Source organism: Juglans regia, chromosome 7 (genome assembly GCF_001411555.2).
Source record: "Juglans regia cultivar Chandler chromosome 7, Walnut 2.0, whole genome shotgun sequence".
Lineage (NCBI taxonomy): Eukaryota > Viridiplantae > Streptophyta > Magnoliopsida > Fagales > Juglandaceae > Juglans > Juglans regia.
In genome coordinates, this window is record NC_049907.1 from 38,034,516 (window position 1) to 38,149,092 (window position 114,577).

The following is a 114,577-nucleotide window of genomic DNA, read 5'->3' on the forward strand; positions in this document are numbered from 1 at the left end:
AGTATATGCATGATTACTTGAGAATTTCTATGGTTGGATAAATAAGGAAATCTTATCCCAAGTAATAAACCTAAAATTAATACAAGACCCAACAACACATATGTCTCTACAACGTTGGGGGTATCTTATTAACGTAGTTAGCTATATATATATATATATATATATATATATATATAGCTATCACTTTCATTGCAACAGATTTCTAAGGAGTACTGAACTATGAAAAAAGCACAAATTATAATATATTAACAACTATCATAAACAAAAACTGAATATTTTCTCCGATTTCATATTTATGAACAAGCATAAGCCATGACCATCGACTTAGGACTTCTCTATATGGATAAAATGCACGAGCTAGGTCTTAATTAGATAGCTTCATATGTTCTTCTTTAATACCCTCCTTCTCTATGGTTAATTTCTATGGACTTCAATATTTTTCTTATTCTTATCTCATTTTCGCTTTCTATAAATATATATATATATATATATATATATATATATATATATATACACACACTAGTAAGGGTGCAATGCACAAGGCACGTATGTGTTAGGGACCCCGGTCTTGTCCCTAAACATTAAGGACCACGAGCTCGCCTTGGTAATGATGGTGATCAAGTAGAACTTGCCAACTTGCTTGGTACTCAACTTCCGTGGCAATGGAGGGACAAAGTGTATGGAGGTTGCAATGCAATGGGCACGGCTAGGGCTTTTTCTTGGGCGTGGCGCCAAAGTGATAGGGCTAGGGTTGGATGAGTGAGGTGAGGTTAGGGTTTGGAAGATAGGCAACTAGGGTTGCCGTGGACTAGGATGGGAAATTAGGGTTTTGGGTGCAAGGCAACTAGGGTTGCCGAGATTGAGTGTTTGAATAGGGTTGGATGGTTTGGAAAGAATTAAGGAAATATTCCTAAGTGGTAGGAATCTATTTAGGAAAGTGGAGGATTCGGTTTTGGCTCAGGTGGACGAATTGGGGTTGACTTGAGGTATTTTAGGAGTGGAGAGATTTAAGGAAATTGAAGATGATTTTCAATTCCTTAAATCTAGGGATCTGATTTGGAGGGAAACAAGAAATCCTAAATGATAGGAATTTCCTTATAGAGCTTGAGGAATTCGGCTAGGGTTTTATGGAGGATGGAGGCAAGGCTAATTATGGAAAGTGGACTAGAGTAAACACAATAGTGGCCGGATTGTGTATGTGAGAAAGATCAAATGAATGAATGAGAATGAATGGTGTTTGATGGGCGAGAACACTCAAGAATATTATTAGAACACTGTAAAAACAATGCATATAAAATAATAAGATCAATGGAGAAATAATGGAAGACAAGAAATGGAATGAATAATACTCATAAGATTGATAACTCAAACCACACTTATTCACAAATTGAAAAGTGTGATTCTCTCCTTAGAGATTCACGAATTGGCCCATGGATGGGCTTGGCTGGTTCATGGCCCATGGTTGGGCTAGTCTAGTCCAAGGTTGGGTAGGGTGCACGGCATGGTCTTCTGGTGGGCATGGCATGGTGCCATGCATGGGCCTGCTAGTGGGCATGGCGTGGTGCCATGTCAGGCCTGCTATTGGTCTGGGCAGGAAGCCATGCGTGCGTGCTGCATGGCCCAGGCAGGTGGCCTGGGCGTTGGTGCTGCAAGGCATGGGCTAGAGCCATGCGCTGGATGGCATGCCACTGGCCTTGGCCTGTAGGGTACGGGTTGGCGCCGTGCGCTGGATGACATGCCTGTGAGGGCATGCCACTAACCTCGCTAGCTGCTGCTGCAGGGGCGGGCACGTGCCTGCATGGGCTTACGTGTGGGCGTTCGCATGGGCGTGCGCCTACTAGGCCGAGTGCTGGGCTGCGTGCGGTCACTAGCCTCGCCAGGCATGTGCATGCTGGGTAGTGTGCAGCTAGTAGCCTCACGAGGCCCCTCATGCGTGTCAAGGCATGGGCCATGGCATGCATGCAGGTTGGCTGTGGGGCTACCTTGGCATGTCAAGGGCAGTGACATGGCTTGGCCCGTGGCCACTTTCCTAGGGGTCCTAACAGTATATCCCAGCTTGCACGTAGCGCCCGGTTGGAGGAATAAAGAAACCCTACTAGAAAATAAAATCTCTTCACAGAAATAGTCAATAGTAGCAGTTCATCCAAAAAAGGGTCAAAATTAAGTAAAATTTTCGAAATAGAAGAATACATTATCATCCCCTAACAACATTTATGAAAACTTGGAGAAGATTCATGAAAATTAAGTTGGAAATGTTGAATTAATGACAAAAACCAAGATGCTATTCAAGGATAGATTTTGAACAACACCTAATTAAAAACATCATTCTTTACATAAATAACATACAAAATCACTATTCAATTAGCAGACTCTTAATGGTGAGAGTTACACATCCAAAATCACAGTTTATAAACACCAATATTCTTGACATAAATATTATCAGATCTAACATCTGGGTGAGCAATTCTCTTTCATGTATAAACTACAATGCCTTAGCAACTTGTGTAAATCAATACTTTATGAGTACGGAGATCTTAAATATGAAAACTGTACGGAGCACCAAGTTTAAAAAAATTAAAATAAAAAATTGTGCATTTCATCTTTGCCTTTGGTATTGTATAATGTATTTATATGAAGAACAAATCTAACACCAAATTACAAACATGATAACCCTCAAAATCTAGGATTCTTCATATAAGTTCAATGATAAAGCTTATTTCCATGCTAACTACCATGGGTGCCTCCCAATATTTTACTTAACATTAGAATATTAAAATCTGTCTATCATTGATTGAAATGCACTACACACAAGAAATAAGTAGCTTATAGGTAACATTAGCATCCAAATCAGATGGATATTTTAAAGAAAAGTATAAAAAGAGTTGACTTAGGAGCATTCAATCATTTCCACTGCTATATCTTGGGGGAAAAAGAGTTCCTAATTTAAGTTAGCCCACTATATTTTCAAAACACATTGATGAGAGGAGATAAGTCAATAATGATATTCTTTTTATGTAAGCTTCAGTGCACCTGATAATTCTTTCCCAACTGCAACTTCATGTATTGTTTCATCTGGCACTGTCTCCTTCTTGTCCTCATCAGCAGGGTCCTCATCTTTACTGACATCTTTAACTTCAGTCCATCCACCAGCTCATCTTTTATTTCTTCATCAGAAACTCTTGGCTCTTCATCCTCTTGCATAAGAACATCTTCATTTTTAGGCTAATAAAAACTAAATCTAAAAGTATGACCAGGTAATAAAAATGGCTCCAAGTTGACCACATGATATTGAAAGACGAGAATCGTATAGCAGTCAATTTATCCAGGGCAACAGTAAGGCAAGTCAAATCTCAATCTATCCAATACATAAACTAACCTAAGAGAGAAAAATACCTTGATCAAGCTGAGACCCCAGACAAACTCCTCCATCTCTGTAAAGACAACCTTGTTTTCTTGTGACTCTCCAGTAGTAGGGTTTTAATCTTTAGCAGTTTCACTGCTGGTGTTAGTGGTGGCAAGAAATCCAATTGCTTGAGGACCAGAAGCCACCTCCTCCTTGATACGGGTGCCAATTAAGGAAATGCATAGTAGGCTGTTACGGGTGTTGCGTATGGCAAGTGAATAAAGGGAGCGGCAGCGTGAAACGTGATCGTCTAGCTCGCCCATTAGGAAACTTTCCTTTTATGTTTTTATATGACTTTTGCTCTGTTTTTTGGAATAGTACGTTTAGCTATAATTACGTATGATATTTTGGGAAAGTTGAATAATGTAAGGAGTATATCTTTGTACGTGGAAAGAATGGAAGGTATGCAGAAAATTATTATTCAAACATTGTTTGAAGAGACGGCTCCGTTTCTTGTTCTTATTTTCATCATAGGTAAGGCACGTCGTTTGAATCCGTCGTCCTTCCCAGTCGAACCTCGTATAACCCGTTCCGTCGCCAAGGCTCGTAACATTTTGGCATCAGAGCAGGTCATGGCAGATCCCCGAATCGAACGCCTCGAGCAACAAATGACGAATTTCGGCAGTATCATGGAGAGGCTCATGAAGAGGTTCGAAGAAACCAGCGCGAAGGTGGACTCTATCGCTAACAGAGGCAATGGCGAGGGAGAAGACTCTGGATCGCGTAACAGGAATGGAAGGAATAATGGTGGTCGGCAGAATGCAGCAGCACCAAAATTTGCAAAATTAGACTTTCCGAGATATAATGGTTTGGAGGATCCAACGAGTTGGATTTACAGGGTGGAGCAATTCTTCGATTATCAACAAACTGAAGAGGTGGAAAAATTACATTTGGCCGCGTATCATTTAGAAGGGGAGGTACAAATGTGGTATCAACTGTTTAAAGACAGCGAAGGGATTGTATCATGGGAAGCATTAAAAAGGGGACTAAGGATTCGCTATGGTCCAACTATGTTCGAGGACCATTTCGGGACACTCAGCAAGCTGCGGCAAACTGGTTCCGTCCGAGAATATCAGCTTCAATTTGAACAATTGTTAAGTCGTGTTGGGGGGCTGGCCCTCGACCATCAACTGGGATGCTTCATCAGCGGATTGAAGGAACCTGTTCGCACGGATGTGCAAGCTGCGAGACCCACGACCATTACGGATGCGATCGGATTGGCTAGACTCTATGAAGCAAGGAGTATGAAGAGACCCCTTCAGCTGGATAGTAGAAGGCAAACCACGTTGGAACCAACTCCTCCACCTATGCCTTCAGCGAATTTGTCAAGAACGAAGACCCCAATTATTCGACGTCTCAACCCCAATGAGATGCAAGAAAGGAGGAAGAAAGGCCTCTGTTTTAACTGTGATGAGCCCTTCACACCAGGTCATCGCTGTAAGAAATTATTTTTAATTGAAGGCATATATTTGCAGGATGATGATGAGGATGGCGGAGTGGAGGCCGAAGATCATGACGATTTTATCGAAGAGCCAAGAATTTCCTTGCATGCCATGCTGGGGTCAACACCACCCCAAACAATGAGAGTTCGGGGTGTGCTTAAGGGCCAAGGCATCACCATTCTTTTAGACACGGGTAGTTCTCAAAATTTTCTGAACGCATCGTCCGCAAAAAAATTCGAATTGGCTCCACAACCAACACAAGGAATAAAGGTGATGGTTGCTAATGGGGAAAGACTTGACTGTGAAGGCCGTTGCGATGATATAGAGGTATGGATCCAAGGCAACAAATTTTCCATTGAATTTTTCTTGTTGGCTATTGAAGGGTGCGATGCAGTCCTGGGCACTCAATGGTTACGCACTCTAGGACCGATCCGGTGGGACTTTACTAAGCTGGCTATGAGCTTCAAACATAAAGGAAGGAAGGTGGAATTGAAGGGAATAAATGGACCAAGACATAAAGTAGTCGAAGAAAGAGTAGCGGCCAGAGAATTGCTGAAAAAAAAATCTGGGTTCCTCTGCCAATTACTTCCGACGCCACGCGTGGAATCGAACGTAGCCATGGAATTATTTTCTTTTAACCTGAGTGTTAATGTTGCAGGTAAAAAAAATGTGAGCCATGATCTTAATAAATTATTGTTGGAGTATGAGGAGTTATTCTCGGAGCCAGTGGGATTACCTCCAGATCGTTCACATAATCACCACATTGCTTTAAAACAAGGGAGTGGACCTATCAACGTTCGCCCGTATCGTTACCCACATTACATGAAGGGGGAAATTGAGAAGATGATATCCGAGCTACTGCAAACTGGGGTAGTTCGAACGAGTACCAGCCCGTACTCTTCACCGGTGTTGATGGTAAAAAAGAAAGATGGCTCGTGGCGCCTTTGTGTTGATTACCGGGCTCTCAACCAAATCACGGTAAAGGATAAATTTCCGATACCTATCATCGATGAATTATTGGACGAGTTAAATGGGGCGAGGTATTTTTCAAAGTTGGATCTTCGCTCGGGGTATCATCAAATTAAGATGCACGACAAAGACGTGGAAAAAACAGCCTTTCGGACGCATCCTGGCCACTACGAATTTCTTGTGATGCCGTTCGGACTCACCAACGCACCCTCAACCTTCCAATCACTCATGAATGAGGTTTTTAAAGGCGCCTTGCGGAGGTATGTATTGGTGTTTTTTGACGATATACTTGTTTATAGTTTAACGTGGGAGGACCATCTTTGTCATTTACGGTTGGTGTTAGAAACATTGAAGGCTAATCAATTGTTTGTAAGGATGGATAAGTGCCAGTTTGGGCAAAGACAGGTCAGTTATTTGGGACATCTCATTTCTGAAAATGGCGTGGCAATGGACCCGGACAAGGTGACGGCCATGACGGAATGGCCTCGTCCCACCACTGTGAAAGCCTTGCGAGGCTTCCTTGGCTTAACCGGATATTACCGAAAATTTATCCGCGAATATGGACAGATTGCGCGCCCACTCACACAACTGCTAAAAAAAGACTCTTTCGGCTGGAATGAAGCAGCAGAGGCAGCATTTCTGCAGCTCAAGAAGGCGATGACATCTGGTCCAGTTTTGGCCCTTCCAAATTTTTCTAAACAATTCGTGATCGAGTGCGATGCTTCCGGATTCGGGTTAGGAGCGGTCCTCATGCAAGAGGGGAGACCCATCGCCTATTTCAGTAAAGCTCTACAAGGAAGGAACTTGAGTCGATCCACATATGAAAAGGAAATCATGGCACTCGTTTCGGCTATTCAAAAATGGAGGCCTTATCTTCTCGGAAATAAATTTGTAATACGTTCGGACCAGAAAAGTTTGAGATACTTATGGGACCAGACCATAGCTACGGAAGCACAGCAGAAATGGTTAGTAAAACTCATGGGATATGATTTTGCTATTGAGTATAAAAAGGGACGGGAAAATTCGGCTGCAGATAGCTTATCCAGACGGGAAGAAGGGGCTCGAAGGGAGAACAGGGCATTTGCCATCAGCATGCCGCTGCCTCTATGGTCAGACACCATCCGAGAGGAAATATCGAACGACCCCGAGTTACAGACTTTAAAAAAAAATATTGAAGCAGGCGAAGCCATCGGACCATGGAGCATCAAGTCTGGAATGATCTTCTATAAAAACAGAATTTTCTTGAAACCAACTTCTCCTTTGACTAAACTCATTATCAGTGAGTTTCATGCAGGTACGCATGAAGGTTTCCACAAAACCTGGCAAAGACTCAAGGCTGTTTTTTTTTGGCATGGAGCGATGTCCCAGATCAAAGCATTTATACGTGAATGTGATATTTGTCAAAGACATAAGAGTGAACATGCCAAACCAGCAGGGCTTCTTCAACCACTGCCGATTCCGATCAATGTGTGGGCGGACCTGTCCATGGATTTCATAACAGGATTGCCGAGTTCGCAAGGGAAAAATGTAATTTATGTCGTGGTGGACCGATTTTCGAAATTTGCTCACTTCATGGCTCTCAAACATCCCTTCACAGCAGCGGCAGTGGCTCAAGTTTTCTTTGAAAATATTTTCAAGTCGCATGGACTTCCTACGTCCATTGTTTGTGATAGAGACCCCACCTTTACGAGTAAATTCTGGCAAGAACTCTTTGAGTTGCAAGGCATTAAATTCAATTTTAGTTCATCATATCATCCGCAAACGGATGGTCAGACGGAGGTGGTCAATCGTACCTTAGAAATGTACATGCGCTGCTTCACGAGTTCCACACCTGCAGCATGGGCCAAATGGTTACCTTGGGCAGAGTATGTGTATAATACTAGCAGCCACTCTAGCACGGGTCGGTCTCCCTATGAGGTGGTTTATGGAAAGGCACCCCCAACACTACTTACGTATGTACCTGGAACGGCAAAGGTAGAAGCGGTGGAACAGACACTCATGGAGAGGGATCAACTTCTGAAAGATGTCAGGCTTAAACTCCAGCAAGCTCAAAATCGTATGAAGCTGCAATATGACAAGGGACATCAAGAGAGGAGTTTTCAAACAGGTGACATGGTTTATGTTCGGTTACAACCGTATCGGCAACAATCCGTAGAGAGGAGGACCACAATGAAGTTAGCAGCTAGATACTTCGGTCCATTCAAGGTGTTGGAACGAATTGGTTCAGTGGCGTACCGTCTCCAATTTCCTGAAGGGTCGCGCGTTCACCCGGTGTTTCACGTGTCATTGTTAAAACTGAAATTGGGAAAACAGGAAATAGTGGCTACGGAGTTTCCCGAGGCTGCTCTCACCTCCACTTCGGTACAGCCGCAAGCTGTCTTAGATGTTCGTGGTCAAGGGCGTAAAGCCAAGGCGCTCATTCATTGGCAAGGGTCCAATCCAGCTGAAGCCACCTGGGAGGATATTTCAACGATCAAGTGGCAATTCCCTGAGTTCAACCTTGAGGACAAGTGTCGGACTGAAGTGGGGAGGGATGATACGGGTGCCAATTAAGGAAATGCATAGTAGGCTGTTACGGGTGTTGCGTATGGCAAGTGAATAAAGGGAGCGGCAGCGTGAAACGTGATCGTCTAGCTCGCCCATTAGGAAACTTTCCTTTTATGTTTTTATATGACTTTTGCTCTGTTTTTTGGAATAGTACGTTTAGCTATAATTACGTATGATATTTTGGGAAAGTTGAATAATGTAAGGAGTATATCTTTGTACGTGGAAAGAATGGAAGGTATGCAGAAAATTATTATTCAAACATTGTTTGAAGAGACGGCTCCGTTTCTTGTTCTTATTTTCATCATAGGTAAGGCACGTCGTTTGAATCCGTCGTCCTTCCCAGTCGAACCTCGTATAACCCGTTCCGTCGCCAAGGCTCGTAACACTCCTCTTGCTTTTTAAGCGCCATTTTCCTTGCTCTTTCTTAAGATTTATAAACATCCTCATCATCATCTGCAAAAATTGGATTTTCATCTTCCTCTACTTTAGGGGTGGGCAGAACCTCAGTCAGTGGACCATCTGCAACTCAGGCCTGCATTGTAGCAGTCTGGTTCTAACTCGTTAGTAGATAATAACAACAACGACGACGACAACAACAGTTTAGTAGAAAGATAGCCTACAAGAGCCAAAAATCGAGGTATTAAGGTACGACAAAACACCAAAGAAATGGTTAACCATGACACATGCACATGTACTTGAAGAACTCAATTCCCATGATTGCCTAAAAAAATGTGCAGAGATGCACTAAGAATTAAGCACACTACAGTTCATACTAATTAAGTGAAGCCCACAAACAGACAGGTTGATATAGCCAAGACTTTGACTTCAATAAAATCCTTACAAGACATCAAGACAACTAAAAGTGCAACAAGCAGCCAAGTCACCAAGATTTCAAATAAATGGGATAACCCACTCACCATATGCCGAAAGGCTTCATTAATTATCAACATCCATGTAATCCGTATCCAAAAGTAGTGTGTTCACAATACCATATTCGCCACTGAGATATCGCCATTGACCGTCAACATAAAACCTGTACTGCATGTTAGTTAATCCACACATAAGCACGTTCATGCCTCAAGGAATAAGGTAAAGCATCTTCTTCAGCATTCTAGGCATAATATACTCATGATAGAATTTTTACTCAAATTACAAAAATTTTTAAGTCTTGCCAATATTTCAACAGATTCAAGCACTTTAGGACCACAGATCGGAAGTGATAGTCACCACTTGAGATATTAATTTCTTGGTAATAAAAGGAACTATTCTAAAAACATTGCAGCCACAAAATAATCTCCAGGCTACTTTTAACCATGCTTGGTAGACTAATCTTTTTATTTTACACTTTTATAAATAGTCTCATTATGAAGAAATAGCTTATATATCAAAGGAACACAAAAGTGTGAAGAAAGAAACTGAAACATATTGAGAAAGCGTGATCCAAAATCTGTGAAGATGGTGACGCAAAATTAACAATAATTTTTTAAGTACATCCTCTTGCAGGCTTTGTATTCTCTATCTGCTTCAACTCCTTACATAGATCTCAGTGTTCTTAGCTAAAGCGAATCTTGATCTGCATACCTCTTGTACATGTTCCATAAAAGTAAACCATCAGACCAACACTTAAGTTGAATTATACAAATTATAGCAAATGAGAAGCTTGTTTCAAATCAACACCAGGGGAAGAGATCAAAGGAAAACCATATTACAAAAAATTGAACTCTGCATACCTCTAAAACACACAGTTGAGCGACATTGTCACGAAGGCCAAAACTCTTGAACTTATGTTTTGTTGATGCAAAAGGGTAAATCTGTTCGGAGTATGATTTTGGTAAAATTACGATATTCAATATAATGAAAACGATAATGAACGAGAATAATTTAACTTATTGCAAAGATGATGTCCTCTATAGCTATAAAACTGAAGTTGGAAGATGGTGAGATGCATGCTCAAAATAAAAAATGAAAGTGCCTCCATGCTTCTTTTTGGATGTTTGAAGTTTGAATTTGCCGTAATAAAAGAAGCAAGGAAAGAGGTGAAGAAAAAGTTAATTCCAATAAGATAAATAACGGATGAGTTGCATGATAAAACTAATTACTTGAAGCACCATAAAAGCATAGTAAGACAAAAGGATTTTGCAATTTACAAAAGGGTCAAGACCTTACAATTTGTCTTTCCGGTTTGCAATTTCCTAAAGATAGAGAAGCTACATAATAGAGTAAGGCTCACCTATTTTCCCTTCAAAAAATGAGAAGCATTCATAGTATTGCAAACAACAAACTCAAATAGAAAAATCTTGATGAAAAGGGATTAAGGAACACTATATAACAATAATTGCCTTTCTCATGATATCAAACCAATAGCTTTAGATTTGTTAAGAAATTAGAATCCAACTCTTGCAGCTGTATGAGATTTATATCATCCACCATTCATAAAGGGATTTTAGCGAATTACCTTTAAATTCTAGGAAAGCCTATGTATAAATTTTTTTTTATAAGTAAGAGGTAAATTTTATTGATACGAATGAAATAGGCATAGCCTATGTACACATGAGGTATACAAAAGAGTACCTAAATACATTCTAAAAACGCTAAATGAAAGATAAGAAGTCATAAACATTGTTTCCATTAAGCACAATGGCTAAAAACCAGAGCAATAACGTGTGTACAAAAAAATTCTGAAGCTCCGTCATTGTGGGCTTCCTATCTTCAAAGCACCACGCATTCCTTTCCGACCAAGTACACTACATAATGCACAACAAAATCATCTTCCATACTACCGCCATCTAGGGACAGCCTTGAATTCCCTTCCAACAAGCAAGTAAATCAACCATCCTCAATGGCATTACCCAAGCGACATCAACTCTTCTAAAGATCTCATTCCACAACACTCTTGTCACCTCACAATGCAATATAGTAGGTGATCCAATGATTCTCCATTTTTTTGCACAAATAGCACTAATTCATCACAATGAGTCCCCTCTTCCTTAAGTTGTCTGTGATCAGAATATTCCCAAGAGCAGCGGTCCATACCAAGAAAGCTATTTTGGAAGGCACGCGAGACTTCCAAATACTTTTCCACAGGAAGGGTACATTACCTTGTGATGCCAATATTTTGTAATACGTCTTGACTATAAATTTCTTGCTGCCACTGAACCTCCACTGTATCCTATCCCCCTGTGCCGTTATACTTCCTGTGGAGTATATCAATCTGAAAAATTCTGAAATGGTTTGCAATTCCCAATCATGATTATCCCTATTAAATAGGGCATTCCGCTGGTGAGAACCATGAGAAATGCAAGCAAGTCTGCCACAGAAGCATCCATGTTAACTGCAATACTATTGAGAGCTGGGAAGACCCTTTCAAGAGCACGTTCTCCATACCAAACATCATGCCAAAACCTGATTTTCGAAACACTGCATTGGAGCACTCTCCAACCACAAAACAGATATGATTTTTAAAACACTACCAACCCCTCCTAATAAACTTCCACAAGGTCACTCCATTGGAGCACCAACCCCCCAAGCACTTCCGTGTCTAAAGTCAATAACTTCATTCCACAACGAATCCCCCTCCAAGTGGTACCTCCATAGCCATTTTTCTAATAGAGTTTTATTGAAGGTCCTCAAGTTGCACACTCTCAATCCGCCGATCGAGATTGAGGAGCAAATTTTATTCCAATTAACAAGATTGAATTTTGTTTCCTCCCCCATTCCACCCCACAAGAATGCCTAAAATAACTTCTCGATCCTATTCACAACCCTTGTAGGCAACGAAAATAGAGATAAAAAAAAAATAGGTCGGAAGGTTAGATAAAGTGCTCTTAATCAGTGTGAGTCAACCTTCTTTTGATAAATACAAATGTTTCCATCCAGCCAACATTTTCTCAACTTTCTCAATAACCTCATCCCAAATAGCTCTAGCTTTAAAGGTTGCCCCCAATGGAATACCCAAATATTGCATAGGCAAATAGGACACTTTACAACCTAAGAGACTTGTCAAACTGTTGATTGTAAGCACCACACCCACTGCCACCATTTCAAACTTACCAAGGTTCACCTTAAACCCCGACACGGCTTCAAAGCATAACAAGAGTGCTCATAAAGCTTGAATTTGGCCAAGGTCCGCTTCACAAAAGAGGAGTGTCATATGCATATAAGGGATGTGTGATTATGATAGAGCCATTAGTACCATTACCTACAAAAAAACTGGCTAAAAAACCTCCTTCAACAACAACCTTTACCATCTGATCTAGTGCCTCCATAACAATAACAAAAAAAAGGAGACAATGGATCCCCTTGCCGCAATCCATGGGAACTGCTAAAAAATGCAGTAAGGGTGCCACTAACTAACATTGAAAAGTGAGCAGTAGTAACACAATGTCGAATCCATAAAATCCACCTATCACCAAAGCCACACCTCCCAAGCAAAGAAAGAGAAATTCCCAATTCACATGGTCATATGTTTTATCCATGTCAAACTTGCATAGAATGCCTGGTACTCCCTCCTTCAACCTATGGTCCAAGCACTTATTGGTAATGAGAACTGAATCAAGTCTCCCCTACACAAATGCATTTTTAGGCTTAGAGATAATTTGTTCCATTACCAAGCTTAGCCGATTAGCGAGAACTTTTGAAACAATCTTGTATACCCCACTCACCAGGCTTATAGGGCGAAAGTCCTCAACTTCCATAGCCCTATGTTTTTTCGGTATGAGAGCAATGAACGTTGCATTGATGCATTTCTCAAACTTTTTGAATGAGTGGGATTCAAGAAAAACCTGCATAACATTACATTTCACAATCTCCCAACAAGCTTGAAAGAATCCCAACGAAAAGCCATCCGGACCTCGCTCTTTGTTTTTAGCCATACCACTAATGACCTTATAAATCTCATATTCTTAATAGATCTTTCCAACCAGCTCACACTCTATGGATCAATAGACTCAAAAAACAAATCATCAAGCTTCGGCCACCAATAGGTCGGCTTTGTGAGAAGGTTCTCATAATAATACACAATATGGTTCTCTATTTTGGAGGGGGAAGAGAGCACTTGATTACCTGAATGGAGTGTCTCAATGGCATTGTTGTGCCTATATGAATTAGCCGCTTTATGGAAGAACTTCATGCATTTATCACATTCTTTTAATCAAAGGGCCCTAGATTTTTGTCGCCACGAGGTCTCCTTCATCAACAATACCCTCTCCAGTTCAGTCATAACCAGACTCTTCCTTGAATGTTTTATTGACTAAAAAAAAAAATGAAATCGATGGCATCCTGAGGATTCTAACGCTAGGGTTCTAAAGAAGCATCACGCTAGGGTTTCTTTTTTTCGTCGTGGGGTTGCATGGCGGCCACTGACGTAGAGGCAAGTCGACATTCTTATGTTGATCTCGTCTCGGCGGTGCCACAACCAATCCCTGAGATGTTTGTGCCTCATCGTGGGCCTAAGTATGTTGATGGTGAACTTTTTTTTCAATGTTTTAAGGAGGAGATTGCTAGGTCTGTCGAACCTTTATGTTTTTCCATTGTTCTAAAGTTTCTAAGGCATAGGCCTTCGATGGACTCTATTAGGTCTTTCATCCATAATCGTTGGGGTTTATCTTGCATTCCGGTGGTTTCAACGATGAGACATCCCAGAAATGTGTTTGTTCGCATGTCAAATGAACCAGAATTTCTGAAAGCTCTCTCTTGTGAAACCTATGAGGTGAATGGTGTTCAATATCGTGCTTCTCACTGGAAACCAGATTTTAATGAAGATGAAGAATAGTCTTTGGTACCTGTTTGGATCGTGCTGCCAGGGCTTCCGCCCAACTTTTACCATGAATCGTTTTTAAAGATCCTTACAGTGCCGATTGATCTTTATATTCGAAGAGATAATCCTACGAGATGTGCAACTCTCATGGATGGCGCACGTTTGTGTTTGGAGATGGATGTAGCGAAAGTTTCGATTTTTTTTTTAGCGAGACGCCTAGGACTGGATGAAAACAGGAAGTGATTTATGAGACTCTCCTGGTGTTTTGCTCACGGTGTAAGATTCAAGGGCATAATGCACGCACATGCAAAATGAAGGTGCAGAATAATGATGAAAAAGTTTGGGTGTGCAAGAATTTAAATGATGATGAAACTGTGAAATAAGTTAAAGATTTTGCCCCATAGGATGATGTAGATAAAGGCAAAGGCTTGATGGTTGTTTCAGCCCCAGAGCATGGAAATACGTGTTTCATCTTGAATCCCCAGATTGTGGAATCTGAGGACGAAGCCCTAATTCAAGATGAGGATATGACAAATGGTGGACCGTTAGTAATCTGTAATGACTCAGTGGAGGTAATCAGAGTTGATGATAAGCCGAGTGAAGAAAATATTTTAAAGGTGTGTGATTATCATGTTGAGGGTGTAGATAACTACCAGGAGTTTGCAGTAGAGGGACCCGTGGACACCAATGCTGGTGCTCTGCAAACGGGCATTATGCCTGATGCGTCTGTTATTGAGACTATCACTATGGAGGACTTTGTTTCTGAACCTGAACCGGAATTAAATGTTGAGAATTTTTCGAAGCATAAAGATTATGCTACTGAAAATGAGGGGGTTGAAGTTAAGAAAAAAGGAGTTTGGAAAACATTTGAAAAAGTTCGTAGCTCGATCTGGGTGTTAGCCCGACCCAATAAATATTCCTTATGATTGGTTCGATTTTATCATGGAATATACATGGTCTTCGAACCTCTAGAGGTAGATTAAAGAAGTTGGTTATTAAAATGAAACCAAAAATAGTTGCTTTGATGGAACATTTTGCTTCGTTTGATAAGGTGCATGGTTTGTTGCATTTGTTACATATGGATCAGTTTATTACTAATGAAGGGGTGGCTGGAAAAATTTTGTACTTTGACAGGATGACATTTCCGTTCAACTGGTTTTAAGTAGTGAGCAATTTATTTTACTTCGAGTAGGCAATGGTATTAACAATTTCCTTTGTTGTTTTGTTTATGCCAAATGCACTATGATTGAGAGAAGAGACTTATGGGAGCAGTTAAATTGCTAGGTTCTAGGAAATGAACCTTGTCTTATTGCAGGCGTTTTTAATATAATAAGGGAGGATTCAGAACTTTGGGGTGGAAGACCTCATTTGAGAGCGGCGATTGATGAGTTTAATTCCTGAATTCACCAGTGTGGATTGATTGAAATGAAGTCTATGGGGAGGAGGTTTTCATGGTGTAATGGTCAGAGTGGCTTATCGAGAAGCTGGGCGAAGCTGGACAGATGCTTCTTGAATGCTAGTTGTTTGACGAGAGTTCCTAATGCGACAAATTGTTATTTGCCGAGATCAACGTCGGATCATTCACCCATGCTCATGGAGTTTCAATCAGATCCTTTCTCTTATGGTCCTTCTCCTTTTCAGTTTCAACAAATGTCGATGGAACATTCAGATTTTCAATCTTTTCTGGCTAACATCTGGTAGGAGGATGTGGGGGGAACGGGTCTTTTGAAGCTGGCTTTTAAACTGAAAAAACTAAGAGTGGCTTTGAGAGATTGGAATAAACGAGTCTTTGGGAGGACTGAATCACATATACGGGAGTTAGAAGCTCAGGTAGAAGCTTTGGGTTCAGACTTACATAATGGATGGGATCTTGGGATTGAACAAGAGCTTGTACAGAAGCATGTGGAGTTGGCTGATTGGGGGCATCGAGAAGAGATTAGACTGGCTCAAATGGCGAAAGTAAAGTGGCGAGTTAATGGAGACCAAAATTCAAAATTCTTCCATGCTTATTTATCTTATAAAAGGAAAAAAAGAGTCATGGATATGAGACTTCAAGATGGTACCTATTTGAGTTCTCCAGAGGACATCCATTTAGCAACTGTTAATTATTTTTCAGGTTTTTTTGCAAAAGGAGTTACACATAGGAGTTTGCTAGATTTATCTCATCTTATTTCACCTGTTATATCTATGGGTGAGAGCGAAGCAATTTGTGCTATTCCATCGATTGAAGAAGTGCACCATGCCTTGGTTCTATTCCTTGTAATAGTGCACTAGGTCCAGATGGATTTGGGTCGAGATTCTTTAAAAGTTGTTGGGATACTATTAAACTTGATGTTATGGCAGCAACTTCAGAATTTTTCAAAGGAGGTAAATGGCCTAATTCTATACCTCTTCTTATGTGGTGTTAATCCCGAAGATGGATATGCCATTTGGGTTCGATAAATTTACACCCATAAGTCTTTGTTCAGGGTTTTATAAAATTTGCTCGAAGGTGATTGTGAATTGTTTGAAAACTCTTCTTCCAAAAATGATATCTCTTGAACAAGGTACGTTTATTCCTGGTAGAAGCATATTTGAGAATATCGGTCTTACACAAGAAATGGCTCACTCTATTCATAAAAAGGTACATGGTGGGAATGTGGTGTTAAAACTAGACATGGCGAATGCATATGACTGAGTTGATTGGAATTTCCTACTGAAGGTTCTTCGATCTTTTGGTTTTTCTAGCCAAGTTTGTGGTTTGAGTGGCGAGTGTATTTACCTTGATTTTCTATCTTGATGAATGGTACTACTAAAAGTTTCATTCAAGGAGGCCGAGAGTTGAGACAAGGGGATTCTTTGTCCCATTATTTGTTCATTATTTTGCAGGAAATTTTATCACGACTTATAAAGCAAAGTGCGGAGGAGAAGAGATTTGACCAGTTCTCACAAGCCCGAGGTACCTGTTTGATCTCTCATCTAATGTTTGGGCCCGAATGGCTTCGGCTCAGCTGATGCTTGTTAAGGAGAAGATTCAAGAGCATGCACGTGCTGCACCAGTAGAGGACAAGGCCAACGACTCTGCCATAGCTGCACCACTCTACCATAGCCACACCAAATCATCCTCCTGTAAACAGCATACTCTAGAATAAAGTAGAATCATATTAGTAGAATATTTTGTACAGCTGTCATCTGATGTATGGAAGAGTTTGTTATTATACTTGTCTGTAAAAGGCTGTAAGCAGTGCATGAAGGGAGACTTGATCAAGAAAATGAAAAGGAGGTCTTTCAGAACTTTTCTCAAGCATCTTTTATGCACTCTGTTTTTGCTTGTTTAAACAATGCGGAAGCAAGAGCATTTGGAAGCTGGAAAGCGATGGGTACGTTTTCTGTGTTTTTTTTTTCTTTAGGTTTTTCTTTTATTTTTCGAATGAGTGGTATACATTTCCTAATGGAATTGTATTTCTTGTTCTTTAAATATCATCAATGTTTCTATTGCCTATATGCATGCATGCGTTAGCTGGTGATGCTGTGTACATTTATGTACCATTCACTAATTTAGTCTGTAACAGATCAGTCTATTCTTCCACACTCACAAGAAAGTTATGGTCTGGACAGTATAGTGGGTAAATCTAATCTTTATGGGACAGATAAAACCCAATCAAGAAAAAGTGGCAGTTCTTTGATGCAATCTAGTGCAAGAGTTTCACCTCTGGAAGCTGGTGGTACTCTACCTCAAGCTTACTCCAGCAATGCTAGCATGCTGATCAGTGCTCATACATCCTCCTCGTTTTATGATGGTAATTTGCACATTTGAATTCTTTTACTAGTGTTTTCGTCTATTAGGACATGCTTGAACCATTTATAGTATGTATGCATATATAGTTTTTTGGGGGAAGGAACTTACCTGTTTTGGGTTTTATGGTAGACTCTATTCAACCTACTACTAATGTAAGAGGGCAATACATGAATGGTGTTGCACACATGAGTGATTCTATGATTTCCAACTTTGGGAGAGAAAATTAGTGGCTCTGCCAGTAGTTTGCTTGGTGCCTACAATGCAGCTCCGCAAGCATTTGAAACCACTAGTTTTAGTTCGGATGTCAGAAGTTCTTCCAATCATGTACCACTATTTTTAGTTACAACTGAAACGAATCCTAGGAGACGCCCATCTTTCCTTGATTCTTTGAATGTGCCTAGAGCCTCTTTAGAGCACTGGCATTGGATTCATCAAATTCATCTTTAAAATTTGATGAAAAGTACATGTTTTCCATATATCTAAAACCTCCTTATCTATAACTCCACATTGGATTAGCTATTGGATTCATCAAAATAATAATATAATATTATTTTCTTAATAATATTATTTTTTATTTTTTATAATATATTTTACAATTACACTAATATATATTAATTAATAATTTAATTTGATACTTAAATTATTATTTTTGAATTAATTTTTTTTCTCAACCTAATTATCCAACAAACACATTTTGACAACCATTCTTCTACCCAACAATTATATATAGAATTTATCAACACATTTACAATTTTTTCATCCAACAAACATATTACCAATATTTCTTCTACCCAATTGTCATATCTAAAATTCTTGAAATCAACAAACACTTCCACAAACCCTTCTTCTCTATCTCACATCTACAATTCTAAAAACTAACAAACACATTCATTCCACCATGCACAATATCAAGCAATCATATCTATAATTCTTGAAACCAACAAGTAGATGGTGCCAACCATTCTTCTTTTACCAAGTTTTTTAGTTACAACTAATAGTCTCGGATTAAGCCCTATAAATAGATCCATCCTCTCATTACTTCCCACTCATCAAAAACCAATCTTTCTTCTTTCATTCCATCAAATTTTGTTCTCCCAATTCCCTATGGATCCCTTTGAGAGTATTGATCATATGGAAGATGAAGATTATTTTGATCACGAGGAGTATATGATACAAGCAATGGCCCTACATAGACGACAACATGCAGCCGAGGGAGCATCTGCTTCACGTCGTCGTAATTCTCAACCTCGCACGTTCATCTGACGTAATCCATTGAAAGGTCATGAGCACCTTTGGAATGATTACTTTGCTGAGCCGTCAATATATTCGCCAAACGTTTTTAGGAGGAGGTTTCGAATGCATCGTAATCTTTTTTTATGCATACATTCTACAGTTGAAGCTCACGATGATTATTTTGTCCAAAAAAGATATGCCAGTGGGAGACTTGGATTGTCCTCCCTTCAAAAGATAACTACAGCAATTAGGATGCTTGCATATGGGGTTACGGCAGATCTTATGGACGAGTATGTAAGAATTGGAGAAAGCACCGCACGGTTGAGTATGAAGAAATTTGTAAAGGCGATCGTGTCAATTTTTGGGGGTGAGTACTAGAGGTCTCCAACCAACAGTGATATAGCGAGGTTACTAGAAGTCGGACAAAACCGTGGGTTTCCAGGAATGTTGGGTAGCATTGATTGCATGCACTGAAAATGGAAGAACTGTCCTAGTGTTTGGAATGGTATGTACTCTAGTCACGTAAATGAACCAACTATTATTTTGGAGGTTGTTGCATCTTATGATCTTTGGATATGGCATGCTTTTTTTGGTTTGCCTGGGTCTCATAATGACATCAATGTACTCGATCAATCTTCTGTTTTTGCTACGTTGGCCGAAGGTCATACTCCTCCGTGCAACTACACAATCAATGGTCAAGAATACACAATGAGATATTATCTTGCTGATGGTATATATCCTTCATGGGCAACATTAGTGAAGACAATTTCTGCTCCACATGGAAAAAAGAAAAAATATTCTGCTGCTTGTCAGGAGTCTGCAAGGAAAGATGTGGAGCGAGCCTTCGGAGTACTCCAAGCTACATTTGCAATTGTGCGTGGACCTGCTAGGTATTTTCAGCCCCAAGTTCTAAAAGACATTATGTACACATACATTATCTTGCACAATATGATCGTTGAAGATGAGCGTCATCAATATCTCGGGGCTGACCAGTTTATTTACGAATCCAATGATGATACTCCACATGAGCCAATTTCACGCGATAATATACCTGAATTCATGGAGTTCATTGTGCAACATCATTGAATTAGAGATAGAGGCACTCATTCTCAACTCCAAGCTGACCTTATCGAGCATTTATGGAATTTGCATGGCCGCTCATAATTTACGTGTTATGAAGTTTATTGCCGTTGTTTATTGTCGAGTATTTGTGGAATATGCATGGAGTTCATTGTTGTTATTTATGACTATTAAATAAGTTTATTAGTTATGATATATCGTTGTTTATTGTTTTAAAGCATTTTATTGGAATATTGTTTTAAAGCTTTTTAAAAACAATATGAATGTCATCTGGAGTATTGATGTTTTTGGAATATGAATGTCATTTGGAATATTGCAAATTCATATTCATGCTTTAAAAAAATATATAAAAGACAATGCACATTCTGTGGTTGCATTGTTTATTTTTAATTTTATCATTGCTGCATTGTTTATTTTATCATTTTAAGAAAATATATAAAAGACAATACACATTCCTTCGGCTAATATGCCAAAGTATGATACAAGTGGGGGAATAAAGAAAAGGCCATCATTATTTTATCCTATCCTGTTTTGTCCTATATACTTTTATCATGGAATAGTCAAAAGGTGACAAAATGTACCAGGTTTCTAACTACAAGACAAGCAATAAACTAAGGGAAGAAGAGAACGAAATAAGACATACATGTTATAGCTATTTTCAAACCAAACAAGTTACTAGGCAGATTACATTACTGGCTGTCCAGCCTCAACAAAATAAAATGACTATTCCACAACAACATCAACTAACATTCACATTACAAGTGGTTGTCCAGTCTCAACAAAATAAAATGACTATTCTACAATAACATCAACTAACATTCAAGAGACTGCTGGCTGTCCAGCCTCAACAAAATAAAGTCTCTAAAATCCACAACAACATCAACTAACATTCACATTACAAGTGGCTATCCAGCCTCAACAAAATAAAGTCTCTAATCCACAACAACATCAACTAACATTCACATTACAAGTGGCTGTCTAGCCTCAACAAAATAAAGTCTCTAATCCACAACAACATCAACTAACATTCACATTACATGTGGCTTTCAAGTCCTCAACAAAATAAAGTCACTATTCCACAAAAACATCAACTAACTGCCCAGTTATCTATTTAAAACAAAACGAATTCAGTAGTACTAGTGGCTGCCCAGCCACATGTTTTGGATATACATGTGGCTGCCCAGCCACTAAATACTAGAATTTTGGGTTGTAAATGAACCAACAGTTACACACCTCCATGAGGTATGGATGGAGATGTGTCGAATGTACCTTCGGAATTATTCAAAGAGTCCTCATAAATTTTCTTCTGAATATTCAGGAAATAGGCTTGTTGCATGACGGTCATATTAGAAAGATCCTTACTCATGATCTCCGCCTCGAACTTCCTCTTATCAAGTTCTAATTGTGCACCTCTCACTTCATTAGCCTTCGTCACCCATGCTCTCCTCTCTCCCATGAATAGTCGCCTATCAGCGGTCATTTTTTCTAACGCACCGTTGAAGTCAGCATCACATGATTCCTGGGCCTTCCACTTCCTCAAGTTATCTTTCTCAAGTTTTTTGCTTAGAGGCCTCTCAACATTCTCCTCCACAACGTCATCGAGAACTTCAAGAGACTGCTCATTGGCTGGACGTTTATCGGGTGGTTTTCTCCCTGTATTCAGATTGTTCATGTGTTGCTGCCATCTGGGTTGGTGTCTCAATTGACACCAACAATGCTCCACTGTGAAATTCCCCTTCTCTATCTCTTTGTACATTATTTTAGATTTTTCAATCTGAAAAATTGAAGGAATATTGTCAAAAAAAATAAATAATAGATAAAAAATACATTATTTAAAGGAAAATGGTGCATACCTTGTCTTGCTCGGTTGCACCACTTGGGTGCAATGATTCTACTTGCGCTAGAAATGCACAAAACTTGTTTGTACATTTATGGATCATGGACCAACGATTGATCAATGACCCTATCGAATGATTTGCAGTATTTGGTGACTGCCCAGCCATTAAATACAACTCAAATACACAACAACAAGTTCGGATATCATAATGGCTGCCCAGCCACTAAATACAACTCAAATATATAACAGCAAGTTCAGATATCATAGTGCCTGCCCAGCCACTAAATACAACTCAAATACACAACAGCAAGTTCAGATATCATAGTGGAAATTTTTTGTTTGACTGCCAACAGTTACACATCTCCATGAGTATAGGCACACGGACCTCACATTACAAGATGCACTTTATTTGTATGAAATGATTTATTGGTTTGTTACAATGGTACCCCTAACCATAGGAAATTGACAGGTACCATTCCTTCATAAAAAGTGGTTTCAATTATACAACTCTACCAAACCAACCAAAAAAAAAAAATCTCATAAAAGGCACAACCCAATGGAATCACCTATATAGAATACTCTAGTTCATAACATCAACTTATTATGGGTATGATCTTCCACCTTCCATTGCCAAAATACAATATGTATAAAACAATCCCTACAGCTGTCACAATTTAGAAAGGACTAGTCATATCTACACTATACTTCAAAAGTTCTAGTCATATCTAGATTCATACAAAATTTCTACAATTCAGCCCCACCCAATATAAGGACTTAACACAACACCTTCACAATCCAGGGCATCACAAACTCCTAGTACCTTAATGTCACATGACAGTACTAAAATTCTTGTTCATATTTACATTTTATCCAACACAATCAGCCAAAGTTACAGCCCCGAGTTACTTTAAATCGCTTATAAAGAATGAATCAGTCTAGGCTTCATAGAATGAATCAAAACTTCATGTAATTTGATTTCCTAAAGACTAATAAAACTTGAGGTTTATCCAAAAAATCATTAAAGTTGCTTTCAAATTTGTTCATAACCTTCGGCCAATTTCTTCCTCTTGATCCCCCATCTCTCTCTCCCTTCCTTCATCCGCTGTGTATATTTCCTAAAACTATCATCAGCAGTACTAGTACCAAAAGGTAAAATACAGAGAGCTCTATATCCAGCATATATCTTGAATACTTAGGCATGGACAGCAGGTTCATCACCAGCCCTTTTATCAGTAGTTCTGGGCAAGAAGAGAACATTGACAGCCCCCCAGAAATGGGGCCGAATTCCCTCCTCCACCATCTTTGACGACATGAAGATCATATAAAATCATACAAAATCAATTCGTCCCCAAGAAAAAGGTCATATAAAATCATATAAATGATCATGCAAAATTTTTCATACATGCATATATGATTTATATATATATATATATATGAGAGAGTGAACTCACGGAGATGGAGAACGTTCGGAGCAAAGGGAGAAAGGATCGGCGACGGTGTGCTAATGGAGGTGATGGAGGTCCTGTTTCACCTGAAACACCTCGTACGAACTTCAACATCTGCTTCACGAAGATGAACGGGTCACTTTCTCGGCAAAGTTTATGATACAAGCTTTGGGAAAAACAGGAGGAAACGGAGGGAAGAAACGGAGCGGAAGAAAGAAAGGGAGAGGAAGAATCGAAACGGGAAGTCGGGATTTGGGGGTTTCGGGGTGGAGAAGAAAACAGAGAAGAGAGGGAAGACCGAATGGTTTGCCAGATTCAGGAAGAAAGAAAGGGAGAGGGGAGGAAGAAAGAAAGGGAGAGGAAGAATCGAAAATGGATTTCAGGATTTCAGGATTCCGGGGTAGAGGAAGAAGGAAGAGAAGAGAGGGAAGAAAGAACTGGAGATGTGTCGATTCGGGAAGAAAGAAAAGGAGATGAGAGGAAGAAAGAAAGGAGGGGAATCGAAAGGGATTGGGGATTTAGGGATTTCGGGGTAGAGGAAGAAAGCAGAATAGAGAGGGAAGAGAGAGCGGCTTTGCATGCGAAATAATTTTTTAGTAATAAAATAACCGGATAGATGTTGAATAGTAGGTCGCCAAGTTTGGCGATAAAGGAGAATTCACTGTAGCTGAAAGCTTGAGATTTAAGGAAAAGGTGAATCCAATGCCAAGTATTTCGAGTGAAATTCTTCAAATTATGGACATTGGACTCATTTGATGAGTCCAATGCAGTGCTCTTAGGGACTCTGTTTCAACATATTGAACCTGAGGAGTCATTTATGTCCAACAGTTCAAATACAAACAGCATGGATGTTTTAGGATCATATCTTTTTCAGAAGCCATCAGTGGAGAGTGGAAGTATGGAGACTTCTCTAAATCTGAAAAACTCCTAATGGTCCTAGTTCAATCAATCAATCCGTGAATTCTTCCATTAATTCCAGCAATGGGGGATTTTTTAGACCAATTATTAGTGAGAATAGCATGGATATGAAAGAAGATTTTTATTCAGCTAAACACAATAAAGATTTTGCTGCTTTGGAACAGGTACCGAATTTTATGTTGCTGCATTTTGATAACCTTGGGCTCTTGTCAGTGTCGTCAGCTGATTCAGCCATTGGAAATTCAAGTATTTTAATTTCTGAAGTTAATTAGGTTACTTGGCCCAAAGCATGGTCGTGGCCCGTGGGGTCCGGGCTGCAAGAGACCCACAACAATGGTCATGGGGATGTGGGTCCCTTAACCTCAACCTTGAGAGACCTATCTAGAAAGAAAGAAGAAGAGAAGATCGTAATATACGGATCTATTATTATTATTTTAACAATAGAGATGTTTTGGGATCATGGGTTTTTTTTTTTTTTATTTGGTGATTAAGAAAAGATTTTTTATTGATATTGTGAATTTTTTTAAAAAAATATTTATAATAATTAAAAAAATATATGAAAATAATAATAATAATAATAGAAAAACTACTTCAACCTTTTCGGTGGATTCTCAGACTACTTCAACCTTAGACGCAGCAGTACTCTTTTAACTACTCGACTGTCGGTTTAACTATCCTACCCACACACTTAACAGTGTACAACCCGGTTTAATCCAAGTCATGGTTTTTTGCTCACGGTTCAACGTCTTCAGTCTTCTGTCCCGTTTCATCACTGTTTCCTCCCCTCAGAACAGAAATCGTTATGGCTTAGGGGGCTCTTCATCGACATCTTCCTTCGCGAGTTCAACTAATTCAAATTTCTGAAACTTCAAATTTCTGTGTGTGCCCATCAACTGTTTTTTGTTCCATATGGTTCATTTAACAGGAAGAAGAACCAGATCGGGAAGAAGAACCACGGTAGCAGTCGATGGAGGAGGATACCCACACCGACATCGAGTGGTTGGATCCAGAGATGGAGCTTCTTCTCTCGAAGAGCCAGACTGGGAACGAGTGGGAGCTTTTCAAGGAGAACGTGAGGCCCTTGAAGAGAGGCAGTAAAGTTGGCATCCTAAATGACGCCCTCAAATCCCCACAACGACAATCATCTCAAGAAATCTCTTCTTGAAAACCGAAGGTTCATTTTTCTTTCTTTGGTGAAGTTATTTTATCAATCAATGCTGACAATTAAGTTTTGGGTTAATTTCTTTATCCTGGGTTTAGGAGGTTGATCCAGGATGAGTATAATGGAGATGACCCACTTCAGCCATGGCTCGAGTGAGCGCTCTCAACTTTGGTTTGACTGGATTTTGTTATTTCATTTCTAGAGAAATTATTCTTATATTCAGATCTTTATTTCGTTGTTTGGATAGACGGAAATTCCAGCTGCTTAACTTTGTGGAATTGGATAGCAGTAGATGTTAGACTTAAATAAAATTTTCTAATGCGGAATAACACTTTAGAAATGAGAATTAAAGGGTTTAACGCCAAGAAATCTTACCTCCAGCCATTGATGCAATTCACTGTAAAAGTTTCGGTTCTCACTGTGTTTGGCTCTTCCAAACTCTTCTCTACTCTATTTAGATGGTGTATTACCGAATGGAATTGAGTCAGTGAGTTTGGGGACCAAACACATGTATTTATAGCCGAAATTTCCATCAAATTTCGGTGTTTACGTGTCCCACGTCATCCTATTTTCATGTGATCAATTTAAATTGATAGAGGAGTGTTGGACCACTTAAAGGACTCTTAAGATGATAGACTCTCACTCACGAACGTCTTCATGAGCAAGAATCGGTCAACATTCTCTCACTTGGTCCATACTCCTAGTTTAAGATTTCATCTTAAACCCATCAATAATCTTCATTTAAGTAATAAATACATGAATCATGGCGATAGGTCCTCTAATGGCGAGTATTACCTTCCATGTATTACTATGTATTCATTCTTTACAATTTATGTGGAAACAATTTCTTAATAAATAAACCCTATGTTTATTCTTGGTCCAATACAGATGAATTTTCTCAAAAATAAATTAAGGTGCGCATTAATATGATAAAAGAACATCAAAATGATTAAGAATTTCATTAAAAAATAACATTGTTCATACAATGAAAAACTACATAATGGAACCAAGTCCCATATTCACTATATGATCCTTGAATTTCAACGGTGGCATGCCCTTAGTCAAAGGATCAGCGATCATTAGTTCAGTGCTTACGTGCTCAATGACCACTTTATTTTCTTTAACACGTTCCCTTATGGCTAAATATTTAATGTCGATGTGTTTACTCCGACTCCCACTTTTATTGTTCTTAGCCATAAAAACAGCAGCTGAATTGTCGCAATACATTCTCAATGACCTAGAGATTGAATCCATAATTCTAAGCCCAGAAATGAAACTCTTAAGCCATACACCATGTGAAGTAGTCTCAAAACAAGAGACGAACTCGGCTTCCATAGTAGAAGTGGCAGTCAAAGTCTGCTTGGCACTCCTCCATGATATAGCTCCACCGGCCATCAAAAATATGTATCCTGATGTTGATTTGCGTGAATCAACACAGCCAGCAAAGTCAGAATCTGAGTAGCCAATTACTTCCAGATTGTCCATTCGTCTATACATAAGCATGTATTCTTTGGTCCCTTGAAGGTACCTCATTACTTTCTTTGCAGCTCTCCAGTGGTCTAAACCTGGATTACTCTGATATCGTCCCAACATTCCCACAGCAAATGCAATGTCAGGTCTTGTACAGACCTGAGCATACATTAGGCTTCCGACAGCAGAAGCATATGGAATGTTCTTCATTTGTTCTCTTTCAAGGTCGTTCTTTGGGCATTGATTCAAATTGAACCTATCACCCTTCACAATGGGAGTTACACTTGGTGAACAATCCTTCATCCGATATCTCTCCAAAAATTTATTAATATAGGTTTCCTGAAACAGACCCAAGATGCCTCGAAATCTGTCTCTATGGATCTTAATGCCAATGACATAAGATGACTCACCCATATCCTTCATATCAAAATTTTTAGAGAGGAATTGTTTCACTTCATGCAACAAACCCTTATCATTGATTGCTAGCAAAATGTCATCCACATATAAAACAAGAAAACATATTTTACTCCCACTGACCTTCTGGTATATACATTGATCCATAACGTTTTTTACAAAACCGAATGAAGAAATTACATTATGGAATTTCAAATACCATTGGCGAGATGCTTGTTTTAAACCGTATATGGATTTCTTGAGCTTGCAAACCAATTGCTCACCATCACTAGAGGGGAATCCTTCAGGCTGTTTCATGTAAACCTCATCCTCTAGATCTCCATTGAGAAATGCTGTTTTCACATCCATTTGTTGCAATTCTAAGTCAAAATGGGCTACTAATGCCAAAATAACACGCAAGAAATCTTTATTAGATACGGGAGAGAAAGTCTCCGTGTAATCGATTCCTTCTTTCTGAGTGAATCCCTTAGTAACGAGTCTTGCCTTGTATCTCTCAATGTTGCCTAATGAGTCTCTTTTGGTTTTAAAGACCCATTTACATCTAATGACTTTTACACCATTAGACAACTCAACAAGATCCCAGACTTCGTTACTCTTCATGGAATTCAACTCTTCCTTCATGGCATTGTACCATAATTCTGATTCTTTGCAACTCATGGCTTGTGAAAATAACTCGGGATCATTTTCGGCTCCAATGTTATAGTCAGATTCTTGCAGATATACAACATAGTCACTAGGAATTGCTGATCTTCTTGCTCTAACAGATCTTCTTAATGTTGCACCATCATCTTCCTGAGAAGTAGTATGTGGTTCAACTTGTTGTTCAAAAGTTGTTGGCAACTCTTGAACTACTTGATCTACTAGAGTGTCGTCAGCAACTTGTGGAACATCAATGATTAGTAGTTCAACACTAGTTGGTACTTGAGGGGTGTTGTAAACAATAACCAATCTATCACTTGAAGTGGAAGGTTGAGATTCTGAATGATCATTCTCAGAAACTATGTTCCTGGTTTGATCGCTCCCACTGATCAAGTCATTCTCAAGAAACTTTGCATTTCTTGATTCCACAATCCTAGTACTGTGAGATGGACAATAAAATCTATAACCTTTAGACCTTTCAGCATATCCAATGAAATACCCACTAATGGTCCTTGGGTCTAGTTTCTTCTCTTGTGGATTATAAATTCTCACCTCAGACGGGCATCCCCAAACGCGCATATGTCGCAAACTCGGTTTCCAACCTTTCCATAATTCAAATGGCGTTTTAGAAACAGCCTTGGTTGGAACTCGGTTTAATATATACACTGCCGTCTTAAGTGTTTCAGCCCACAATGATTTAGGAAGATTGGAGCTGCTAAGCATACTCCGCACCATGTCCAATAATGTTCGGTTTCTTCTTTCTGCTACACCATTCTGGTCCGGTGAACCAGGCATGGTGTATTGGGCAACAATCCATGCTCTTGAAGAAACTTTGCAAATGGCCCAGGTGCTTGTCCATTCTCAATGTATCTACCATAATATTCTCCACCTCTATCTGATCTCACGATCTTAATTTGTTTACCGCATTATTTCTCTACTTCAGCCTTAAAGATTTTAAAAGCATCTAATGCTTCGTTCTTGTTATGAAGCATGTAGAGATACATATATCGTGAGTAATCATCTATAAAAGAGATGAAGTATTTCTGACCATATGAGTCCATGTCTGGACTACATATATCAGTATGTATGATCTCCAATATGTATGAACTCCTATTGGCACCTTTATTTGACTTGTTGGTCTGCTTTCCTTTTATGCAGTCCACACAAGTCTCAAAATCAGTAAAATCCAGAGTATTAAGAACCCCTTCATTTACTAATCTTTTAATCCTATCTATGGAGATATGGCCTAATCTCCGGTGCCATAATTTAAAGGAATCCTCATTAATAACACATCTTTTAGTGTCAGTGTGAACATGCATTGAATTATAAATGGTATTGTTTTGTAAATTAATGCAGTAAAGACCATCAGACAAAGTACCATTCCCAACACAATCAGATTTATAAAATAAACTGAATGATGAATTTGAAAAATTAAAGGAATATTCAAAATGTACTAGTCTTGAAACTGAAATCAAGTTTCTAGAAAAACTTGGAACATAAAAGGTCTTCTCCAACTTTAAAACAAAACCACTAGATAAAATTAAATAGCAAGTTCCAACAGCTTCCACATGCGAGCCCATCTTATTTCCTGATAAGATGCTTCGCTCACTTCCCACTGGCTTCCTTAGGTTTTGCAAACCCTGCAAGGAATTCGAAATGTGGATTGTTGATCCAAAATCAATCAACCATGTGTTAATATTGACATTAACCATATTAGATTCATAACAAACAAGTGAGGTCGAATTACCTTTGTCTGCAAGCCATTTTTGGAATTTGGCGCATTCCTTCTTCATGTGTCCCTTCTTTTTACAGAAGAAACACTTGGAATCTTTCTTAATACCACCTTGGGGAGGTATTTTACCTTTTCCCTTCAGTTTGGCTTGATATTTGCCATTTCCATGCGTTGCCAGCATTGCACTTTCACCCTGTTCCATCATCAGTCTTCCTTCCTCTTGAACACACATGGTCATGAGTTCATTAATTGACAATTTATCCTTATGTGTGTTGTAAGAGATTTTGAATGGTCCATATTGATGCGGGAGTGTGTTCAAGATGTAGTGCACTAGGAAGGACTCCGACATTTCAACCTCGAGTTTCTTCAATTGAGCCACATTGTCCCTCATTTGCATGATGTGTTCACGCACACCTTTCACACTGGTGAGTCTTAGGGATGAGAACTTCATAATTAGGGTGCTTGCTAATGCCTTGTCTGAAGTGACAAATTGTTCATCAATGACTTTTAGCAAGTCTCGAACCTTTTCATGCTGATCGACAGAACCACGAATACCAGCTGATATTCTAGTTTTAATGAACATCATGCTTAGGCGATTAGATCGCTCCCATCGCTCATAAAGTGCGATGTCTGCTGCATTACTGGTATCAGTTACAGCTAGTGGTTCGTCTTTCCTAATAGCATAATCTATGTCCATCCACCCTAAATGAAGAAGAATTCTCTCCTTCCAGACCTTATAGTTATCTCCCTTAAGTTCAGGGATATCATAACGAATATCAGAAAAATTTGTAGGTTGTGAAACTGCATATAGATTACATGTTTATGTTAAAATTGAGGCCTAAATAAATATTCATGTTTTACCAATGTAAATCATGCCTAAAAATTGAATCTAATGACATAAAATTGCCTGTGGGCTAAATTTTTAATATCAGTAGATCCAATTAATCTATATGATAGAATTTTGTCAATATAATTACTTAATTCATAATTCTAAAGGGTATATTATGAATTTGATGTGTATTCTATCTTAGACTTTTATGATAAAACTATCAAATTATTTACTTCATTCATAATTCATGTGGGTAATTTATGAATAACTTGAAATTTTATCCTAATTAATAATATAAATATAATAAAAATTTCTGTGGAATAAAATTTATTATATTTATGAATAATTAATTACAATTAATGTCTAATATTCCTTATATGATCCTAATCAATCATTATAATTTTACTTAATTAAAGATGCTGTGGCTATTCTCTAATTAACATAAAACTATATGGATCACTAGACATTTAAATTGCATAAGACTAGCTTAATATTATGAATTACATAATTTTAACTAATACTCACATGTTATAACTATGCACAAAAGATTCATAATATAAGCATAAATATTGCACAATCTAGATTATAATATTATGCATAACATTTAATCTCATGCTCTAAACTATATACTCATCAAAAATTGCATGTAAACAGCAAAAAATTAATCAATTCATGCAAACTAAATATGAGCATAATAAACAAATATCCTCATTGCATATAATTAAAAATAAAAAATAAAAAATTATAAGCACAAAGGGCATAGACCCAAAAACCCACTATTCAAGCCATTGAAAATGGGAAATTTTTTTTTTTTTTACACTGCACCAAGAAAACGACATGTCGTTTTTCTAGAAGGAAAAAACGACGTGTCGTTTTGCCCATTTCTTAAAACAGAGACAGCTTCTAAACGACATGTCGTTTTACTGAAACTCAAAACGACATGTCGTTTATCGTCAGGCTTGATAAACGACTACCGAATAAAACGACATGTCGTTTTCATCAATTGAAAAACGACGTGTCGTTTTTGTCATTACACACTGAACGGGCTCCGAAACAAAACGACAATTGAAAACGACGTGTCGTTTAGTAGTATACGGGAATAGAAACCTTATGCTAAACGACATGTCGTTTTCATCAAAGTTGAAAACGACCTGTCGTTTAGCAGAACTGAATGGAACAAAAAACTGCTGAAAACGACATGTCGTTTTCAACAAGCCTGAAAACGACATGTCGTTCGCGTCGTCTCCTACCTCCAGACACAGCGCGATTTTCGCATTTCATAGTATTTTTCACGTCAAAAAACATGTTTTTAATCACAGAAAGCTTAGAAAAAATATTTCTTTATGATTTCTAAACTTTTTTCAAATAAAAAACGTCCAAAAATCACAATCCAAAAAATTTTTTCAAGTCACAGCCAAAAACAGAGGAACTCGGGTTTTTGAATTTAAACATCAAGACAGAGGATTTTAATGCTCTGATACCAACTGTTAGACTTAAATAAAATTCTCTAATGGGGAATAACACTTTAGAAATGAGAATTAAAGGGTTTAACGCCAAGAAATCTTACCTCCAGCCATTGATGCAATTCACTGTAAAAGTATCGGTTCTCACTGTGTTTGGCTCTTCCAAACTCTTCTCTACTCTATTTAGATGGTGTATTACCGAAGAGAATTGAGTCAGTGAGTTTGGGGACCAAACACATATATTTATAGTCGAAATTCTCATCAAATTTCGGTGTTTACGTGTCCCACATGATTATATTTTCATGTGATCAATTTAAATTGATAGGGGAGTGTTGGACCACTTAAAAGACTCTTAAGATGATAGACTCTCACTCACAAGCGTCTTCATGAGCAAGAATCGGTCAATTTATTCACTTGCACGAGAATCGGTCAATAGTAGAACCACTTGGTTCTTTATTTTGAATGGCGGGGGATGCAGAATCTTTCGAATGGAGGGGGTGCTGGAGAGCCTTTTGACAATCTCATCAAAACGCACGTTTTAGTAGTTAGGAAAAAAAAAAAAAAAAATCGAAGTGTAGGCAGACATATAGAAGTACTCGGAGACCAACTCCCACGTCAAAAACCCAACCATAAATCCTCTATTGTTTCGCACAATATTCCCTTCAGCAATCCCAAGTACCCCTTACGGCCAGAAACCTTCCACCCACGTGAAACCAAAATTCTTCTTCTACCTAGCGGAACTACTCCCTCACAGACCACCGTAGCTTTCCTCTCGATCAGCAAGCCCCACGTTGAAAACAGAAAACCCATAGCAGTTTCTCCCCATACCGGGCCACCACCTCGCCGGAAACCACCACAGAAGACGCCGCCCGTAAGTCTTCCCTCCACCCACGCGTGCGTCGACCCATCTCTCCCTGTCTTTTCTCTCTCCACTGCTAATAAACAACCCGTGTGTTTTGCCCAGCCACTGTCAACCTCAGAGGACGTCGGAGCACCACCCACACCGCCAGAAACCGCCGGCCAGTCACTTCCCGTCGAACCCACAACTTCCTGGTAAGCCCACTACCGTCCGCCACCCTCCTCTCCCTCTATTGCTTCGGTTGACAGTTTCTCTCTCTCTCTCTCTTTCTCTCTCTCTCTCCCCAGCTTGTGCAGCCGCTCACTCTCTGTCAATCTGATCCACCGCCGTCGCACCCAGCCTCCTCTCTCGGTGAGTTCCCAACTATCTTGCATCGCACGACTGTTTTCCCTTCAATACTCTCGGACCCGTGTATTCTCCAGAAGGGTAGCCACCCTTTAATTCGTAATGGTATTTCAAAAAAAAAAAAATCGTAATGGGCCCTTGGGCCTTAAGCCCATTCGGCCTAGAGCATTTGTTTACTAAGTGGGCTGACTTCTCACATGGGCTTTGGGCCTTCCTATCTTTCTAAAGGGGCTGATTTTATAAAATAGTATATTGTTTTAAATTGGGCTGGTTGTGTTTAGTTTTAGTAACTTTAAATGGGTTGTTTCTGTAATTGGGCTGGGCTGAAAGTTAAGTTGGACAAAGTTTTACAACTAATTTTAAAGTTAAATACTTATGGGATTTAAAGTATATTTATTGTATACTATTAAGCCTATTATTTTAGCTATTTCTATTTTCTAATTAATTGGATTTTAATAAATTTATTAGGTTATCTCTATAGTATGATTTTAAGTAATTGGCATGTTACGACATGTTTTTCTAGAAACGTTAGTGACAATTAGTGCCTCGTATAGGTGACGAGTTACGGCGTGAGATTATGGAAGTAGCGCTAAGAAGTAAGTAGTATGACCATACCTTTATGTGTGCTGTAAATATTCAATTTTTGCATGAAAAATGTGATGTTTACCTACGCTATGCTACGAGCCAATTCAAGGTTAGCCTATTTTCACAAACCTCTATGAATTATGATGATATGCTTGTAAATGATGTATGCTATGATGATATGGATTGTTGTTATATGGATGAGATGTTATGAAAATCACATGTATGCGATGTAATGTTTAGAACCTATAAAAAAAAAATGTTCATGTAATGTTTAGATCATATTATGCCATGCCTATGTTATGTTATGTTGTGTAAGACTCATGTTGATATGCCATGTTCAATGTTATGTCAAGCACAAGAGTATGTTCACATGCATTATGAAAGTTGATAAGAAAACACATGAATGACAAGTAAGCTTTAAGATTGGCCTTAAGTTATGGGTGGATGTGCAAGCCACGGACTCAAGCGTGGTCCACCACATGAAATATAAGATGTTACGAGGTGACACGAACCTATGATTTGTCATTTTTGTCATTCTATTTAAACACACGGTAGTATCATCTAAATGTGCAAATGTCGTGCATTTTTTGATTTATTTCATCTAGTTCGTGACAGGAAAAGGGGGGATACACGTTACACCACGATTTTGAATCAAAAGAGAGACTTCAAGAAATGGCGGATATATTCACTCTATCAATAATCGAGCCGGATTTGGCTTATCATAAGGGATTAACCCTTTCTATTGATTATTGACAGTACTCTAGATTGGAGAATTGCAGCTTTAGTTATTTGGTTGAGTTATAACCAATTTATGTTACAAGACTCGAGTAGAAGGTAATCTTATCCCCAGTGATTAACCTAAAATTAATACAAGATCCAACAACACATATATATATATATATATATATTATCTTCTATATATAAAAGCCTCAATCAGAAAAGTAATAGTGTTTTTTGTTCTAACATTTTGCTTTCCAATTTTGTCCTTTTATATTTCTCATTTTAAGGTCCCTCGGTGCAGCATTCTTTCACCACCATAAAGTTTTCTCGCTACCCTCGATCCCAATTCCCTCACACTGCTCATCTTCAACAAATAACATAATAACATACGGGTCCACACTCCGCCTCCCTTCCTCTCCACTATCCCCCCATTGCATATTTCTTGAATCTGAGGCTCCGAAAGAAAAGTGTGTTGCAGTGTCTATTGCAGTATATCAATCCTATTCTCAAGAATTCACAGCACCACTTGAAAGGGAACCTTTTATATCCGTTTCACAAACCCAATACTACAATAATGTCGCTTGGTAAGGATGTGTCGAACTCAGAGGGCTTGAGCCTCTCGCCGATGCTAGTAAGGATGTGTCGAAGCTCCGAGACAGAGACGTAACCAGTGGAGTGCTGGTCAAGGACCTTGTAGGCATCGTGGAGCTAACCTTCGAGGAACAGAGAAATCCTGGTCTTTGAGCTTTTGCCGCTGTTTCTCTCTCACTGTCGGCCTTTTGGTAAGTGTCTCTCTACAGTTTGGATGTTTGAAATGAGGCCAAGTTTAGTATTTTTTTGGAATTTTTTTGGTTCGCATGGAAGGTTGGAGGTGTTGGGACAACTAAAGCTCGAGTTTAACCCATTTTGCATTGTTAAGATTTTCGTTGCTTTTCAATCCCAGCTTGGTTTATTGAGCTCATCTTGTATGTAGTTATTTTGGGTTCATATCTTGTAGTAGTTTACATTGTAGATCTATCCCCTGATTCAGTAGTACAGGGGATATAAAGAAATTAAAACCGATTTCTATAAAGTATTTCATGCTTAAAATCTATTTGTTAAAACCATTGATTCATGCTTAAAACCCATTTGTTATTTTGATATGGTTTAAAATGGCTTTGGCACCAAACTAAGCATTGAATCAAATCTACTAATGGGTTTTAAGCATGAATTAAAACCCAAACTAAGCATCAAAATAAATAAACAAATATGGATGCTTGATTTGTTAAAACCAATGGGTTTTAATTTATTCTTATTTGTTAATTCATGCCCATTGAAATGCTTATTTGTTAATTGATGCCTAACAAATAAGGAAATCAACCCATTGTTTGATGCTTGATTCATCTTAACAAATGGGTCTTAATTTATGCTTAATTTGGGTTTTGATTCATGTTTTAAGTATGTAGAAATGGGTTTTAATTCTTAAAACCCATCCTGATTCATGCTTAAAACTCATTTCTGTTAAAAAATTAAAACATGTTTCTATTTACACAAGAAGCCTATTTAATGTACACCTATGCTCGCATTATAACATGAACCACATATCTTGTTGCCTGCCCATCCACTAGTAATATCCATAAGCATTGGAGGTGTTGCTTCTCTGCCTCTTCTTATCCTTCAAAGAACTTATTCTCTGCTGTTCTGCTTCATTTGGTGCTAAGACATAAGCTTCTACTACAAGAAAATTGATACGAGTTTTCATTTTCATTTGGCAGATATATATATATGGGGGATAAAACTAAAGATTTTGTGCTCTGCCTCTCATCTGTCCCCTTTTCTTCCAATAATTTTTAGCAGATGTGTTGTTTCCAAGGAATATTCTTTGTTCTTGAAACGGCTTCTTTGTTGTTCCACATCTTCTATATTTATCATATCAATCCTCCCAAACATGAGGTGTGATAATGGTTGACTTGTCTTCTTATTTGGCTATTATTTTATCTGAAAAAAATTATTGTATTCAATTGCAACTGAATGTTATTTTTTTACATTATTCTTCTGGGCCTTAAATAAGAGTTCTTGCAGTTAGGAGCTGCTGCAATTTGTCCAGAAGATTCTATGCCTTCTGTGGTTGATTTTGCAGATCACATCATTGAAGTTCTCAACCATTTTAGGTAATAATTATGTGATTTAAGTAGCATACTTACGAGCATGTTTTATGTACAAGGTTGTATTGGCATGTTTCTATTGAAAAGAATTAGTGCAACTGATGTTAGATTCATAGTGTCAATTTGTTTGGAAGCTTGCTTGTATTTAATAACTGTCCACATCACTTTCAATAATCCTTCTTAATCATTCCAAAATGAGTTCCTTTAATTTATTATATTTTTTTATATTGTTTTTCTTGAATTTTGCATGTGGGATGCATATGAATTGTTATTTCTTCCCTTTAGCATATTGAATATGATGATGCTGAGGTGTTTTTTCTTTTTCCTTTTTTGTGATTATAAACACAATGGCAAGCACAAATGGAGCAATTGAAATTTGGATGAAGAGTTTTGCTACACAACCTCCACCACACTCCACACTCCACATCTTTTTAAATTTTTAAATTTTTTAATATTTTTTTTAAAAATTTTTTTGAGTTTATTCTTTTTAAATTATTTTAAATTTTCTATTCATTATTCATATAATAAATATTTGATAAAAGAAAAAAATAATTAAAATTAAAAAAAATGTGGAGTGTGGAGTGTTAGGAGGTTGGGAAGATTTATTGTTGGAAGAATGACCATGTTCGAAGAGCTTGGGCAAATAGCTGTGCTGATTTTGAATACGGCTTTCTTAAGGAGTTGTTCTATTATGACTACTACTACCACCATATGAATTAAGGGTATCATTATCTTTAGAAAAGAAAAGATTGCTTTCAAACCTCAATACTACAGAAGTTGTTTTTGTTTAATCTTGTTATTACTGTTGTCATGAAATTCTTCTAGACTTCTTCAAAGAAATGTGATGGCCCGAGTGGTGTGTTAGTTTGTGCTGAAACTTTTGTGATATATAAGAATCAGGGACAAGTACTTTCACTAGTGTAGAACGGTTTTGGCAATTATAATAACTCTTAACCCTCGAAAAAAATTTGGATTCGTGCAATTTGCATTTGAGAGCTTAAATGGTTACATGAGGCTGGAAGAACTTTTGCATATAAACGTAATATGCTTAATAATGCTTTTAATGACTATATAAAGAAACTTAGCATACCGGCATTATCATCTTCTTCTGTCAACAATCATAATAGTAATAGCTTCTTGTCACATTTTTATCATGATAATTGCGATATGTTGGGTATGTGGTACGAGTCTAAATATCGTAACTATTTTGCCCGTCAAATAGCGGAACTCGATCGATATTTAGGAGAGAAGATCATTGGTAATGTAGATAGGCATTTTGACATATTGGGTTGGTGGCGTGCCAATAGTTCAGATTTTCCAACTGTTGGGAATATGACTTTTGGCATTTTGGAAATTTCAATATCAACTTGTTCAATTTCAGATTCTGGTTTCAATATTAAAGTTATGACACTGATCAATCCAGTTTTTGATGGCCTTGATCATGAGATCATAGAGACTTTGGTATATGTAGAGTACTTGTTAGTCAGACCTACAAAAAAGTCATGTAATGTTAATTAATTCTTCTAGAATTTTAATAAGATCCTCTTAAACCCTCCCTTCCCCAACGGGTACTACATCTGCATGTCATTTATTCTATAAATTTTCAAGGCACCTAACAAGGAAAACGAACACTCTTCTAATTGCTCTCTCAATGGAGGACTTACTGATCATGATCATACTTCAATGGCTTTGGTTGCGCCTTCTTTAGATTTTGATCAAGAGGTATATCATCATGTTCTTAATTAATTTGCTTTAAATATAAATTTATTAATTTATTTAATTATGAAAACAGGATGTGTCGTCGACAATATTAATGGAGCATTAGTACTTTAGAAACAATAATATGAGTCTACCCTAGAGCAATACAATTTACAAGACAGGTATAGTACAATATGTGAAGATATTTCTATACGGTGAGATTATGGTTTCCTCATGCTTAAAAGTGCATTGGAGTTGAGGAAAGTGTTTTCTCTCTTGGAAGTTTATGATCGTGACTTGGTGGCCGTGAATCAATCTGTGGAAGAATGGGATAAGGCAATCGTCGTATACAAATGTTTGAAAGTTCTATATGATGTTATTTGCAGTTTTTCAAGAAGCAAATGTCTTACTGAAAATGTGTACTTCCTAGAGTTTTGTAACATTCACCTTATACTGCTTGAATTGTAAAAAAGTGAACACACATATATTTGCTTGATGGCAGTTCAAATGAAAGAGAAATTTGCCAAGTGTTTTGGTGAGTGTAGAACTGTTTTGGCAATTACAGTAATTCTTGACCATCGAAAAAAATTTGAGTTTGTACAATTTAAATTCGAGTGCTTAAATGGTTGCGATGAGGGTGGGAGAATTTCGACATATATTTGTAATATGCTTAATGCTATTTTTGACAACTATGCAAAGGAACTTAGCATGTCGGCATTATTCTCTTTTTCTGTCAACAATCATAATAGTAATAACTTATCATCACATTTTTATCATAATAATTGCGATATGTTGGGTATGTGGTATGAATCTAAATATCGTAACTTTTTTACTTGCTAAAGGGCGGAACTCGATCGATATTTAGGAGAGATCATTGGTAATGCATATAGAAATTTTGACATATTGGGTTTGTAGTGTGCCAATAGTTTAAATTTTTCAACAGTTGGGAAGATGATTTTTGACCATTTGGGAATTTTAATATCAACTTGTGCAATTTCATATTTTGGTTTTAATACTAAAGTTATACGCTGATCAATCCAGTTTTTGATGGCCTCGATCCTGAGATCATAGAGGCTTTGATATGTGAAGAGTTCTGATTAGGCAAACCTACAAAGAAATCATATAATTTTAATAAGATCCTCTTAACACCCCCCAGGTACTGCATCTGCATGGTATTTATTCTATCAATTTTGAGGGCACCTAAAAAGAAAGATGAACACTCTTCTAATTACTCTCTCAATGGAAGACCTACTGATCATGATCATATTTCAGGGAATTCGGTTGCGCCATCTTTAAAATTTGATCAAGAGTTATATCATTATGTCCTTAATTAATTTGTTTTATTATATATCTTTATTAATTTATTTAATAATGAAAGCAGGATGTGTCATTGACAATATTAATGGAGTATCGGTACTTTGTAAATAGTATTATCAGTTTACCCTGGAGCAATACAATTTAGAAGACAAGTATAATACAATATGTGAAGATGTTTCTACACGATGACATTTCGATTTCCTCATACTTGAGAGTACATTGGAGTTGAAAAATGTGTTTTCTATCCAGCAAGTTTATGATCGTGACTTCGTGGCCGTGAATTGATCTGTGAAGGAATGAGATAAGGCGATCGTCGTATACAAATGTCTTATTGCACGTGTGTACTTCCCTGAGATTTATAACATTCACTTTAGACTGCTTGAATTGCAAAAAAGTGAACAAATATATATTTGCTTAAAGGCAGTTTGAATGAAAGACAAATTTGACAAGTATTTCCGTGAGTGTAGAACGATTTTGGCAATTGCAGTAACTCTTGACCCTCGAAAAAAATTTGAATTTATACAATTTGCATTCGAACTCTTAAATGGTTGCGATGAGGCTGAGAGAATTTTATGCATATAATAGTATTATGCTTAATGATGTTTTTGATGACTATGCAAAGGAACTTAGCATGCCGGTATTATCCTCTTTTTCTGCCAATAATCATAATAGTAATAGCTTCCCATCATATTTTAATCATGATAATTGCGATATGATGGGTATGTAGTATGAGTCTAAATATGTATGGGAGAGAAACTATGTGTTTCTTCCTATATCAGAAAGCATTGGGTAAATCAGAACAAACATCTGTTACCAGACGTTTGTTAAAATCATCAATTTTTTAAATCAATAGAGAAGAGGATAATTGTTCAGAAATCTTTTTGTATTTAATTTCCTGTTGGAGGAAATTCAAATGTTTTTCTTTTGCTAAAAGTAAAGATTTCTTACTCTTATCCGAATCAATTTCAAAACGAGAAGTAAAGTGAAATTTTACCTTTTGACCGAAAGGGTCGGTGGTGATACCGTCTTTTTCAGTCATGAAAGGATATAAAGAATAGATAAAAGGGATTCCCAAAATCACTTTATCAGACATATTTTTGACTAAAACAGAAGGAATTCGAAAACAAACATTATCCTGACAAACATGAGCATTATTGATGGTCATCTTTGATCCATTTGTCGAGAATAATCTTTCTGTGGATTTTTCAAAATATTTGCTAGGAATGAGTCCTTCCTGAATACAATTCAGGTCTGATCCGGAATCAATCATAGCAACAACAGAAAATTGAAAATAATGGAAAATAACAATAGTAACACGTGAAAACCATTTTGGAGGAATAGTGTGTCTAATCAAACAAATTTGGTTGTTCTCGTGCTGACTGGAACTAGCCTCATCTGTTTGCTCATTATCCGAAGGGATGTCTTGATCAAGTTGTTTATCAATTTTGAATAATAAAAATTCTTGTTTTAAAACTTCATTCTCAGATTTGAGGTTGTTGATTTCAGATCTGAGTTCAACAAGTTCTTTTTTAACAGAATTTATTTCATGTTGTAAATCAGAAGTAGAAATGTCCTTGGGTTTTTTCTTTTGGAATCTCTCCAAGGTTTCTTGAAAATTAATCCTTTATTTAGAAGTTTCTGATTCTTGGCGAACCATTGTCTTCTTTAACTTGAGAAGATATTCTTCTTTAAGCTCAGGATTTGTAATTTGTGAAATCAGAGTTAACAAAAGATTCTCTTGTTCTTCAGCCTTAGTCAAGACATTAATTGTCTTGCCAGAAGGCTTACCACAACAAGAAGAATTACAGTTGCAACCCAGCTTTGGATCAGAAGGGCCAGGAGTCTCAGTTTCAGAGTGATATTCTGAATCACTAGAACTGAGCTCGAGGGTATCCGATGATGAAGACGAGGCTATTTTTAGGAGTCGAAATAGTTCTTCTTTATCATGGTTACCAATGTCTAACTGACTAAACTTCTTTTTTAATTTTTTGGCTTTCTTGGGACATTTATCTGCAAAATGTCCAGTCTTGCCACAATTAAAACATTTTTCTTGTGTAGATGCTTTTGAATCCTTTTTCTTGGTGGTTTAGAAAAATGTTTTTTATAAGTTTTCTTAAGAAATTCATCACGGGGTTTTCTCCTAAAACCATCATGAGGTTTAGAAATTTTATACTTTCTTTTAGATGGAGCAATACTAGGAAGGCCAAATTGTTCACAAAAAGTTCCCATTTCATATTTGGCTTTCTTACTATTTCTCATCTGTTCACGAAGCATTCTTTGATCATTACACATATTAATACCAAGTTTCTTAATTACACTGAAAATATCACCATAGGTGTAATTTTCGTAATTGAGGAACCCAGAGGTATCAGTAAGTTCTTCCTTAACTTTGTAAGCAAACAATCGAGGTAAACCATCAATAAATTTTTCTTTCCAGTAAGGCATTTGACTGTCGTCTCGAAGCATCACTCGGGAAATAAAAACATCTTGGTACCATCTATAATCTGACATTTGGTGACATCGAAGATTATTTAACTGGTCGCTAACACGACTAGTTATGTTGGATGGTGTTCCAATAAAGTGTTTTAAAATAGTATAAATCAAGGTATTAACACCATCAGGATGTGTCATCCCAATAGTTTCCTCAAAAATTGGTAACCCTTATTCATTAAGCCTGACTGCATTCTGAATGGTTTCCTTGGTTTCATTGGTTAGATGTTTATCCCACCAATGTTTTAAAACACCAGAAAATCCTTGAGTTAAAATTATTACAATATCAGGTTGTCTGATATTATGGTTAACATAAACACTTGCTACCAAAGACATTTTATTCATGGTATTAAGGATTTCTTGTTCAGAGAAACCATCAATATTCCATTCGTAAACTTTGTCAGCAGAATAAGAGGATTGGTTTTGAAAAACCTTTTCTTCAAATTGTAAATCAAGAGGAGTAGGCCTTGAATACCAGTTCTTCGTCAGATTCATTGGTTTGGGTCCTTTTGAAGAGAATCTGGCTATTTCAGATTTAAAATCATCTTGAAAATTCTTTTCAATTGAATCAATATCCTTTTCTTCAGAGGATTCATCATCAGATGATTCTTCTGTGGTTTCAACAAGAACAGCTTCTTTATCATTGCTATTTAAAGCACTGGTAGAAGGTTGTTCTTTTTTGAGATCAACTATCATTTGATCTATTTTTTCCAAAGTCTTGGCCTGGGGAGTTTTTAAATCAAATTTTGGCATTTCTTCTGGTAAAATGATCAGTGGTTTTTCAATCTTTTTCTTTGGCTGATTTTTAGGGAAAACCAAAAGATAATCGTTTTTGAAAACAAGATTTGAAGTAAAAATGGGCTTCTCAACCTTTTCTTCAATCCTATCTAACTATTGTCCAATCAAGTGGAGAGCAAGGTTTACAAAATTATTCTGATGAATAATCTTTTTTGTTTCTTTCAAAACCTTGTCCTTCTCAGGATCTTTGGAAACAGCTTCAGGGATTTTAAAAGGAGAAGCAACAACTTCTGATCATTTAAAAGGGATAAATATAGTCTCTAAAGGTGGATGACTGACTTGTATGACAGTCTTTCCTTCTTCATTGACAAAATCATTTTTAACAACATTTAAAGTGTTTTTTGGAACATAAATATTTTCAGCAAAGTCTAGAAGAGAAATATGCTGTTGGAGCTTATTCATCTCTTCTTTCCATTTGCGTTTAACACGTTGTTTTTCTAAATCAGAAAATCTTGCAAGATAGGCCTTTCGCCTTTGCTTATTTTCAGGTAAAGCAAATTCATTGAAAAGTCCGACTAAATCAAGTTTAAAAGGTTTGTTTAAAACAGTTAAACTATGATGTACTGGTGCAACAAGGGCTTGCATATCTGAAACTGTTGGTGACATAGAAGAGTTATCTTCTTTGTCAGTTTCATCATTTATGTTTTGATCTTTGGAAGATCCAGCTCCTTGTGCAGTGTAAAAAGCAGAAGTAACTTGAGAGGAAGTAGAAAGTCCTTTTAGTTTTAAAGCAGGTTTAGCAGGTTGAACCGTTCGTACTGAATCTTCAAAGAATTGGTTAAGATTTGGATTATTCCTTGGATTATTCTGGACGGAATCAAAACTAGATCTAGAGCCAGTAAAAGAATTTCTTCTTTTGCTTGAGGCTTTAGGTCTATTAAAAGAAATTTTAACAGTTCCATTCAAATATTGTTGGATGATGTCCACATCGGCATCCAGAACAATATTTCTAGGAGGAGGTGGTATTTCTTGTTCCAAAGTCCATTCAGTGGGAAGGGTTATGTCTTCCCAATAAATTCTTTTTGGAACTTTGATATCCACATATGAGGAAGTACTCTGGATCAATAGAGTATTTTTTCCAGAAGGTTTTACAATAGCTTTTGGATCTAAATTCATTTTTAAAAGATGATAATAAATCCGAAAAATTAAAGCAAGTGGTTTGCTTCCTTCAAGCATTTGATAACCAGAGGTTAAAATGTTCAAAGTTAAACATTTTAAAATATGTTTGTCTGTTAAAGACAAAGTCAGATTTGGAAAACAATCAAAATGAACTGGTCCTTCCGAAAGGGAGGATTGAATCATTCCGAGAATGCTATCCTCAAATTTAAGGAATCTGCCATCTCGCAAACAGAAAAGAACAGAGGCGTTGATGCCTAACCTTGTTAAGGGTTTAGCAGCAACTTGAACAGAACTTATGTGAATATAGTTATATCCCATGTTTTGATATTCAATAATATCTTTTTTTTTGAAAAGAAAATATTTTTCTTGGGATTTAGATATACTATAGGTTTGTTCGACTGTCCGAACATTTAAAGTTTTTGAAAAAGTATTTTTAAACCAAATGGTTTTGTAAATTGAGTTTGGATTAATCTCCGGGATCTTCCATGATCTCAGAGCAGGAGATAACTCCTCTCCAAAAGAACAATCTTCTTCATTAACAATATCAGGAGGCAAAACCGACCTGGAACTAATTGAAGAATTACTTCTCCACATTCTAAAATATTTGTTCCTAATCTACAAGGAGGATTGCATCTCAATCACCTGAGAACTTACCATTTGGGAGGTTACCCCAACTGTACCACTAACTACCCTAAACGCCACTCAGGCCTGCACGGGTCTTACCTGGGTACCTTTGAGCTACTCCGACCTGATCCTGAACCTAGGGAAAGTAGAAAGTCTCGCACCAAGTAGAAGAACAACAAATAAAATAAAATGCAAGAGAGAATAATTGACAACAATTAGATACCAGAATGACTCTGATACCAAAACGGAAGAGGGAAGGGAATAATCAGAGAAGAGGATGCACAATTAAATGCAGGAGGTTAAACCGACTACATGCATGTATGCAAAGCAAAATAGAATATATGAACAAAATAACATTAACATAAATGATAATGAAATTACAAAGTAGGTAGTACAGATTTGAACTTACAAGAATAAGGTGAGAGCAAATAAGGTGGAAGAAAGAGAGAGTGGATAAGAAGAAAAAAAGAATGAGGCGAGCAAGCTCTGCCTAATTCTGAAGCAAGGTTCTCCTTTTATAGCACAAGAAGTTCCTGTTTACAATAATTAAAAGTGAAAGTAAGTCCGTGAGTGAACAGTGAATACTGTTTTAGCACGGGTATGAACTGACTGTCAACTTTATGTCTTTGGCTGTCTGGATGACTGCTTTTGGCACATAGTGGCAGCGTGGAAATCATGATTGTGTCGGATTGTGTCTTTGTTGGATCTGCTTTTGACACAAAACGTTAAATTATCAAAAGAAGGGCTCGATCAGTCTGGGACGGTCAGCCTTTCCCTGGTGAATTTGTTTGAAGAGCTCGATCAGTCTTTTGGTCGGTCAGTCTTCAACAATGGTATGGTCAATCTTCAGATAATCTTGGAGTATCTGGAGAATCATGGCCAAAATATTTGTAAGGATAATTTGTCGAAGTCTCTGAGGATGCTTCTGAGTTATCTTCTTCAGAATCATTTTCTAGAGATTTCTTTAACAATTGAACTAAATCCCTTTTTGAAAGTCCTTCAAGAGCATTCTTAGTGGACTTTTTCTTGGAGGAACTGCTGGTAGCTTTTCCTCTTGAGGATTTAGTTGGTGAAGTAGGAGCCTGGATTTGTGGATATCCAGTTGAAACAAGAGAACCATATGTAATCTCTGGGAATTCCTTTCTGTCCTACAAATCTGGAGCAGTCTGGGGGAAGTCTCTAATCACATATTCAATTATTTGTTGGGTATAGGAAAACCTATCCCACCATTTTGTGCAACAGTAGCGAACCATGATATCAGCATGTCTTTCATAATTTCATTTCATTATCTAGAGTACTTTGTATCTTTGGCAGAAATGGAGAATGTAGGGAAATTTTTGCATATGCTGATCAATTTTGGGGGTTGCTACATTGCAGTAACATTTGAAGGCTCGGAGGAGCTCATCAGGAAAATTTTCAGGAATTGGTCCAAATTGATCCCACCATCTGAGGAACCAGTAGGGGAGATTTCTTTTAAATTTTTTGTCAAAATTAAGAAACCATGAATGACTCATATCGGGTACCTGAAAAAACATGAATCGATTTCAGGCAGTAATATAGTCATGGTAAGTGAAAGCAGTGTCTGTTTTGTCCAGTCTCTTAGGAGTGGATGGGTTTGTACCCCACTCTTCTTCATTGATGACATAGAGGATATAGGCACTGTGGTAGATTAATTTGTTGCTATTAGTTTTATCATAAATTGGCTTTATGATAATTGAATCAGTGTGGATTAAAATACTGGAGTAATACAGGAGATTCTTGGTGGAATCTTCAGGAATCCAGTGAAATCCTGGGGAAAAATAAGAAGAAGCAATTTTGAACAAATCTGTTTGGGCAGATCTATTCGGTTCAATGTAAAATAAGTGAGTGGGGTGGGCTTTTTAATGCACACAGCTTTTCCTTTTGGGAGGAAATACTGAGTAGGAGAAGTAGAAATAGTTTTTGACGCAATTGCCTTAGCATATGGGTCAAAATTACTGACAAGTGTTGAAGCAAAAATAGGTGGTTGAATTATTTTACCAAGAGGGGTAAACCTGTTGGCAATTTGCAAACTGTTTGAAGCAGGGGTTGAAACATTTTCAATCTTGATAATTTTCTTACCAGGAATGGGTGGAGGGGGAGCAGTCTGTTTTTCTTTTCCTTTTTTCTTGCTCATCGTGGGGATTTTTGCAAGAATTCACGGGTAAGAAAATCAGGAATAGAATTTTGGGATCCTTTGATGTATTCAATATCAAAGTCAAAAACACTTAAAATAGCTTGCCAGCTTGCAAAAATATGTTCTGATGCAATGTTTTTAACATCTTTTTCTAAAACAAATTTAGCACTCATGCAATCAATTCGAACCAAAAAATTTTGATTAAGTAAATCAGATTGAAATTTAGAAATACATAATACTATAGCTAAAATTTCTTTTTTAATAGTACTATATTTTTCTTGTGCAGAATTCTAGGTTCCAGAATGGAAGCGAACAATTTGTTCAGAAGAACCTGGTGAAACACATTGTTTCAGAATACCACCAGAGGCATCTGTTTGAACAATTTTAAAAGAATTTGAAGTAGGGATACCAAGACACGGAAGAGTTTTGACATGTACTTTGATCTTCCTTACTAGATTAGTATGAACTTCTGTCCAAGGAGGAGGATTAGAAAGGAATCGTTTGAATAAAGGACGACATTGTTTCCTCATATCTTTGTAGAAGTCAGCAACATAATTAAGAGATCCTAAAAATCTCTGTAATTATTTTTTGTCTATGATAACATCAGGAAATTTGTCAGCAAATTCAATGGCTCTTTGGATGGGCCTGATTTTGCCTTCAGAAATATCATAACCAAGGAATCTAATCTTGGTTTGGAATAATTTGATTTTTGTTGCCGAAACAACAAGACCATTATGTCTAATGATGTCAAGAAACGAATACAAGTGTTTCTAATGTTCATCAATAGATTTGGAAAAAACAAAAACATCGTCTATGTAGACAATGGTGAAAGTAGAGAACGAATTGAAAATATCGTTCATGATATTTTAGAATTCACTAGGAGTATTTTTGAGACCAAAAGGCATCACATTCCACTCGAAGTGACTAAATAGGGTAACAAAAGCAGTCTTATACCTATCTGACTCGGCTATTTGGATTTGCCAAAACCTAGACTTAAGGTCAAATTTTGAAAAGACTACTGCATCACTTAACCTATGAATTAAGTCATTCATGTTGGGAATAGGGTACCTAATCCACTCTAAGACTTTATTCTAGGGTTTGTAATTAATGACTAGACGAGGAGTTCCTCTTTCTAGTTCAGCATTTTTCTGGACATAAAAGGCAAAACAAGACCAGGGGGATTTGCTATTCCTAATAAAGTATTTTTTACGAAAATCAGCAATCTCAGTTTGGCAGTATTTCGTGGTTTGTCTGTTCATTTGAACGGAAGTGGCTTTTGTTGGAATATCTTTTTCATCAAAACCTTTAATGTATGGGAGAGAAACTATGTGTTTCTTCCTATACTAGAAAGCATTGGGTAAATCAGAACAAACATCTGTTACCAGACGTTTGTTAAAATCATCAATTTTTGAAATCAATAGAGAAGAGGATAATTGTTCAGAAATTTTTTTGTATTTAATTTCCTGTTTGAAGAAATTCAAATATTTTTCTTTTACTAAAAGTAAAGATTTCTTACTCTTATATATATATATCTATATATATATCTTTTTGCATATGTCCTACTTAAATTGCACCTTTTATTATTTTGAAAGTTAAATATTAAAATAGTCTTTACAATTTTGCTTGGCTTTTGACAGAGCACTCTCTATACTTAATTTTAGATTTTTTATTCCTAATGTTTTCAATTTTAATTAAATTAGACATTCCGTTACTATATCATTATTAATCTATTAAAATACAACATTATCACTAATGACTAGATGCCACACACCATTTAAAAAAGAGAAGTGTTACAACAATAAAAATATTTCATAAAAATAATCTTAAACTGACATAACTTCATGTGATACGTTTGATTTATTTTATAATAGAAGTAACTTTATAATCTGATATACTATATTAAATAATGTCAGTTTGTACTTTATAGATTTACTTTTGTGGCATTATTTTGTGGGCAAAATATTTATTTTTTAAAAATAAAAAAATTGATTACAAATAAATGACTGTTAAAATAAATAGTTTTTTATATAATAAATGAATTAAAAAACATTAAAATTGTAAGTTGACCTAGACTTGTCGAATTCAGTTCTTGACGAAAATGTGACGGTTAGTAATTTTGTACTTAACAGAAAGAATTGATTAATTTGATCAAAGTAAAAAAAAAAAAAAAAAGAAAGAAAAGAAAAGAGAGAAATTGATCTTTCCAAGAGCCAAATCAAGCAATTATCTTAATATTTAACCAATTATTTAATGAAATTCTTATTATTTATAAACAGAAAGAACATGTGTCTGTTAAGGATTGTGTTTGTCAAGGATTGATTGGGCCATTGGGGCATGTGGTGCTCAAACGCTACGGCGACTTTCAATTTTACCAAAATGAAAGAATATTACGGGACAATCTAAAATCTTTAAAGTTGCTTTGGATGTTTAAGTTATATGATTAGATTTGTAAATAATAATATTAACGATGCATCCGATAATTTTTTTCCTTAGTGATTAAAAAAATATTTTTTTAATAATATTGTAATTTTTTTAAATATTTAAGAGTATGAAAAAATAAATAAAAAAAATAAAAAAAAGCCAAATAACCTTATTAGAATCCATCTCGAGCTGCAATTTTTGTGGATGTAGCACGATCCATGTATTTACATATAAATAGATTGAGATATATGTCTGATAAAAAATTTTATATATTATACTACTATTCTATTTTCATTCATTAATTAAGATGTGTTATATATATTTTTTTATCATTTAATAATGTTGAATATATTACATATTAATTAATATGATTAAAATAAGATGAGAATATGATATATAATATTATTCGTGTTTAATTGTATAAAATATATTGATATGAATTAAATTTTTTATAAAAAATAAAAAAAGTAATAAATTGTATTAATAATTAATTTAAGATTTATTGAGATAATATTGACATCCGCCAAATTAGCTTGCTTTCACGCACTCGCAATTCATGTGCAGAGCCTGCCGGTAATGCCGTCACCTATTCCGTAAAATACAAAAACAAAAACAAAAAAATATTTTCATGTAGGCAAGGAGATCTGTCATCCGCGACAACCAAAATATTTTTCATATACAGCTCTCCTCCTCTCCGATCAGATCGTACCCTTCCCTCCACCCTCAAATTTACGGTTTTAAGAAAACTTGCCAAATTTTCATGCTCTGTTTTATTTTTCCTGAAATTTTGAAAAAATTTCCGACCGTTGATTATTTGGAATGCTGTGTAATTTCACGAGTTTCTTGATCCCAATACAAATGCGATCTCAAGGTTGTTTGGTAGGGTTTTGCTGAGGATTTTTGACAATTCTCGTATCCGCGCTGCTTGATTAGGGTTTCCTCCGTTGTTATGTGGTGGGGAGGGGAATTGTAGTATTTGTATGCGAATTTCGGAGTTGGGGGCTTTGGGCCTGAATGGCTTCGGCTCAGGTGATGCGGAAGCAAGAGCATTTGGAAGCTGGAAAGCGCCGTGTACGTTTTTTTTTTTTTTTTTCCCCGAATGAGTGGTATACATTTCCCAATGGAATTGTATTTCTTGTTCTTTAAATATCATAAAATTTTCTATTGCTATTGTATTTATATTCATGCACGCGTTAGCTGGTGATGCTGTGTACATTTCTGTACCATTCACTACTTTGCACAACAAGGACTTTTTTCGTGTAAATTCGTCAAGATATTTTGTTACGGGTAGGTTAAAAATTTGACGATTTAGCTGTCCGTTTTGCTTCCTTTTACTTAGTTGATAACAAACATGTTCTGTTATATAACCAGTTGAGATCAAGATGTCTTCACCGACACATTATTTCGCCGGTGCACTGCGCTTAGAAGCAAAACTGAGTATTTTAGTTGACTCAAATAACCGTGATCACTGATGTCTCTCTGTCTCTCTTTACTGCAGCTTTTTATATGCTTTATAATTTTGTTTCGAATCTGCAACTTTTCCTGCTACTTAATTTCCTCTTATATCTAGTTTCAATCCCAAATACTTATCGAAAAAAGTTTCAATCCCAAATATCTTAGCTGAACTATATTTTTGGTTTGTCACATTGTCTTCATTTATCTTGCAGCTGGAGGAGTTCCGCAGGAAAAAAGTAGCAGAGCAAGCGAAGAAAACTGCTTCTAATAGCCAAAATCATGCTTCTGATGTTAGGCCTCATGAGAAACAGCCTTTGGACACTGGTCCCATTCGAATTACGGATTCAGAGGGAGCTGGCACATCTGATGTACCTGGCCAAGCTTTTATGGGACTATCTCCTGCTGTAACTGACAATGACGACAAAATAAATGTTTTTCCCATTAAAAATGAACAAGAGTTTTTGAATGACACACTTGCTAGTCATCAGTTATCTGCGAAAGATTATGATACAAATTCTGTGGATAGTGTACATACACACTCAGATAATACAAAATATAAGAGATATGGTGCTTCTGGATTTGCTGAATTAATGAATGCCAATCATGGCCACGAAAAAGAAGGGCGGAATAATGATTTCGGAATATATACCGGAGTACGTGATGGACTTCCTTATGAGACTGCAACAGATCAGTCTATTCTTCCACACCCACAAGCAAGTCAAGGTTTGGACAGTACAATTGGTAAATCTAGTCTTTATGGGACAGATAAAACCCAATCAACAAAAAGTGGCAGTTCTTTGTTGCAATCTAGTGCAAGAGTCTCACCTCTGGAAGCTGGTGGTACTCTACCTCAAGCTTACTCCAGCAATGCTAGCATGCTGATCAGTGCTCATACATCCTCCTCGTTTTATGATGGTAATTTGCACATTTGAATTCTTTTACTAGTGTTTTCGTCTATTAGGACATGCTTGTACCATTTATAGTATGTATGCATATATAGTTTTTTGGGGGAAGGAACTGACCTGTTTTGGGTTTTATGGTAGACTCTATTCAACCTACTACTAATGTAAGAGGTCAATACATGAATGGTGTTGCACACATCAGTGATGCTATGATTTCGAACTTTGGGGAAAGAAAACTTAGTGGCTCTGCCAGTGATTTGCCTGGTGCCTACAATGCAGCTCCGCAAGCATTTGAAACCACAGGTTTTAGTTCTGATATCAGAAGTTCTTCCAATCATGTACCACTGTTTTCAGTTACAACTGAAATGAATCCTAGGAGATCTCGCCCATCTTTCCTTGATTCTCTGAATGTGCCTAGAGCCTCTTCAGGGACTCTGTTTCAACATACTGAACCTGAGGAGTCATTCATGTCCAACAGTTTAAATACAAACAGCATGGATGTTTTAGGACCGTCTCTTTTTCAGAAGCCATCAGTGGAGAGTGGAAGTATGGAGACTTCTTTAAAGCTGAAAACTCCTAATGGTCCTAATTCAATCAATCAATCTGTGAATTCTTCCATTAATTCCAGCAATGGGGGATTTTTGAGACCAATTATTAGTGAGAATAGCATGGATATGAAAGAAGATTTTTATTCAGCTAAACACAATGAAGATTTTGCTGCTTTGGAACAGGTACCCAATTTTATGTTGCTGCATTTTGATAACCTTGTGCTCCTATTGGTGTTGTCAGCTGATTCAGCCATTGGAAGTTGTATTATTTAAATTTCTGAAGTTAATTAGGTTACGTCAACTGATAAATTCCTTAATCAGTCAAATATGTATTTATTGGGGGCCTCTACTATATATGAAGCATGGGCAGTGATCCACATATTACCCGTTATATTTCAAAATTCCTCTTCAAATGGATAATTGCTTCAAAGTATTTGAGGTTAACATAAACACTAAGGGATAATAACACCCTAGGGGTGCTACCCACCCTAGACGGGTGGGTAGCCATGGCCATTTCACAAACTTTCCTCGTCCCCATTGCCGGCCTAGCCTCCTATCCCCATTGGACGGGCAAGAGGATTGCATAGCACAGTCGTCAGGTGACCTTGCTCAACCAAATCAAATCATGATCAAATGTCTAAGACAAAAAGTTGCAAGTGAGACTCTGCCTTTTGATTTTCCTTTTGAGGATCTTAGCCCAAAGCATGGTCATGGGGGTCTCTGGCCTACAAGAGACCCACAACCATGGTCATGGGGCCGTGGGTCTCTCAACCTCAACCTTGATAGACTTGTCTCAAAAGAAAGAAGAAGAGAAGACGGAAGAAAAAAGAAGAAGAGAATAAGACTGAAGAAGATTAGGGGGAGGAAAAAAGAAGAAGAGGAGAAGTCACTATTGTGGGCATTTAGCTGAAGGGTAGGTTTCTCTATTTATAGGGATGTAAGCTAGGGGGTATTACCTGGTAGGTGGGTATCCCACCCGCTTCCTCATAATTTATAATGAAATTGTTTGCCTGGCCTTGCAATTTGGGCGCGGAGTGGGTTGGAGAGACCTGTTGTTGGTATAGATAGTGTTAGAATTACTAGATATATGTCATCATTGTTTTAGCTGTGTAATTTAAAGTTTTGATAAATTAGACCCTTCCTAATGAATTATGTTTCTAGGGTCCAAAACTAATTTTTTGGAAGTAACTAATTTTGATTACCAGTAGGGTAAATGCTGTGTATTAAAAAGTAGTGCTCCTTATAAGATTGGATGATTGCTTAAAGTATCCTTTTTTCTTTTTTATTTATCTTTTTACATATTAGTTTTTGATTAATTAAATTCGATTCAAATTTCAAACTAATACACCTCCCATGTATGTTGGTTGCCCCTATTTATTTATTTAAAACAAATACATTTATTACCTAAAAAAGGGAAGGAAATCTGGGAGAGCCTTGCAAATTTCATTCATGAGCCAAATTGTATTAAAAGCTGGCTACCCTTGAACAGAGGATATGAGATATCCAGCTCAATGTTCTTTGGACCAGATGGCATCTCCTCCCCACTAAAGCAAGAGATGGAAGGGTGAGATTACTGGTACGATCCTATAGGTTTGCAAGTTGTATTTGGTGGGTGGGTAGGTGTGTGGGTGTGTGTGTGTGTGTGTGTGTGAGAGAGAGAGAGAGAGAGAGAGAAGCTGCATCTTCATTTTGACACTACTTTAATAGCATTTACTTGTTCAAAAAATGGGCAATGATTTTTTACCATCAAACTATCATAATTATATGGCAGAAGGTTTGGAAGAATCTACTTAGGCTGTGTTTGAATGTTGAGTTGAACTGAGCTAAGTTGAGTTCTTTATGAATAGTAGTGAATTGAGTAGTGGAGGGAATTATGTGGGGCCCATCTAAACTGAGTTTAAAATATGTTTGGATGTTAAGATGAGTTTAGTGCTTTTATAGAAAATTGAAAAAGGTTGTGGGTCCCACATGTAAGAAGGTTTTGAGTTGAGATGAGTTTAGAAATTTGAGGGTTCATTTGGTAAGTAAATTCATCTCAACTCATCTCAATTCATCATTATAAGTTTTTCAAATCCCAACATAAAATATAATAAACAATTTAACTTTTTTAAATCCTAAAATAATAATAATATTAAAAAATAATATTCTAACAATATTTTATCATCTCAACTCAACTCAGTTTAACATCCAAATGTAACCTGAGAGTTGGGTATTTAGATGTTAGACTCAGCTTAAAGTTAGACTGAATTCAGTTGTGCTCAGCTGAGTTTGGGAACCAAACACATACTTAGTTTATATGCATGGTCAATTAGGCTTGAACATCTTGTAATGATTTTGAGAGATTTGATTTGGGAATTTTGGGCTTGAGAAAGTGGCCAAATAGTTTTTTATTTAAATATGTGATGTACTGCCTTCTGAGTATTAAAATCATTAGCTTGCCAGAAACGGAATGATAAGTATGTACTCTAGACTCTTTAAACATTTGAAAAAGATTAATATTACTTCAGTTTTTTGCCTTGGAATTATTGTCATATATTTAATGTGAAAGCGTAATCCTCTAGTTATTTTTAACTGTTATTTCTATTAGTAGTTTAAGCTCTATATTTATCATCCCCTGCATTGATGTCAACTTCTGAGCTTGTTTCCTTCAAATAATTACTTTAGTGATTTTTTCTTTTGTGCATTCAGCATATTGAAGATCTGACACAAGAAAAATTCTCTTTACAACGAGCTCTTGAGGCTTCACGCACTTTAGCAGAGTCCCTAGCTGCTGAAAATTCATCTATGACAGATAGTTACAATCAACAGGTTGGCTCTAAATTTATTGTTTTGTGGCAATACTATTTTATTTTAGACAGCTTGTTAATTATTATGTTTCAGCATGATCTCTTCCTTGATTTGAGATATCTATTCTCTCGCTCTTTCTCTCACAAAGGAAGTAAGACAGAAACATAGTCATAGCCGATGTAAGACAGAAACGTATTCTTATCAGATGTAAAAGATGTACATGCTATCTAAACGGGATAATTATACTCGACGAACATAATTTTTTTAGGGAAGTTATTTATGGGTTTTTGTAAAAGTTTATTTCGCTGGAACCTAGGCAAATGATTGGTTGAAAAGTTGAAATAGATTAATTTTTTGGGATTGAAAGATGTTAGGATTGAAGTTGAGTTTTTCTTTTTTTTTTTTTTTGAAAAAGTGGAATAACCAAACATGGCTTTCTAATCCATCTGTTTTTTTCATGTATATATTCTTCTGTTAAGTGTTGTCAACCAAATCAAATATGACATGGAGATACTACCACATTTAAATTCTAATCCATCTGCTTTTTATTCACTTATGTTTGCTTCAGAGAAGTGTTGTCAACCAACTCAAATCTGACATGGAGATCTTACAGGAGGAAATCAAGGCCCGACTGGTTAGTATATGTAATCCCTTAATTTTCTGTCTGTTAATTCAAATCAACTTATTTGATTGTGTGTTGGAATTAGTTTTATTATTTTCCTCTTTATGACTTTGTCATGGCAAGTCTGGTTTCAAAATGTTATATAGTTTGATTGTCCTTTACTTTTAGTTGCTATATGTGTACCCTTTGATGTGGGCAGGTGGAACTTGAGTCTCTCAAAGTTGAATATGCAAATGCACAACTAGAATGTAATGCTGCTGATGAACGTGCCAAATTACTGGCTTCTGAAGTTATTGGTTTAGAGGAGAAGGTAGTAAAATCTATTGGTATGTTTATGTTTATGCTGTTGCCTTCTCATGAAGAAATGCCATTACATATATATAAATATATATATTTTTATAAGTGATCAAATTTCATTAATAGTATAAAAGGGCGCGACTCAAGTACACAGGGTGCATATGAAAGAAATTAACCTGGTACGAGTGAGGAAAACAATAACTAGAAGTTTTTTTTTTTTTTTTAATTTATGGCAAAGTTGCATCAGGCTTAATGTCATTCCATATCATGCAAAAAAAAAAAAAGTTTTTGTTTTAATGTTGAATATATGTTACAGTGATAATATTTTTTCTGCCTTACATATACCCTTATGTGTGTGGATATTGAACACGTACAAAAACTCATATGTGATTCTTATAGAATTGTAATATGAATCACTGAGAATTTTTGTCAAATTCACATTAGGTATATATTTTAAGGTTGTTATTTGCGCACAGTCTGTTTGATCAGTCAGGCTAGTGGCTCAAAAGTATAGTTACCATGATCAGATTTGGCACTATGGTTAACAGATGGAAGTTTTGATATAGATGAGATGGTGTTTTTGGTCTTTTTATTTTTCATTTTCCTCAAACTTTTGTTTAGTTTTATAGTTTGTCTGCACGAGATTAAGTTTAATATATTAGTGTCTTGGGACGCTTGGTTAACATGCTACATTAAGTGATTTTAGTCAAGTTTGACCATTAAATAATATATATACATATATATTTGAAGTAAACTGTATGAGAAAAAGAAACTGTCTGTATCGTGATGAAAACATTTTTGCTAAACTTAAACAAATCAGTTTGAATAGAAACCCATCATTTACTGGAAAGTGAAGTGTTTCATCTAGATCTTTTCATAAAGACTAAGTCAGCAATGATAAAAGGATTATGGATAAAGCAATGTGAAAAAGTCTCAGTTGTCCACTTCTGTGAATCTAGTGAGGATAGGCTAGTCTGAATATTCTTGTTGCTTTGTTCACGTTTTTATAAATCTGACTTGCAAAATAGGCTGTACTGGGATTGCTACTTGTCAGATGCATGAATAATTCTTTTTGTAAATGAATATATTGTACCATATACCATTCACTGCTATATTTCTTGAAATCATTCTCTAATTAATTCACGTAGGCACTCAGACTAAGATCTAGTGAGCTAAAGCTGGAGAGGCAGTTGGAGAATTCACAAGCTGAAATATCTTCATACAAGTATGCTTTTCTTTTTTAGTTTCCCGGGTGTTTAGGACAAAGATTGTTCTCACATTGATCATAGCTCATGATACTGTGCTTTTAGCTTTTCAGAATTTTTGAATTGCTGTTTTTTCTTTTTATTCTGAATAGGGGTTGTCTTGTGTACTTTTTTATAGAAGAATAAAATAATATTGAATCAAGTAAATAGGTTTAGCCCAATTGCACAGGAAGTATATGAAAGGTAGCACCTAATGATATTAAGATTACATCCGCCCCTCTGCGCCTTTTAAATGATATTACATTACTCATAAAAAAAAGTTTTCCATACACAAATAACTGTGATACGACTTAAAATTAAGCTTCCCGTATTCCTTGCATTGTTTTTATGAGTAGTTTTATTGATAGGAACAATGGGCATGGCCAGGCTTTCTCTTTTGTGGATGCAGTCTTATCCAAAGCTCTGAAAATGAATGTGTAATTACTATAATTTTATAGTAAAGCAAAAAATAAATTTAGAAGTTAATTTTGAAACGTGTGATGCTCATGAGTAATAGAAAAATTGCTAAATTACAAGAAAAAATGTGTTATTGATGAATATGGACTGCTTCGAGTTTTTTGAAGTTTTAAAAAATGTGAGAGATTTGCCAACTGAAATATGGTATTTGTAGTTGTTGAAGAGGTGCTTTTATTTGCCGTTTGCTGTGAAAAGTGATAGTTTTTCTGGATAGTGTATGTGAAAACTCATAATCTTGGTGACCTATTTTAGGGATGGTTTTTCCTGGTAAAGGTGTTCCTATTTTGATATCTTCAAATAATGTTATTCTCTCGTGTGGCACTTATTCCAAGTTCTGATTGGGAGTTTAAACTGAGTTATATAGCCCAAGGTACCACTGTTCGTAATCACAAGATCTTTATTATTGGTTAGGAGTAAATGATTAGATGTACCATGACTAAAATGTCAATGTGGAACTCTCTTTCTTATTTAGTTATATGGGAACTTGTTTGCCTCTTCATATGGGAAGAAATTTGATTAATCCTTATCCATGCTTTCAATTTCCAGCTATTCGTGGTGGGATTTCAGAAAAATGACTATCATATTGTATACTTTTTCAGAAAGAAAATTTCTAGCTTGGAGAAAGATCGTCAGGATTTGCAGTCAACAATGGATGCTCTTCAAGAAGGTAAGCATGCTTATATGCAGTTCTCCAGGTTTTTAGTTCTTTACTTATCTTCTAGTTCCAATATTAATTTATTTTATCAGCGTGGTAAGGTTTGAGCGGCCTTCATCTATATATATTTGTGTGGTTCTTTTGGGGCATGAAGGTGCCGAGGGGATTTGGGGGAGGTAGGTTGGGGCTGATAAAGAAGTAATTGGATCAATCTGTAATTTACAATTTCTATGTTTGAACTTCCACCTAAACCCAATTGAGAATGCGAGCATTACCTTGTTTGTGACTTGGGAAATTCCAGACCGTTTAGGACTCTAGAGATTTGAATAATATAAATTCCATTAAAGTTTGTATTTTTTTTTTTTTTTGGTCCAAGAAATTCAGTAGGCTTTGTGTTTCAGATTTGTCCAAACTTCCAGAAATTACAACACTGAAACATGACTAAATTGTTGAGATTTCCACTGTTTGTTATCCCACAACAGATGATGCAGTAAATGAATTCGTCATATAGATATGCCAGTGTATATTGTATATCCTTGCAATGTTTGCCTCTGATTTGTTGCTTTGTCCCTATTTGTTTCTCCGACACAGAGAAGAAGCTCTTGCAGTCTAAGCTGCGGAAAGCTTCCACAAGTGCAACTTCTATTGATTTTAGCAACATCACTCATAATAAAAGGGATATGTTTACATCTACCGAAGATTTAGGTAAGACTACCTTTTGTCATGGCTGCTCACAAAACTTTCAATAGTGGTCTTAATAAAGAATCTTGTTGAGATGGCCAAATCAGGTCTAGTTACCATGTCATTCTGGTCCCTGATAAAGTTCCAGCTGAAATAATTTTTTTTTTAATTTTTATTTTTATAATTTTGAGTGTTTGATGCCAAGTGATTCTTTTGTTTCTGCACCAAAAAAAAAAAAAAAAAATTAAGGTAAAAAATAGAACCTTATGCTGATATTATGTATTCATACTACTGATTTGGGGTACTGTACAGGAATGGTTCTTTTTTTTGGACAAGCCTGTACGGGATGGGTTCTTAAAAAATTTCTTGCTTTTCTTCTTAACGATATTCAGTTTTCTCTTTGTTGGTGTCCAATCATCAATTCAATTATATTCTATCCCAGATGTCTCCATCCATGAAACGGATCAAAATGCTTCTTCTCTTGTAAGTGATGCCTCCAGTGTTTCCTTGCTGCCTCAAAATGGACAGTCAACTCCTGAAGTTTCATATGTGAATGTTCCTCCTGATCAGATGAGAATGATTCAAAATATTAACACGCTAATTTCTGAGGTATTATCCGTACTTGGGGGCTATGAAAATACTAATGAAATTTCTTTTACTTATCAAAAAACGTTTCTGAGGTATTATCCGACCACATTTTTATAGATTGTCTGGTTCTTATTAGTTTATTTGTGATATGCCTTGAGATCCAATTCTTTCCTCACTGTTTAGACCTAACCAGAGGATTGCCTTCTCTTGCTGCAGTTAGCGTTGGAGAAAGAAGAGTTGATGCAAGCTTTGGCATCTGAGTCATCTCATTGTTCCAAGCTAAAGGTAATTTTCAATTTGTAGTTGGCTTTATATACTGCTGATAGAAATTATATTGTAAGGAGTGGGTATTGGGTCTTGATGGTATTGTCACATATTTCTAAAATTTTAATTTTGTTGTCTTTATTCATTCCTTTGTTTCAATTGAGGCTTTAGAAGTCATGTATATGTCTATCAATGAAGTTTTACTTTACTTACCAAAAAAAGAAGTCATGTATATGTAGCGACACGCTCTCTAAAGGTTGATGCTTTCTGGATTCTCTGATCTGCTGTTTGGCTGTCCAGAAAGCTGTGGGTAAGTAAGAAAAATAAGCTAAAAGAGTTTAATTGGGTTTTGCCAAGCGGAGGTCTTGTTTTTTCTTTCTTCGGTCCCCAGTCAATAAAATTTCGAAGGTTTGGAAAAGTTGACAATTTTTCTACTGTCTCTGCAACCATACCTTTCCAATTCAATACTACTGATTGTGGAGCCACCATCCTTGAAGCCAGTTTTCCGACAACGAAGCTTGGAATTTCACGCAATCCACGAATCTCTGAATCCAAAGCAAATTCACCCACCCTCCAAAAATCACTTTCTTTTACATAAAAAAACAAAACAAATCAAGAAAAAGACTGAACTTCTAGGAACTGGTGATGAGCTCAGAGGCAAATAGATCAGATGAGTCTGAGGATTAGGAGTGGTTGAATCGGGAGAGAGAGAGGTGACAAAGAGATGAAAGAGAATAAGAGATGGGTCAATAAAATAACTGGCAGTGTGGAAGTGGGGCTGGCAGCGACGTTGGTGTCGACGCGTTGACAGGTTTTGATGCCGTGAAGCTGGTGTGAGCTTGGGTCTGGGGGGTTGGGAAGGGGAGGGGGGAGGGGGACTCGGGGCAGGGTGGAATGCAGGGGTAAAAATGAAAATAAAAAAAAATAACATAGATGACGTGGCACTGTGCCACGTCAGTTTGTAGGATCCCTTTGTAGCTCTAGCAGCCCTCTTTCACTAATCATTTAGTGTGTCGCACATACATCTATACTCTCTGCCCTGTTCAGCTATTGATCTGAATCTTGTATGTAACAAGCTTACCTGTCCTATTTTTTATGAATGAAGGAGTTGAACAAGGATTTGTCCCGTAAACTCGAAGCTCAAACTCAGAGAATGGAGCTTTTGACTGCTCAAAGTATGGCCAATGCGATTATTCCAGCTAGACAACCTGATTCTCATATAATGCATGAGAATACTCCATATGCAGACGAGGGTGATGAGGTATTATTTACTGTCTTTATATTTTTGAGTTAATACTAGTTGGCAGTTGGGTGTATGTAGGTGTGGGTTGGATCGATTTTTTCTTTCTAACTTTTAAATCCACTGAGTTTGTCAACAATCACACCTAATACCACCAGAGACTTGCATATAAACCAGCTCCATACAAGAGTTTCAGATGCTGTAATTTTCTTTTCTTTTTTTTCTGTAGTGAAACTCCCGAATTTATGAATTGGAAGCTAAGCATTTCCATGTTTTTCTTATATTTTATATTTTTCTTGCTATGTCAGGTGGTAGAAAGGGTCTTAGGATGGATCATGAAGCTCTTTCCAGGAGGGCCATCAAAACGAAGAACCAGCAAGCTTCTGTAAATGCAAGTCAGATGGGTGTTGGCAAAGGTCCTACTTTCAGATCTGATTTGGTCATCCCTCATACTACCCCATCCCCTATTTTTGGTGATACAACAAAGGTCGGTAGTCTGTATATTTTGAGTCCAACTATATAGCCATTCTTTGTGAAAGGAAATGAGTTAATGTTTTGAGATGCCTTCCCATTGATTGGATATCATTTATTTGACTGAAAGACAATAAATAACGCCAGTTGCTGCAGCTACCCGTTCGTTACGGTTGGATATCAAAGTGTAATGGGACATTTGTTGGATGTGATTATGTAAAAGAGAGAGACGATGCTGTTATAGACAAATATGAGAGAGGTTGTAACATGCATAGGTGGTTTTGTTTTTCTTTACTGCCCATATCTATTGTATTTCAGATCAACCATTCGGGGCTTAAGCCCCTGGTAATGAAACAAACGGTTTCGGCTTTCCAAGGGTTCTTTAAATACTCATTAAAAAATTTGGAATTAAAAAATTTCATATTCCGAAATACTTTCTATTCTTTTCTGCATTGGAAATGTTCGGCTTCCAAAGAGATCTCACCAAAATAAATTTTAAAAGTTAAAATGACTTGTGGTGGTGCATTAGATGCGAAAGGGTCTTTTTTTTTTTTTCATCGAGTTGATCTATTGAGAACTCATTATTTATTTCATGTGTTAATGTTTCATATGGTAACATGACAATATATGCGAGGGAGACGAGATAAACTTTATTAATCCAATTATTCCACCCCATCCGACATCACTACAAGAATGCACAGATCAAATTAAGGTACAAGGTTACGGTCCATCCTCAGTGAACAGGAAGAGAAATGAATGAAGGAATGGGCTTTGGGTGAGGAGAAAGGCAAAAGATGTGGGTGGTGGCCACCCCATGTGTTTTTCTTTTCTTGGTCACAGTGATGTCTGTATTTGTGGGTGCAGGTTTTTACGAGAACCTCAGAACTTCGAGCTTTGCTACACAACCTCCACCACACTCCACACTCCACATTTTTTTAAATTTTTTAAATTTTTAATATTTTTAAAAAAAAAAATTTTTTTGAGTTTATTCTTTTTAAATTATTTCAAATTTTTTATTCATTATTCATATAATAAATATTTAATAAAAGAAAAAAATAATAAAAATTAAAAATAATGTGGAGTGTGGAGGTTGTGTGAATAGTAGGAGGTTGAGTAGATTTTTTGCAGAACTTCTGGTGGGGGAATTGACAAATGAACAGTTGTAGAACCTGTGTTGCAGTCTGAACGTGGTACGAAATTCAAGCACTCAATCTTATGCTTCTTTACTTCAGATTCAATACACTTGAAGAAAGAGAGCCACTGAATATATTACTTATGTAGTATACTGATGCTGACTTTGATTATCGTTTGAGCCTTTCTGCATGTTTGAATCAACGGCATGGGTTCTCATATGGGTTGTCTTTTCCTTCCAAATTCCCTTTCTGTAAATGACAAGAGTAGCCTGTCTTGTGGTAAACTATTTCTTGCTAAATCCCTTTCTATAACTAGCATGACCCTAAAAGGAAAGTTGCAAAAGCGTAGCTGAAGGATGGGACTGGGAGGGAATAGATTACTTTCCCCAGATCTCGTTTAGCTAGTTTTAACAGGAATTTTAGGCTGCTTGGAACAATCAATTCACAATTTCCCACATGACTTTCATGTTCCACAAATGAAACTGTTTCTCGAATGTTGTGTTAAAATAATTTAATGGGTTTTGGAGATTGAGGTCTGTAGATCAGTTGAACTTCTTCAACGAGACAAATGTTGGATGTTTTGACCCCTAACAGAGGAATTTGAGAAAAGAAGAAAATGAGTTTGGACAGGTTGTGTCAGATGCTTTGGGAATTGAAAAGGCTCATGCAGTCAATTGTTAATAACATTTGATATCCTCGCCCAGGGGTGGTGATTTCTGGCTGGGGGCACATTGCAAGCACTCGTTTACAGCCATTGCTTATAAGCTGATGCTGTTTCATCCCTATGATATAAGAAAATTGATTTACATACAATATTTTTTACAACATTTTACACAATTATATTTTAAATAAAGAATATTTTTATAAAATATCTTATAAAAATAACATTATTTTATAAAAATATTTTCATCTTATAATATTATTGTGAATGAATTGTGAAAATGTATTGTGTATATTATTACTCATGATATAAATACTGAGAGGTCGTTTTCTTCAGTGCTTTTCATTTTGTGCCAATGTTGTTATCTTTTCGCCTGCACTGTTCAAAGATAAGATATCTTCTCTCTTCTCTGTGAGTCATTCTGGTGGGCTGTAGCCATGTGCAAGGCAACATGACGTACGTGGAGAGCCTGGAAATCTATTTTCCACGTAAGCATTCTGAAATTTGGAAGAGAAATCTGATGTTGGTATAGTGGGGTCGACCGTATATACATTGGGCACCGGATGTCACATTTAGAGAGAAACCCATCAGTTCTATTAATGAGTACATGGATCCACACAGAGAGAGAGAGAGAGAGAGAGAGAGAGAGAGAGAGAGAGAGAGAGAGAGAGAGAGAGAGAGAATTCTCATTTGACTTGGATTATAAAAAATTAAGATACAAATATGTTTAGACCTTTGAAAGATGATAAGCCTCATCTTCCTTTGTGCAAGAAATACCCAATTATTTGGACAAAACATTTGGGTTGTCCTGACGAGAGGGCTATTCTAAATTATTCTCTACACAAACTGAATCAGTTATGACAGATTATCAGTCTCCAAACCAAAGCAAAAAAGCAGACCAAAAATCACTTTCATCAGTAGTAGGGCTGAGGCTTCAAAAATGGGAAATGCATCTCCTATGGCGAGATGCAATAGATATCTTTCTCTGCTTTGTTTCTTCTTTCCAGCTCCTGGCAATATCATTTGCCACGCTAATGGCATCCAAAGATGCACCAGAGAGACCTCTCCTTGTGAAACCAACTGCATAGAGCCCAGCTTTACCTTTCCACCCATTTGGAAATGGATCTTTTGGAAGTCCATCCTTGGAAAAGAACTCATATTCCTGTACAATGCAAATATGCTCAAACAGCATTAGACCAGTCAGCTTGCTTTCTGGAAAATGCCATCCCAATCATTCCATAAGTAAGAGAAAAGTCCGGAAATTTCAATAAACACACATGGCAAACATCAAACCATCAAACCACCTAGCTATCTGGCAGGTACACGAGAAATAAAAGAAAGAAAAGATTATGGGAAAATAAGTGACAGGGTCTGATTGTCTGATTTTTTCAGAAACCACTGGACAGGGTCTGCTCGATTCTGAAACCATTGGTGTCCAAATCAATAAAAAAATAAAGAAAATGGGGGCCGGATGGGAGAAAAGGATCTCTCTAAAGTAATTAAATGGATATTCTTATATTTTAAGTTAAATGAAGAGAATTTTTATCTGTAGTGAAGGTAAGGAAAAAGAGAGGGTGGGCACAAAGGAATAAAAAGTTAAACTCTGCTCATAAATAAGACAATGAAACCACCGCAATAACAAGCCGACCCCACTTCTAAATTCTGAAGCAAAGTTGATCAAATTCAGTAAAAGAAAAAGAAAAAGAAAAAGAAAAAGAAAAGGAAACTAATAAAAGAATCTAAAATAAATCAAACTTCTGCCGCTTTAAAAAGGATAAAAATAGCCCAACGTTCATAACGGTCACATGGATCTTAACAGGTGAACTTAAAAAAATTAAGGTGTGGAACCATTTGATGAAGAAAAATTAGTTACCTTTAGCCATGAAGGAACATTGCTGCGATACCCAGTTGCCAGAATAACAGAATCAATCTCCAAATCCTCTCCATTAACAAATTCAACTTTGCCGGGAAAGAACCTTTCAATTCCAGGGACCACCTTGATCTCGTCAGATCTAATTTTCTGCAAGGCACCAATGTCCAGCACAGGGGTCTTTCCTGAAGTGTTTTTTAGCTGTAAAGGACCTATCGATGGCCTTCTCAGACCATATTTTTCCACATTCCCAAGAATGAACCACGCAAGAATCAGCAATATCTTATCCACAAGCCAAAGTGGCAGCCATTTCATTAACAAAACTGCTAATTCAAAAGTTGATTTTCCCAGAATTTGCCTTGGCAATACATGAACCTGTGGAACACATGCAATAACATTAACATTATTATAAGTTAAACATGAAAAAACTAAAAGTACTGGTCGTAGAATAGCCATCTTTATGTAATCTTGTCTTTTACTCACCGAGTTTCGAACAACCATTGCTGGTTCTGCATTGTGATTGCAAAGATCGAGGGAGACTTCCATGCCTGAATTCCCACAACCAACAACAAGTACACGTTTCCCACTATAGCTGTCGCCGGATTTGTAGTCACAAGCATGCATGACATGGCCACCAAACTCTTCCAAGCCCCCAAACTCCGGCACCACTTTCTCTGCATTCTCACCAGTGGCAACCACGAGCCACCGGCAAAAGTACTCAACTTGATCAAAAGGGTTTGAACTGGTTTTTCTAATTGTTTGGACTCTCCACAAACCAAAAGTATCATCATATTTAGCAGACTGCACCGTTTCATTGAAATGTGGGCTTATATCGAAGTGTTCCGCATATGATTCTAGGTAATCGACAAACTGATATTTGGTAGGATATTCCGGGTAGTACTCTGGGAATGGGAAGTTGGGTAGTTGACAGAATTGTTTGGGGAGGTGAAGCTTGAGGCGATCATACGTGTGGTTTTGCCATAGAGAGGCAATGCAGTTTGCCCGTTCAAGGATAATGAAAGGCACTCCTTGTTCTTTAAGGCCAGCACCAACGGCTAAACCCGATGGACCAGCCCCAGCTATGACCGGTCCGTTCACCCATATGCATCGGGGAGCAAAAAGGCCCTCATGCTCAAAAGCTGGAACCATTGGTGGTATACTCAGACAACTGTTTGGCATCATGGTTGAGAACGTGTATGTATGCGGATTTTGGGATGTATATTGGTGAGAGATTCTACGAGAGATAATCGAGATAATTAAGTTTAATGGCAGTACTCGAATGAATATAAGATGAAAATTGAAGGTTGTTTACCAAATGAACGAACTAGCTAGCTAGCTATAGCTAGTTTGATCTAATTATGTGAAAAGATGGATGGGACAAAGAGGAGTGGAGAAGGGGAACAAAATGTAATTTGTTTGAAGTGATGTGTATGTATGTGGAGGGGGGAAGAGGGATGGAGAGGCTTAAATAGGGGAGGGCCGGCATAGCCATGAGAGCTGCATGTGATTGGGATTTGAAAATGATTTGAGGGTCATTCTCAAATGATATTAATTAGCTAGCTTTTGGCCGCCTTCCCTTTTTCTTAATTTACTGTAAAAGAGTTATATAAAAATAATCTTAAAAATTGATATGGTGTAAGTGGTTTAACGGATTGTAAAATTATTTTTATTATAAATATATATAACAAATCATATAAAATTATATCAATTTATAATCTTACTTTCATATAATTCTCTTGTGATTATACCACTTCTCAAAATATTACTACATGTATAACCCACAAAACTGATACGAAATCAATGTGTATGTTTTGTTTTTTTTTTCTCCAATTATTTCTTTTTGGGGTCTAAATTCTCGAGTCACTTGTTATCTCTGCATGCCTTTATATATATATACGAGAGTCTTCTTTGGTCAACCTTTCCTATTTTTTTTTTCTTCTCTACCGACTTAGCCTAGTTTGACCACCAAACCTACTATCCATACACCTTTGATCTTATTTGGTCGAATGGCTAGCTTCCAGTAGGCAGGCACATGGCTGAGCAACCTCTTTTCAAGGGTTGGTTCCTAGCTAGCTAAGATAAAACCCCCTACAAACCTAGCACTGCTGGAAACCCCAGCCAACCATTTTGTTTTGTTTGATCCCAGGTCGAATACATTGTAACGGTACAGTTTGACTACATCGCACAAACCTACCTTCACTGCATGCATGTTTTCGCGGATCTGATATCTCATAATTAATATAATATTGTAATGATAAAGTTTGGATATTAATTAGAATATCTCGTAATATTTGTTAATATTATTAAATTAAAATGTTTTATTGGATTTTAAAAAATAAGATAAAAAGTTAAAAAAAATATATTATAAAATAAAAAAAGTGATTGAATATAATTTTTTAATATAATTTTATTTTGAAATTTGAAAAAAAAAATTATTGTTTTTTGTGTTTTAGTTATAAGTTTGAAAATTTTGTATTGGATTTTATGTTTAGATAATGATTAAATTAAAAAAATTAAAATCTTAAATTAATTGAGAAGTATTTTCATCATGCACGTTTGATTGATGTTTGGAAGGAAATATTTGAAAATTAATATGTTAGAATACTTATAATATCTTGTTACAAAATGTCAAAAACAATGGAAGAGGCGCTGCATGTTTACCCCGACCTTCTGGTCTGTTGTTTTTCTTCTTCTATATATATAGGACATGAGTTCGTACCGCTCTTTGACAAATATAGGGTTCCCTCGCTCTAGTACTACCGGGATTTAACATATATATAATTCAGAAAGAAAAACGTACAGGATGTGAGTATATATATATATGGGGGCTGACATGCACAGTTTGTCTTCCATGCAAATTTCTTGCTGATAAAGATTGATCATACGGAATAGTACTATCGCTATATATAATATTGGAACATGTTCTAGTATATATATGACCATACGAGTCACTAGATCATCAATCTATAAACATAAACTAATTCTTTGCATGCGCCTTTGGTATAAATATGAGAGCTGCTAGAGACACAAATAGATCTCACATATTGATAGTATGTCACGTGACCCTTTTTCTCTCTCTCTTTCTCCCCCCTTTCCCTCTCCGGCAATGTCTACCCTCTCAGGATAGTTCTCGACCACCACAGACAGCCAAAGGACAAGCCGTCAGCTTAGATCCTACCACCTAGTGCGCACGGCCACCAACGTGCATGGCAAGCTGTCATGAGCTCCACCACAGCAGTGCCGCTTGGACCATCGGTGTCCTCTAACCACCGGCACGGAGAGAGGGCACAGGACGAGGATCACAGGGGTGGGGGTGGGGAGAAAAAAAGAGAAAAAAAAAATAGGAAAAGACGTGGCACACTAGCACATCAGTATGTGGAACCCCTTTGTGAGATTCTTTTGTGTCTATAATATTTTCCATTATATATAGGCCTATCAAAGTAATTAAGAATATCAAGTGGAGTGAAAGTACGTACAGAATTACTTCACTTTAGTAGGATGTTTAATGTGACAATTTATATATATATATATATATATATATATGTGGCCAGGATGGCTGAAATTAAGTAAATGATGTTGACAATATATGAAGATTTAAACGAAAAATAAATTTGTAATTAAATGGCAGAAGTTTTTTTCTTCCACAAGTTGGGATCTCGGAAATGAGAAAAACAAATCAATAGTTAATTAACAAGAAAGATATATAAATTATAATAGATGACATTAATGGAATTAGTTACAGTAAGAAAATTCGTGTAGTGCACTGGCCAGCCAGCTTATATTTTCTTCATTATTACGAAAACAAGCATTGTGAAAGGCCATATAATATATACATATATATGGAAAAAACATGATCATGAGTAGGATTAAGTACTGCATCATGTTGGAAAACGAGTTTAAGCAACGTCTGACCTAGCTAGCTAGGACGTCCCTATATATATACACACCAATACCTAATTAGTTCCAGATTTGACTAAAAAATCCACTTGAAGTTTCGGCTGATGAGGATATATAATGCAGGGTGCACCCATGTGGAGCAGTAGATAATTTTGCATTCCTTATCGTTTCACATTATCTATATGTCTTGTATACCTTAGCTGTTCTGCATTGGAACATGTTGTTTTTGGACCACGAAAGTCCACTAAGTTTCCCAACTAATTATACATTAACAACTCATGTATGGCGTGTGTATATATATATGTGTGTGTGTGTGTGTGTGTGTGGAATACATGCAGCCTACCTGCGTACACTTGGTTTAGTAATTTCAAATCTTCTACTGTCTGAAATTTACGCCCAGTACAATTGTGTTTTGGCAAATGGGGTGTCAAGGATCGAGATATATATATATATATATATATATATATATATATATGTCATGGGGAAAAAGGAGGTGCCTCATCATGTGCATGAAACCTTGGTTTCACAAAGTAAATACCTTCTATTCAAAATTGAGGAGGTGTACCTATATATATATATATAGATTAGCTGATCTTGTTAGGCACTTTATTATTCTGGTTTTTGGAGCTGGGTTATGATTCCAAAGTTGCTATGGCCTCTCCAAGAAAATTGACAAACTCTGTGCCCCCTCCCCCCAAAATATCTATGCATGCATGCAAGTGCGCACACGCGCGCATCCCTTTGTGCAAGCTAGCTAGCTACTAATTGTCATGTGTGTACGTGCATGAAAGAATTCAAAGAAAGATATAGAGATGATCATCAGAATCCACACCCTTCCTTCATATATAAATCTATTAGTGATTTAGTTGTGGTTTATCTTTATCAAGCTCGCCAGCCTAGCTAGCTTGCAATGGCACCTGATCATCCGGTTAATTCGGAGAGGCCTGGCTGGCCTGTATGTAACTCGAGGCCAAACAACATTCTTTGTTGCTACTTACGCACTAATTCTAAAGCTAGCATGGATTACAGTTCTTTTTTTAATCTTTTAACTTCTTTCAAAATTATTAGAGGTTCGAGAAGTGTACTATATATATATATATATATATATATGCAGTGGAGGGCTTTGCTTCGATTAAGCACCCAATTAGTTCATCAACCCGAGGCCGCCTTATACGTGCCTACAAGCTGCATTATTATTACTATTTAATTTTACTATATTTATTTTTTATTAACTTGGTGGTATTGGTGGACTGAGGACACCAAACCAGGAGCCTAGCAACGTAGCAGCATCGATCGAAGGAACGAGTCAGATATATATATAAATATATATATATACATATATTATATGTATATTTCTTAAATCAAGGAGGAGTTTCTTTGTTACTATATTTCTCATATATAAGAAGTACGTACATAGTTCATGATCCGCATGCATGGAATTAATATATCTTGCGACTGGAGCCCCAATAATTTCTTGTTACGTACATAATTATTAGGGTTGAGCAAGCTGATAAATATATAATGTTTTGTTTTATTAATGCTTAAAAGATGGCCCCCTATGATTGCTTTTTTAGTCTACCTACGTACGTACGTACCTAGCTAGCTATATATATTATATTATACATGATACATAACTTAATTTGAGATACTGATCTCCTAATTAATTTGATCTTGTCTTAATTTGTTTTTAGTGATGAGTTGAGTTCTCATCATGTAATGTTTTTTCTAGTTGAAGAGTCAGAGACTTGAGAATAATTGAGACCAGCTAGTACGAGTGCACCAGTTGGAGTGTATCTATATATATATATAAATATATATATATTTATATTATAGGCTATAATTAAACAATTTATTTGGTTCAATTTCCTTTTCTTTTCTTTTTTTAACTTTTCTTTCAATTAACCAGTACTGCGTCTTTTATTTTTACCGGGATGCCTTAATTATCCCTTCTCGTTTATTCTTGATTTCAAATTTGTGATTTAAAAAAGATATGAATATATTCCTTTTTTGGGTGTTAATTTACTGATGATCATAAGTGTAAGCGCATCATTTGCAGGCCTAAAACGTTGCTAAGAAATATAAAAGAAGACTTTATTTCGATTCCCATACCACCAATTAATTAAGCCTTCATTTGACTTTAGGATACCTCTCTCTCTTGATGCGACTCTCTCTCTATATATATATATATATGCTCTCACGAACCATCTCTACTACTGCATATCATGCATGTAGATCATGATATATATATATATATATATATATATATATACCTCAATTAATTATCTACCAATTATAAGCCATAACACATTATATATATATATATATATATTATATTATATATAATATGCAGCTAATAGTTTTTATTATAACGTCCAATAAGACAGCAGCTAGCTAGCTAACAATTCCACCATCAGATTTATTGCTGCGTACAAGGACTATTTCGTTGATTATTGGGCCCGATTATTACTGCATGGCGTCTTGAATTTTGCGAGATTATATATAGTAATTAATATTCTTATAATATACACACATGACATGTATTTTTATTAAAAAGAGAACCAAAGTGCTATGTATATATATATATATATATATTATATTATTCATTTCAGTATATATATTAATGCATATTATATATATATATATATATATGTAACATTTTCCTATAAATTAATTGCGCCGTGCCATATATCGCCTGATCATGGCGTGATCAGAGAGAGAGAATCCAGGGAGGAATTACTATTTACTAACAGCGAGCAGCATGCAGCAGATTCTAAGCTAGCTAATATATATTGGCAAAACTATTATTAATTCAATCATGAACACTACATATATATATATATCGACAACTACTTAATTTAATTTAATTTAATGTATCTAATTTTAAGCATTAATGGATGATACAAGACCAATATATGTTCAAAGCTAGCTGGTGATCTCCACATACGGGTTTATTTGCAAACCCCATGCATGATCATCATCGATCCTAGCTTGCTCTCTGCATGCCCAGCAAACAAAGTGCAAAAAGAAAGAATTGAAGCATTAATCAATCAATACATAGGTTTTTTAGGAAAACAAATTATATATAAGCAACCTGATCTTTAACACTCGATCGGGGGCTCAAAGAAGGCTTAATTCCTATCTAGCTTCAACCAAATAATTAGCTAGCTAGATGCTTTTTCAGCAAGATCATGCACCAAAGCCCTAGTACTCCAAGCACTATATCGTGCCTCATATCAACCCCATTGATCATCCTGGTCCCAGGCTCAAGCTGCGTCCTTGAAACAACATATATAATATATTAATTATTAATGTTATTCCATCTATAGAATAATATTAATGCACTTCATTAATTTAATTTCCTGATCTGAAGGTGGTCGGCGCATGATCATGATAACGTATTGTTCGTCCTTGAACAGTAACATGCAATAGTACCATGCATGCACCTTATTATACCAGAATCAAATTGTCGGTCTACCAATTATCCAATATCTCCTTGATCGGGATAAAAATACTTGATGGATTCCAATTTAATTATTCCAAATTTAGAAGGAATTAGGACCATCATGTGATCATCACGGTTCTGAATTAATCGCATGATGCAAACCACTTCTAAGAATAAAAAGACATCTTGGTATATATATATATATATACACACACACACAAAAGCAACCAACTCCCATAACTGTAATAACTGAAATCGTATATATAGATCGATCGAGCTGCTGCATGCATATATATTAATTAATTAAAGTAGACGTAGTCAAATTTGTTCCTTCAAGTGGAAGGGAATCAGATGTGAAACGTGGGAAGACATGTGATATCACATGAGCTGTGTCGATCGTTAATTGGAAGAGTTGGGTGAGACCGTTGGTACATATCTTGAGGAACGAACTGGTCAACGTACAAACGCTTTTAATGACAATCTTCCAAATATATGTAAAGACCACGTACCATGCATATATATATGCATCATGTGCTGCCAAGCTTATAAATTATAATTAACTCCAATATCGATCGGTACTATTACTACTCAAGTCATGCACTTCCAAAACCCCCTTTTTATTTGTATTTTGCTTTTCTTTTTTTTTTTAAAAAAAAGAACTTTCCAGGTCCAAAAACAAATGCAATATTATATATTAATATGCCTTTTTGTTTTTGTTTTTTTTCGTTTTAGTTTTTGCCTCTCTTTGCATGCATACGCAGTCGAATGAACATGTAAATAATTGGATGTTCGAGGGGGAAGAAAAAAGAGAGCTTAAAAACCCAGTTTTTCTTGGTTAATTTATACCTTTTCTTCCTTTGATTGTGGCGGTGGGTGGTCATGTTCAATATATATATATATATTGACGGGATCGAAGGATATATAGAATTAAACCTGAAACTCTGAATGCATGCATTGTGCATGAATGCTTATAATTATATACATGCATATCTACTCTATTATAATAAGTGACTATCTAACTGTGAATAGTAACTTTTATTATTTTTCCGTTAATTTTTCTTGTTTTTTCCGTTAAGTTATGTTTTACCAAAAAGCCCTTAAAACTCTTGATGATTTGACGTATAGCTCCCTTGTAGAATTTAATGAATGATCATGTTTTACCAAAAGGTTCTTAAGACCCTTGACCATTTGATGTTTAGCTCCCTTGTAGAATTTAATGAATGATCATATTTTACCAAAAGGCCCTTAATAGCCCTACGGTTAGATATTTTGCTGAAGTACTTTAGATTTTTTTTTTTTAATCTTGATTTTTTATCTTTCTTTAACCTTATATTTTCTTTTCCCAAAAAAATAAATTAATAACTTTTTCACTTTTTTTTTTTTATTTAAATCTTTATGTTAGGTGCACCTCAGAGATAATGCACCCCGGGCCGTTCCGTGTGTGTGTGTATATATGTATGGCAATACTGCAAAATGGATGATTGGGTGATATCATAAAATATCAATAAACTTAATTCGAAAATAACGTACGAGTGAGATTTAAAGAAATCTCTATGACGAGATATCGTAGAAGCTGCATTAATTAGTAATTAAGATGAATTTCATGCATTGCAGAAATTAATGTAATTATGTAAGCAGATCACAAGGTCATGTTAGGTTGAGTTAGGTAATTAATTAGGCAGTCTAGTATAGGTTGGTCGCGTAACGCGTAAATTATGGCCTTCGAATCTACTAATTGTTAGCAACCTAATTAATTTGTCGTGTCTGTTTGATGATGCTAAATGACTACAAAAACAAGACACTTACCGAGCTTATATAACTTACAATTAGCGGTGCTCATGATCCCTCTTCCCTTTTTCTTTTTTTTTTTCTGTTGGCCGGTGAGATTAATTTCAACTATATATTCAAAATTGAAGAACATTAACCAAAATTCTGGTTTTGGTCGGGCTCGCTCGACTTCGATCGAATTTTAGATCAAAATTGGAGATTTTCCTAATTTTAAGCCCAAGTACTTAAGCTTGAAATACATCTCAACCTTGTTCATTTTGGACAAGAAGCCTAGTTTTAAGGAAGATAAAGATCCCAGTATTTTTAATTAATAAATAGCCTGTTCAGTTGCTAAATAATTTTGGAATTTATAAAGATAAGTGAGATAATTCTCTGTTGAAACTTCACCTTGGCTGTTTTGTATACATTATAAGAGGTATAGGTATGGATATTTAAGGCTACATATCAGATTAATATCTCACCCCCTTCCCAGCTACAAAGTAGTTCTACATTACATACCGTGTGAGGTGTCGGGTTTTGCTATGCATCAGTCATTATTCACTCCACACCTGACGACTTTTTCTATATTTTTTCATAGGATGTGGAGTATGTGCAATGAATAGTAGCTGATGAGAAAAATTATTCTTAGAATAAAAAATGCATGCTCCTCTTCGTGACCATATCAAATCACAAGTCTAACTTAATTTACAATAAACTTAAATCATCTTCTATACCTTTTACACTTTCTGTTTTTTCTCATTTCTGGTTGGTGATGCTGCTCGTGGGAGGTTGAGTGAGTGATTCATTGCAAGTTTGAGTTGCATTCAAGTATGCCGAAGATGGGCGATGGGTGACTATCACAGAGAGGGGGTGGAAGTTGGTGAGAAGTCTTCATCTGGAGTTAGCCACGGCACGGTGGTTCACCAAAGCCTTGGAAGACTGCGTGAAGGTGGGAAGGAAGGAGTTTTACTCAGCTCACAGAGATGGGGACAGGGGCCTCATAGCCCAAAGGTACGTTAACTCTCAAGGGGCATTCATGTCGTTGGTGGAGTTCAAAATGGGGGGGAGGAGAAACAGTATCCTCATTCCTGAACGGAGGGATGGGTGGGGGTGGAGGAAATTGGTGGAGGTGTTAAAGGAGATCAGCTTCACAGTTGGCCCTACGGTGGTTAAGACGTCGGAAGTTCATCCCTCGACATTGTATCTGGATGCTGTAAAAAAATCTTCAAGGGTTTTGGACCCATCCCATCAAATTGTCAGATAGAGAGGTAAGGTGCCGCTGCAGTCTGGAGAAGGCGTGGCCTCAGTTGAGGTAGTGGGTCAGAGTTTGGAAGGGGCTGACAGAGATATTGTCGGTCTTAATAAGGAAAGCCTTCTGCGGGTCGTGATGGAGATGCAGAAACAAATAGAAGATTTGAAGGCAAACTTAATTGGCACCAAATGGTGCGTTGAAAGAGAGGCAGAGGTGGGAGTGGGCGCGGATGCGGGTGCGGGCCTGGGGAAAAGGGTTATGGAAGGGCCTCTGGGCCAGCAGAATGGGCCCATAACTAATAGGCAGGCCTTAGGGCCTCGGTCTCAACCGAAACAGAGGAGGCCTGTTTGGAGGAGACGTGTGTCGTCTTCCTCAAGCCCTTCGACGAGTGGGCCTTAGCCACCATTGCCAGCAAAGAGCCAGGTGGCTTCAGCGAAGGCGGCGACCCCTCTGAAGGTTGCCGGTAAGCCAGAAATGCCAATAGAGAGGATGGAGGTCTCGGGGAAGCGTGCGATAGGTCATTCCGAGGCTCCCTGACGGCTACCAGTGAAGCGACGGCTGCAGAAATGCCGGTGATGACTTTGCCGATAGTAGAGGCTCGAACCTGTATGGTCTCTTCCTCTGAAGAGATGCTTGCGATGGGGGGGGACTATAGTGAGGCAGAATCTGCCGATAGTGGAGGAGAAGGAGTCTCCTCCACTGCGCGGCGCGGCGGCGGCTTTAGCCACCCAGAAGGTGCCGATTTGCATGGTGGGAGAGTCTCCTCCCCAAATGGAGGCCCATGGCCATCCCAAGGATCATCTAGACAATATAGTCGCGCGAAGTCTCAGTTTTGAAGCTCATCCAGGGACTGAGGGGGCATGGATGGAGGTGATTGATGATGGGCTTTCTCAAAGTGAGGTAATGATGGTCTCTGAGACTCAATCTCCCATTAGTAATGTTGTGGTTGCATGGGAGGATAGGAATTTATTTGGGAAGGAAGAAAGGGCGACTCCTAAGCTGCAATGGGTTTTTAGTGATGGGGAACCAATACCGTTAAACAGTGTGCTACCAGATTAGCCGAATATTTCAGATTGGGTGTTTCAAAAGGTGAAGGATTTGCATCGCTGGATAGCCATGGAATGTGGGGGCTATGAAGAGCAATTTATGGCTCTACTTACTGCAATTGAAGCGAGCCATACACAGTCTAAGAAAACAGGGTCGAAGAAACAGCGGGAGCTCAAACGACTAACTTGGTCTTTGAACTATGACAGAAACTCAAGTCGTGAAAGATCCAAAGGGAAGGGGCATGCTTATCTTTTATGAAACCAAAAATTGTGTCTTGGAATGTTCGTGAGTTGAATGAGGCGAATAAGCGGCTTCACATAAAAAACTTGTTGCGAGAATGGAGGGTGGATATAGTTTGTTTACAAGAAACTAAATTGAAAAGTGTTTCTCAAAGTCTAATACGTAGCATTTGGAGTTGCACTTATGCGGATTGGATTTATCTAGCCTCGAATGGGGCTTCGGGTGGAATCATAGTGATGTGAGATAAAAGAGTTGTGGAGAAAATTGAGGAATTTGTGGGGGAGTATACAGTGGCATGCTCTTTTAAGAGCGTGGCAGATAACTTTGTGTGGGCTTTTGCAGGTATATACGGTCCAAATGTAGACAACGACAAATGTTTCTTATGGGAGCTCGTTGGACTACATAGCTTATGGGAGCTTCCTTGGTGTATAGGAGAGGATTTTAAAGTAATCAGATTTCCTAGTGAACGATCGGGAGAGAGTAGGCTATGCCCAGCAATGACAGAGTTCTCAGACTGTATCTTTGATTTGAACTTGCTGGATATTTCTCTGCTAGGGGGCTCCTTCACTTGGTCGAATAATTAGACATGGTCACGGGTAGACAGATTCTTAATTTCATCGGAATGGGAGGTGCACTATCCGGAAGTGTGCCAAAAAAGGTTGTCACGTCTTTGCTCGGACCATTTTCCTATTATGTTGGATTGTGATGGCATTCAAAGCGGGCGCCAAAACTTTAAGTTTGAAAACATGTGGTTGAAAAGTGAAGATTTTGTGGATAGGATTAGGCAATGGTGGTATTCTTATCAGTTCCATGGTAATCCCTCATACATCCTAGCTTGTAAGCTAAAAGTTTTGAAAAATGACCTTAAGCTTTGGAATTCACAAACCTTTGGAGATATTGGGGAGCGAAAAAAATCCATGGTGGAGGAATTACAACAGTTTGAGCAGTTATTGGAGGCTAGAGCCCTTACACCGGATGAGATATTGCGCAAGTCAGAAGTGGTCGCAGAATTAAAAAAAAATACTATCACTAGAGGAAATTTCTTTGCGCCAGAAGTCGAGAGCTTTGTGGCTGAAGGAAGGGGACCGGAGTACTAAGTTCTTTCATAGAGTTGCTAACTCTCATAGAAGAACTAACATCATTGATATGCTAAACATTAATGGTATGGAATGTAAGGAGGCCCCTGTGATTCGTGACCATGTGGTGGACTTCTATGATCAACTGTTAATAGAGCGTGTGGGTGGAGGCCAAAGCTGGATGGTCTTGTTTTTGACACTATTACGCCTCAGGAAGCCTCTTGGTTGGAGAGGCTTTTTGAGGAGAGGGAAGTGTATGATGAGTCAAACGTATGAGTAAAGACAAAGCTCTTGGTCCAGATGGTTTCACGATGGGTTTCTTCCAATCTTGCTGGGAGGTGGTGAAAGTGGACATTATGAATGTGTTTCAGGAAGTATTCTTGGTTGGAAAGTTTGAGAAAAGCCTTAATGCTACTTTTATAGCGTTGATTCCAAAGAAGACGGGAGCGGTGGAGGTAAAGGATTTTTGATCCATTAGCCTTGTGAATGGGGTGTATAAAATTATATCCAAGGTCCTTGCTAACAGACTAGGGGCGGTTTTGAGCAAGATTATTTTGAAACCACAAAATGCATTTGTTAAGGGGCAGCAAATTTTGGATTCAATCCTTATAGCGAATGAGGGCCTGGATAGCAGATTAAAGACTGGCTCCACAGATATTATTTGTAAGTTAGATATGGAAAATGCATATGACCATGTCAATTGGGACTTTCTCCTGTATTTGTTAGGGAGGTGTGGCTTCGGGCCTAGGTGGCGTAATTGGATTAGGTGGTGCATATCCACAGCCAGATACTCAGTATTGATTAATGGTTGCCCTACCGACTTCTTCCGTAGCTCTCGAGGTCTAATGCAAGGAGATCATTTGTCCCCACTTCTCTTTGTTATTATTATGGAGACCTTGAGTACGATGACATCGGCGGCGGTTATGCACGGGTTTGTGACCGGATTTACGATTGGTGATCCCAGTAGAGGAATTATTACTTTGTCTCATTTACTTTTTGCAGATGATACACTCATATTCTATGAGGTGGATCAAAACCAGTTGAGGGCTTTGAAGGCTTTGTTATTATGCTTTGAAGCAGCGTCAGGCTTGAAAGTGAACTTTGACAAGTCAGAGTTAGTGCCAGTGGAGAACGTGAGTAATACTAGGCAGCTAGCTAGTATTCTTGGGTGCAAGGTAGCCGCTCTTCCGATTACCTATCTAGGATTGCCGTTGGGGGCTGCAACAAGGGCCTCATCCATATGGGATTCAGTCATAGAGAAGATAGGACGGAAATTGGCAGGGTGAAAAAGATTGTACTTGTCGAAAGGTGGCCGTTTGACTCTTATCAAGAGTACCATTTCTAACCTACCTACATACTTTTTATCTTTGTTTCAATTGCCTGCCAGGGTAGTGGCTCAGATTGATAAATTGTACCATGATTTCTTATGGGGTGGGCTAGATGATGAATTCAAATTTCACCTAGTCAGCTAGGATAAGGTGTGTACACCAATCTTATCTGGTGGTTTGGGTATCAAAAACTTGAGAATTTTCAATCGGGCCCTGCTTGAGAAGTGGTTATGGAGGTATAATAACGAGACAGAAGCCTTATGGAAGCTGGTGATTGATTGTAAATATGGAAACATGTGGGGGGATGGTGTACTGAAGAGGTGTACGGGCCTAGAGGTGTGGGAGTTTGGAAACACATTAGGAAGGGGTGGGGGGATTTTAGTAGCCTTTCTAAATTGGTGTTGGGGAGGGGTTCTCGCATTAAGTTTTGGAATGACATATGGTGTGGGAATGAGGCCCTAAATGATACATTTCCAGCTATTTTTCAATTGGCATGCAACCAGGAAGCTTCAATAGAGGACCTTATGCTTCTAACAGGAGACCAAGTTCAGTAGAAAGTCACATTTAGTATAGCGGCGCAACACTGGGAAGTGGACACCTTTGAGGCGTTTTTCAACTTACTTTATTCCATGAAGCCGGATGGACAGCAAGTCAATAGGCTATGGTGGACGCCTAGGGGTAAGGGCATTTTCTCAGTTCGATCATTTTATAAGTCTCTTTCCCAAGTTGCCAACACCTCATTCCCATGGAGAATCTAGAGAAATAAGGCGCCTCCGAAAGCAATCTTCTTTACTTGGACAGCAGCGTTAGGGAAGATTCTGACTACAGACAATCTGAGGAAGTGCCATTTAGTCATTCTAGACTGGTGTTGCATATGCAAGAGAGCTGGCAAGACAGTGGATCACATTTTGCTATACTGTGAGACTACTAGAGCCTTGTGGGTTGAAGTATTTAGCCGGATAAAGTTAGCCATTGTTATGCCTGCAACGGTGGTAGATCTATTGGCCAGCTGGACACTTCCGAGAAGAGCTCAACAAATCAAGGCAGTGTAGGATATGATCTTGATCTGTATTATGTAATGTATATGGCAAGAGCGCAATTATCGAACTTTCGAAAACAAAGAGCGATCTTCAGAGGAACTTAGAACTTTTTTTTTTCTGTACTTTATTTCTATGGGTCATTGCTTTAGATTTTAATGGCTTGACTTTTCATGACTTTCTAGTTTCTCTTACTTCGACCTAGATAGGTCTTATCTCTTATTTATCATCTTGTGTACTTAGGCTTTGCCTATCTTTATTAATATATCTTTGATTACTTATAAAAAAAAAAAAGAGGAGCTTTTGCATCTCATTAAGGCTTTAATTAAAAAAAAAAAAAGATTTGCCTCAACAAGTACATGCAAGAAAAGTGTATTGTAAGTAATCTTTGCAACTGTATATATGGAGTGAAATGAGAAGAAATATACTATATTACAGTTCAATTACAATACAGAGATAAATCCTGACATATTCTGTAGCTTTTGAAATACGTGGGGGGACTGGAAAAGTAGCCTTAAGATCAGCTCCTCCCACCTCACTATCGGTAACTTTCTTCCTTCCTACCAACCCTACAAAGAATGCTGGCCTCAAGTGACCCGTTACAAAGGGAAAACAAAAAATCAAATGAAAATACAGAAGAAAAGCACGTGGTGGACTGACTCAAAAGTGTAAAACCTATCCCTGTCCCAGCCTGTCTCTTTAACTATCTGAACCAGCCTAATGGAAATTTTACATTGCTAATATAAAGAAAATAATTTTACTCCAGGACAGTGGATATGCTAAAATGAAGGAAAAATATAAGAGGAGAAGGGGGGATGGAGGGGTTGGATTTACAGTGGCTTTGACCGGAGTTGAAGTTTCAGTTGAATCCTTGACTAAATTTGACTCACCACAGGGATAAAAAAAATGCTAAAAGAACCAAGGCCTTAATCCTGTAAAAATTGGAAGGCTGGATTCTCCAAGAGTGCTGCAGGATGCTTTACATCAGAAAAATGCTTCTCTTGGAGGGAACCGGAAATATCATCAACCGAGAAAGGAATGCTGCATTTACAATAATTATAATTAATGCTAGTAGAGAACACAGTTGTAGAATTTTTCTTTTACTCTCCATCACTAGATATCATAGTAACATTAAATAAAATATGCGTATCGTTATTTCCTTATAGTGTCAACAAAAACAAAACAAAATAAATAATAAAAAAATCCTTGGATGTATTTTCTTGTAGCTTCAAGAAAGAAAAAGAATTCCTTGTCATCCAACCTTGACAAAGATCTCTTGTGAATTGTTCTTTTTGTATAAAGACACAAAGTTATTTCCTACAGTTAGAAATGAGTGTATGCAAATTGCAAACCTGGAATTATCATCCAACAAAAAGGAGTTGCCATCATCATTGTCAGAGTCCTCTGTCATTAGAATCCTCATGCTGGAAATGACCTGCAAAAATTACAGGAGCAGGAACAAATTACTAAGTTACATATCTAATATAGGCCAACTATAGAAAAGGAAACCAATATCTAGAACCAATTTAAAAAATTATTTTTATCGATCTTTTGGCTTACATCTGGTGATACACTTCTAGTGTTGTAATTGTCATCCCAGTATAGCGTACATATTCTATAGAGCTGCTGAACACTCAGGATCTGAAGACCATAAGCAATAATGAGTACGATAGAACAATATTTTTCTAGACATGCAGCCAGTCCTATCAGTTTAAACTCTAAAAGAAATCATGCAATAATGTGTGTGTGGCGAGAGAGAGAAAGAGAGAGAGAGAATTACAGGGCAGAGGTCATTAGTAATTTCATCATAGGAAATTCTAGACTTCTGGTGTATAACCTGCAGAGAGTTTATTACGGAAAATTGAGATTTAATATCATATCCATCAGAGCCAAAGTAACTATTTACTGCATTAGTGTCCATATTTAACACCATCAACAAAAACAGACATGATGGAAGAAAAATAATGCTCATAACCATACGGAACTATGTTAACAAATTTTTTTCGTATAAAATAAAAATAAATAATTTTAAAAATTAAAAAAAAAAAAAAAAACCCATAAAAATAACTAGATACAAAGGAGCTATAAATTCAGAGGATAAAAGTAGAAGTAACAAGGGACGTCACTTTATTGTCTCTATCCAATAATTATATAAGAATTCCACGTGCAAAACTTTAAACAATTGGTTGAAAGAATGATACTTTGAACCACATGGACTGTGAAATGTATGCATGTAATAGATCCCACAAGCAACTACAGGAAATCCAATAATGACTAGTTCCTTTGGGGTAAGGACCAGAAGTAGCTGATGTGTCCCCAAATCGTGACAAATGGCATCGAAGTCAACCTAACACCGTCAAGTGGCAAAAGCTACTTGCAGCACAATGTGAAACCAGATGAATATATTAGGGATTTGACTAACAGTTATTATGAAAATGAAACCTAGGGTTGTGTGAATTGTAAAGGTATTATGTGGATAAGTGTTCCCAACTGATGTGTGAAATTTGTGCCTTTGTAATGAAAAAATGACCCCAGCAATTTGCATAAATATATATATATATATATTTTTTATAATCAATAAGACTTTATTACCAAGAATAGGCAAAGCTCAAGTACACAGAACGTATATAAAGGAAATACCTAAAAAACAGAAGAAAAGCTAATTCAAATCCAGAAAATTAACATCATTCAGTACAAGAGTTTTAGCCCAACAATTTGCATAAATATGAGAGATCTTGGAAGGAAAGATACGATAACTTCTGTAGTAACTCAAAGAACTTCAAATCAGTCTCTCAAACTACATTGCTTTAATTTGGACTCGACCATGCAGCCTATTGCTTGATGACTAATATCTGAAAGACTTTTATATCTTTTTTTTTATAAGTAAAAATTTATTAATGTCAATAGGCGTAGCCAAGTACACTAGATGTATACAAGAGAAAACACCTAAAATTTATTAATGTCAATAGGCGTAGCCAAGTACATTGGATGTATACAAGAGAAAACACCTAGTTGCGATGCTAAACCCATCTAGGAAAATGAACCTAAGACTTTTATATCTTACCATTTCTGAATAATTAAAGAAATAAAAAAATTATCAGTAATTAAAGAAATAAAAATTAACCCAAAATTAAAGTGATTGATATGAAAATACCAGCTAATGAATATGTTTTCTTCATCCCACAGAAAATTTTCCACGGCGCTTAAACCTAATTCTACATTTGGCTTTTTCAATGTATGTCAGATCAATAATCAATAAATCATGTTTTATGTTGTTCTTCAACACGAAAAGAACATACCAAGAATCCAACTGCCTGCCTTGCATGTTTGAGTTCATCCCATGATGAGCCAGCATACTGCAAAGATAAAAGGTTCAAACAAACAATAATAAATACCCATCCTTTTTTATTTGTGGTAGTTTTAAACACACCCACAACCTTCCCCTCCTGCCCATTCTTTTTTTGATGTCGGAGAACCTCTCCAAGGCAAGGCCCTTTGGACCCACTCCTGCAGAGTAAACCCCGGTCCCGTGCACCACACCCTCGGAAGTTTCCCTACACGAAACTAGTTAAATCGCTGGCTTTTCACCAGGGGGTGTGGCCCCTAGAGATTGTTTGCACTCAAGGGGATTTGAACCTTGGACCTGGGGGGAGCATACCCCCAAGCCCAAGGACTCTACCACTTGAGCCAACCCCTCCAGCCCATTCTTATGGGGGTGGAAGTGTCGAATGAGCTGTAGCTCATTGAGTGCTATTACAAAGATCTGCCCATGGGAAGGGTAAGGTTAAACAAGTGTCAAACAGACCTTCATTAGGTATAATACTTTTCAAAATAGTACCTCTTCTGTTGCCTGGCAACACCATAGCTCTAATTCAGCCAACCCAGACTTCACATACTCCCCATTGCTGAATGTACAGCACTCTCGTCGAAGGAGAAGACTGCAGCAGCATCAAACAAGTAATGCATCCATAAGTTATACTGACAGCTTATTCCTCGTATCTCTAAACCAGCACGCCTAGGCGTTGCTCTTGTATATGTCCCGTATACTTGGGCTTATGCCTACTCTTTTGATCAATAAAAATTTGTTTACCAATAATAAAAAAAAAAAAAGCGTTATACTGATAGCTTATAACATATCTTGACACACAGAGGAACACAGTTTACCTATTAAAGAACTGTACATTAACATACGAGAAAATCTGAGTGAATATCTTCTGAACAAGAACTGGAGGAACCTGAAACAAAGTTGACTATAAGTTCCCAAAACTCAAAAATAAGATAATAATTCACTTGAATATTCCCAAAAGTAATTCCATACAAAATTTTCTTTTAATGTACAGAGAACGCCATTAAGGCTCTCGATGATGCTGTGCCAGGGACTAGCTGGGGGACTATTCGAATTAGACCGCCCAGATGACTTTAAAACGCTTCCTCTTGATGTTCTGGGTGCCTGATTGTCAGATGTCAGATAACTGGCATTAGAAAATTGCTAGTTAAGATATGATAAACCAATCAGTGCTATAGGACTACAGGCTAGCACAGGACATCAACCTAGAAAACCTAGCTGGCTTTCATCACCTTCTGTGGCAAACATATAGAGGAAATAAAGCAGGCCTACCATAAAAGTCATGCCCTGTATATGGCTGGGTATAATGAGTATAAAACTAAGCTAAAAGAAGATAAATTACTTCAGATTCAGGGAAAAAATGACCATGAAATATAAACAAAGATAAACTAATTTTAATTCATACTAAAATCATGTATGTAGACGGCACTAATTGTCTCGCTAAATTTAAGCCCCGAAAATCCGTATAGGAAAAAAAGGAGACAATTCATTGTACAGATACAGTGCTGGAAAATTGAGATTCACTATACCTGGATACATGAAGAAAGGAGTGGTGACAAGTCCTTCTTCACATTGTCTCGGATAATCCCATATATCTTCTCCACATATGCAACAAGCTGCTGCTTGAAAAGCAAAGCGGGATATTTCGCCTCAACATGGCGGACTATATCAATTGGACCAACTGAAAGATTGGCAGAAGAAGAACGGAAACCCTAGGAAACACCATCAACAATCAGATGATAATGCCCATGAAATTTTATTCTGTATATAGATGCGTACATTTGTGCCAAAGCATACATGCGTGGACACAAATGTACACATGCAAATATATATATAGAAAAAAATTTGTATATACATATGTATATATATCATAATCATCTCAGTACTTGAGTCATCCTCCCAAATAATGATGTTGGGGTGGGAGGCTTCCGCGCTGCAGTTCCACTGCTGGCTTTTAAACTTCGTTGGAGCAAAAACAACAACGTAGATGTGTTGGTTAGCCAATAAGCCATACGATCATTGTTATCCTGGCTCTGCAAGAAATGTCAATACAAGCTCCAACTGTGTTAGATTTCAGTTGACTAAACTTGAGATAATTCCATCTTTTTCCTTTTTATTAACATTTTCCTTCTATTTATTCAATATATTTTTAATACTTTGATAGTTAGAAAACGAAAGAGGGAAAAGAATCTTATGTCTTTCTCAAGCTAATAAAGTGAAAGTTTTAGCGATCAAGCATTCCAAATCACATAATCTAGGTCGTATGTTCTAATTAACATCCCACACTTGGCCAAAGAAGGAACAACAATTTCTCTATACATCAACTAACCTCTATTGCAGAACCAATCAACTGAATGAGGCGATCAAACACACTAGTTCTTTCTGCTTCAAATGACCTCCAGTGAAGCAGACATTTGTATATGGTAAATGCTCCAACTGGTTTTCCTTCACTGAACCCAAGATCTTGTGTCACACATTGGATAAGAGAATCTACACTCTCCTGCACCAGACAATAATACGAGAATCAACCATTTAATCTCCACAACAAAAATTAAGTGAAAAATTAATTAATAGTTAGACATTCAATATTTTGTTTCCTTTCAATCAAGTGCATACATGCTGCCTTTCAATTTGGGATCTTCTCATAGACTCTGAACCAAACTTTTTTGCTGGTGTGGCACTCTGTGGTTCCTGTAATAAGTATACTCCTCTCTCAGAACTATATAACAGAGGCAATAACAATACATAAACAGCATACAACACTTTATTTTCTTCACTTACATGATGACCATTTTCTACAGGTGTTGTAATTGCTAAATGTTCTGACATTTTTCTAACTGGAGAATTTAACAATGCCTGCTGACGCAGAATTTGGTCCTCAGCTTCCATGTCAGAAAGTCTTTCCTCAAGCCTGAGAAAAGTATTGGCAATAATTCAGAAAAGTAATCTTTTATCTAATAGATCAAAATTCAAAGCATAGTAGCCAAACCCAATCTAATCAAGAAAAATCCAATGGATCCAATTTCCAAAACAATTCACTCCATACACTTAACTTTTATATTTTTTATTGGTACACGGGACACTAACTGATAGAGGAAGAAAACACGTAGTATGAAACCTTTGCATTGCTGTCTTCAATTCAATTATCTTTGATTCTGCCTCCAAAGTCTGCTTTAACCGCTCTTCACAAACCTTGCTTGTTTCTTCATACTTCCTCTCTGTTTCATCAATTTTCTTTTCCAGAGAATTTACCAGGGCCTAAAAAATGCAACAGCCATAAATATATGAGCAAATTCAAATGCATCCACTTCGAAGTAAACATTTGAATGCCTCTTATAAAAACGAAGATCATTTTCAAGAAGCAACACCAAGGTCTTTTCTGAGAAGCATCATATAAATGCCAGAATTTCAGCAACCTTACCTTGAGCTGTTCATTTTCAGCAGCAAGTTTATTGACCATTTCATGGTCAATAACTGAAACTTCCTGTACAATTGGAACCTGTTCAGCAGCTTCCTCAGCTGCATTACGCTCCTTGATAAGCAGTGCTTTAGTTTCTTGAAATTGAAGTTGTATCTCTTCCAGAGCAGACTGCAATTTTGCATTTTCCTGAGTTTTGGATTCTTCAAGGTCAGCCTGCATTAATACATACCATGACTAGAATAAGTAAAACTAGATAGCTTTAGAGTTTCCAACTTTCCAGAACAATATGAAAAGGACACCACATTCTAAGCATCTTTGTTTTTCTTCGAAACTCCATGAACTTTCTCAACAGAGGACGAAATAGAGGTAGAAAAGAACCATTTTTAGCAAAAGTCAAATGATGCACCAATGCTGATAGAAAAAAAAAATTACCAAATATCGAAATAACTTTATATCCCTGCACCAGTAACTTGTACACAGAAACAGACAGCAGCCAAAGTTCATACTAAGTGCAACCATTTTCAAACGTTTTTTAAGTACCTTATTAAAAGCACATAGGGGCACAACCCAAGTTCACAAGAAGTATACAAAAGAGAGCAACCAACTAGAAGAAGATGAAAAAGGACAGGAGTCCATGAATTCTAGAAACTACAGCAATGGGAATTATTGTGAGCAGCCATCCAAATATAAAGAGAGTTGAACATAGTGGTTTTCAGTTCTACCACCATCTTCTCCCAAATTTGAAAGGTTCGAGCATTATATTCCTGCCAAATACACCACAGTAACATGGGGGAACCATCCTCTATACGTTTAAATTGGTAAATGAACCTCATCAGAAAACAAACTCCACCACCCGCTGAGGCACAACCCACTCAGTCCAAAAAAGGAAGTCGATTGTAAAGAGATAGTAAAGGATTCACCAGAAAAATATCAGTGGTACCAATATTTATAGAGGTTTTATTGTATTAATTTATGATAGAAGAAGCATCAATCCTAAGAGATTAGTTACTAGTTAGGAAGTGGAACAACATGTATCTCCAGCTGAGGACCCCAAGAGAGAATCAAACATGGACATTGCACGACAGATAGGTTAACACAATGGGTGTAGCCAAAAATGGAAGAAGGACCTTGTACACATCTTTAACACTGTTTTGAAAGTTGAAACCATCACTTAACTCCTTTGGTCTACACAAAATTCTTTAATCATAGAAGCCACTCGTATTAACAGACAAAAAAGTGTAAATTTCAATTAAAAGGAAATCCTGCGATACTTGAAGCAAGCCAAAGATACAACAGGACAGCTAATTACCCAGATGACAACTAAATTAAAATCCTGGATTATTTTTTTTTTTTTTAATTAAACACAAGAAAATTACCCTCATTCTCTTCTCCAGCTGCAGACGCCAGGTCAGTTCTTCAACTTGTTTTTCCAGCTTATTTTTGGCAGCTTGGAGAGCACCAGTTTCCTTGGCAGCCTGTTTGACAGCCATTTAATAAAAAAAAAATCCACATATGATCACTCTATGCAATGTGTGCGCAAGCAATAGAAGTAACCAGTATATAACCAATTTATTTATATACTTAGAGCACGTGAATTTTTATAAATATTTCCATCTATGAGGGAGGAGTTATTGTAACATATTAACAAGAATGTTGTCATCAAACAAAGAAAAAAACTCATCACCATCTTGAGATTCCGTAGTTCTCGACGTGCAGCCCTTGCCCTCCATGCACATTGTGTGGCTATTGCTGCTTTCTTTATCCTTAGATAATGAAGGCGGGTCAAGTATCTTCGGAATTGACTCTGTGATAGAATGAACTCACATAGAATCAGGGAGCATAATCTACCTTTCTTTATCAGTAAATAAGAATTCTATTAACAGGATAATCTACCGAAAAGACAAGGAAAAACTAAAGCCAAGCAGTAATTTTATAAACAGGAAAACAAATGCCTTGGTGTTCCAATGTTTCCACTTTTTCCAGCATTAAGGCTTCTTAAAGCTTTTGGTTTTAAGCTTTGTGAAATACTAGTTTTTTTCTTCATTCTGTATACTTTTGTCCTTGCAGAGAACCCCCACCCCCTCCCCTCTAGGATCTGTTAGTGATCCAGAATAGAAAACGAAAAAAAAAAATTGTTTGTGCAATCAAGACTGCTACTCAACAGAAAAAGTAACCCGTTTAAAATGGTAAGTTGCACCATAATAAAAGATTAAGGCATCGTTTGTTTTCACAACCATTCTCATCTCATCTCATCTCATCTCATATAATCATTACAATTTTCCCAAATTCTCACACAAAATAAAATAAAAAATTCAACTTTTTCAAATTTCAAAACAAAAATAATATTAAAAAAATATATTCTAACAATATTTTATTCAACTTTTAACTTTTATTTTAACTCATCTCATCTGCGAAAACAAACGAGGTCTAAATAAAGATAGTTTTGGTCATCAATTTTCTACTATGCGATTTGTATGAACATACACTGTTAGTGGTCCGTACATGTCAAATACAGCGTTTAAAACTAAGACTTTAGTGGCTTTAATTGTAGAGTTTTAAAATTACATATTGTTATATATGCCTCGCCAAGAGAGAATGGGACATGAATTGTGATCTTAACATAAAGAATAATCACCTTTAAAACTTAAAGCCATACAAAACAAGAGTAAGAGATACACTTCCTTTATATGAAATCCCAACTGATAAGTGTGTGCCTCTTCCTATCTTTTTCTTACTTTTTGTTTATAGGTAATAAATATTTTATTAGGCAAAAGAAAAGTCCGTGTAGCGAGGATTATAAGAAAAGGCTCACCTAAAGATTACAATCTAAAATCCAAGAGATCTACAAAAACAGAATTTGTATAGCCTTCATACGGCAAAAAGGGGTTGCATTGCATTTCTTTTCTTTTTTTTAATAGGTAAACTAACTTTATTAATGAGAATGAAGTGGGTGTTGCCCAAGTACACAGGGAGCAGGGTTGCATTGCATATAAAACTAATACCACATTGTCTTCAAACTTAAGTGCACTTCAACCACCTTCTTGGGCGACACATATTGAACCCTAAATAAAGACAAAACAAAAGACCACGATCCACTTGCTGAGCAATAAAACAATAGATAGTCAACTAACTCTCCACTGGATTTACATATTGCAACAAGCTAGAATCTTCCTAGCTGTCCAAAGTAAAAACAAAAAAGGACCCTTCCAAAGAATTTTGCTACACTCAAAGGGAATTGATCCTTACTGGGCACTCTCAACACCTAATAAAAACAATTGATGCTGAATTCATTACTTCTTAGACAGCCTTCCAGTACAACCTATCAACGCCTACAGCCACTAGCAGATAAAAAAATGAGTCGTCTGTTGATACCAGTTCCCAAACAACCTGAAAGTCCATTTAACTTCTTTTTTTATCAATAAATAGGAATATTATTAAAAATAGGCAAAGCCAAGTACACAGGAAGCATCCTTGCTCTAATGGGTCCTAAAGATCTAACAGAAGCATCATTGCTCTCAGCCATTATAAAAGTCAGAAAATAACTATTTTAATGCAACATTCCCACACCAAACATCAAGTCAAAAGCATGATCTTGTGCCATCACCTACTAGAAGCGTCACGAATTCAGAAAATTTCTCCTAGCCCATCCAAATTCAATAACTTACTACCATCCAAGTCCTAGTTATATGGCCGGCCAAGGCAACTTGACAGCATTGATAAACTTTCATTTTATTTCGACGCAACAAAAGCATATAAAGAACAAAGGGAGTAACAAAATGGAACACCCGTAAGCATTTAGCAAGATGATCTCAGGCATTGTGGAAGGTGGATTCATATATGGGGTTTCAGTGGGGGAGGCCAATACTGGCACTCTCAACATATCCCATCTATTATTCGCCGATGACCCTAATCTTTTGTGGGGCTCAACGTGATCAAATCCGAGCTCTTAGGGCTCTCCTTTTATGCTTTGAAGTTCGGTTGAAGGTGAACTTGGCCAAATCAGAAATAGTTTTGGTGGGGATGTTCCTAATGTGGAAAGCATTTCCATTTTGAGGTGCAAGATATCTCAGTTGCCTATGAAATATCTTAGCCTCCCGTTGGGTGCTCCATTCAAATCAATATCTATTTGGGATGATGTTCCAGAAAAAATGGATGTATTTATCCAAAGGTGGTAGGGTCACCCTAATCCAAAGCACTCTTTCCAACTTGTCAACCTACTTCCTATCATTATTTCCGCTCCCCACCAAGGTGGCTCATCGCATGGAGAAACTCCAACATGGCTTCTTATTTGGGGGGGGGGGGAGATAAACGACAAGTTCAAATTTCACTTGGTGAAATGGACAACAATATGCTCTCTATTCAAGGATGTTTGGGTATTTAGAACTTGCAATTTTTCAGCAAAGCCCTTGGCAAGTGGCTATGGAGATTCCACAATGAGAGGGGGGCCTTGTGGAGAATCATCATCGAATTGAAGCATGGTGAACTATGGGGAGGATGGTGTTCTAATGAGGTGAGTTTCACGGTGTGGAGCTATGGAAGCATAGAAGAAGAGGTTGTAAAACATATTCAAGATATACCCTCTTTACGATGGGTGATGGATCCAAAATTAAATTTTGGCATGATGTATAGTGTGGCGATGGGGCATTCAAGGAAACTTATCCACAAGTTTATGATATAGCAAGTATGAAAGAAGCCTCAATTGTTGACCTCTTCATACTCTCTAACGGCGTTCCCCAATGGAATGTTACATTCCTTAGAGATGCACAAGATTCAGAAATTGACGCTTTTTCGAGGTTCTATGACCATGGTGTACTCCACTCGTTTGTTGGGGGGAGTCAAGGACAAGATCTTTTGGTGCCCTTCTAAGAAAGGGAAGTTCAGGGTCCACTCCTACCAAGCCATGACAATGCACAATACAAATCCATTCCAAAGGAAGAGTATTTGGAAGAGAAAGGCCCTAAAGGCAAAAATTTTTGTATGGACGGCTTCCTTGGGGAAGATTTTCACTCTAGACAACCTAAGGAAACGTCGAATCATATTCATGTATTGGGGGTGTATGTGAAAAATGAGTGGAGAGTCGGTTGACCATCTACTACTTCATTGCGAGATTGTCAAGACACTATTGAATGAAATTTTGCTTGAATGGGAGTAGCTTGGGTGATGCCGAGACGGGTAATTGACCTCCTAGCTTCTTGGAAAGCCATTCAGGATAACTCTCAAATTGCCTCAATTTGGAAGATGGTTCCAATATGTTTATGGTGGTGTATTCGGAGGGAGAGGAACGAAAGAAGTTTTGAAGGTCAATGGATAAGCTTAGAAATTTATTTTTCAATACTTTACTCCATTGGTCGATTGTAATTGATTTTCATGGCATGTCTTTTGATGAATTCATTGAAACTCTAAACTAGCACGCTTAGGTGTTGCTCTCATATATGTTGGGTTCTTGCCTATTCTTTTGATCAATAAAATCTTGTTCACCGCTAAAAAAAAAAGAGTAAATAAAAAGAGGACCTTGATTAGCATTAATAAGCTTCCTGCTAATATTCCATACAAAAAATAAACGAGAAGAAAATTTATATTCCTATATATAATTGAAAAAAAAAATTCATATTTACCTGGATAAAAATTGCAGCTCTAGTCTGCTTCTTGAACCTAAGCTCATTACGAGCAGCCATCCCACGCATACCAGTCTGTACAGATATTGCTGAAAAGTATAAATGCCTATAAGCATTCTTAGCAAGGTACATGCGAGAATGTCTCTGGATTTTCAAAGAAGCAGCTTCCCTTCTCATGTTTTCATACTGATGGCGTGCAACTTGTCCTGAAATCAACTCAGAGAAACACATTATTAAGTCATACAAATCTCCATCGTTAGGTAACAAAATCCCAAAGTCAATAATCTCTTGAATCAATACCAACATGCAAATAAGTAAAACTACACTACTCAGTACCTCTACACAAGGCTTGGAAATGGATGGCAGACAGCCGTAACAAGATGAAGCTTTTCCGCTCCAAATATGAGCGAACGTTTCTCTGGATGATGCTTGCCGACCTGCCTAAGACCTCACTTCGATAACCATCTAGTTCTGCCATCTGACCTGCTCGAAGAAACACTTTTGTTTTGCCAATCTGCAAAAGAAAGGTACCAAAAAATTGTCTTAACTCCTATCCAGAAGTTATATATTAGGAACATGCTAGAGACAGCAGCCAACAACAACATAAATGCTCATAAGCGCTATGCTTAATGGCAACAACATGATAATTCAACAAAACCCAAAAACCTATGGAATGTGGGTCTGCCAGGCAATTTAAATATGGACATTTGCAAAAAATCATGCCAATAAAAGGAAAATGCAGAATTTGACATCCTTGAAACGTTCAAGCAGTACAGAGAACACTATTATGGAAACATACCTGATACCCTTTAAGGTTCACCTTCTCAAGAAGCTTTGTGCAAGCAGTGACCTCATCATAGCTGAATGAACAAGAATTAGAGCTAGTGGAATACGAATCTAATGCCACAAATCCGGTGAATAAAATGACAAAGGCGTACCTCCCATCTAAAACATCAGGTGCCAAGATGCCAAACCGACGTAAAAAATCGTCAAAAGTCTTTCTAGTGGGATACCCAGCACAACTGATCCTAATTGCTTCCATGACTCCCTGAAGTACAACATTTGTTAATCCAGTTACGCAAGTAAATGTCTGAAGAAAAGCTAACTCGTACACCAAACTACAATGAGATAACCAAAAATAGAACTTACCCCACAGCGAAGTTGCTGTAAAATGTTATTACTTTCAAATATGGCTGGTTTGAGAAGATTATTCGGCTTTACACAACGGATGTAGTGTGGCTCGGTGGCACTCAGTGTCTCGAGCAAAGTTTGCAATTGTTGCTGTTTTAAGTTTACAATATTTTGAAATCTGAACCATATGGGGAGAATTAAACTTGATTGCACATACCAATACAGCAGAAACAAACCTTAAAACGAAGACCTATTGACGAGAACTTTGATGATTTGGAAGATTCTTCAGCTAAAGGTGGGAACAAGCCTGAAACAAAGGAGCACTTGGAAGCGCTCAGGAGTGCTTGATGCTCGGCAACAACATAGTCTTTATTCTTATCCAGGAAGAGCTCCGTTTGATAGGTGACCTAAAACAAAGTTCTTCACATCAAAAAATGTTCAGGCATGTTACTATGCAAACCAAATGATTTCAGACACTTACATCACCAGCATAATGACAAATGGTGAAGTCACTACGTGACAGCTTTGGCTTGCTAAAGCGTTTATGCTCTTTAAAAGTTTGGTAGAGCTTTTCTGCAAATGTCTCATGCGTTGATTTTGGAAACATACTACAAAAAATACCAAGGGTTATGTCACAATCACCCAATAAATTTATACATAATTCTAAGAAAAAGAACAAACTGAGAAACAAAAAGTATTGCAGGGACCAAACAGGTTTACTGTTACAAAACTAAATGAGATAAAATGGAATAATAGGTTTTTTTGTCTTTTGAACATACCAAGCCTCATCCAGAAGAGCAATGATCCCACCAGGTTTCTGAATTACAAACGTACATGTTAGAAAAATAAAGCACATATTATGTCATTCATCAATGTGTCTCCTTAATCCAACTAAAACAAGAATTGAACTATGGAAACAACAATAAAGGCACCGAAAACAAGAACAAAGAACTTAGATGGACAAGTATGATAAAATTGCACAAAAGCAACATACAGCCAACTAGGATTCATGATAAGATAAAATGTCATCGATATTTATCTGTGTATAAATATATATATATATATATACACAACCATATGTGTGTATCTGTGTGTATGTGTGTGCACACACGCATGCGTGAACTCTTATTAAGTCCAATTTGTTGTTATACGAAGGAAATCTTTAGCCTAGGACCTGGGAGGGGAACCATGGATATTGGATATAAGTTCAGGATTTTAGTATCAAGTGCTGGCCCCTACTGCATTAGCCACAAACACCTATCATTGGACTGATAGGGGCTCATCAAAGATAAAAAGAGGAAACTAAAGAAACCAGAAGGGAAAATGTAAGAAGGAAAGACAAGTGGGACAACTGTCTCACTATATCATCAAAGAAGATTCATGCGCATGCAAGTAGCAGTTTCATTATGAAGGATAAAAAAGGGTAAAATTCAAGTATGCAGGAGGTATAAAAGAAGGACCCAAGAGAGGTGAACCATGGCATTCAAGAAAAGGAATGATTGAAGCAGACACAGAAGCAATCGAACAAAATAACTTTCAAAGTCCATAATCTTAATATATATTAATATACATTGGAGCATTATAACTTGTGTCCATAGAACATTTGATGAAATGAATTTTCTTTCTGATGTGTGACAGCAAGTGCAGCCAGAAAACTGACAAACCTTTTCAATGAGATCAAGAATATCCTGGTTATCAATGAACTCTATATAACTCCAGTCAATTTCTTCTTTTGTATATTCTTCTTGCTCCATCTTAAAAACATGCTGTCAAACACATTATTGATGTTAAACTAAGTTGGAAATCATCTGGCAGATCGAGGAAATTAAAGAATACAGCATATGTTCATGCTCAAAACCTGGTTGAAATGTTGCTGCAGTTTTTCATTAGTCAAATTGATACAAAATTGCTCAAAGCTGCACAGAGCCAATAAACATTTTACACAATGCCAAACTCAAAATATAACAAACAAGGGTCAAATCATACAACTGTAATTATATATCTATATGACAACCTAAAAAATCATTCAAAATTAACATATCCATTCCATTAGCAATCCTCAAGGAAAGCCCAGAGCCAGAAAAAATGGTAAGAAGCGAGCTATGACCCAAAGTATCCCTGTAGGAGTGTTTGAACAAGTAAACTGACCAGCATATATTTAAATGAACAAAATATGATTCATCATGAAGTTAACATACAAATGGAATCAAGCCCACAAAGTTATGTTTCCAACTAGACATCCCCATCAGATCAATCACAATTATTTCAACCTGTCCTGGCAACAAATTAACCTCTGTAAATAATGAAAACAAAAGCATACCGGTTAAGCACCTGTTTGTCTTGAAACTCTCAAATCCATAAATATCGAGAACCCCAATCAAGTTTTTTGAATCAGGATCTTGACCAATAGAATTGTTAATCTTGTTCACAAGCCTGAGTCATTCAGTGTTCAAAACATTTAATCAAAAGGAAAAAAGGAAGACAAATTAATGGATACAATATATCCTTAATGATGAACTTACTAAGTACATTAAAACCTACCAATCAAATAACTTTGAATAAACAACTTTTGCCAAAGCATCTCTGCTGAGAGCTGCAGATTCTGGATCAATCCATTTTGTTATGGTCTCATCTCGAGTCACAAGCACACGTTTACATAACGAGTCTTCAAGAGACTTCTCGTGACACCTAAACAAAACTCGCATATTGAGGATTTGCCTTTTAACTTCTCTAGAAAATCGTAAACAATTATCACATACATGAAAAGTTCAGCTGCTGTTTTGAGATGGAACCGAGATTTGTCATCTTTGGGTTCAGAAGAATCTATTTCTTTTCCCTTGGAAAACTCAATGTTGCCCAAATGAAGTATTGCAGCTACAACTCGGAATATTGCATCCTGAGAACAATAAACTCTAGTAGAGATTCTCGTAGAAATATATGTTGTAAAAAAACTAACCACACAGTACCTGCTCATCAGAACTGATCCCAACAACATCCATAGCTTTTCTAGTTGCAAGGTATTCCTTAGAATCATCGACTCCATCCAGCTCATAGCACTTTGATTGGTTTAGATAATGGAATGTTCTTGGATTTCCCAGTCTGTACTTCTCAACATCCTAAAAACAATTGTCATTTAGAGTTGTGAAGAAAAACCAATCGGGAAACCAACTTGACATACAAAATTAAAGGCAGTGCATCACAGTCACTTATAAAACTAAGCTGTAAATGCCACTACAGTGTCTCTTTGACTATTCTGGATTCTGGAAATGGAATCCAAGGGAACCTAGGTTCTAACACCAACCCAACAGATATACAAATTTTAACATGAACACTATGTTATGAAATTCCAAAAGCTAAGCCAAGAATTTTCTCTGTTTCTACCTTTGTTTATAAGTCTTTCCCTGACCTGTAATTCCATTTGATGACTTCCATTATGCAAACTAAAAACTTTATGCAGACTACTATTGTGCTTGATCAATGATCAATCAAGGCATCATACACAGGGAGCAGACCAGTTTACCTCTGGTGGTCCAGCACAAAGCATATAAAAGCAATGATAATTTCGTTCAGGATCAGATACTTGACAAACTCGGGATCGTTCTAATAAATAAGTTCTGATGGCAGCACCCGATATTTTCCCCCGTTGATTGAACTGAATCTCCACGAACTTACCAAAGCGACTGCAATTGTGTTATATACAATTCAGAAAAATTTTCACCCAACCAAACAGAACATACAACGCATCATAAATGTAGAAATCAGGAGAAAAAAAAAAATTGATATGAGAAATAGGTTTCCACCTTGAATTATTGTTTCTGACAGTCTTTGCATTACCAAATGCTTCTAGCACAGGGTTGGACTGCCAAACAAATAAGAAGAAAAACAGTGAATCGACTGGAATTTAGCATTCATGCAAGATCCCTTTCCAAGAAAAAGCCATAACATATAAGAAAGCAACATTAGAATCATCAGCTTTAACATCATCTATTTGAATAAGTATCAAATAAATTGTTACCTCTAGGACTTGCTGCTCCACAGACCGTCTTCCCTCAGCTGCAGCTTTCCCTCCCATATAGGCAAGATACTGCATAAGCATTTTTGTACTTTCTGTTTTACCAGCTCCACTTTCCCCACTAACCAAAATTGACTGGCTTATTCCCTCGTTAATCATCAATCTACATTAAAAAATTTTATTTTTATTTTTTAGGCATGTCAAATAACATTAAGTACTCCCATAAGTTTTGAAAGAAGGATACGACAGATACCTGTATGCAGCATCTGCAATAGCAAAAGGATGGGGGCTTAGCTCACCTATAGCCGCCCCTTTATACTGTTGCATCATATGATTATCATACAAATGAGGTAGCCTTCGGAAAGGGTTTACAGCTATCAATATATTTCCTGTGTATGTCTGGAAACACCATTAGAAAGTTTAGCTTTGTAAACCTCAACCATTAGAGATATACTACTTAAAAAATGAAAAATGATAGACAGCAACAAAACTCAATGTGGACAGCAAATAATTATACGTGTCCACACTTTGTAGACACCTTATAAAGATGAAAAAGGAATTAAATATTGGTGAAGCAACTGAACTTATTAAGAAACTATCCATTTCAAAGTGAATATGGGAGAAGAGGGAGGAACGGGAAACTTCTGATTAATACTCACATATATTTCATTTATATCGTAACGACATCTTAAATTCTGTAGAACCCCAGGTTCATGCAGATAAGCCAGCTTTGTCATATCATCAACACCACATGGCGGAAATTCAGGATCCTTTGGATAGACATTGGATGCTTTGGCTACAACCTACAACATAAATAAATATAAGCCCTTACACAACTGAAAACCACCCCATGAAGCAGGCACTATATACATAAACATAAAATGATGCTCTGATAATGTCACAAGAACACTTAGAAACAACTATAGACACAGTCAAATGAACCTTAACCACCATATGCATAAATACTCTTTCTAAAATAATTGGGCAAAATTTTTCTGCTATTGTACTGAAGGGTGGGAATGTCCATGAGTTTCTATCTTCTTTTCAGCTCACTATAATGTAATTAGGTGTCTCACTTTGTATACTTTCTGTGTACTTGGGCATTGCCTAGTTTCATTATGTTCAATAAAGATTCTTACTTATAAAAAAAAAAAGGGCAAAATAGAATAAAATGCAGAAAGCAAGCATATTTCCAGGATCTTGGCCTCCCAAGAGATGAAATAAAGGCCACTACCCTTGATGTATGGAGATTTTAGTACTAAATTTCTCTTGCATTATTTATCAAAAAAAAAAATTCTCTTAAACTGGAAAGATGATAAGGCATGCAAGAACTCTTACTTTTTGTACCTACATTTCAAAGCTAATTCCTCGGTCACAAAAAACCATAATGGAAAATTTTACAGTCTATTTTAGTGCTTCTGAAAAATAGTAAAATTAAGGATCAAACTCCTGACAATATAATTTTTTTATAAGCAATCCTGACAATATAAATTGTAAAGGAGGCTTCAAGTATTCAACCTCCTTATAAGCACATAAGTCGTAAAGTAATTCTTAAAATTGTCAATCAACAAACCACACACATAGGTGACACTCTTGTATATGTCTTGTATACTCAAGCCTTTGTCTATTTCATGCTCAAGAAAAGTTTGTTTATCAATAAAAATAAAATTGTCAATCAACAAACCCAGAAATCAACATCATGGATGTGATTGATAATTTTATTTTTATAAGATAATTTTGTTAAAGAGCAAAAGGTGCAACCCAAATACACGAGGAGTATACATTAGATATACCTAGCCAGAAAGAGTAGCAGGACCAAGAAAATCCTGAAAACTAGGCTAGACGAATATAAATTATTATTTTCAGTCTAAAGAGACCTAAAACAGAATCATTTAGCTCCTACACGGTCTTCTCACAATCCTCAAAGGTTCAAGCATTCCTCTGCCTCCAAATGCACCACATTAGGCAGACCAGTTATCAACTCTAATGATTTTTTTTTTTTTTTTTTTTTTTATAAGTAGTTATAAACTCTAATGAATTTTCCCTGTAATATGTCTTATTCCACTCAATTGGCACTAAATCAGGAAAGGCACGTATAAACTAATATCAAAAAAGCTAATATCAATCATCCAAAACAGGTTTTAAACATGTGAATAGAATCAGATAGCAATGAAGAAAACAAGTTGATGAAATTTTTTTAATCATAAACAAAATACACAGTTATGATGCAATAATTTTATATTAATTTTGAGAAACATCACTCACAGTCCTTCCAGATGTACAGCTTATTTCTAAATCTTCACCATTAACTTCTATAACTTCACCATCCATCCAAGCAACCTCAGGATCCTCCATCCAGACATGAGATCCAACCATTAAGTTGGCTTGGACAACCTGTGTGGTTAATTATCTCATCAGAAAGTCTATAATACAGAGCAGAGTGTGAGTATAGTACTTTTCAAGATGAACATTGACATATAATACAAGCGTCATGCAAGGTAGCAAACAGGTGAGGAGAGCAGCAAGAGTGCAACCACTGATTATAATGGAATCCATTCACACATAAAGCTGGAGAGTGCCCCTGCCTCCCCAGAAAAATTAACACAATCGGCTAACTAAATTTGACCAGTCGTTAATCATTAACAAATGATAATTTTGTGAGATAAATACTTTCAAAAGTGTCCTATTAAACATTTTATTTCCACACATCTGATTACGAAATCTGCCAAAGTAAAAATGAAGATAAAATCAGACTACAGTGCTTCCCGCTGAATAATGCAAGCATGCAAATATAACTCGAATTTACACACTCCAAAAGTTCAAGTCAAATTTCAGCACAGATTCGTGGTACTAAGTTAATAAATAACATGAATTGATGTGAAAAATAAGACATGTACATAATTTTTAAAATTCAATACAAACTATTAGAGAGAGAAAAAAAAAATTGCTAGACTTCGAGGGGAAGACAATGCCAGGCCGAAGGAAAGCGAATACCATTTTTAAACGAAAATGTGACGAGATTGAGATCTGAGGCTGAGTTAATGAACCCTAAAATCCTTCAAGAACAACCGCCACCACCCAATGGGACCAAACCATAGATCCCACCTATCAAAACAAATTCGATCCAATCAAGTCCCTAATTGCCCGAAACCTTCCTTGAACTCGAAGTCGCACCGGGAACGAGTGCAAATGCTCCCTTTTTTAGCGCCCAAACAGCACGGAATTTGAATTTTGGTGGTCTATAGCTGAGCAATGGGAAAATGAAATGTGGGTAGGGGAGGTAAAATGGGAAAATGCGGTTGCAGAGGGCCAAGCAAAGGCGGGAAGAAGAGTGGGAAAAGACCAAATCCTTCCTTTGCAACTATCTTCCCCCTTGTTTTCTCGCACTTTCTCTCTCTTTCTCTCCCTCTGTTTCTCTCTCTCTCTCTCCCTCTCCCTGCTTTGGCTTCCGCTTCCCTATCGAAGAGCACAACAAACAAACAACGTTAACGCGTAAAACTCAGTATTAAGCTGGACTTCCGGATTTGCCCATCGGTATTTGTTTTATTTGCAGATACTGCCCATTTGAGCTACTGTTTGCACACGTACCTCTAAATTTTACTGTCCTTACCGATACGGTAGTTTGTTTAATGCGAAGGTTCTTTATTCGGCGCAGCACGTGATCATTTTTGCAAGTCATCCCTGGTCTCCATGTTTGCAAATCATTTATCGACACGTTATTAATATGTCCAAGCGCCAAACTTGGGTACTTCTAATTTCATTTATAATTATGAAGTACTAGATTTATTTTATCATTTTTTTTAAAAAAAATTAATTTTTAACACTAAAATTTTTCTAATAAAAATATTTTTATAAATATAATAAGTCGGTGTATTTAATTGAGATCTATAGATAATATAATTCTTTTAGGTCATGTTTATTTTCACAAAATTATTCATCTCATTTCATCTAATTATTAAGACGTTTTTAAATTCTCACATAAAATAAAATAAATAATTCAATTTTTTCAAAATTTAAAATAAAAATAATATTAAAATATATATTCTAATAATATTTTATTCAACTTTCAATTTTTATTTTAATTAATTTCTCTTCATTTCCATTAAATATTATTTTCAATATATCTTTGATGAACGTAATATTATTGTCAATTTATATTTGTTATACACGGTGTCACTTCCAACCTCCCGTGTCCAATGTCCATTGACGAATTTAAGGCACCAAAAAAGGGTGAAATTCAAATACAAAGCTGCTACATACAGTCGTCCTGTGTAAGCGGCGTACAAACGGCTTTAAATAATAATAAGAAATATAAAAGAAAAAGGACAAAAAAAAAAGAGAAGAGAAACGCAGAGAGTGAGAAGAAAGGCATCAACTCTTCGTGTGGGTCTTGGGCGTCGTTTGGGTCTCTCAAATCTCTCAGAGTTCATCTCATCTACGTCTTCTTGTAGATGAGAAAGGCAGCTCGTCTGGGTCTTCTTTGTGCCTGTGCACGATGGAGCCATGGCCAAGCCAAGGTGGGAGGTTGGGTTCACACAACAGCAGCAACAACAAGTGGAGTTCAATGCCACTGCTTTGCAGACTAAGATAGCTCTATAAAGATATCAGACGAGTGAAAAAAATAGAAGAAAAACAAAAGAAAAGGATGGGGAAAAGGAAAACTACTAGGCTTTTTGTTTCTGCATTTATTTTTAGTCATATACCAATCCATACCGTGGTGGTATGGTAAAGTTGTTTGATTGACTAAGGGGAGATGGAAATTAGAACCTAACCCGTAAGAGAGAGAGAGAGAGATTAAGGAGATGGGAGGAAACTTTGACAAAAAAGTTGGGGTATTTTTGTATGTGAAATGACTTTATTTGAATTTGCTCCATTTCGTGTGGCTTCGTCAAGTGATTCTTTGTGTGGGTCATCAAGTGATTCTTCATGTGTATTTGCTCCATTCTCCAGGAAGATGTGAAGTAATTCCCTTTCATGTATGTATTTGCTCCATTCTGAAGAAGATTTGTCTCCAATCTTGAGCTTCTAACACTAGCCTGTAACCTGCAAAGGGTTAGAAACCATTGATGGAAGTGATGCTGAGCTGGCAATCTTACCCATTCTTTGGGTTTCTAAGGCCCTAATTCTATACCTCACATAGAGTTTGTTCTCTTCGAAGTGAGAAGGATTTAATGGGGAACACGAAGGTGTGAAGGCAGAACAACTGATGGAAAGATGAAGGTGAAGAGGGAGAGGCAGAGCTTCGTGGCTCGGAAGACTGAGGAAGGCAGAGTTCATGATCTTCGAAGTGGGGAGAATTTTGTGGGGAAGAGAAAGGGAAGGAAGCCAAAGTTGAAACGATTCGTTTTATCGCTAAAATGAAACGTTGTGTTTCATTTTACACGGGGGCAACGATTCCCCTGCGCTTACGCAAGCCGACTGCATCAAGCATTTTTCTTTTAAATATTTCTCTCATAGTAGCCCCCAAAATTATTTTGAGGGGACTGCTGCTATACCGCTCAGAAGTCGATAAATGTCACTTTATTTATTTATTTATTTTAATTTTTTTTAATATTATTTTAAAAAAATTACCAATACATTAATAGTTATTTTTTTAACTATTAAATAAATAAAATTAAAAAAATTAATATATGAATGGTCAAAGACAAAATCATAAAAATTATATATTTTTCTTATTTTAAGGCATGTTCAATCCCCCGAATTTCAATTTTGGTTGCATCTATGGCCATGACGACTATGCCCATATATTTTTCCTTTAGGGGATGTTTGGATTCAAAATTCAGTTCAACTCATCTCATCTCATCATTACAATTTTTTTAAATTTTCACGTAAAATATAATAAATAATTTAACTTTTTTAAATTTCAAAATAACTTTCTCAAATTCTCACATCAAATATAATAAATAATTCAATTTTTATTCTACTATTCACAAACCATCTCAACCCATCTAATCTTAAACCTCTCCTTAATATGCTTATCTCAGTATTGGATTTCATATGACATCCATGGCCATGACAGCTATGAAGTTTTGTAACATTTTGAATTGGCATATTTTAAAAAATCTTCCAAATATCAATATCACACATGTAACGGTCTCAAGCTCAACACCAGGAAAGTTGAGCAATAATACGCATTGGTATTATGGGATCGTGGACTGATCCCAATGAAACAACAAGGTATAAATTTAAGACAGGAAAAGACCACAACGTTTGACTTTGAAAGAAAAAGAAGTTTCTCTCAGTTTGGGAAAGTTGTCTCACACAATCCACAATTCCTAAACAATCTTATATTTTGTTAATTAAAAAGGACAAAGGTGTTCCTTAAACGAGGCTTTTCAACGAGAAAGTCAAGCCTATTCAATATATCATATCGGGTGGGCTCCATCAAAGAGTCTCTTAAAAGGTGATGCCTCCACAAGTCCAACCGCTTTAAATGGATTTCCATGTGCAGTTTGTTCTTTTTACGTAGTGCATTGTCGTGTCTTTAATGGAAGATATTCTAACTATAAAAGAATTATATAAAAATAATTTTATAAATTGTTGTAATTTAATATTATAAAATTATTTTTATTATAAAATAGATCTAACAAATCAAATAAAATCACATCAATTTATAAAATTATTTCATATAATTTCTTAATAGATATAACGGTTTTCATCTCCAAAATCCAAATTTCTATCTAAATGCCAAATTCACAAGGACCTTTTTTTATGTCTTCAGAATAGTTAAGTACAATATGATTATGGTGCTTTGACGCATTTGAATCCAGCCGGTGTAGATAGCATATCTAGCAAAATGTTTAATATAGCATAATTTAATCTAATATAAAATTTAAAAATTTAAATATTATAAATCAAATCTTATCATTTAAGTAATATAAATTATATTTTGTACACACTCACTTAATTATAACTTACGAAGAACTCAATCATTTATGGACTCTATATATGAAAAAAACAAGAAATGATACTTGCAGTCATGAGTAAGTAAGTGACGTGCAGTCATTGTGAAAAAAGTAAATAAATATGGAACTCACGTGAAAATAAATTAATTTTTTAATACTAGATCTCACTCTTTTTCAAAACAATTGCACGACGTTTATACATTGTATGACTGTATGTATCATTACTCATCAAGAAAAGCTGAAAAGGTTGCCTGCGGCTGACAATTGTTGCATTGCAAACTTACCTTTTCAGCCACGATTTAAAGGTTTTTCCATTAGGTGCATTGCATTGAAAGACAAATTGGGATCATGCTAAAAATCTTTTTTCTTCTTGTATTAATCACCATCTCAATTTCTAAGAACCATTGATCAACGAGTCAATGAATTTGGTAAGAAAAAATTATATTTACAAGCCTCTCGACCCTTGTTAATTATTTCATCACCTTATAACATGATATCAAATGATCAATACATAATTAAAAGAATAATACGATGACTAAAAATATAAAAATAATATTTTTTATCGAATAGTATTACGTGTGCTTACAATTTTATTTACAAGACTTATTTTATTAATTTTTATTTTTAAATCTAAATCTGGCACGTCAATACATATTATTATGTAAATACAAATAATATTTGTCTTTTTAATTACGTAATTATAGATGATAATCATTAATTACACATGAAAACTCAACCACCCGAATTAAGTGTAACCAACCAATAACTTAGAGTGGGAAAAGAGTTAACTTAAAAAGGACTCATCAAAGCTGATGGAGTGACTGAAACTTGCAAATAAAGAGAGTTTAGGGTTCTAAAATATTGTTTCCATGAATTAGGGTCCACCAACGATGGGTAATATTCGATGGCAATAGTATTATGGGTTCTATTTTTTCCTCAGGATCACTGTCTTTTTGTGAAAAGTTCCACGCCCACCGATGCCACCATCTATGATTTGCCATGTAAAAGTTCAAAGGGTAGTTAGGGACAGAGTAAAAGGATTTCTCTATGATGACCAAAAGAAAGACCCTTTACTTTCTGTCTGTTGAAAACAAACAAAAGCTCGTTGATCGGATTCACATATTCCACACAAACTTCAAAAGATAAATAGTGTCTTTTTTTTTTTTTTATCTCTTATCTCTATATTTATTAGAAAAATTATATGCATCAGCCATTATTCATTACTCAACACCTTATAGTAAAAAAAAAAAATTATAAATATAAGATATAAGAGTAAATAGTGGCTAATGCATAAAATTCTTCTATTTATTATCATAAATCTGTTATATACCATCAATTCTTTTATAACTTATTTTAAACCAAACAATGAAATCATGCCATTCTATTAAAAATAAATTTTAATATTACAAAACTACCCTATATTTTATGTAGAGTTGTGAAATAATTGCAAGTTATTATTATTATTAGTATTATTATTTTGCATGCAAGGATTTCCTTTTACAATATATAAGCAAAAAGAAGATTGGGGTTCCTTACAAAATAGAGTTTTGCGACATACAATCAATTTTACGGACTCTATTGATGTGATTGGTCGAATTAATTATTTTATATTAAAAAAAGTAACGTAACCAATCACATTATTGGAGTGTATTAAAAATACGTAAAAATAATTACACATCAAATTTTTTTACAAAATATACGGAGTTCCTTGATCAAATCGGTATATACAAGGCACAGAGTGACAGAAGATATTTAGGTGAAAAATATACTTTGGAAATATCGTAAATACAATGAAATGAACCTTGGTTCCCCCACCTCCCCCGGCCTTTGGGTCTTTAAGAGGTGATTTTTCTTTTTTTTTGGGCTGCACTGGTCCTTTAATCTCAATATTGCCGAGATACTTTGTAGGGCCGGAGGCCCAACATATGTTGGGTTGGGGGAGGGGGAGTTCACTTTTATACTGGGCCTGAGGCCCTGAGAAGTATTTGTCCAATATGATGCCACTTATGGACTATTTTTTGGGGAGGGTTAATAGAACTGAGGTTTGCAGGGGTAATACTAATACCACAAAAGAATTATACTGCTTATAAATTTTGTTTAAATACATTATTTGTTGCGCGATTCATTATAATTATGAAAAAAAAAATTAAAACATAGTTACTTACAATCTTTCACATGAATTTTATGTTCGATATTTTAATAAATGAGTTGCAGTTTATTTATTTATTTTTTGAAATTAAAATGTAATCAAATAGTCACTATGAAGGATATAAAATATCTCATATCTCAATAAATCAAGTCCAACCAATCAAAGAGGCCCTCACTAGAAGACAAATAAGAAGAGAGATGAAGAATAGACAAAGAGAGGACGAGGGAAAAAAAGAGTGTAAGAGAAAAAAGAAGAATGAATGGATGGAAAAGAAAAGAAAATAGAGAAATGAATGAAAGCAAGGTAGGCACGCCAACGAGGAGTAGAATAAAGCTGACATCTATCACCTTTTCCAAGGAGAGGAATAAAAGAGGGATCAGACTGGACGAGAAAGGGTTTATGGTATTTCAGGTTCTTCTTCAACTTCTTCAACCTCATGATGAGAGCTCTAGCAAAAATATCCCCTTCAGCAAATATATCTGCGACTTTTATTGTATAGTGACAAAGGAGAGACTGTAAACAGTTATATTATAGTGGATTTCTCATCCCCAAACTTCGGTGGACGTAGGCATTATACCAAACTACGTAAATATGTGTGTCCCCAAATAAGTGAGAGAAAGATAATTTTTTGGCTTGCGAAGTAATCTCAGAGTGAGGAGACAAATTTTTCCCCATATAATTATTCTCAACTTTCCTACTCTTGTTTTTATTAACGACACCATCGAGCGAGTAAACTCTTCTGTGCGCATGTAGTTAATGATACGGTGCATTTAAGTGCCTACAAATGGCACTTGCAGCTCAAGTGACCAAGTAACTCATCTTTCCAACCCATGGGGTGTGTATTTTATGCATGGGACACATGCACATAGCACATGCACTGGTGAGCAAATACTGTGCACAGTGCCCTCTATCCATGAACATCTCGATTGTGCAGTGCCATGCACAGTGCGGGTGCACGTTGCAGTGTATACGAGAGGCTTGTGGTGGACCGCCGTGAGCATGGAAACCCCTAGCGGCCACCACTTGGGTCGTTGGCAGATTCTGTCTTCGACCGGCTCATCCCTGCAGTCGGGGACTGCGGCAGCCAACCGTGAGCCCGTTGAACCTACCGGCAGCCACCACGTGGCCCATCGGCAGTTTCTACCCCCGTCTAGACCTCCCCCATTACCGTGCACTATGTGGGCCCTATCCCACAACACTCGCAAGCTAGCAGGACCACTGCCTGGCACTAACAAGCTTGCTGGAGATTTATGTCGCCAGTGGGATGCTTTGCGAACCAAGTTGCTCGGCCACCAAGTGGCAGGCAACCACCTCCTTGGCCCGAGGTCTTGCCCAGTCACCCATTGACACGCAACCATCTCCTCGGCTAGCACTGTCACGATCTTCCTTAGCCACTGAGCTCCTTGGGTAAATCCTCCTCGACTAGCACTATCACGGCCATCCTCGGCCACTGGAATCCTCAGGCAAATACTCCTCGACAATACATGCTCCTTGGACAGAATTTCTTGGCCATGCGCTTGGTTACCCATCGCAACCACCAGCATCTCGGGCACCTGTTGCACAGTTGTGCCTTGCTCAGCCACAAGGCATCATGCATGGATGCGTCTCGATCAAAGTTGCTTGACCATGCACATGCAAGCAAACCTACAGCTTGGCCAATGCCCTTCCCAACATCCCACTCCTCGGTTACACCCCAAACTCCTTGGCCTCTGACAGTTGCACGGTCCCACTTGCCTGACTGCCACATGCACGATCTCCCATGCACGGACGCAAAGTTACTCAGCCCCACTTGCTTGGACATAGTTGCACGGCCTAGGCTCACCCGAAAAAGCCTCCTCAATCACAAGAAGTCCTACGGCCATCCATGAGTATCACTTGCTTGGTTTGAACCACCCGCTCTTCTGTAGGTTAATCGCCCATTGTTAGTAATCAAATAGTCTCTACCGCATGAGGTCACAGCCCAAAAAAACGTCCAACCAATGAGACTCGTTGGGCTACATGTTGCATAGAACTTGCTTGTCCCATGCAACAACCAGTCCACCCACGTGGTCAAGGATTATCTCCAAAGCGAGTTATATGGTGCTCCACAAGTCCCAAAAAAAAAGAAGGTGAAGAATAAATAAAAAAGAAGAGAAGAAGATGAATCAATAACTACCAACATCAAACAATTTCATTCAAGCAAAGATTAGCTACAACGGCTAAAACATCTCAATTTGTCTCTCTTAAGATTTGTTTGAATTTCATTTTTACTAACAGAATTGGTTTATGCGTGTGGAACACTGGCTACATAGCCCCACTCGGGCGTCGTTCGAGCGTCTTCATATGTCTCCATCAGAATAAGTTGTCTGGCATCGCGGGCACCCGAATCTTCATCATCTCCGAAACATGGCTGCCCACAAGCCCTGCCGACATGCCTCCAACCCTTGCCATGCACTAGTAAAGCAATTCAGGTTCGCAAACCTCGCATTTGTGATTTGGGATATTTACTCTAACCGGGTTGGCTTTTTTAGCACAGACAAGCATATTCTTTAACCAAGCTGAGTCCTTTGACTTGTCACAAAATCAGGTCGAGCACAAGTTCCAGGTCTTTCCCAGATGGTTTGTCGAATACAAGTTCCTTAACTATCTGACATTTGTGCTACAAGCCGAGTCTCTTAACTCTCCACGAAGCTAGGTTGGGCATAAGTCCTAGGAATTGCCTAGACAGCCCGTCGGACACAAGTCCCTTGAATTGCCGACCTTCGTGCAACCAAGTCGAGTTCCTTGACTCGCAACGAAGTCGGGCTGGACACAAGTCCCATGACTTGCCTAGACAGTCCTTCAGATATAAGTCCATTGACTTGCTGGTCTTTGTGCTACAAGCCAAGTCCCTTGATTTGCCACAAAGTTTGGGTCGGGCACCTGCCCCTAGAGTTGCTCAGACGACCAATTGGACACAAGTCCATTGACTTGCTGACCTTCGTGCCACCAAGTCAAGTCCCTTGACTCACCCTTGGACATCAACACCAACACAACATCCTCCCTAGCAAACACCGAGTGTTACATTCTTGCCACAACAACCACCTTAGACATTCACCGCACTCTAACAAGATAATTCAGGTTTACAAATTTCGCACTTGTGGTTGGAGATTATTTACACTAACCAGTTTGACTTTTACAACACTGTCAAACATCTCCCACGTACCTTCCCATTGAGGGTCAACAGGTGGGTCGAGCCTTATGGCGGCCCAGCCTGCCTCACGGTGAAGCACGAATCTAGTCTTTCGGCTGCCCAACATTACTCCTGAGATGACATCTATTTCGGCAAAAGTCGAGTGTTACGCTCGTGCCTCAATCGCTTCTCCCGAGTTATCTACTCAACGAGTCAACAAATATGAAAGGCTAGGAACCACTCGGCTCCCCAGGCACCCAATAGGCGGTCAGGTCATTTGACTGACCAGTCTTCGCACTCCAAGATGAGCTCCACGCATGCACCCGACGCGGTTGAACCAACTTCCCGCTTAACTCACCAAGACGAGCTCTGTGCTTGCACTTTTCGCGGGCAAGCTTATCTCCCTCACATCTCTTGCCAAAGCTAAGCTCCATGTTTGCACTTCACGCAGTCGAGCCAATCTTCAGCCTAACCTCGCGCTCGAAAATCCTTATTGCTTAACATAAGAGAAGCGGAAAACTAGGGATCCTGATAAGTGTGATTTTTATTACTCTTTTATTTATGAAAAATGTCATTTTTCCTTCAATACCATTGATTTTATTTTATTTCTATATATTTTTCTTTATTTTATTGGATTTGAATGAATGTGAAGATTTAGTGCGAAATGAGAGCATTATGGTTCAAAAGAAAAGACTACAAATCCAGACCGATGAGAGGCAACGAGATCTGAAGAGAGCCAAGAGATTTAGGCGAGCAGACTCATGACTGGAAGGCGCGACCAGAATTCACAACCAGAATTGGCGACAAGAGTTAGGCAATGAGTAAGATATTTTACCTTCTGGGAGAGAAGACTTTGCACAAGGTTCCGGGCGACTAGTCTAAACGATTAATGTAAGTGACCAACCTAAACGATATCGTGTGCAACAACTAGCAAAGGCGAGCAGCTTTACCGCTCGGTAGGTTAGCGAGATGAGTCTTTTATCTCGGTCAGGAACCTTACATCTTGGTCATTGGGCAAGGAAATCAGTTATATTCAGCACACACGACATCTACCAGGTGGAACCCTTCCGAGTTCCGCAATCAATCTGCTAACCACAAAATCATTCCGAATTTCATAAATCAAGCCGCTTATTACTAAATCTTCCATTTTAGATAATTTTGTATTCTCGGGATAATTTTTTTTATGTTAACATTTATCTTAAAAAATTATTTTTCAGATATTTAGGCTAGATTGTAGTCGCATTTATCTTCTTTCTAAATTTGAGTTTTGACATCTATTTAATCTCGTCTTGTGTGATGAATAGAGGAGAAGAGTCTGAGTTTAGAGTAAAAATATTCTAGAGTTTATCATTTAAGTTTTTTTCAAGGAGGCGGATCTGGGGGAACAGAGGCGAGAGCCGCATGCTTCATCAATCGACTTCAACGAAGAACACTAGTTTTATTCTTTTTGTTTTCAATTTCATTATGAACTAATTATATTTTCTAGAGCTTTGATGTAGTCTAGCATTGAACACACAATTTATATTATAAATTATTTTATTTTAATATTTTCATAATTGAATGTTTATTCCTTGTTCTTAATGCTTGTAATTTTTTAGTTAATTATTGTTCGATCTATTGAGTCACAATGAGACCGAGATGTGATTTGTGATTAAAGCTCTAGGATTAAGCATCATTAGTTGAGCGAAAGTATAGATACTTTATCATGACCATTAGTTAAGCAAAATTGGAAATACTTTCATGTGACTAGCGTATTTTTTAAGAAAAATTCAAAGAACTTAATGAGTCTCCAATTAGTTAAATTTACATAGAGATATGAAATTTTTAGTTGGAGATATTTTTGGTATTGTTTGAGAGAAAATATTGAACAATTAAGTAATTTTTATCATCAATTTGGGATAATTGGAATTCTAAAATAAGGAAGAATAAATTGTATGAGATTTACTAGGTGAAATCAAACACTCTAGATCTATTCTTATTATTTTTAAAATCTTAATTTTAATGTTATTTCTCTTCAGTTTAATTTAGATAATCTATTCTTCAAATTTTGATTTTTCAAATAGTAATTAATTTAGTAAATTTCAATACTCAATAGTATAATTATTCCATATGGGTTCGACATCCGTTTTTTTTAAAACACTTTGCTACTTATTATCTGTACACTTGCAGATATTTTCAGCACAACAGACTCACTCCCGAATTTTTGTTTTCTATGGGTTGCTATAGATTTTTACATTTATGTTGCATATTTTATCTTAATGATTCTCAAGATCCACAAATTGCCTTTAAGAATTGCAGGTAATTGAAGGGAATAAAATATCTCATACTTAAATAAATTAAGCACAATCCATTAAATGAGCCTCCACTAGAAGACAAGTAAGAAGAGATAGGAAGAAAAAGACAAAAAAGAAACAAAGATGACAAAAGAAAAAAGAGAGTGCTAGAGGAAAAAGAAGAGAAAATGAAGAAAATAAAGAAAATAAAGAAAGCAAGCCAGACATGTCAACGAAGAGTGGAATAAAGCTGTCATCCCTCACTACGCTCAAGGAGAGGAATAAAAAAGGGATCCGACAGGACGAGAAAGGGTTTTTAGGACTTCAAGTTTTTCTTTTTCAGCTTCTCCAACCTCACGATGAGACCTTCAGTGAGAATATCTCCTTGAACAAATAAATCTTCGACTTCTATTGTATAGTGATAAGTGAGAGACTATAAGAGACTATAAACAATTATATTATAATGGATTTCTCATCTCCAAATGCTCGTGGACGTAGGTATTATGTCGAATCACGTAAATTTGCGTGTTTCACTCTCTTTATTTTTCTTGCATTTACTTCTTATTTATCACCATGGATGTATGCACCGATGTTGTACAGTTGCACCGGATCATTTTCGAGGGCTCCAAATCACATAGATCGAAACCTGAGTCGTCCCAACAGGTCGAGAATGACTCTTTTTCCTCTTTCAACTTGTAGTGCGATTTTTTCGACATCAACAAACCATGATGACCAAAACAAAACAAAAACAAAGATTTTCTTAACAGACTGGGGGTCAACTGCAAATTTAACCATTATTGACATATAATTTACTCATACAAAGCCATATCATCCTTATGGAGTCCTACTACAATGTATACACAAGCACAAATAATTGAATGCCAAATTGGGATTAGTGAAAATGGACCCACCTGCATACATCCCCACATTCGGGACAAAATCAGATTCCAAACGCTTTAACTGCAGGTCTTTCTCGCCCATTGAATCCAAAGATGTATGGAAATTTTCATATAGAGATGAACAACTTTGACGTTTGGTTAACTCCAAAATAGAATAAATTTGCAGAAGCATGAATTTCCTCATCTTTAGAGCATTAGCATTAGATTTATAAAATTTATTTTTAAATTTTAATAAAAAATATAATTTTTCATATATCTAAAACTTTCTTATCCATTATTTTATATTAGATTAATTATTGAATTCAACAAAATAATAATATAATATTATTTTTTAATAATAATATATTATTTTTTCATATTTTATAATAACACTAATTTAATTAATTAATAGTTTAATTTTATTCTTATATTATTATTATAAAGACGGTTAGAGATTAAATGTGAATAAAAAATACTGTTAGAGATTAAAAGTGAATAAAAAATAAATTTAATAGATGAATAGTAACTTTTTAAATTTGAAGAAACACATCTATTTACTATAGCTCAAAACTTCTTATTTATCTTTTTTTTTTATTTATTTATTTTATAGTATTTCCCATTTATATCTTTAGTTAATTCAATGCAATGTCAATACTCTAATGAGCCATATTCTCGATGCAGTATTTTCCAATGTTCGTGTCGGTCCAAGATAATATCATACCTCATCCTTAAATGAGCCACATTCTCGATGTATTTTCCGAGGTTCGTGTTGGTCCAAGATAATATCATAACATCGTAGCACCATATACGGGCAAGAACAGTTTCCAGGTACAGACAGCCCGACAAGAGGACGGCTAGTCTATGGATTTTCAGTGCTAAATGATCGTTCATTGGACGCAGTTGTTGAGCTAATATGAAACAAATTAATTATTTGATTTCATAATTATAGAATCAACTTATTTAATTTTTGTAATTATCCAATAAAGAGATTTAGAGCCGGTTTTATAATTTTTATAATATCTCAACTTATTTTATTATTATTTATAAATTTTAACTCATAAATTTTATTATTATTCATAAATTATCTTATCTCATTTTCAATTTAATCACGACTTTAATTTATTGATATAAAATATTTTACGTCTATTCAACCACTTAGAATATGAACAATGTAAAATGTCACTTCAATAAACACAATTGAAGATAATAAAATTTTAAATATATATGTAAACTTATAAGTAAATCATGATACGTGTATAATTATTTTTATAATTCTATAAAATGATATTATTTTTATAAATTAATTTAGTATTCAAATTAAACA

At 36.7% G+C, this 114,577-nt stretch overlaps 5 protein-coding genes and 2 long non-coding RNA genes across 8 annotated transcripts; 5 read left to right on the forward strand and 2 right to left on the reverse strand.

The window, feature by feature from the left end:
* The first annotated feature begins 18,998 nt into the window (after positions 1 to 18,998).
* On the forward strand, positions 18,999 to 20,213 carry LOC108980206. The gene is made up of 3 exons (XM_035691531.1): positions 18,999 to 19,128; positions 19,288 to 19,494; positions 19,789 to 20,213. Exons 1-3 carry the CDS (start codon positions 18,999 to 19,001, stop codon positions 20,211 to 20,213), a joined length of 762 nt encoding a protein of 253 aa, XP_035547424.1.
* A 12,544-nt stretch (positions 20,214 to 32,757) lies between these two features.
* On the forward strand, positions 32,758 to 34,023 carry LOC108980260. Of its 2 annotated transcripts, XR_001994357.2 has the most exons (4): positions 32,758 to 32,987; positions 33,081 to 33,169; positions 33,263 to 33,326; positions 33,875 to 34,023. It is a non-coding gene; the product is annotated as an uncharacterized LOC108980260 (long non-coding RNA). The 2 variants fall into 2 exon arrangements; XR_001994356.2 differs by having other exon boundaries at positions 32,758 to 33,169.
* An 876-nt stretch (positions 34,024 to 34,899) lies between these two features.
* Positions 34,900 to 38,986, forward strand: LOC118348986. The gene is made up of 3 exons (XR_004801905.1): positions 34,900 to 35,407; positions 36,687 to 36,775; positions 38,562 to 38,986. It is a non-coding gene; the product is annotated as an uncharacterized LOC118348986 (long non-coding RNA).
* A 10,988-nt stretch (positions 38,987 to 49,974) lies between these two features.
* On the forward strand, positions 49,975 to 61,997 carry LOC108980240 (protein BLISTER-like). The gene is made up of 13 exons (XM_018951105.2): positions 49,975 to 50,462; positions 51,059 to 51,761; positions 51,890 to 52,479; positions 54,985 to 55,104; positions 55,652 to 55,717; positions 55,905 to 56,015; positions 57,151 to 57,227; positions 58,323 to 58,390; positions 58,970 to 59,083; positions 59,502 to 59,668; positions 59,864 to 59,932; positions 61,017 to 61,172; positions 61,460 to 61,997. The coding sequence occupies exons 1-13, from the start codon at positions 50,406 to 50,408 to the stop codon at positions 61,538 to 61,540; spliced, it is 2,379 nt and encodes a 792-aa protein (XP_018806650.1). The 5' UTR covers positions 49,975 to 50,405; the 3' UTR covers positions 61,541 to 61,997.
* Positions 61,998 to 64,350: 2,353 nt separating this feature from the next.
* On the reverse strand, positions 64,351 to 66,465 carry LOC108980251 (probable indole-3-pyruvate monooxygenase YUCCA7). Its single transcript, XM_018951115.1, has 3 exons — positions 65,770 to 66,465; positions 65,290 to 65,661; positions 64,351 to 64,578 (listed from the first exon to the last, which is right to left on the reverse strand). The coding sequence occupies exons 1-3, from the start codon at positions 66,463 to 66,465 to the stop codon at positions 64,351 to 64,353; spliced, it is 1,296 nt and encodes a 431-aa protein (XP_018806660.1).
* Positions 66,466 to 78,912: 12,447 nt separating this feature from the next.
* On the forward strand, positions 78,913 to 79,293 carry LOC118348939. Its single transcript, XM_035691532.1, has one exon. The coding sequence runs from the start codon at positions 78,913 to 78,915 to the stop codon at positions 79,291 to 79,293; it is 381 nt and encodes a 126-aa protein (XP_035547425.1).
* A 1,482-nt stretch (positions 79,294 to 80,775) lies between these two features.
* On the reverse strand, positions 80,776 to 101,330 carry LOC108980231 (myosin-6-like). Its single transcript, XM_018951095.2, has 38 exons — positions 100,892 to 101,330; positions 100,163 to 100,291; positions 98,557 to 98,700; positions 98,151 to 98,296; positions 97,901 to 98,060; positions 97,686 to 97,744; positions 97,406 to 97,565; positions 96,852 to 97,001; positions 96,645 to 96,781; positions 96,427 to 96,573; positions 96,217 to 96,318; positions 95,744 to 95,801; positions 95,550 to 95,651; positions 94,665 to 94,702; positions 94,367 to 94,493; positions 94,122 to 94,292; positions 93,904 to 94,035; positions 93,693 to 93,802; positions 93,554 to 93,614; positions 93,091 to 93,268; positions 92,755 to 92,960; positions 88,824 to 88,943; positions 88,516 to 88,614; positions 87,140 to 87,352; positions 86,837 to 86,976; positions 86,500 to 86,629; positions 86,335 to 86,409; positions 86,048 to 86,218; positions 85,605 to 85,751; positions 85,248 to 85,430; positions 84,691 to 84,822; positions 84,537 to 84,607; positions 84,211 to 84,310; positions 83,672 to 83,728; positions 82,153 to 82,209; positions 81,933 to 82,013; positions 81,725 to 81,807; positions 80,776 to 81,413 (listed from the first exon to the last, which is right to left on the reverse strand). The coding sequence occupies exons 1-38, from the start codon at positions 100,892 to 100,894 to the stop codon at positions 81,299 to 81,301; spliced, it is 4,494 nt and encodes a 1,497-aa protein (XP_018806640.1). The 5' UTR covers positions 100,895 to 101,330; the 3' UTR covers positions 80,776 to 81,298.
* Positions 101,331 to 114,577: the final 13,247 nt, after the last annotated feature.

Excerpts from the sequence above, each read along its gene's own strand:
- LOC118348939 (XM_035691532.1), top strand. The coding sequence starts at position 78,913 with ATGACATCGGCGGCGGTTATGCACGGGTTTGTGACCGGATTTACGATT.
- LOC108980251 (XM_018951115.1), bottom strand. The coding sequence starts at position 66,465 with ATGCCAAACAGTTGTCTGAGTATACCACCAATGGTTCCAGCTTTTGAG. Across the intron at positions 65,662-65,769 it reads CAATGGTTGTTCGAAACTCG|GTTCATGTATTGCCAAGGCA; the intron begins GTGAGTAAAAGA and ends TGTGTTCCACAG. Across the intron at positions 64,579-65,289 it reads ATGTTCCTTCATGGCTAAAG|GAATATGAGTTCTTTTCCAA; the intron begins GTAACTAATTTT and ends TGCATTGTACAG.
- LOC108980240 (XM_018951105.2), top strand. The coding sequence starts at position 50,406 with ATGGCTTCGGCTCAGGTGATGCGGAAGCAAGAGCATTTGGAAGCTGGA. Across the intron at positions 50,463-51,058 it reads TGGAAGCTGGAAAGCGCCGT|CTGGAGGAGTTCCGCAGGAA; the intron begins GTACGTTTTTTT and ends TTTATCTTGCAG. Across the intron at positions 55,718-55,904 it reads AGGAAATCAAGGCCCGACTG|GTGGAACTTGAGTCTCTCAA; the intron begins GTTAGTATATGT and ends TGATGTGGGCAG.
- LOC108980206 (XM_035691531.1), top strand. The coding sequence starts at position 18,999 with ATGGATCCCTTTGAGAGTATTGATCATATGGAAGATGAAGATTATTTT. Across the intron at positions 19,129-19,287 it reads AGCATCTGCTTCACGTCGTC|TTGAAGCTCACGATGATTAT; the intron begins GTAATTCTCAAC and ends TACATTCTACAG. Across the intron at positions 19,495-19,788 it reads GATCGTGTCAATTTTTGGGG|GTCATACTCCTCCGTGCAAC; the intron begins GTGAGTACTAGA and ends CGTTGGCCGAAG.
- LOC108980231 (XM_018951095.2), bottom strand. Across the intron at positions 97,566-97,685 it reads GTCAGAAACAATAATTCAAG|TCGCTTTGGTAAGTTCGTGG; the intron begins GTGGAAACCTAT and ends ACACAATTGCAG. Across the intron at positions 82,014-82,152 it reads TTACTAATGACCTCTGCCCT|ATCCTGAGTGTTCAGCAGCT; the intron begins GTAATTCTCTCT and ends TATGGTCTTCAG.